General features: G+C 43.5%; 1 protein-coding gene across 4 annotated transcripts; it reads right to left on the reverse strand.

Moving 5' to 3' along the window:
- Positions 1 to 4,377: 4,377 nt before the first annotated feature.
- ap2a1 (adaptor related protein complex 2 subunit alpha 1) lies at positions 4,378 to 114,193 on the reverse strand. 4 transcript variants are annotated; one of them, XM_063062916.1, is made up of 24 exons: positions 113,998 to 114,193; positions 97,926 to 97,994; positions 92,036 to 92,178; positions 90,137 to 90,330; positions 86,046 to 86,175; positions 77,142 to 77,243; positions 69,371 to 69,479; positions 67,399 to 67,549; positions 66,067 to 66,235; positions 62,161 to 62,298; positions 57,968 to 58,150; positions 56,151 to 56,248; positions 48,523 to 48,754; positions 43,931 to 44,098; positions 40,118 to 40,257; positions 31,057 to 31,116; positions 23,939 to 24,016; positions 20,257 to 20,339; positions 19,427 to 19,517; positions 16,478 to 16,600; positions 13,599 to 13,715; positions 13,233 to 13,302; positions 9,959 to 10,093; positions 4,378 to 8,933 (listed from the first exon to the last, which is right to left on the reverse strand). In XM_063062916.1, exons 1-24 carry the CDS (start codon positions 114,062 to 114,064, stop codon positions 8,856 to 8,858), a joined length of 2,928 nt encoding a protein of 975 aa, XP_062918986.1. In that variant the 5' UTR covers positions 114,065 to 114,193; the 3' UTR covers positions 4,378 to 8,855. The 4 variants fall into 4 exon arrangements, with proteins under 4 accessions (XP_062918986.1, XP_062918987.1, XP_062918988.1 ...); XM_063062917.1 differs by lacking the exon at positions 31,057 to 31,116 and having other exon boundaries at positions 4,381 to 8,933; XM_063062918.1 differs by lacking the exon at positions 23,939 to 24,016 and having other exon boundaries at positions 4,382 to 8,933.
- Positions 114,194 to 123,005: the final 8,812 nt, after the last annotated feature.

Raw genomic sequence — 123,005 nt, forward strand, 5'->3', positions numbered from 1 at the left:
TTCCAAATCATTTTACGTGAAACCACGATCACCATAGGGCAGTTACTGTGGTCCCTAGCAAGTACTAAAGAAGTTAATTTATACACAGAAAGATCCCACCCTACAGCTATAAGGTTAATAATCAGAAACTGTCTTCTGGTGATGCTCTGCTTGTAGGTGGATACTGGGAAAGTTCAGTGAGAACCGTAACTATCAGAACTTTGCGATTGATAGAAAGGGCCACGGTCGAAATAAATCATGGGAGCTTATACCATATCACAAGTAATTTTTGATTGGTGTGTGGGTTGAAGTGTTTTGCTCCCATCTGTACCTGGTAGTGCCTGGGTGAGATGAGAATGTTTATAACAATCAGTGATCTGGAATGCAGAGGAAACTTATCTAAACTCTGACAATTCACAATTTGCACTCACTGCAATCCAGGGCAGGGCTCCCGATCCAAGGACAGAAATTACAAGGGGCAGAATTAGGCAATTTTTCACACCATACTGCCCAGCTTCAATACTTAACCAAAGCTGTCTAGTGAAAAACAGTTTGGGATTGTTTAATTCTACCTTACCCATTCCTGAAAGGAAGTACTCTGAAAAATATAAATAAAACCTTCACTTGTGATTACTGACAATCCTAAACATCAAGGAGAGTTTTTGCTTTTGACATACTCATGGCAGCCAATTGGACACCACAAACAGCATTGTTGTAATTGAGCTAACAATTTAACGATCTTCCCTAGTGAGACAAAATTGGTCCACAACAGGGAGAATCTCCCTGCTTTTCTCAGGGCAAGGTAAAGATCCTCCTTGCATGTGTGCAGACGGGTCACTGATTCAGCAGAAACCAGACAGAGCAAGAGGCTGGGTTACATGCACCCATAACAGAAAAGGCAGTATAGTACAGAAAAAAAGGGGTTTTGCATCCCAACAAAGAGTTCTGCGAGGGAGCTGTGGGTTCAGATTGACTGAACATTGGGTAAATACTTGCTGGGGGGTTGATGTCCTCAGGTTGAATGGTAAAGCTGGCAGAGATGATCCACACAGAAGCTTTGACCAGAACGATGACACATTTAATACCAACTGGAAGCAGGAACATCAGCTTGTTTCCCTAGAAAAGGCACTGAAGCAATGTGGCCACGATCAGTATGGTGTGGTGTGACATACTCCCTATACCCACAGCTCAGTGCCTTGAGGTGATATTTGGTGGAGCTAGAGGGTCAAAGTTTTGACAAAGTTTAAACTGATTTTTGGGGCATGGATGTTGCAGAAGAGGCAAGCTGGGTGATATGGTGAAGGTTCTCCCATCGTTGTTGGAGAATTCTAGCTCCCTTCCACAGTGAAGGGATGGAGATGTGTAGGTGGTACAAGTTATGGTGATGCACTTGGTGTTTCCATTCTCCAAATGTTCTAGCTGATTTGGTGGTAGAGGTCAAACAATTGGAAGCTATTGTTAGAACAGTCTTGTTCATAATGCACCTACAGGGCACCATGGTTGTCAGCAATATTTAAGGTGATGAAAAGTTTGCTAAAATCAGGTGAACTGCTTGGTCTTGGACGTTGTCACTATCAGAGATGGATCAAAGCCCATTTGATCCAAAACCCCGATTATCTCTCCATAGATAGTGCATGAGTGTTTACAGCATTTTGATTTTAATCTCCTAAGTGAGGAACACATCTTTTGATCTGCAAGAAAGAGGCAGTTGTGGGGGGGGGGGGGGTGTAAACTTTGTCCATGGAATATTTCACCCAAGGACCAATAACAAATATACTCTCTACAGGACACAAATTAAAAGGAAGCTGAGTAATAAGGAAGATCAGGGTTTGTGTTAAGGTTATAAGCACCAAGAATTGGATACCACACACAGAATACTCTTATAATAACTACGCCTAATGAGTACCTCAGCTTCAGAACAAAATGTAAATATGCACGTGTGCAATCTCCTACCACGTTGACTGCAAAACTACCAGTATAGCTGCTTACACAGAACAAAGGCCAGAGGCACACGAACAAAATACTATATTGTTGGCCACACAATATTATACACTTATCCTTTGATTAAAGTGCTTCACATCACTAAGTTAATTGCTTTGATACAGAATGAGCCCCATTTGTTACCTGTAAATATGCTGCATTTAAACAAGGCATACTAGTTTATTGTTGCTGAATAGCTTCCCTGCTAGACATCCAATTAGGTGGCTTTTCCATCTCACTGCTCACAGAAGGGAATGCAGCCCTCCCCTCGTACAGATCACCAGAACATGCAGATAATCAAGACTATGCCAAAGAGAATACAAAATATTCATCTACTACCTGTTGAAAATGGTAAAAATGCTTGATCTACATGGGAAGACTGACACCATCACTCACAGGAATCCTGTCTGGTAGGTAGACTACATGGACTATCTTGAGACCTGAAACTTTTCTCATTTCAAATTGTTGTTGAAAACACACAGAAGATTAACAGAAATATTCATTTCTGTAAAATACTCCTGAAGGTGTTGACTGTCCCTGCACTACGCTTTCACAGGTTGCTCTGCCGTACTAGGAATGCTATCAGGCTTTTCCCCACGAGAACTTTACAGTCGCTTGTAGAAAGTGCCGCACAATAATCAGAAGGAGAAGAGATCTGGTTGGTGGGTCTCCTTCCCTGTCCACTGACAAGGTGTCACTGGTCATCAGTCCTACCTGGGCACTTCCTTGCCTTTGCATCTACATCTTGAAAAGTGCCTTTGACCAATTGACACACTGCTTGCAAAGACTCAGAGGGCTAGTTTTACAATCAAGTCACTGCAACAGAAAGAAAACAATTAAAAATAAGAGCAGACGTGTCGGAAATCATGAGCTGCGATAACAAGGTCAACTGACTGGAAGTTCGCCCACTGACAACTGCAATTTGCAAACTGTTTACACTACAACCAACCCCACATGATATTCTGATATGAAAGGCGGATTGTTACATCTATTATCAAGGGTCAAGTGTGATAGTGGAGGACTAAAAATAGATATATTAAAAAAATCTTTCAATGGAAGCATCTCATTTTAAAATGAGCAATAAATTGCATCTCATGTTCACATTTAGAATGGAAACTACCCATGTAAACATCAGTGTAGTTACCCCTGCTTAATAGTAGTTGCTTTCAGTAATGTTTACACAAGTTTGAACATTCATAAGAAATATTAAGGACAATGTATAATACTGAAATGTGCACCAAATTTATTCCCTTTAACCCTGTTTCGCAGGTACTGTCCTAGATCCCAATTCTCTCCCCACCCCGCTTCTTAAACCTGTTGACAAGAGTTAGGGAAAATTCTTCACATATTGAAACTAGCTTGAATGCTAACTATACAACATCCCTCTGACAGACGCGAGTTGAAAGTGCTATTGATGTTAGATTAATATTACTTTATTTTTTATTTAGAGATAGATACTGCACAGTAACAGGCCCTTCTGGCCCAACCAGCCTGTGCTGCCCATTTGACCATTAACCTACTAACCTGTATACTGAATAAACAGAGAACAGGAGGAACACTGTAGTTTTCAGTAACAAGTGGTTTTGCCTCCTCCAGATATCAAGTGTATTGAGGGTAGCTAAGGAAGGTTTAAAATCTGTGTTTTAAAGTTAGTAAAATTATGAAAATGGAGAGTAAAAGAAGCTCTTAAAAACTTACATTTAGAGGGGAAATGGTCAGTGTGATTTCCATCTTCCTATCAGTGATGCTATTAAAGAGTCACTAAACCTAAACACGAGGAAATCTGCAGGTGCTGAAATTTCAAGCAACACACATAAAAGTTGCTGGTGAACGCAGCAGGCCAGGCAGCATCTCTAGGAAGAGGTACAGTCGACGTTTCAGGCCGAGACCCTTTGTCAGGACTAACTCCGGTCTCGGCCCGAAACGTCAACTGTACCTCTTCCTAGAGATGCTGCCTGGCCTGCTGCGTTCACCAGCAACTTTCATGTGAGTGACTAAACCTATCTGGATTTCCTGTAGTGGGCTGGTGTGCATGGAAGAAGTATTTCTTCCTCCATGTTGCTGAGGATACCAAGAGAATAAATTAGGAATTTCAAATTGTGAATTGAGGGAGGGGAAATGGGTAGATCTACTACGATCTCATTAAATCTCTCAAGGGCGCGGAGCTAAAAGGCCAACTCCTGGCCTGAAACTTAGATTTTGGTCTAAAGAAACTAAGCAGATGATTTCCAACATCTGCAGATCTTTTATCTTCCTTTACCGTCTAGCAATTGTAGACCGTATGATATAGGAGCAGAATTGGGCCGTTTGGTCTGACAGGTCTGCTCCCCAATCTTGCTTTGGTGCCAGTGTCTTTCCAGGGGGGGGTCAGTTTGTTTAATGTTGAGTAATTGTCACGGGGCGGGGGGGGGGGGGAAGAGAGAGAAATTCCTCACAAAATGTTTTGAGGGATAAGGTGGGCAACCGAGATGCAGCACAGAGCGTCATAGGAAGTCATTCCTGCCTGTGGCCATCAAACTTTACAACTCCTCCCTTGGAGGGTCAGACACCCTGAGCCAATAGGCTGGTCCTGGATTTATTTCATAATTTACTGGCATAATTTACATATTACTATTTGACTATCTATGGTTCTATTACTATTATTTATGGTGCAACTGTAACGAAAACCAATTTCCCCCGGGATCAATAAAGTATGACTCTGAAATGAAGCGGTTGTACTATAGATCAGAATCCAGTTACAGTGGAACTGCTTCTATGGTGATGGCATTACGTTCAGTGCTCTTCATATTTCTTGACAGATTAGTCCAGTTTACGGAGGAGGAAATCATTCTTCAAGCACCGAAAGACTGGCTGCCCTAATGTCCATTATATAGCTTGTCTGTTCACCTTACCGAGAACACAAAAAAACTGTTGTGTCCCATCGATCCTGCTTCACCATTCAATGAGATCTTGGCTTAATGACACCAACTCTGCCTTCCCCAATGGTGGATAGGGTTGCATAATGTTAATTTCCTTGTAGTTTAACTTTCTTAAGCTTGTTTGTATTTTTATATAATCACCTATATCCACGTGATTGTTCAGTGAGTTTTTCCAGTAGTTATAGTTGCTTCTGTACTTTTCTGGAAACTTCTTGGATTCAGTGACCGGTGTCACATTATTTAAATGGTTAACTGTTATCAGTTGGAATTTCTATGGAATCAGTATCTGATACAAGAAGTTGAAACCATTTTTGTTCACTCTTTTCCCTGGGCTCTCTTCCTCTGCTCTTCTCTTCTCTCTCTCACACACTATATTTCTCCCGTTTCCTTTAAGGCTCAGCAAAACTATCTTAGGCAACAAGTTCCATGTCTCATTGTTAATTTCCATAACAAACGCATCGGGATCCAATACCACCTGAGTATCGAAGCATCTATCAATCTGTCATGACTTGTACTTGGCCATATCCTCTGGGGTGCAGAACTCAGAGACTATTTCTCTTAAAGGCCATTTGGCCCATCAAGTCTAAGTGAGCTCGTGGAACAATCCCTCAATCCCAATCCTCCACTCGCTTACCTGTTATATTTTCTCTTGCATGCTGATCAACTCCCCACTCAGCAATGCTGGGGTTAATTTACCAGTGGTCAATCAACCTATCAGCATCTCCTTGGAAGGAAATTGGAGCACTGGGGGGGGGGGGTGCGGTGGGACCCACGCTATAAGGGGGATCTCATTGAAACCTATCGAATATTGAAAGGCCGAGATAGAGTGGACACTCTCCTATCGTGGGAGAGACTAGGACCAGAGGGCACAGCCTCAGAATAGAAGGACATTCCTCTAGAATAGAGATGAGGAAGAAATACTTTAGCCAGAGGGTGGTGAATCTGTTTTATTCATTGCCACAGACTGCAAGTCTTTGGGTATATTTAAAGCGATGTTGATAGGTTCTTGATTAGTAAGAGGGCTAAGGGTTATGGGGAAAAGGCAGGGGAAGGGGTTGAGAGGAATAATCAGCCATGATGGAATGGTGGAGCAGACTCAATGGGCCAGATGGCCTAATTCTACTCCCATGTCTTATGGGAAGAACATAGCCTTTGTTGACAACACCAGATGTCTGGATTGAACAGGTCTGCTGGAGCTGAAGAATAGTAAGCTGCACTACCTGGCACTCTACCGAAAGTATTCGCAACTCACCAATCAGATGATTCTGGGACAAGATGGGGGGGGGGGGGTGTGGCCGGTTTACTAAAATCAAGACAATTTAGAAGTAATTCTAAAGTTACCTCATGCAGTCACTACTGTAAATTCCACCATCAGGGTCCCTCTGCAGTTTGTCCTGTGATGCCTGTGCTTGTAGAACATTAATTGTATTTAGTTAGAGAGACAGTGCAGAACAGGCCCTCCCGACCCTTAAAGCCACACTGACCAACAAGCCACCCATTTAAACCTAGCCTTATCATGGAACAATTTACAATGATTAATTAATCTACTAATTTGTAGATCTTTAGACTTGTGGAAGGAAGCCAGACATTCCCCGGGGAGAATGTACAAACCCCTTAAAAAGGATGCCCTGTGCTGTGATAGTCACGCTAAGCGCTATGTTAACAAAGAATGGTTAGCCTGGGTTTTGTTCTCATGATCAGATCTGATCCCAGTAAAGGACAATATTACTTAACTGGGAGTATGTTTCAGGAGCTTCGAGGGAAGGCGGAGTCGCAAGTAACAGGGAAATGCATCTTTCCCCCCCAGACGTTCTTCCACCTTCTGCAGGTTTAATGCTAAACATGCTGAGATCAGGTTCTTGCTGCAGAGGTGAGAGGCTTAGATTAACAATCCTTTGATTAGCTTTCAGCTGCGCAACAAGCAACCTAGAGCACACACTGAGAATTTTGCCTGGAGTGGTGTGGTGCATGTTTCACAGTAATGACAAGGCTGGAGTTTTATTCACATCCTTTGTTCTCTTGTATTTCCCTTGCAGGTTACATTTTGACAAGCATTTGTTTCCAAGGTCACAGCAACTCCATTAGTTATTGGTCCAAAGCACTTGACAGTGAACATTCAACATGGTTTCCCTACACCCCCCACCCACCCCCCAGGAGCGTACTGGTGCTATCGTTAGAAATCAGTCTTTGCAAAGGAATAAGCTTCCTCCATTTCGCACAGCACCCACTAAGAAGCCCCACTGCCACGTTATCCAGTTGCTCGAGTTAGTTTTATGTACAGGCATTAGGCAGATGGGATCCTCTTTATTAGCAGAGAAGTTAAAGCTAATCTAGGGTTGCACAGCACAAGTTTGCCCACCATTTACAAGACAATGCCACTGAAGTAGCAAGCTGAAAGAAGTGGAGGCAGGGGTTAACGAGCAAGCCAATCCTAATGTCCCCAAAAAATGTAGGAAATGTCAAGTAGAGCCAGGAGCAGAGAGGGATGAGAAGTTAGAAACTTAGCCTTTTGAATGGGGGAATTGTTCATTGTGCATTTTGCCTTCCTGCTCCATCTCCCTCTGTCAAAGACACTATATTAGATTAATTTTATCTAGTGCGAATCCAAGTGTTGTGCCTGGGATCTTCCAGACTCTGAACTGTTTCAAAAATGATCGCTGGTAATAAAAGCAGGCTTAGTGGGGAAAAAAGAACAACTCAGTCCATTGTCACATTTCATTCCCATAATATTAAGTATTCATGCATAACAGCAAGCACTGTGGAACTCATGCTGGCTGCCAGTAGAGAGAAAGAGAGACAGAGAGAGAGGGGGGCAAAAAAGTGTAAGCGTCTGTAGAATGGGATTTGCAGGTGACGATGACAAGGGGCAGTAGTTGCATAGAGCAGAGTGTTTTCAAAAACTACTAACGGATGATGCGCGTTTCAGAGGGAGGAGCAGAAGGGAACAGTTTCAGGAAGTTCCAGTCTTTTTGCATGTACAATACCTTAAGCAAAAGGTTAAATAAAAAAAATGCCCACCCATTAACTTTCGATGGTGACATTGAAACAGCAAATTTAACATAAGAGACCACTGACTAACTTGGTCGTACAGGTATTTCTATCCAGCTCTAAGAAAGAGTTATATACAGATACATTTTACAATTACTTCATACATTTTTTTTAATATAAGAAATGACTATATCGATTAACAGCGAGATGGGACATCAAGTCTTTTGGTATTCGGGCATCACCTCCTTTTGAGGTCTGTAAAGACAGCGAGAAAGTGAAAATGGTGAGGCACCCTGCATCTACTGGACACCGTCTGCTCAGAATCCTCCCGTTCTCTGACAGCAGTCACTCCCCACTGGAGATTAGGCATTAAGCAGTATAGCCTGCCTATATCTCCATTGACAACCTTGTTAGGACATTCAGCTGTGGGGTAGTGGGAGTCACCAAGCACTTCAAAAGGGGCACACTGCCCAATCCCCATTTCTGAAGGGAGCTGCCATCTTGTCACATCCTGGTCTGTACCTGGGTCGCCGCAGTACAGTGTGCATACAGGAGCAGGGAGGAGCCATCATTCTCACTCTGAGATTAATGATCATCTGACTCTCCCTGCTTCAGCAAAGATTTACAATCTTTAAATGCCCCTCATCACCTTGACTGAGATGTACCACAGGACGCAGTTATGCCAGGGGGTCACGTCGACTTCACTGTAGCCTGATGCCAACTCTGCCCACCTACTGCACAGTCTGATGCCTCGTGTACCAAAGAACTTTCCAAATCCCTCCACAATAGCAACAGAAGGAAAACCTCCACAAAACAATCACGTAAACATATACTGTAGTTAAGAGGACGTCACATGATACTTGAAGATTTCACTGGACGTGGCATGGATATAAGACCTTCATGCACCCGTGCACACACACGTACGCACACTCACTCCCAGACTCACACAGACACAGTATAGTGTAAGAGATCGATTACATGGAGGAGACTTTAGAACTGTTGAGACAGTAAACCACATAGTCGTTTCGACACAGTCTCCTTGCTTGTGCGTAGTGTGAGGCGGTACATCTGTGGATGAAGAGAGAGAAAGAGAGAGAAGTGAGAGGTTACAGAGCAAAGCAGTTCCAGCCAGCAACTCCTAACCATGGGGGAACAGGACAAAGGTGGTCGTGCAGTATAAACCCACTAAAAATGTCAGGGCAATGGGCACTCCTCACCCACTGAAACCCATCCACTGGGGTCCTCATTTTTACCCAACACCTATTCTAACATAAAGATAAACAGTCTCTCAATCTACCTCATCACGGGCTTTGCATTTTGTTACTTTCTCCGCAACTATAAAACTATTAGCTTCTCTTTCTATTCCTGCTTTGGTTCTAGCTCAGCGTATTTCAAAATGGAACGATTTGTCTTGTCTTAAAGACAACATTAGCTTCATTTGTTACATGTGCATCGAAAGAGTGAAATGCTCCATTTGCATCAACATCAACAGCCACAGCCTGGGGGCAGCCCGCAGGCATTGCCACGCTTCCAGCACCAACAGAGCATGCCCACAACTCACTAACCCCTATGTGTACGTCTTGGGAACGTAGAAGGATACTGGAACATCCGGAGGAAACTTGCACAGTCACAGGGAGAACACACGACAGCAGTGGGAATCGAGCCTGGGTCATCGGCACTGTAATGCATTACACTAACCGCTATCTCTCAATCTAGCTCGTCATGGCTTTTGTATTTTGTCTACCTGCACTGCACTCTCTCTGTAATTATAACACTGCATTCTTCCTTTGGTTCTACCTCAATGCACTTGAACATCAAACAAAAGCTTTTCACTATATTTTGGTCCACGTGACAGTAACGAACCAGTTTCCAGCTCCACTGCATGCTCTGCTGATGCAGAGGAAGCAGCCGAGAACCACTTCGGGCACCACCACTGGACACCTGCAGGCTGTCCTCTGATCGGGCCCAAGTGTCTGCTCAAACTCAGACAACAGAGGTCACCTAGTGAGCTCTCATTCTCAAATGACGCACGGGCGGTAAGCTGATCCGAAGCAGCCGCGGCTCTAAATAACTCAGCGCTAAATGTCACAAACCTGTGCCTGACTGTTGGGTTCCAGCCGCAACAAGCACCCAACCTGGATGGATTTTGTGTGAATGATTCCTGCACCAACGAAGTTGTCATGGTTGGGGTCGACGTCCTGCAGCAGAGCTGTGCCGAACCCTATCAACTACAGAAAGAATGGAAAAAGCAGAAAACAAACTGAGAGAAGTGCCCCAGCGGAGGTCACTCACTGAGCTTATCCCACAGGTTCCCATTTACTGAGTGTCTGAGGTGGTTTCAGGCTGTGGGCTGCTGTCTGGTGTTTATTTATCTATCTACAGGCACAGTGTGGAATAGGTCCTTCCAGCCCTTTGAGCCACGCCACCAAGCAACCCCCGATTTAACCCTGGCCCAATCCCGGGACAACTTACAATGACCAATTAACCTGCTAACCTGTACATCTTTGGGCCACGGAAGGAAACCCACGCATTGCACGAGGAGGGTGTATAAACTCCTTACAGAGGACGCTGGGATTGAACTCTGAAGCCCCGAGCTGTAATAGCGTTGCACTAACCGTTATGCTACCATGGTGACCAAACTACCAATGTTACAACACAATCTTATGATGCAACCCACCATGCGAACTCCTTTCCCTAAAACTCCCTTCTAGAAAGTGCTATAGGCTATGAAAAAAAACACTTCACACCAACTTAAATGATTCCTCCCTCAGGTAGTTAATTTGATCAGCCATTCACGTTAGACCCCCCCCCCCCACATCTATCTAGAACCTCAAGTCACTGCACTTTACAGAACGATAAATCACTTTTTCTAAAGCTGTTTACACCGTAAATACATGCTGGTATTTATCTATTTATTACCATATCCATACTTTAACCTCTATATTTTATATAAATGTTTATTCTTTATAATTACAGAATGTTGGCGACTTTTTGTTGCATGTTGGGCCAACACATCACAGCAAATTCCGAATTCAGTGGATTCTGGTTAATTGGGACAACTCTTAGAGAACAAAAACTAACCGAGGAAATAGCTGAGATTTCCTTCATTTATTTGGGACAGGAGATTGCTACCGAACAGTTTCTAACCAGCATCAGTTGCGTGCACTTGTGTGGTTGTTAGACACTACTTAAAACACTTTGTAAAAAGCGTGATTTGCTTTTGCTCGTGTTATGTTATCCATTTGGGCGGACGGAAGCAGAATAAAAAAAAAGCAGTGATTTTTGATCATTTTGTTTTTTTTTTATTCTGACTTAAAAAAATTTCAGACCCTTCCAAGATGCCGCAAAAAGATTTGACTCCAGCCAAAAAAATTAACTTACTGGACCACATTAAAAGCCAGGTGCATGTGCTGATTTTGTTCATTTACAGTCAAACAAAAGAACATGACAGTGTACAATGGATGAATTCCTCTGTCGATAACTATTAGGAACTAATACAGTTTTATAGTACTCTGGTAATATTGGTAGTGTTCTAATTTGTTCTGTATTTAATTAAATTTGTTACTTAGTTAAATGGTAGTTTGTCTTTTTTTAAAAAATATACATTTTAAGCTATTTCCATGAAACTTTGGCTAATTGGTACAGCCACTTAATTGGGCCAAAATTTATTTATTTATTGAGACACAGTGCGGAATAGGCCTTAGTCCCTTCGAGCTGCATCACCCAACAACCCTGATTTAATCCTAGCCCCGTCACAGGACAATTCACGATGGTGAGTTAACCTACTAACCAGTACGTCTTTGGACTGTGGGAGGATGCCAGAGCACACAGAGGAATGCCACACAGTCACAGGGGAGAACGTACATACAAGTCCCATTGTGTCCCAAGTTAACCCACATCACTGTACACATAGATGTAAATGGCGAATAAAGTTGATCCTCAATTGAAAAATAAGACCTGGCTGGTTCATTCCACTGGAAGGTGGGAGTGTTTTAGGAACACCTTAGAGAATAATAGGGCTTTATTCTGCACTTTATAGGTTTACCAAACAAATCACGTTAACACCTTTGCACCCCTTGAAAGAGAATTAGACATCAATCTACAAATAGGAACAACAGAAACGCAGAAAGGAAGTGGTGAATATGGCTTTAGTTGCAGTATTTAAGAGGTGTTTGTAGAAGTACATGGATGAAGGGGTATGGAGGGTTATGGTCCAGGTGCAGGTCACCGGCACTAGGCAGAATCACAGTTCAGCACGGACTAGATGGGCTGAAGGGCCTGTTTCCGTGCTGTTTTATTTTATGTAGCGATACAGCACAGAGTAGGCCTTTCCAGCCCTTTGAGCCGTGTCGCTATCAATCCCGATTTAACCCAAACCTAATCACAGGACAATTTACAACGACCAATTAACCTACTAACCAGTACGTCTTTGGACTGTGGGAGGAAACTGGAGCACCCGGAGAAAACCCATGCAGTCACAGGGAGAACGTACAAACTTTTTAAAGAGGATGTCAGGATTGAACTTCGAGCTCTGATAAACGAAGCTGTAACAGCGTCACGCCTGAGGCTGCGCTACCATGGCGCCCTGAACTACTGACTCTGAAAGCTTGGAAGAATTAATACTGAAATAATTTGGCTCGGGGAGGAGGCATTGAGATTCTCCAGATTTTAAGGACCGTGGAACACCACAAAACCATAGATGTATCCACAAACTAATTAGTGAGCACAGCCGTAGGATTACATTAGAACAGGGTTACTTGCTATTTTACATTCAGAACACCATAAAGGAATAAGATATCATATGATCAAGGGTGCTGCTACATTTTTATTTGCAGGGATTTGGGGACATGGAAGAAATTTAGAGATTGGAGAAGCAGGGAAGGCTTCTTCCTCGTGGATAAAGAAGCAGCTCAAGATCACATCCATGAAGTGAAAACGAATATACAGGTGTTGTGAAACTCTGACATGGATGGTCCCAAGCCTGGCTTCAACAGGGGGAGGGTTGGATATGGGGCCAGCAAGCAACTTCATTCTGTAAAAACACAGAGCTACAGAAATGCCAAAGAAGTTCCAGGGATCTCACTCCTGCAAGAGGGCGAATCTTTGCCTGGAAGATGTATTAAGTGGTGTGGTGAAAGCCGATCACCACTATTCTTCCATACACACTGCTGCCTAGGAGGATAGGAGCCTTAAGGAGTCATTGAGCACCACCCTGTCCGTGCCAACTATAGACTACCAATCCCTTTCACCTGCATTTGGTCTGTCACCTTCCACGACTTTCCTGGTTGGCACAGTTTGTTCTCTTAGTCTGCCTGCAAAGATGAGGAATTTTTTTTTGGATTCATGGATGGAGAGAAGAAATCTTACCTTGGCCTTGGTGACCTCTGTGTCCATGGGGTGATTAGCTTTGAATATCTTCTGAGCTTCCTGCTGGGGACTAAGCGACAAAATGTTCTATAAATAACACAGGCTGCCTGCAACACCATGGGCTGAAGGCCCCTACTTTGCCGTACTGTTCTATGTCCTTGCCAGTATTGAATTGTTTATTCAGGTCAGAGCAGTAACAATATAAAAGAGCCATGCCATCTAAAAACATTTCCCACGCACAAACTCTCCATTCCTGCTATATATAAAATAACAACATTTCATGATGACACATGCCAGTGATATTAAACTTGATTCTGTTTCTGAACAGATATAAACTAATTTGAATCCAAATGATTCTTCCTGTACCTGCTGAGCTGTCTCCAACGCTGAAAGAAATCTTCGGATGCCATCTCTGTTGGCTGGAAAAACTTGTTGACAGTTATGGGCAGTTTTAGGGTGATATTTTGCAAGGTTCCACCATACCTACCAAAGGAAAAGGATTTCAACAATGACAATAATGTACAAATTAGTGTCATGAAAGACTTCAGGGAAATGGGACTCATAACTGGGTTAAGTGTCGTCATTCTCCTCTCAGGCCTGGGTTCAAAGTCTGTTGCAGAGAACTTTACACCTTCTTACAGGGGTGAAATGTGAGAGCCAAGCTAAATATAGTGAACAGATAAGGGAACCAGAAAGGAAAATAACAAGGAAAGGAAAAGAGAAGTGAACAGCTGTTAGCATAAAAACAAATTCTGATAAGCATTTAAGGCAAAGATCAGGAGCAGGTACTAGTGAAGAAATAGCAGATGGCATTTAACCAGGACACACGTGAAGTGTTGCACTTTGGTCAGGTCAAACATAAAGTGACAGTACACTGTTAAGGGCAAAATCCTTAGTAAGTGTTGATGAACAGAGGGATCTTGGGGTCCAAGTTCATAGTGATTACACAGGTTGATAGGATGTTCCATAAGGCATGTTGCCTCTATTAATCAAGGCACCGAGTTCAAAGGTCAGGAGGTTATATTGTAGCTTTATAAAACTCTGGTTGGGCCACATCTGGAACATTGTGTACAAATCTAGTCGCCTCATTCCAGGAAGGATGTTGAGGCTTTGGACAGGGGGCAGAAGAGGTTTACCAGGATGCTGCCTGGTTTAGAGGGCGTATGCTGGATAAACTTGGGTTGTTTTCTTTGGAGCGGCAGAGCCTGAGGGGAGATCTGATAGAGGTTTACAAGATTACGAGGGATATAGGAGTAGACAGTATCTTTTTCCCAGGGTTGAAATCTCTAATACCAGATTCACGGAAGGCTACGGAGCAAGTGCAGGTAAATGGGGTTAGTGCAGATGGATACTTGATGTTTGCAATGCATGAGGTGTGTTTCTATGCTGTACAACTGTGTCTTCTAGTCATACAAGTAGTGTGTAGTAAGAGGAGCAGGGCTGGCTGAGTGCAAAGGAGGTGATGCTAGCATAGCTGCAATACTAACTGAGTTCTTTGTCTTTACCAAGAAGGAAGATTGTGGCAAAACATCATGATCAGGGGAGGTAGGAGAATTAATGGGCAATTGAAACTTGAGACACGAGAGACACACACAAAATGCTGGAGGAACTCAACAGGTTAGGCAGCATCTATGGAGAGGAATAAACAGCTGGATGAAGGGTCTTTACCTGAAACGCAGACTGTATATTTCCCTCAGCAACCCCAGATGCTGCCTGACCTGCATTTTGTGTTGATAAGGAGAGAAAACGAAAGGGCGGCTGCAATTAAGAATGAAAGAAGTCATCAAGTACAGAAGGGTTTTATCCCAGATTGGTTGGAGATGTGTGGCTGGATGTTGCTGCTGGCTCTCCTTGATGCTCCAATGCTCGTCCACACAGGGGACAAACCTTAAGTTCTCTTTCAGAGAAAGTTCAGCAGGAACTCAGGGGTTCACAGACAAACCGATATTTATTGCCACTGCCAATTCCCCTGAGAAGGCACCTGCTTGAACTCTGCAGACAACTGATGGGAGTATACCATCAATGCTGGTGGGCAAGTGATTAATGGATGGAGACCTAGTGATCACGAAGGGCCAGTGGTACTTTCCCCAAATTGGGATGGTGTGGGACGAAGAGGAACCTGCAAGTGGTAGTGCCTGAACCGTATCAGATCGATTGTGAGATCGTGGCAAGTACACATGGGGTTGATTGATTGTGCAGTGAATCGACTGGGGTTCCTACTCTCTCTTTTTGTGTGGGGTTTCCTGCATGCACGTTTTTGTTTCAGTGGGCCTGGTTGCTGCCCAGGATGTACAGTGGACAACAGGACTCACTAAAATTATTTAAACCTACAGGTCTGTTTGTCATTCATGCTCCGCACTTATATAACAGTGACCCCATTAGGCACCAGGCATCCACAGGCTAGTAAATTCAAACTTCAGGTGAAACTCACAGAAGCAAATAATAAGGAAAAAACATGAAAAGGGTCCGAAGAACTTGGGCTGATAAAGGTAAGCAGGCAGGGATTGATCCACAAAGGCAAGGGCACCATTGTAGCGCAGCGGTTAGTGTGACACTATTACAGCCGTTGGAGTTCAGAAGTTCAATTCCACACAGTTGGTAAGCAGTTTGTATGTCCTCCCCAAACAAACCGTGTGTGTTTTCTCCAGCTGCTCCAGTGTCCTCCCACAGTCAAAGACGTACCAGTTAGTGGGTTAATTGGTCATTGTAGATTGTCCTGTGATTAGTCTAGGGTTAAACAGGTGGGTTGCTGGACAGTGTGGCTCATTGGGCCTGTTCCGTGCTGTATCTCTAAACAAATAAATAACGTTTCAAACAGGCTGAATGGCATTCAATGAACTAACAGCTCTATAATTGTAATGAGGAAAGTGCTACAGCTACACGGTATAGTTAATAACAGTGGAAATGACCCACATATGCTTTGCTAATCCAGTGAACACCTTGATGGGAACTTACAGAGCACAATTAGTTTTATTCTGGGTCATTAGAATATTCTACCTTGTTCAATTTCCAATTTGTTTGCTGCCCAGTTGAATAGCAAATATGGCACAAGGCTGCGGAAGGCTTGACTAAGCCTGAATGATTCTTGTCGTGGAGAGAGGGAATGTCATCCACTAGGTTGCAGAGTGTGGTGGGTGCATGGGTGGAACAGAGTGAGGAGAGCAGGGGAGAAAGCAGCAGAGGGAAAGAGAAAGCAAGAGGTTTTACACAACAGCGAGAAGTTGGTAACGTGAAGAACCCAGTACCTGAACTGAATGTTGAGCAATGGGGCTTCGGTGAAATCAGATAAGCACTCGATGTTAATCACTTGCTGAACCTGTGCTCCACCTTCCACAATGGGCTCCACGGGTTTAGCCTGAAGATTCAGCTGTGACAAGTGTTAAGGAACATATCATGGCATCTACAATGAAGCATGCACTCGCTGTATGTTCTCCCAATTCATTTCTAAGAGGACTCAATGGATACAGTTCAAACATTAAGGACCCTCAGCGTCTAGAAGATTTAGTCTTCTCATTGCTACTATCAGGGAGAAGAAGCCTGAAGAGACACCCAACGTTTTAGGAACAGATAAACTGTTTATGGGAACACAAGTTGGTGGTATGGAGACATGATCCACTGTTGCTGATCTGGGTACCCGAAGACTGAGAAGGATGCCACTTCAACTGGGACAGCGCAGCAGTTCTGGCGCAGGCATACGTGAAGCAGGCACGAGAATCTTTAGAAGTGTGGTTCTCTTCTGATAACTCCATAAACAAACATATCGATATAGACGCCATCTATGAAAGGGCTAAAGTAACACGAGCCAATAGAATTCAGAAGGTCAACTGACAGGATAGCCAGTCAGGATAGAGACAAGTGAGCAGAGGTCTATATAAACACGAGCACTCCCAGAGAGAAACAACAGCAACTGTGCACAGAGGATGCCACCTTGACTGGTGGTGAAACGTCTGCAAAGCTAATTGCCGCAACGTCAAACAGCTTCATCCCCTCCATCAGATTTCCAAAAAGTCCATGAGCCAATGAACACTAGCTCATTATTTTTGCTTTCTTTTTGTACTAATTTTTTGTATTTCTTATTGTGACTTAGAGCATTTTTAAGTACTGCACTGCTGCTACAAAAGTTCATGACACATATCAGTGATAATAAACTTGATTCTGATTAGACTCCTGACACTACATGACTGTATAAAGAGCATCACTGATCACCACAGCTAGACTCCGAGTCCACGGAAATCTACAGTCAACCATAATAGAGCTTGCCTTCTGCCCAGCAAACACTGGGGCAGCATCAACTCCAACCTGGACACTGTGCCACACTGCCCCGGTGGAGCACAGCGGCTCTGCCACCTCCCCCCTGGCAGTTGTAAGTAGGCGACACTGCTGCTTCAGACCTACATTTTGCTACAAGCAAGGCTATGCAGCTCCCCGCCATCTGCCAAAAAAAGCAGTGAATCGGGCTTGCAGCATTCTACATTAACAATGTCAAAAAGGGTCTTGCGATGACAAGAAAAGCGACTAAGACGGTTACTCGTTATTGGAATGCACGCCTCCTTCACTCACCGACTCCTCCGAAGCCTCACTGATGCGTGCTGTAGCACGATCTGCACCGTCCATCCTCTTCAGTTTCTCCACCAATGAGCAACTCACTGCTGCGGTCGACCTGCAGTACTTTAAGTTTTTGCATATTGCATATTATCTGAAGGTGGTGACAATTGTCCTTGCTTTTCAGTGTGGAAATTGTCCTGTTGGTTGGTTTAAACCAATAGCCGTCATTTCTATAACGCTTCAAACACGAGTTGCAACAACCGTTTCAGGCAATACATTCAGAATTAAGACTTCTTCTGAAGCCCATCACGCCCCCTGGGGCATAGGCTGTTGACAGCAGCCCGCCGGAGTCCTCTGACCTGGGCCGGTAGAAGGCTGATTAGCCGCTGTGGCTTCTGCTTTCACCACACGACTTCATACATCTCCTAGGCAAAGATTCTTCCTCTCCCAGCGATGAGGCCTTTGGAGCTTCCATTGGCATTTCTGTAGTTCTGCGTCTTTACAGGATAGCCCTAGGCCCAGAAATGAAACTTGCTGAATTATAACACAAACACGAGGAATGCAGATGCTGGAATTTCAAGCAACACACATCAAAGTTGCTGGTGAACGCAGCAGGCCAGGCAGCATCTCCAGGAAGAGGTACAGTCGACGTTTCAGGACTAACTGAAAGAAGAACTAGTAAGACTTAGTAAGACGAAGGGTCTCGGCCCGAAACGTCGACTGTACCTCTTCCTAGAGATGCTGCCTGGCCTGCTGCGTTCACCAGCAACTTTTGTGTGTTGCTGATTTATAAATTAATTTTTCCTCCTTTGGTAAATTATATTCAACTTGACTCTAGTAACTCACCAACTTAACAGTGGGAGCAATTTCTTATCAATTACCTGCTGGAGGAACTCAGCAGGTTGAGGAGTATCAGTAGGAGGAAAGGAATTATTGACTTTTCAGGTTAAAATTCTGCTTCAGGACCAGTGAATTTCTTATCCTGACAAATCCCATCAAATATCTGGGAGCCTCTTCAGTGTCTCCTTACCTCATCTGCTCTAGATTCTCCCTACTCTCCACCCAAGAATCTCTTCACTAATCACAGATATTTCTGCCAGTCTTTGTTGATGCATCCATGAGGTAATATACACTTTTTGTAAATCTCCCTTTTGATCCTTTCACACCCTCTCGGAATAAAAAAGCAATGCGGCAGACTGCAACATCGTAACAGCGACTGCTTGTTGGTCTCCCCGCTTGCTGCGTAATGGGCGACATCCCTCTGTCCCTTGTTAATGAGAGAGGGAGCCTGTGGCACATCAAATTATCGGGTAAACAATGGTTTTTGTTGGACTGCAGATCATGGTCTCTCTTTGGGGGCTTTGCTGTTGCTTGCTTGGTGGGTGGTGGGAGCTGCTGAAATGGATGGGGAGGGGGAGGTTGATGCTTTATTGCTGCCTGTGTATGGGGGGGGGAGACGGGGCTTAATCTTTTTCTTTCTGTCATTAATTCTGTGGGGTTCCCTTCTGTTTTTGTGGATGTCTGTGAGGAGTAAGAATTTCAAGTTGTACACTGTATACATTCTCTGATATTAAATGGAACCATTGAATCACCTCAAGTTGAAAACAAATGTACTCCCCTTCGTTTGCCAAACAAAATCAAAAAGGATATCATTCTGCAGCTCTCCAGGACAGCTAACATTCACTGCGAAGTTGAGGAACTGGACGGATGTCTTGTTCCCAAAGAACAGGTACATTCGACCTAGATGCATAGATACAAGAAAGTAACAGTGCTTTTGATGACCATGTAAAAAACCTGTTCATGAAGAAATTTGATCTTCAAAACTATAAGCAAGCAACCCACTCAGAGCCAAAATATTGTTTTATTTTAAACAGACCTCAAATGGCTTTATTAAAGTGACATTGTGACATCCCAGGAAGATGTACCCTGTGATAGAGATTTGGGGTACTACTCCCACACTCTGTGAATGACCTGATACCCTTCAAGTGATATTGGGCAGCACGTTAGTGCAACACTATCAGACTAGCACCAACCCGGTTCAATTCCTGCTGCTGTCTGTAAGAATTTGCATGTTCTCCTCATGAATGTGTGGGTTTCCTCCCACATTCCAAAGACATTCGAGCTAGGAAGTTAATTGGTCACATGGGTGCAACTGGGCAGTAGAGGTTTGTTGAGGCGGAAAGACCTGTTACCGTGCTGTAAAGCAAAATAAATATTGGGTGCCATATGTACAGTACTCTGCCAAAGTCTTATTTGTATACAACGACTTTTCGAAGCATGCTGCAGGAGGGCAGTGCTTTCAGGAAAATGGAGGGAAAAAAGCTTGGGGAAGAAGGAATAAAAAGACTTGAATGAATGTTTTCAAACACAAAAGGGATTTTTACATTGCAAGTAAGCTGCAAGAGCAAATCCCCGAAACTGCAGTAGTTTATCCCAACCAAGGGCCGTTAAGCTGAAGGAAAGGGTCCCAGTCACTCACCCAGGTTTTGCCTGTATTCTGATTTTATTCCAATCTGGAGAAGCTGGTTTTCAAATAGGACCCCATTGTTCTTGCAGACAAACCTACATTGGGAAGAGGAGTGGACAGACAGCAAGTAAAGAGTCAGTAATGTTGGCAAGTTACTGTTATCAGCTACAGCTAAGGGAACACACTGATAGAAATAGCAGTCACCAAACCCCACCCCAAAGCAGAAGTGCCAACACCCCAGAAAAAAAAGGAAAATCCATTGTTTATATTCATTTACCCCCAAGGCTTGCTCCCAATGTCAAGGGTGATTCTGACACCATCTGGATCCCACTGTTACAACTCTAAGTGCTCTCTTCAAATCTAACACCAGCCAGGAAAGGCAGAATTGAAATGGGTAACTTCCAAAAATTCAAGAGTAAAAGTGTGGCAATTTCAAAAGTAAAATCTTATTGAACCCCAATGAGACTTCATCCTGTATTATCCCAGTTTTTGTTTTTAAGTCACAAATAAAAGAGTCCCATTTGCAAGACATCTGGTGACTGTTCACTGCACAGTAGGACTCTAGGCTGAGGCCACCTCACCTTGCAGTCAAAATCGAGGCCCCTCAATTCAAAACCTCTCACAAACTGCACCCCCCCCCGTTCAATAAGCATCTGCCTCTCCACACACATTTACACTCCAATGAGTGACTGGCTGAGGGTGCAGTCTAGCTAATATTTAACTTGGTTGACAAATCCCAATTTTCAGGCCATCAGAAAGTTCAGCAATCTGATGTAAGTTAGCCTTGGCCAGCACAGGGTCATAGAAAAGTACAGCAGCTCAGCTCTAGACTGCGCCTACGCCCATTGCCCTGCACTGGGACGATAGCCCTCTGTAACCCTACCATCCATGTACCGATCCAAACTTCCCTTAAATGTTGAAATCAAGCTCGCATACACCTCTTGTGCTGGCAGCTCATTCCACACTCTCACCACCCTCAGTGAAGAATTTCCCCCTGATGTTCCCCTTAAATGTTTCAACTTTCACCCTTACCTCCCATGACCTCGTTTTAGTCCCACCCAACCTCAGTGGAAAAAGCCTGCATGCATTTACCCTATCTACTCCCTTTATAATTTTATATACCTCTATCAAATCTCTCCTCAACCTTCTACGTTCCAAGGAATAAAGCCCTAACTTATTCAATCTTACTTTATAACTCAAATTAGGCTTCACCAACGTCTTATACAACTTCAACATAATATCCCATCTCCTGTCCTCAATACTTTGATTTATGAAGGCCAATGTGCCAAAAGCGTCCTTTACAATCCTATCTACCTGTGACGCCACCTTCACTGAATTATGTACCTGTATTCCCAGATCCCTTTGTTCTATCACATTCTTCAGTGCCCTACTATAATCTGTGTAAGACCGACCATGGTTGGTCCTACTAAAGTATAGCTTCCACTCTAATACTACTCTCATGTATTTAATTCAGTCTCAAATGCTGAAGATAAACTTGGCTTTTGTGTTAGTGTGGTCCATGCTCGTGTGGTTAAGACTGTAATTTCCCCCCGTACATACTTGGTATCAATAATACATTTACTCTTTCCTGATGCACGGGTTAATTTATCTGTGTTAGTGAACTAACTTTGTTGAGATGTACAAAAATAAACTTTTTCATCTTCTCCAGTAATATACCGAATTTTAATGCATGCATTTCTAAACAACAATAAACGAGGACTGAGTGTCCTCATAATCTAATCACTTCCTTCTTCCAGCTTTTCCCAAGCTCTATATCCCAGTACCTTCCTAAGGAATTGACATTGAATGGATCCAACACTCATCTCTACAATTGACTGACCCTTACTGTATCTTACAGTTGGAGTCGTAGAGAAGTACACCACAGAAACAGGCCAAAACCATTCAAGCTGCCATCAACCTGCACCAGGACCACAGCCTACCATGCTCCTACCAGCCACATACCAGTTTCTACAGTCACAGGATTAAAAGATGGTAAAAAAAAAGAATCAAATTTCTAAAAGCTATAGAAAGCAAAATTTAAAGTCAAAATTAATTGCATCTAAAGAGAATTTTTTTCCATACAATGATGCCTTTTGTCAGAAGAGGCACTCCCGCTACTGTCCAGTAGGTGGTAGTGGCGTACCATGCAGAGTGGCAGAAGTACTCCATCTCCTCAGCTCCCCATTGGGGAGAGATTTCCTCAGATCACAGGCCTATCAAACTGCCCAGAAACTTCAATGAACACCTGTCTTTGCTTGTATCAAGATTCTCCAGCTCTGCTTAACTATCAGGCTAGCGATACCTGAGCGTGACAACAGTGCATCTCATGACAGGCATCAGTTGCTGCCAAATCAAATACGAACACATTGCGATGTGACACCACGTGAACAGGTACTCAACTGCACTACCCAGTCCATTCAGCCCATCGTACTGTTCTATTTGATCATTGCTGACCCAATTTACACATCTTTATTTGATGCCACTCAAATCCCTTTCCCAAAAACAACCTTACCAAAATAAAAATACTCCCTCAAAAAGAACTGTTAGGGGGAAAAAAAAGAGCACCAGATATCCAGCACACTTTGTGTAAAGAAATGCTTTCTGACTTGGCTTCAGAACATCCCGACTGTACTTTTGTGTGACCTCTTTATTCTGGACTTCTGCGCAAGAGGAAATAATTTCTCTCCACATCATGCCCTTAATTAACTTGAACAAATTGATGAGAATAGTTTGTAATCTGCAATAATCAAGAGAATACGTTGAGCGCTTTACCACATCTTTTTAGCCCTGGTAACATTCCTGTGAATTCTGACTCAGACAGCATGGAAATAGGCATTCAGCCTAACTCACACCGACTGCATTGCCCAGCGAGCTAGTCCCATCTGCCTGCATTTAGCCCATAGCCCTCTAAACCTTTCCTATTCATTTACTTAACTAGATGGCTTTTAAATATTGCTAATGTGCCTGCCCCAACTGCTATTTCTGGCAGCTCCTTCCAAACTTGCAGCATCTTTTGGTTGAAGTAGCTGCCCGATGTTCCTTTTTGAATCTGCCTCCGATCTGAAACACATGACTGTTTTTAACACCTCCTCCTTAGGAAAACAACTTTGCACTTCAACCTCGTCCATGCCCCTTATCAACTTGTATGCCCATAAAGCATGGGAGCACAATTAAGCCATTCGGCCCGACAAGTCTACTCTACTGATTTACTTTCCCTCTCAATTCCATTCTCCTGACTTCTCCCCATAATCTTTGACGCCTTGTCACCCCCTCAATATCCCATGTTCCAGGTTACAAGCTCTCATCTTCACAGCCTCTGCTTGCAACTCAGGTGTACCCAATTCCAGGCAACATCCTGATAGATCTTTTCGACACTAAATGCCCCAAGGAAAATAGACCCCATGAAAAAAGGGGCACAAAACATCCCTAGATGAAAGACCTCCATGTTGGAAACATTAAAACAAGCCACTGGATTAAAACTAACTCGGAGCATCAGGTCCAAAAAATAGCAATTCCGGATAAACAAAGAGTGATCACTTAAAGTTGCTGAACTTTCCTCATCTGTAGTGGAGGGAGAAAGGGGTGTCGTCCAGCAGAACACCAGCAGCCACAACACTGCTTTTATAAAAGGCATCTCAGCATTCTTGTATGAAAAGAAAGCACCCTGAAACAGAGAGAGAAGTAATCTCCTTACTTGTTGAGGAGATCGTCAGCATCAGGCACAGGCAAAGAAGCATCCTCAGAGCCAGCAGTAGGCACAGTCGCGACAGCACTGAGGTAGAGCAAGAGGACAAACAGAGAGAGAGGTAGAGAGAAAAAAAATGACAGAGAAAGAGGCAGAGAGAGAAATTATTAGAGAGAAATGATGGAGTATAAAGCACAATTCTGTTAACAAGCATCAAATTGTTCGTAATGTATAATTTAAGGTTGAAACTTTAATTGAAGAAGTAGAACTGTTAATGGTACCAGGAGAAGATTGTTCAAATCAGGTTTAAAAATAAATAAATCCATGCTGGACTATGTTTAATCATATTCCTCAGGATAATTACACACAGGATTGACTCTTCTCCTGAGTTTCTACCCCCCCCTACCCCCCCCCCCGCATCCCCAAAGGTGACGACTCTTCCTGCTCCTAAAGCACATCTTCCTCTGTTAGCTCAACCAGCAACTTGGCGACCAGAGACATCAGGACCATGTACAGTGCTGCCCTCGGTACACACAGGTTACTGGGATGCCTTAGATCCCACATCACCAGGTTCAGGAACAGTTATTACACTTCAACCACCAGGCACCTGGACCAGTGTGGATACCTTCACTCACCTCAACAATCAGCCAATTCTACAATCTATAAGACTCACTTTCAAGGAGTTTCAACAAGTTCAATATTATTTATTGATATTTTTTGTATTTGCTACAATTTGTCTTCTTTTGTACATCGGTTGTTTGTCAGTCTGTGTGTGTAGCTTTTTATTAATTCTATTGTATTTATTTGTACTAACTGTGAATGCCTGCAAGAAAATGAATCTCAGGGTAGAGTATGGTGACATACATGTCCTTACAAAGGACTGTGAGAATAGCCGAGAGGATCACAGGGGCTTCCCGGCTAACCATCGGGGACGTTCATCAGGAGCGCTGTGTACGCAGGGCCCTTAGTATTATCAAGGATCCCACTCATCCATCCAGCATCGTCTTTGACTTTCTACCATCAGGCAGGAGACTCCAATGCATATAGACAAGAATGGTCAGGATGGGAAACAGTTTCTTCCCTCAGGCCATTAGGCTTCTGAACTCCAAGCATTCAAAGTGTCACTGGTTAATCTACCATAGTTTACAATATTAATTTAAGCACTTCAGTTGTTATTTATGCGTGATTTATCTGTAGATTTTATCCTTACCTTCATAAGTTATAGTATGTTGTGTACTACTGTGCTTTACACCCTGGTTCAGAGAAACATTGTCTCATTTCCATATACATTATATGATTACGTACATCATATACATGTATATAGTTAAATGACTTGACTAATGAATTTACTTTGAACTTTGAAGTGGTTAGAAACTGTGAACCGGGTTGTACCAGGATATGACTGATATGCTCCTGTTGTGAAGAATGGACTGAGTTATTTCTCTAGACTCGTCTGGACAATGCAGTGCAGCGTCCCGTGCCAGTCTGCCGCACTCCTCACTCTTTCCCATTTTCTCACCTCATTGTGCATGCCTGCTGACGTGGGACAAACTGACTACGCTAAGCCTCTCTGGTGACTGCGCGGGCCGCTGGCGTGGTCATTACCCAGGGCATGCTTGTGCGAAAAGCCTCACGGAGCGTGCAGGGTTAAACCAGGCAGGCATAGCAGTACATTCCACATGGGAGAGCTGGAGGAAAAGCCCGTTACCGCATGCCAAGCCATTCCGTGCCCAAAGTCGGGAAGGTAAGGAGGAAGCATAGGCTTCTGTCTTGATACATATTGCACCGCATCTTCTGATTGTCAGCCATAGGCAGAATTGGTAGCAGGGCAGATGGGGTCAGAATAATGCTCCTAATAGTTAGGTTACAGACAACAGGTACCAGATATCAGAGTGTTCTGTGCTACCATGCAAAACATAGAAACATAGAAACATAGAAAATAGGTGCAGGAGTAGGCCATTCGGCCCTTCGAGCCTGCACCGCCATTTATTATGATCATGGCTGATCATCCAACTCAGAATCCCGCCCCAGCCTTCCCTCCATACCCCCTGACCCCTGTAGCCACAAGGGCCATATCTAACTCCCTCTTAAACATAGCCAATGAACTGGCCTCAACAGTTTGCTGTGGCAGAGAATTCCACAGATTCACCACTCTCTGTGTGAAGAAGTTTTTCCTAATCTCGGTCCTAAAAGGCTTCCCCTCTATCCTCAAACTGTAACCCCTTGTTCTGGACTTCCCCAACATCGGGAACAATCTTCCTGCATCTAGCCTGTCCAATCCCTTTAGGATCTTATACGTTTCAATCAGATCCCCCCTCAATCTTCTAAATTCCAACGAGTACAAGCCCAGTTCATCCAGTCTTTCTTCATATGAAAGTCCTGCCATCCCAGGAATCAATCCAGTGAACCTTCTTTGTACTCCCTCTATGGCAAAGATGTCTTTCCTCAGATTAGGGGACCAAAACTGCACACAATACTCCAGGTGTGGTCTCACCAAGGCCTTGTACAACTGCAGTAGTACCTCCCTGCTCCTGTACTCGAATCCTCTCGCTATAAATGCCAGCATACCATTCGCCTTTTTCACCGCCTGCTGTACCTGCATGCCCTCTTTCAATGACTGGTGTATAATGACACCCAGGTCTCGTTGCACCTCCCCTTTTCCTAATCGGCCACCATTCAGATAATAATCTGTTTTCCTATTTTTGCCACCAAAGTGGATAACTTCACATTTATCCACATTAAATTGCATCTGCCATGAGTTTGCCCACTCACCCAACCTATCCAAGTCACCCTGCATCCTCTTAGCATCCTCCTCACTGCTAACACTGCCGCCAAGCTTCGTGTCATCCGGAAACTTGGAGATGCTGCATTTAATTCCCTCATCCAAGTCATTAATATATATTGTAAACAACTGGGGTCCCAGCACTGAGCCTTGCGGTACCCCACTAGTCACCGCCTGCCATTCTGAAAAGGTCCCGTTTATTCCCACTCTTTGCTTCCTGTCTGCTAACCAATTCTCCACCCACACCAATACCTTACCCCCAATACCGTGTGCTTTAAGTTTGCACACTAATCTCCTGTGTGGGACCTTGTCAAAAGCCTTTTGAAAATCCAAATATACCACATCCACTGGTTCTCCCCTATCCACTCTACTAGTTACATCCTCAAAAAATTCTATGAGATTCGTCAGACATGATTTTCCTTTCACAAATCCATGCTGACTTTGTCCGATCATTTCTCCGCTTTCCAAATGTGCTGTTATCACATCCTTGATAACTGACTCCAGCAGTTTCCCCACCACCGACGTTAGGCTAACCGGTCTATAATTCCCTGGTTTCTCTCTCCCTCCTTTTTTAAAAATTGGGGTTACATTAGCCACCCTCCAATCCTCAGGAACTAGTCCAGAATCTAACGAGTTTTGAAAAATTATCACTAATGCATCCACTATTTCTTGGGCTACTTCCTTAAGCACTCTAGGATGCAGACCATCTGGCCCTGGGGATTTATCTGCCTTCAATCCCTTCAATTTACCTAACACCACTTCCCTACTAACATGTATTTCACTCAGTTCCTCCATCTCACTGGACCTTCTGTCCCTTACTATTTCTGGAAGATTATTTATGTCCTCCTTAGTGAGGACAGAACCAAAGTAATTATTCAATTGGTCTGCCATGTCCTTGCTCCCCATGATCAATTCACCTGTTTCTGTCTGCAGGGGACCTACATTTGTCTTTACCAGTCTTTTCCTTTTTACATATCTATAAAAGCTTTTACAGTCCGTTTTTATGTTCCCTGCCAGTTTTCTCTCATGATCTTTTTTCCCCTTCCTAATTAAGCCCTTTGTCCTCCTCTGCTGAACTCTGAATTCCTCCCAGTCCTCAGGTGAGCCACTTTCTCTGGCTAATTTGTATGCTACTTCTTTGGAATTGATACTATCCCTAATTTCTCTTGTCAGCCACGGGTGCACTACCTTCCTTGATTTATTCTTTTGCCAAACTGGGATGAACAATTGTTGTAGTTCATCCATGCAATCTTTAAATGCTTGCCATTGCATATCCACCGTCAACCCTTTAAGTGTCATTTGCCAGTCTATCTTAGCTAATTCACGTCTCATAACTTCAAAGTTCCCCTTCTTTAAGTTCAGAACCTTTGTTTCTGAATTAACTACAATCACAACAGTCTCAAAGCCCAGTGGGCACAGAAACATCGAACTGAATGAAATAAAAAGCTCAATGCAGAGCCAAGTGACTCTGTCTGACAATCAACAAATTTAGCTCCATCACAGAGCCTCAGGTGTAAGACAATGTTCATCGGTGATGAGACATCACTTGTCCAGAACTGGAGCTCAATTTTATTCAGACAAAAGGCAATCCACACAAAGTGCTGGAGAAACTCAGCACGTCAGGCAGCATCTATGGACATGAACAAACAGTTGATGTTTCAGGCCGAGACCCTTCTTCAGGGCTGAGAAGGAAGGGAGAAGATGCCAGAATAAAAAGGTGGGGAGAGGGCAAGGTGACAGGTGAAGCCAGGTGGGTGGGAAAGCTCAAGGCCTGGAGAAGGCGGAATCTGATAGAAGATGACAGTGGACTGTGGGAGATAGGGAAGGAGGGGACCCATGGGGGAAGAAATAGGCAGGTGTGAAGTAGTAAGAGATCAGATTGGAGAATTTGGGGGGGGGGGGAGGGAGAGAGAGAGAAGAGAAATTAGTTTTCCAGAAGGAGAAATCAATATTTATGCCATCAGGCTACACAAACAGAATACAAGATGTTTCTCCTCCACCCTGAGAGTGGCCTTGTCTCGGCACAAGAGGAGGCCATGGATCGACATGTTGGAATGGGAACGAGAATTGGAAGTGAGAAAAGAAAAGGCAGGCAGCATCAAACTGAAAATTATTTGGGCAACATTGAAGCATGCAAATCCCCGATGCACTGTATTCCATTTAATATTGGTTTGGATTAAATCATCCCCACACAGAGCCACAGAGAAGCTAGCTTCATTCAAGCCACCTAAAAACATTAGTTCAGTTTGAGCATGTAACAGGACAGGCAAAGAACATTCCCTAGTTGATGCACACAAACTAACATGTGACAAATGCGGGAAGCATTACGTGAATCGATGCAAGTTATCCTTTATGTCACCCTGTCAATCTCCAGGCAGTGTCACTCAAGAGAGTTGAACTAATTTTATTTTGTGTCTGTACGTGCTGGATGGTAACTATGTGTGCTGTGTGTGACTGTATGTAATGTGTTTTACACCTTGGCAGCAGAGGTACGATGTTTCGTTTAGCTGTATACATGTGTTTGGCTGAATGACAATTAAACTTGGACTTAAGTTGGCCTATCTCCTTACTTCACGCTACATATCTACTTCAGATTCAGCGACTGGCTTCATAAATCTCACTGCATAATATATAAATCACGTTTATTTTTACTAATTCACTGGCAAGTATTGCCCATCCCTAGGCATAGAAGAACATCTTGTAGCCGCTCCAGAGGACAGTTAAGAGGCACGAGCATTACCGTGGGCATCAGAGGCAAGGACAACCATTTCCCTCCCTGAACAATTCTATAACTTTGCGCAAAAAGATTCGGATAATCTGGCATCCACTGTTTGGACACCCTCTGGTTCACTTGCTAGCCAAGAACATGAACCAGAGGTCCAAGAGAGCAACTGCGAATGTGCAGCAAGAGCTGGAGCCAGGCCTAGACAGTGGACCAGGAGTTGGGAACCAGGAACACGAAAGGGGTTGCAGCAGGATCTGAGATCCGGAGCGCTTGCACACCTCCCACTCTGTAAAATGTTCCAATGTCTATAGAATATGCAAAACAGAAAGTGAAATAATGTAAATGAGTAATTGGGCATTAGTAACAGTTACAGCCAACAGAACAGGAAATCAGCTTGCACTATCAAAGTTTTACTTAACCACTGACATTTAAAGAAAAAAATTCCAGGTTTATTTAATTTCCTGAATTTAAATTCCTCAGCTCCTGTGGTAGCTCAGGCTTTGTATACCTGTAACTTGCTTTCTAAGCCTACACAGAGTGGATGTGGAGAGGATGTTTCCTATGGTAGGGCAGTCTAGGACCAGACGGTACAGCCTCAGAATAGAGGGACGTCCTTTTAGAATGGAGAGGAGGATGAATTTCTTTAGCCAGAAGGTGGTGAATCTGTGCAATTCATTGCTACAGTTGACTGTCGAGGACAAGTGATTGGACATGTTTAAAGCGGAGGTTGAAAGATTCTTAATTAGAAAGGACATCAAAAGTTAAGGGGAGAAGGCAGGAGAATGAGGTTGAGAAGGATAACAAATCAGCCATGGAATGGCAGAACAAACTTGATGGGCTGAATGGGCTAATTCTGTTCTATGTCTTATGCCACCATACCCGAACATATCCTAACTGTACTTGGTTGGCAGCTCCCCCCTCTCTGCTCACCATTAAACCACAGGTGTATTTTTTTGTTTCTTGGATTATCACTACACGTAACTGACTCAAAAGGAACATATTAACATGTTCCTGTGAGATTCATTTGCCTGAAATCTTGACAAAAGCTTCAAACTTGAAAGTGATAAATTTTCAAGATATGATCGTGGCGTTGTGGGCAGTGATATGTTCTAGTAATTAAGCACTCTAAACAAGAGCAGTTTCTGGATCCTTCCTACCTACTTGTAACTGCAACAGCCTAAATAAAATACAGTAATTTATTATTTTTAATTTAGAAAAACAGTGCATAGGCCCTTCTGGCCCTTCGAGTTGCAAACCCCGACAACCCAGATTTACCCCTAAATGAATCACGGGATAATTTACAATGACCAATTAACTTACTGACCGGTATGGCATTGGACTGTGGGAGGAAACAGGAGCACAAGGAGCAAACTCATGCATTCCACAGGGAGGACATACAGAGAATGTCAGGACTGAACTCTGACACCTCCACTGTAATAGCATTGCGCTAACCACCATGTTATTGTGGCGCTCGTGGTATAAAGTCACTCGGGAGTAACCAATATTTCAATTTGGGGGCCTGGACACAGCTTCAGAGCGGATTGTTTGGGGGGTGGGGTGGGGTGAGCGGGGATGGAGGGATCTGAACAGTCCAGGTTTATTCAGCATTACGTAGCTTACTCTGCACAGAGGGCTGCATCCACCAACGAGGCAGGGCTCTCACCCGGCAGATCCAGGCTTCTGCTCCATCCCAAAGCAGAGGCAAGCGTGCAGAGGAACAGAGGGAACAAAAGGAGAGACCAAATCAATGCAACCACCATAGAACTACGCAAAATAAACATCGAGTCACAAGGCTTCTCCTTTAAATTTATGGATTTAAAAACTAACATTATAAGACATTTTGTAGACATACTCTCAGTGGCCACTTTATTAAGTACACCTGCTCATAAATGCAAATATCTAATCAGTTAATCATGTGGCAGCAACTCAATGCACAAGAGCATGCAAGCATGATCAAGAGGTTCAGTTGTTGTTCAGAACAAATATCAGAATTGGGAAGAAATGTAATCTAAGTGACTTTGATCGTAGAGTGATTGTTAGTGCCAGATGGGGTGGTTTGAGTATCTCAGAAACTGCTGATTTCCTGGGATTTTCACGCACAACAGTCTTGTTCAAACACAAGAAAATTTGCAGATGCTGGAATTCCAAAGCAACACACACAAAATGCTGGAGGAACCCTGTAGGCCAGGCAGCATCTATGGAAAAGAGTAAACAGTCGACGTTGTGGGCCGAGAAGTCCTGAAAAGGGGTTTCGGCCTGAAACATCGACAGTTTACTCTTCTCCGTAGATACTGCCTAGTTTGCTGTGTCTACAGAGTTTACAGAAAATGGTACAAATAACAAAAAAAAATCTAGTGAGCAATAGCTCTGTGGCAAAAACACCTTGTTAATGACACACACACAAAATGCTGGAAGAACTCAGCAGACCACGCAGCATCTATGGAAAAGACAGAACAGTCGACGTTTCGCGCCAAGAACCTTCTTGTTAATGACAGAGAGGTCAGAGGACAATGGCCAGATGGGTTCAAGCTGATACGAAGGTGATAGTAACTCAAATAACCGTGCCTTACAACAGTGCAGAAGACCACACCAGGTTCCACTCCTGTTGCCACTTCATTAGGCACACTCCTGTACCTAATAAAATGGCCACTGAGTGTACACGAGAGATGTTTGTGCAGGGAGGGTGATCTCATTTCAGACACCTGACATCAGGCACTGCATTGACCAGACCTGGAATAAAGCACAAACATGACCCCATTCCACTCTCGGATAGCAGAGAGCTTTCTGTAACCAGTTCACATGTTCAGAAGATGAAGGCCTATAGCAAAAGAAGGGCACTTTCACTCTTAGTTATCACTCTGCATTCATAGCTGTGGACAACAGATCTCGGTAGAAACAAGTGTTGGAATCAGTTTTTAAAAATTTTTTTTATAGGATGCTGGTTGAATTAATGCAAGACTAAAATCATAGTTTTATTCGTAGTTTCTTTCTTCCTGACATAATTTGTATTTTTAACTATTTGTATCTTTAACGAACAGGTATTTTTCACAGTATGTGGTGGTTCGTCCCCACTTACTGGCAGAGGGCAGTATAGCAGTTACACAACTGTTTACCACCCTTTTTCACTTTTAATTTGCACATTTACACGTGTTATAATTGTGTAGTCTTTTAATTGGTTTATCTTCATCTAAGGAATTTCTGTTATCTGGAGTATATGGGTAATAGGTTTTTCAAAAGCGCCATACTGAATCTCTTTAAACTGTTTTGTTTCTCAGCTCCTTACTTTGTTTCAAGTGCTCTGTTTAAACTTTAAAATAAACAATCACGAAGAATCAGTTTCTCGCTCATTCCTGAACTAAAAGAACGAAGGGATCGAAAATAGCCAGGATCTGACACTGGCTACAACTGGTTCACTTCTAAATGAGAGATGACACCAATCGTGTTTGGTCTGTGCTACAATTCGGCTCTGGTCCTTGGGGTGAAAAGAGTGCTGGTATCCTTTCGACACAGCCCAATTTTATTGAATTTGGAGATAGAATGTGAAACGGGCTCCTCCATCCACAGTAGCTGCACCACCCAGCAGCCCACCTCTTTAATCCCAGCCTAATTTACAATGACCAGTTGGCAGGTACATCTTTGGGATGTCGGAGGGAACCAGAACACTCTGAGGAAACCCACGCGCTCACAGGAAGGACGTACAAACTTCTCACGGATGGTGATGGGACTGATCTCCAACACCGCGAGCTGCGATAGGGTTTCGCTAGGTGCTAGACTACCGTGGCACCACAAAAGGTGTTTAAAAGAACTAACCAGGTGTGGAGGAAAGAAAAACATAGGCTACCATGTTCAGGTGTTGCTGTTGTTACAGGAATTATTGCTGATGTCAGGGAAAAGCAACTCAAACAGTAATTTGCATCTTTTGGACACAAGTTTAAATCCAATACAGACTGCCAACAGGTAAAACAGCATCAATGTTCAAGACAAGGTGAAATTAGTGAGTCTTGTTGTAGGTATTATTTGTACTAGGGGATCTTGGCCTTACAGAAGTGCATTGTAAACTCCAGAAAAGTGTGTGAAGAGGAAAACTTTGCTGTGTGACTAAAAGGCATCTGAATAAAACTATTAGAAACACCTCAAGACTTCTATATTTCTGCTATTATAACAACACACACAAAATGCTGCAGGAACTCAGTAGGTAAGGCAGCATCGATGGAGTAAACAGACAGTCAAGGGCTTCTTCAGGACTCAGTTCTTCAGCACAAAAATTGTTGTGGAGCACCTCGGAGGCAGAGAAACCACGAACAATATTGAAGATACCGGAGTTTAGCAGTTCAACAGTACACCCTCAATAGTAAGGGGGTTTCGTCTCTTATGTTACTGCGTAGGCTCATTAAAATGGCTTCTTTGCTATGTTATACTTGGGAATGCTTCTTTGTTATGTTAAACGCTGAGAAAGTTTTTGCGGTAGCAGCTTGTTTTGGTTTAGAGTGTGATAAGAATATGTTACGAACCAATTGGGATAGTTGTTATGCTTTTGGTGTATTTGAAGATACTGTATGCGCGGGGTTTTGGGGCAGAAGGTGGGAGAGACAGACAGAGGATGGACCAGGTGCTGTGATGTCCGCTAACGGGGTTGGACCCCGAGCAGGGCGTTCGGCGAGGAGAGGAGACAGGGATGGACCAGTGTGGAGCGTCTGGTCGACCACCATTGTTGGTCCCAGGCGGGGGGTCGAGGTGGTCCCAGAGGTCGCAGGGTGAAGAAGGGCCCTGAGCTCCAACTGTTTGTGCACGAAGAGATTGAACTTTGATAAGTGTGGCGCCTTTTATTTTCCTTTTATATTTTATTCTCTATTAATTATATAGTTCCAGTAATATCTATAAACTGTAAATTATTTAACCATATCTGGTGTATTGTCTGTTATTTGGGTGGGGTGGGTTACATCACACAGCATCCACACAAACTAATTACCCAGTTTGGCGGGGCAGAGGGCTGTTTCCCTAAACGACAGCGAGCCGAGCGACCCTGAGGTTGGCCAGGGGGGCTACATTTAGATTACACGTTCAAAATCATAAATATTCTGTTGTGAGAGATGAGACAGAATCTGTCCAAGGCAAACCAACAACTCGTGTGTGTTGCACTGAGTGATATCAGCAACAATATGATGTACCTGGCTGGAGAAAACTTGAACTGCAGTATCTTCCTTTTGGATTGTGTACAGTTGCTGGATTTTGTATTTCATACAAACTCAAATATCAGGGACTCAGCATTTGTGGTTATCTGTGCAGTGCTCTGTATGGGGTAGGACACACCTAACAAAACTGATGAGAGTTTTTTTTTGAGGAGGTGACAGAGGAGCTTGAGGATGAGGGCACAGGACATTGTCCATATGGAGACAATTTGATAAGCTCCCTCACAGTCAGTTGGATGGCATCCGTTAGTCTCACGAGACCATGGATCTGCGCCTGGAAAGTCTTGCTTCAGTCTCTCCAGGGCGTAAGCCTGGGCAAGGTTGTATGGAAGACTGGCAGTTGCCCAAACAGCAAGTCTCCTCTCTCCACGCCACCGATGTTGTCCAAGGGAAGGGCAAGGGCCGATACAGCTTGGTACCGGTGTCGTTGAAGGAGTTGCCAGAGCAAGGTTGAAAGCAACATCGGACTGCCTTAGGGACTCCAGCTCCGGATTTGTCCTCGGGGTTTACTCCTGAAGCCGAATCCAAGGTTGTCAAGTTGAGGAGTGGTAGTGGGGCCAAGCTCCCACTACCTATAAGTGCTCCTCACGGCATGCGCCTCAAATAGCTTCTGACAACCAAGTCCAACTCCTGGCCTTCTCGTGTGGCTTAGCCTCTAAGCCTGGTCGAACTCTTTCTACTGACAGAAGGGGCGAAGGCAGGTCCTGGTGCCTTAAAACCAGTGCTTTGGGTAGATGGAGCTCATCAACCTGGGAAGGCAGTCCATCTAAGAGAGGGAAAACTCTCATTTCAAACCTCCGCTGCCTTGCAGCCATACCCACTTATAGGAAAGGCTTCGGGAGTAAGCCCTGAGGACAGCCAGTTAATTCAAAAGATAAAGGCGCAGGGGATCTAGGGTGAATTGTAAACATGGATTGAGAACAGGCTTCTGCATAGAAGATGGAACGCCGTTTGCTCTGGCTGGAGGTCCGTGACTGGCGATGTTCTACAAGGACTGGTGCTGGTACTTTGTTGTTTGCAATATATACTCAGTGGCCATTTGATAAGCCTGCTCACTATTGCAAATATCTAATCAATGTGGCAGCATCTCGATGCATAAAAGCATGCAGACATGGTCAAGAGGTTCTGTTGTTCAGACCAAACATCACAATGGGGAAGAAATGTGATCTAAGTGACCTTGGCAGGGTGGTTTGAGTATCTCAAACTCCTGATCTCCTGGGATTTTCACGCACAACATTCACTGGAGTTTACAGAGAATGGTGTGAGAAACATAAAACAGCAAGCGAGAGGCAGTTGTGTGGGTGAAAAAGCCTTAATAATGAGAGAGAATGGCCAGACTGGTTCAAGCTGACAGGAGGGCAACAGAAACTCAAATAACCACACACTACAACAGTGGCGTGCCCAAGAGCATCTCTGAACGGACTACGTGACAAAACTTGAGTGGATGGGCTACAGCAGCAAAAGACCACACCAGGTTCCACTCCTTTACCCAACATATTGGCCACTGAGTGTACAGCACAAAATGTAGAAGGGTGGATCAGTAAGTTTGTAGATGACAGTAAGATTGATGGAGTTGTGGACAATGTAAGAGACTACCAAAGAACATGGCACGGTATAGATCAGTTACAGATATGGGCAGAGAAGTGGCAGATAGAATTTAATTTAGACAAGTGTGAGGCGTTGCACTTTGTGAGGCCAAATGAAAGGACAAAGTATACAGATAATGATAGACCCCTTAATAGCTTTAAGGCACAGAAGGTTCTTGGGAGGCAGATTGATAGTTTACTGAAAGTGGTTTTGCAAGAGGACAAGGTGAAATTGGCAGGTCTGGTATGGCTGCCTTTGTTGGTAGGGATGTTGAGTATAAAAACACAGGATTCATGTTGTAATGATACAAAACTTCAGTCAGACCGCACTTGTCTGCAGCTCTGGTCACCCCATCACAGGACAGATGTGGAGATGAAGAGACTGTGGAGAGGGCGCAGAAGTAGTTTACCAGGACACTACCCAGATCGGAGGTTATGAGCTAAAAGATCGGACAAACTTGAGTTGTTCTCTCTAGAGCAAGGGTTTCCAGCCTAGGGTCCATGGCCCCCTCAGTTAATGGTAGGGGTCTGTGGCATAAAAAAGATTGGAAAGTCCTGCTCCAGAGCATTGAAGACCGAGAGGAGAACTGATAAAGGTTTCCAAAATTCCGACAGGCATAAAGAGGGTCAGCAGTCAGAATCTTTTCCCCCAGGGTAGAAATATCAAATACTACAGGACAAGCTTGAGGCTGGATTGGGGGATTGGACACTTAAAGGCAACATGAAGAACAAAGTTGTTTTTTTTTTTAAAAAAAGCACAATAATAGATGCCTGGAATGGGTTACCAGAAAGTAGTAGAAACAGACAGTTTGGTGGTGCTTTAAGTGACTTTTAGATAGGCACATAAAAATACAAGGAATGGAGAGACAAGCAACACACATCAAAGTTGCTGGTGAACGCAGCAGGCCAGGCAGCATCTCTAGGAAGAGGTACAGTCGATGTTTCAGGCCGAGACCCTTCGTCAGGACTAACTGAAGGAAGAGTTAGCAAGAGATTTGAAAGTGGAATGGAGAGATATGGATGATTACCAGAAGAAAGACCCGTGCCTGTACTTGCTGTATTTTAAATGAATGCGGGGGGGGGGGGGAGAGGGAGAAGGGGAAGGGTCTCATTGAAACCCATCTAATATTGAAAGGCCTGGATAGAGTTGACGTGGAAAGGATGTTTCCTATTGGGGGGAGGGCTCTAGGGTCAGAGGACACAGCCTCAGAATAGACGGATGTCCCTTTAGAACAGAGATGAGGTGGAATTTCTTCAGTCAGAGGGTGGCAAAACTGTAGAATTCATTACCACAGATGACCGTGGAAGCCAAGTCATTGAGTACATTTAAAACAGAGGTTGATAAGTTCTTGATTAGTAAGGGCATCAAGGTTTACGAGGAGAAGGCAGGAGAATGGGGTTGAGATGGATAATAAATCAGCCATGATGAAATTGCAGAGCAGTCTCAATGGGCTGAATGGCCTAATTCTGCTCCTGTCTTATGGTCTTATTTAGTACACACTGGCATCAAGATCAGCACAACATAGTGGACCTATGGCCTGTCTTGTGCTATAATGCTCTATGCTTTAAATTGCATTGTCTGAATCCATTAACGTCTTGTTCAAGAAATGCTCCCAACCCAAGAGATTCACCCCCATCATGTCACCTTTCCAAACTACAAAAAAGGTTGCCATGGCAACAGTACAATGTAAAAGACCGTGTCAGCGTAGTTACTCCATCCTTTGCGACAAGGGTGCAATACCAGCCAAGGGACATTACTTGTCTGGGCCTGAGACTGGATGACCAAACATTAACAGTTCTCACTCTGGCCACAGGGTGGGGCACTTTGCGGTAAAACTACTACACAAAGGTGCAGACAAAACCTGCCCTGTGCACAGCTACTCCAGGAGTTCTGCAGATGCTGGAAGTTCAAGCAACACACATCAAAGTTGCTGGTGAACGCAGCAGGCCAGGCAGCATCTCTAGGAAGAGGTACAGTCGACGTTTTGGGCCGAGCCTGGCCTGCTGCGTTCACCAGCAACTTTGATGTGCGTTACCTGTGCACAGCTAACCATTTTAACTGGAGAGTGAAGCACAGTTTTGCCAGCAATGAAAGGTTTGAAACAGGTTAAAAAAAACAACGCAGAGCTCTCTTTAATTCTCACCTGTGGTTTATATAGAAAATTTTTTAAAAAATTAATTCTGATCATGTCCATATCTCTGCTTTGCAAGCGTCTACAGACGCTGGAAATTTATTTATTTATGGAGATACTGCATGAAACAGGCCCTTTGAGCCACGACCCCCAGCAACCCCCGATTTAACCCTAGCCTAAACACAGGACAATTTACAATGACCAATTAACCCAGTAATTGGTATGTCTTTGGACTGTGGGAGGAAACCAGAGCACCTGGAGAAAACCCACAGTCCATGGGGAGAACAGAGACTCCTTATAGATGACATTGGAATTGTACTCCAAACGCCGACGCCCTGAGCTGTAATAGTATTGCGCTAACCGCCACGCTACAGTGGCCCCCGTGAAAATCTTGAGCAACACACACTAAAATGCTGGAGGAACTCAGTGGGTCAGACAGCATTCGAACTGAGAACTTTCATCATGACCTATCCTGATGAAGGGTCTCGGCACAAAACGTCAACTGTTTGTTTCCCTCAGTACATGGTACCTGCCTGCTAAGTTCCCCCAGTATTTTGTGTGTATTACCCTACTGTGGTGGTGGTGCAGTAGTATCTGCACTGGACTTCAGAGCAAGAGGTCCCGGGTTCGAGTCCGGCTGGCTCTGTGCAGAAGTTCCACTCGTGCTGGGTTGTGCGTTGAGCTAGCAACTTGGCCTTGTGAAATTGACATGTGCTAAAGAAACACCAGGTTGCCACCCAATGTGCCCAATGGTGCAGGGAGGAACTTTACCTTTACCATGTCTAAAACTAACATACAGGAAGGGTGCCCAAATATCACAGCAGTGCTACAAAGCCTGAAATGTGAACCGAGGAACCTTAGTGGGCATAAGTGAAAGTTTAAAAAAACCTCACAGAATATTTACAATGTACTGTATGTCAACGAATCCACTCTTGCCAACCAGTACAACCCTCATCACTACAGTATAGCAACATAATGATCACTTTCTACTTTGTTTTGTTCTAATTGTGTTCTTTCTTGTAAAAATGTGCATCATTTATGTTCCGTTCATGTCTTTCTTGTAAAAATGTGCATCATTTATGTTCCGTTCATGTTTTTCTTTGAACGCTGCCGATCTAATACTGTGTGTTTGTGATTCTGCTCCAAGTTCCTGCACCTGTGCACACGTGTAGCTTTGCTTCCGCCCCGGCTGCGTGTCTGCGGGCTCCGCGACAGTTACTTCGCTCTTCACTGCAGTGAGGCCCAGTTTGTGGGCCTGCTCCGGACTTCGTGTCTCCGGACTCTGTGACATTCAGTACATAGCGGAGTGAACGGAGGCCGAGGCTGTGGGCCTGATCCGGACTTCGTGTCTCAGGGCTGTGACATTCAGTACATAGCGGAGTGAACGGAGGCCGAGGCTGTGGGCCTGATCCGGGCCTCATGCCTGAGGACTCACTTTCATTCTAAATGCCATTTGATTACTTTTATTGTTTGCACAATTTGTTGTTTTCCCTCTTTCTCTTTGCACATTGGGTATTTGTCTTTTTATTTTAAATGGGTTCTTTTGGGTTTCCTGTTTTGTGGCTGCCTGTAAGGAGACGAATCTCAAGGTTGTACTTTGAACTTTGACAGTAAACTTAACTTTGACGTATGTATACGCTGATCAAACAGCCCGAAATTGGCTTTGTACAGATTCATAGTTACACTGGCTGGATTGAAATTAAGTAACACCAGTGGCAAAAGCCCCTCCCAAACCAACAAGAGATTGGAAATTGACTGCATGCTCTACACTTACCGGGAGAAATTGTCCTCAGCTCCTGGTGCCAGAGTCCCAGTGGTGGGCACAGTATCGGAAAATACATCCACCAGCAGACTGCCTCCACCAGCAGGAGCACTCTTCAAGCCAAGCAAGTCAGCAGAAGGGGAAGGCGTGGACTACAGGAAACAGGAGATCCGGTTATAGAACAGCCAAATAAATAAATAAATCACAGCACCGAATTACGACTCATTTATACTAAATGGGCAGGACCATCTATTTTTCCTCAACTGTAATTGCACAACTAGGTAGCCTGTGGTTGAAAAGTGGCTCCATAAAATTTGTGGGAATGCTGTTTCAGTGAGTGAATGGTTATTCTGTAGGAAAGGCTTTCTGAGGATTTACTGGAAGGAGATGGTATCAAAGAAGTTTTGTAAGGCTTCGGTCAGACCGCACAGAGTATTGTTAGCAGTTCTGGCACCCCTCAGAAGAAAGAATGTGCTGGCATTGGAGAGGGTCCAGAGGGGGTTCACGAGAATGATCCCGGGAATGAAAGGGTTAATGTACGAGGAGCATTTTGTGGCTCTGGACCTATACTCACTGGAGTTTAGAAGGTTGAGAGGGGAATCTCACTGAAACTTACCAAATATTGGAAATCCTAGATGGAGTTGACTTGGAGAGGATGTTTCCCATAGTGGGGAGCCTAAGACCACAGGGCACAGCCTCAGAGTAAGAGGATGTCACTTTAGAACAGGGATGAGGAGGAATTTCTTTAGCCAGAGGATGGTGAATCTGTGGAATTCATTACCACAGACAGCTGTGGAGGCCAAGTCATTGGGTATATTTAAAGTGTAGGTTGATAGCTTCCTGTTTAGCTAGGGTTTCAAAGCTTATGAGAAGGCGGGAGAGTGGGATTGAACGGGTTAATAAATCGCTGTGATGGAATAGCAGACGCGATGGGCCAAATGTCCCAATTCTGCTCCTATGCTTGATGGTCTTTAACAGAAATTGGGTCATTCACTTACATTCCAAAAAGGGTTGCTTTTGTAACTTTTGTTGACAATACAACTATTGTCGGCAGAATTTCAGACGGTGATGAGAGGGCATACTGGAGTGAGAAATATCAGCTAGTTGAGTGGTGTCCCAGCAACAACCTTCCACTCAACGTCAGTAAGACTAAAGAACTGATTATGTTCTCTTGGCTACCATCAGGAATGAACACAGAAGCCTGAAAACACACTCAACGATTCAGGAACAGCTTGTTCCCCTCTGCCATCAGAGTTATGAATGGATACTGAACCCATGAACAATACGTCACTACTTTTTTCTATTTTTGCACTACTTATTTAACTATTTAATGTATATACACTTCCATTCACATTTTTTTTTCTATTATTATGTACTGCATTGCACTGCTGCCAGCAAAGACAACAAATTTCACGGCACATCAGTGATATTAAATCTGATTCTGATGATACAGAACATCAGCTCAACAATAATTGGGAGGAGTTACACAGGCAACTGGGACTTGTACAGACTGGCACAATTTGTACAGACTCAGGCCAGAAAGGCCTGTTACCATGCTGTACAACTTTCCACCTGTTATAGTTTTTCATGCAAACTCTAAAAGGGATGTGGATTTAGTGACTTATATCTGCAGTTGGCCAGCAACATCAGTATTAATTACTTCTATTTATTTTTTATTTTGAGAAGATAAGCTGTATTGTGGCGGACTGCAGATTTCTGTGACATTCATGGACTCCGGGTCTGGAATTATTTTTTGTGCGACCGTATTTTACTGATATCTTACATGTGCTCACTCTCTTGTACGTGCTTTGTGCCGTGCGTGATGGTTGGTATTGTGTTTTGCACCTTGGCCCCGGTGTTTTGCATTTGGCTGTATTCATGTATGATTGAATGACAAGTAAACCTGAATTGAATGTAGCACAGAACACTGAGCCACGCTGCCCAGCAGCCCACCAATTTAACCCTAGCCTAATCACAGGACAATTTACAATAACCAACTAACCTACCCAGTACGCCTTTGGATTGTGGGAGGAAACTGGAACATCCGGAGGAAACCCACTTGCTTATGGGAAGGATGTACAAACTTTCTCAGAGGACACCAGAATTAAACTAAAAACTCCAATGTCCCAAGCTGTAATACTGTCACACTAACCGCTATGCTACTGTGGTGCCCAATTATGTTTCAGGAAGGTTAAAGGTCAATTATCTCCAGCACCAGATTCCTATGGTACGGTGAAGTAATTCATGGATTCTCATACCAGCAACCAGCTGGTGCTCCCATTGGTTCTGACATTCATTGTGTCGGAAGAGCGACGCAAAGGACATATTTCAGTTTAGTCTCCTCTGGGTTTCTGAAGTTTGTTTTTCTGCACCAATTTACCTCTTCCCTTCTGGAAGTAGATGGAAGAGGCAGCTCCCAGCCTACTGTAATTAAGATACTATCTCTGACAGTGCAGTGTTTTCTCTATTCAGCACTGAACAACTGCTTGAATTTTGTGCTCAAGTCCCTGAAATGCAACTACAGCCTTCTGAATTGGAGGTAGGTGGTGCAATGTATAGTACCAAGTATGACACATGGTCAGAATTATATACACTCAATGGTCACTTTATTACGTACACCTGCACAGATACCTAATCAGCCAATCATGTGGCAGCAACTCAATGCACAAAGGCTGCAGACTTGGTCAGTTGTTGTTCAGACCAAGCATCAGAATAGGGAAGAAATGTTATCTAAGTGACTTTGACTGTGGAACGACTGTTGCTGCCGGATAGGGTGGTTTGAGCACCTCAGAAACTGCTGATCTCCTGGGATTTTCACGTTCAGTCTCTAAAGCTTAGAGAGAATGGTATGAAAAAGAATCCAGTGAACAGCAATTTTGTGGGCGAAAACACCTCGTTAATGAAAGAGGTCAGAGGAGAATGGTCAAACTGGTTCAAGCTGACAGGAAGGTGACAGTAGTTCAGATAACTATGCCTGACAACAGTGGTGTGCAGAAGAGCATCTCTAAACGCACAACACATTGAATCTTGAAGTAGGGGCGACAGCAGCAGAAGACCACGAACATACACATTGGGTGGCGTTGTAGTATGGCGCTTTTACGGCGCCAGCAATTAGAAGCCCAGTGTTCAATCCCGACACTACCTGTAAAGAGTTTGTACATTCCCTCCACGATGACAAGGGCTTCCTCTGGTTGCTCCGGTTTCCTCCCACATTCCAAAAGCTATGTATTAGGGTGAGTAAATTGTGGGCACACTATGTTGGCACGGGAAGCATGGCAACACTGGCAGGCTGCCCCCAGCACATCCTCGGAATGGGTTGGCCATTAATGCAAACAACACATTTCATTGTATGTTTCAATGTGCATGTGACAAATAAAGATAATCTTTATCCTTATATGGTTCTGAACAGATCAAAGAATAGTCATAATTTATTAATCCCGGAGGGGAAATTGGTTTTCGTTACAGTTGCACCATAAATAATTAAATAGTAAGATGTAAATTATGCCAGGAAATAAGTCCAGGACCAGCCTATTGGCTCAGGGTGTCTGACCCTCCAAGGGAGGAGTTGTAAAGTTTGATGGCCACAGGCAGGAATGACTTCCTATGACGCTCTGTGCTGCATCTCGGTGGAATGAGTTTCTGGCTGAATGTACTCCTGTGCCCACCCAGTACATTATGTAGTGGATGGGAGACACTGTACGAGATGGCATGCAACTTGGACAGCATCCTCTTTTCAGTCACCACCGTCAGAGAGTCCAGTTCCATCCCCACAACATCACTGGCCTTACGAATGGAATATAGGCATTTCACCAAAGTCACACTCACCACTGTGCTGGCATTCACAACAGGTTCGACACCACCGTTCACCTCTGTTTGTTCCTTCTTCCCTTCTTCCAAGTCAGTCATGGTGCCTGGTCCCTTCTTCTTCTTCAGCTTGGCAAGGATGGAGGATTCCCGCTCGGGGAATGGAGGCATTTCTTCCAGGACGGTGGCCTATACGGTGGGGTGGGGGGGTGGGGAAGCAGAGATGAGGAGAGTAAAAATGAGAGAGCCCAAAGAGAAACAGACAGAAGTGGAGGGGAAAAAGTCAAAAGAGAAGTCAGTTACTAGGCTGGAGCCGATATGTCTACACATCATACCCAGCAGTTTCCCCTCCCCTCTGGGAAATCACATCAACAAAAATGGCTGAAATGCTTCCACTTTAAAATTCTTGCCCTCACTTTCAAGTCTTTCTATGTCCTCCCATGCCTCCCTTCCTGCAACTGAGTGATTCAGATCTCTCTGCTCCAGCAATCATCCTTTTGATCATCGCGGAATTTAACTGCTCTTACTGCTGCCTCCTTGAGCTACTCTCTGAAATTCTCTCCCTGAACGTCTCCTTCCTCAAGGTGTCCTTAAAACCCGCAGCTTTTGCTTACCCATGATTCCCTTACCTGAAACGCTATCATATGTAATGCTCCCATGGGGTGCTTTGATAAGCTTTTGCCGCATTAAGGGTCCTACATAAAGAGAAGCCACTGTTATTGATGATTTTACGTGATGACCATAGGACCCGGGGGCAGAATCAGGCCATTTGGCCTATCATGTTTTCTCCACCATTCCATCATGACTGACTTAATGTCTCTCTCAACCCCTTTCTCCTACCTTCTCCCTGTAACCTTTGACATTCTTACAAATCAAGAACCTATCAACCTCTGCTTTAAATATGCCCAATTTCTTAGCTTCCACAGCTGTTTGTGGCAATGAATTCCAGATTCACCGCCCTCTGGTTAAAAAATTTCCTCATCTCTGCAGTTTGTGTGTGTATAACATGACATTGTGAGTGATGATAAACCCAATTCTGACATATGGGTCTCTGTTGTGGACAGAGAGTGCGAAGGGGGCAGGGAGAGGGGAACCATGGATGGGACAAGGGGAAGGAATGGGAAGCACCAGAGAGACATTCTGCAATGATCAATAAACCACAATTGTTTGGAATCAAATGACTTTGCCTGGTGTCTCAAGATTGGATGCGCCTGCATCTGCTCCACCAACCTCTGGCACTCCTCCTCTGCCACCTGTCCCACACCCCTCCCTCAGCACTCCTCTTTCCCCAACATCCGTTGCTCCTGGCAGCAGATTTACAAGCTTACACTCAGCTCCACTGACAAATACAGTGCTTTGCAAAGGACTTAGGCACCCCATATGTACTGCAAGCTTAGACTAAGAGTCGGTCTTGGGCAATTCTAGTTTGTGTGCCTCATCTACAAAACTTCCAACTATTTAGGAAATAAATAGGCGATGGAGGGGAAAGAACAGTGAGGGTTAGTAATGAGTAAATAGGGATGTGGTTTGTGCTAACGTGGTAACCAGGAACCGTAGACAAAGCTTCTAAGTGGAGACCTAGAATGCAGTAGTGATGATGTCCAAGGTTCAGGAGTTTCATTGATTACGTAATAGAGTGCACCCAATGTTTTAATAGAAAATTGGATTTACTGTTAGACCTGTGGACAATCATTTTACTTTGTAGTCAGGACCTTGTCCATTACTTAAAGTCTTCCTGTAGCCACCATTCTGTTATCAAAAGATAATTTTACTGGTAATCTTGTCAACTGAATGTAAAAGCTCTATTTGTGTGATGTAGTTCTTATATGAAAATGTAGATGAGTGGGTTAGTAAGTTGCAAATGATATCAAGAGTGGTGGAGTTGTGGATAGTGTAGAAGACTGGCAAAGATTCAACATGATGTAGACCAGTTGCAGATATGGGCAAAGAAATGGCAGATGTAGTTCAACCCAGATAAATGGAAGGTGTTGCACCCTGGGAGGGCAAATGCAAGGAGACAGTACAGTGTTGCTGAGCAGAGAGATCTTGGGGTCTAAGTTCATAGCTCCATCAAAGTGGCTACACGGGTAAATGGGGTGGTTAACGCAGCTTATGGAATGCTTGCTTTTATTAATCGAGACATTGAGTTAAAAAATCAAGAGATTATGTTGCAACTTTATAGAACTCTGGTTAGGGCGCGTCTGAGTATTGCAAACAGTTTTGGTTACCCCACTGTAGGAAGGATATTGAGGCTTTGGAGAGGGTGCAGAAGAGGTTTACCAGGATGCTGCCTGGTTTAGAGGGCATGTGCTATCATGAGAAGCTGGACAAACTTGAGTTGTTTTCTTTGGCGTGGCGGAGATCTGATAGAGGTTTATAAGATTATGAGAGGCAGAGACAGAGTAGACAGGGAGTATCTGTTTCCCAGGGTAGAAATGTCTAATACCAAAGGGCATGCATTGAAGGTGAAACGGGGGTAGGTTCAAAGGGGATGTGAGGGGTAATTTATTTAAAAATTTACTTATGTATTTTTTTTTACTCAGAGTGGTGACCGTTACAGTGGTAGAGGCAAATACATAAGAGGCTTTTAAGACACATTTATATAGGCACATGGATGTGAGGAAGACAGAGGGATATGGACGTGGTGTAGGCAGGAGGGGTTAGTTTTTGGGAATTTTTGATTTACTTTTTTAGCTGGTTTGGCACTACACCGTGGATCGAAGGGCCTGTTCCTGTCCTGTCCTGAACTGTTCCATGTTCTATGTTCTAACCTGCAGGGATATGCATCTTGAATAAAAGAAATTGCAGTCAAAACTTGTTGTTAGCCTGTACATTACTAAGGTGTAAGACGAAGAATATTTCTCTCCTCGGGTGAATGAGGAAGCAAAGACCAAAGCCTGAAAGTGTCCAGACTGAAAGAGGTCCGTGGGTCTGAGCATAAAAGCTGTTTCAAAGTGTCTGCTCCAGAGCAGAGCTGATTCCTTCTGTGCTCTGTAATTTACTCAAAGTTACATTAAGTTTTTATTAGAAAACCCAAATAGGAAAGGTGAAGGTCGATATTTTCTCAGCATTGCACTATAATTGAGGTCTCTCACAGGAACAGGGCCAGGCCATTCGGCCCTTACAGCTACTTTACATTCCAATGTCATGGCTGATCTGCGACCCAGCTTCGCCCAACTGCCATTTGCTTCTGCTTACCGCATCATTTTGAAGTTATTACCAAAATCTCATCCAACGGTCATAACCGCAAACAACAGTCGATAATGCATTGGAATTTGTTAGGTTTAGCTGTGTGTGGACAGGTTCCCATCTGCATAGGCAGCAAGCACTACCAACAACATACCACTTCTCAAGTACGGGTCATTCAGCTGTAAAATGGTAGTTAAGTCCCTAAAAAAAAAATCTTCTGTTATAGAAAGTCACCTTATGACAGAGCAGGCTGCAATTGCCTACGGAGCACAGATTTAAACGGGTTTTCCTGATCCCGGAGAGCTATGTTGGCTGGAGTCAGGGCTTCTTGCTTTAGTTCTACCTACGGTCACCCATGCCAAACAAGTCAAAGGGTTCTGATATGCTGAAGGAAATCCTGAACACCACCAGAAATGAAGGATCTTCCTTGCTGCCCTAAATGACCAGTGGCATAATAGGGTGTAAGTAACCAGCACTGTGTCGTCTGAGTACCGTACCTTATTCATATTGAATTGACTTTATTTCCTACATCCTTAAATACGTGAGGAGTAAAAATCTTTACGTTGTGCAAATTAGTTATTTGTAATAAATAGCTCATACAGTAAGTATACAACAGAACAGTTAATACAGATTAGAAATACAGTTGTGTCAGCATGAATTAATCAGTCTGACGGCCTGGTGGAAGAAGCTGTCCCGGAGTCTGTTGGTCCTGGCTTTAATGCTGCGGTACTGTTTCCCGGAGTTAACAGCTGGAACAGTTTGGGGTTGGGGTGACTCGGGTCCCCAATGATCCTGGATACTGTCTGGTTTAGAAAGCATGTAGGCTGAGTGAGCTGGGGCTTTCCTCTTTGGAGAGGAGGACGACGAGAGGAGAGTTACTACAGATGTACACAAAGCATAGATCAAGTGGACAGCCAGATAATTTTTCCCAGGGTGGAAACAGTCAATACAAGGAGACACAACTATCAAGGGGGTGCAAGAAAAGTATGGGGAGGGCTTCAGAGGCAAGCTCTTTATAAAAACAACACATTGGAATGTGCTGTCAGGGATTGTGTAGAGACAGAAACATTAGGGACATTTAAGAGACTCTTAGATAAGCACAAAGATGAAAGTAAAATGGAAAGCTACATAGGAGGGAAGGGCCAGATTGATCTTGTAGCAGTAGGTTAAAGGGTCAGAACAACACTGTGGGCTGAAGGGCCTGCACTGTACAGTTGTACGTTTTATCTTTTAATCCATCAATTGAATTATAACAAATTTACATTAAGAAAACACAGGTTCTTACAGAACTACCTGCCCTTGGGCCACAGACACCAGCCTAAAGCATTCATTAGAACACATGCAAATACTACTCCATTATATATAGACCCTGTATGCAGCAACAGGAAACAGAAATGAAATGAGGGCGCTGGTGTTTTACATACCAGAACATCAGTGCTGGCAATGGAGCTGAGCTTCAGGTACTCCACAGCCCGCTGCTGTAGCTCCACGTCAGAGTTCCGGAGCTGGCTGTCACTGCGCAGCACATCCTGGATGGTGGCCTTGGTCTCGGGGAAGAGGTTGACAAACTTGATGTACGAGGAGAGCAGAAGGGCACGAGTTGGCACACTGCACAAGTGGAACTTGGAATGAAGCAAGTTGAACTGAACCAAGGGGCTGAAAGATCGGGAAAGAAAGGGGAGAGAATAAATTAAATACGTCACAATAATCATACACAGTGACTTAGACATCGATTTCTTGAACTTCTGGTAACTGCCCCTCTTCTCCTTCACCATTCCCATTTCCCCTTACTCACCTTATCTCCTTATCTGCCCATTACCTCCCTCGAGTGCTCCTCCCCTTTCCTTTATTTCATGGCCTTCTGTCCTCTCCCATCAGATTCCCCCTTCTCCAGCCCTTTATCTCTTTCACCAATCAACTTCCCAGCTCTTTACCTCACCCCTACCTCAGTTTCACCTGTCACCTTGTACTACTTCTTCCCCTCCCCCCACCTTCTTATTCTGACTTCTCGTCTCTTTTTTCCAGACCTGATGAAGCGTCTCAGCCCGAAATCCTGACTGTTTACTCTTTTCATAAATGCGGCCTGGCCTGCTGAGATCCTCCAGCATTTTGTGTGTGTCACAGTGACGAGTCTGGAAAGGACTTGCTGGTGAACTATACATCTCTGACACCTTGAACGTCTTCACCCTTGACAAGGCCTTGACCAAGAGCACGTGTTTCCCAAATTGTGGACCACCAGTCTCAAAACTCCTCCACCATTCAGAATTGAAAATAAAGTGCTGTCCCTTTGTGGTCACTGGGGTAAAGTCCTGGAATTCCCTAGCCAAAAGGGACTGAGGTTGCTCAAGGTGACAGCATCCTGCCACCTTCAAGGAGCTAACTTGTGAATGGGCCAGATAGGGTGATATGGTGGCACAGTAGTCCGTGTAATGCTACTACAGCGCCAGCGACCCGGGTTCAAATCCGCCACTGTCTGTAAGGAGTTTGCACATTCTCCCCGTGACCACGTGGGTTTCCTCGGGTATTCCAGTCTCCTCCCACTGTCCAAAGATGTACGGCTCTGGGCCTCTACTCACTGGAATCAAGAAAAATGAGGGGTGACCCCACTGAAATCTATTGAATGTTGAAAGGCCTCGATAGAGTGCATGCGGAGAGGGGGTTTCCTACGGTGGGAGAGTCTAAGACCAGAGGACACTGCATGGAACGGAGATGAGGATGAATTTCTTCGGGTACATAAGTGTAAAAGAGGCGAGGGAGGACACTGGACTGTTGGAAAATGATGCTGGAGAGGTAGTAATGGGCAACAACGAAATGGTGGATGAACTGAATAAGTATTTTGCATCAGTCTTCACTGTGGAAGATGCTAGCAGTATGGTGGAAGTTCCAGGTGTCAGGGGGCATGAAGTGTGTGAAGTTACCATAGATAGAAGGTTCTTGGGAAACTGAAAGGTCTGAAGGTAGATAAGTCACCTGGACCAGATGATGTACACCCCAGGGTTCTGAAAGAGGTGGCTGAAGAGATCGTGGAGGCATTAGTAACGATCTTTCAATAATCACTAGATTCTGGAATGGTTCCAGAAGACTGGAAAATTGCAAATGTCACTCCATTCTTCCAGAAGGGAAAAAGACAGAAGAAAGGAAACTATAGGCCGGATAGTCTGACCTCTGTGGTTGGAATAATGTTGGGAGTTGATTATTAAGGATGGAATCTCAGGGTACTTAGAGGCACATGATAAAATAGGCCGCAGTCAGCGCTGTTTCCTCAAGGGAAAATTTTGCCCAACAAATCTGTTAGAACAAGCGGGATAGACAAAGGAGAATCGGTTGATACTGTGCAATTGGATTTTCAGAAGTGCCACACATGAGACCGCTTAACAAACTACGAGCCGATGGTGTTACAGGAAAGATTCTAGCATGAATAAAGCAGTAGCTGATTGGCAGGAGGCAAATAGTGGGAATAAAGGGGGCCTTTTCTGGTTGGCTGCTGGTGACTAGTGGTGTTCCACAGGGGTCTGCACTGGGACAGCTTCTTTTTCACGTTATATGCCAATGATTTGGATGATGGAATTAATAACTTTGTTGCAAAGTTTGTAGATGATATGAAGATAGTTAAGAGGCAGGTAGTTTTGAGGAAGTAGAGAGGCTACAGAAGGACTCAGACAGATTAGGAGAACAGGCAAGGAAGTGGCCGATGGAATACAGTGTCGGGAAGTGCATGGTCATGCACTTTGGTAGAAGAAATTAAAGGGTTGACTATTTTCTAGATGGAGAGAAAACACAAGAACTGAGACATAAAGGGACTTGGGAATCCTTGCGCAGGATTTCCTAAAAGTTAATTTGCAGGTCGAGTCTGTGGTGAGAAAGGCAAATACATATGTTAGCATTTATTTCAAGAGGACTAGAATATCAAAAGCTAGGATGTAATACTGAAACTTTATAAAACACTGGTGAGGCCTCACTTGGAGTATTGCGAGCAAGTCTGGGCCCCTTATCTTGGAAAGGATGTGCTAAAACTGGATGGTTCAAGGGAGGTTCACAAAAATGATTCCAGGATTGAACGGCTTGTCCGAAAAGAGCATCTGATTGCTCCAGCCCTGTATTCACTAGAATTCAGAAGAATGAGGGGTGACCTCATTGAAATCTATCAAATTAGGCAAGGCCTCAATAGAGTGCATGTGGACAGGACACTTCCTTTGGTGGGAGAGTTTAAGACCAGAGGACACAGCCTCAGAACAGGGGAGTCTTTTTAGAATGGAGACGAGGGGGAGTTTCTTTAGCCAGAGGGTGGTGAATCTGTGGAATTCTTTGCCATAGGCAACTGTGGATGGCCAAGTCATTGGGTATATTTAAGGCAAAGGTTGATAGATTCTTGATTTGTCAGGGCATGAAGGGATATGCGGAGAGGCGGGAGATTAGGGCAGAGGGGTAAAATAGATCAGCCATGATGAAATGGCGATGGGCCAAATGACTTAATTCTGCTCCTATATCTTATGGCATTTTAGATTAGTAGGTTAATTGGTCACATGGGTGTAACTGGGTAGTGCAGGCTCTTAGGTTTGGAGGGGTCTGTTACCGTCCTGTGTCTCTAAAATAAAAAATAAATAAGCTGCTAGCAACTGCCATAAGCACAAAATGATGTTATAAAAATCAGAATGGTATGGCAAAGAAACGAGTCCTTCAGCCCAGCATATCTATGCCAACCTTTATGTCTACCTAGAGAATTGGAATTTGGTATTATTGTCAGATGTACTGAGATACAGTGAAAAGTTTGTCTTGCTTACTGTTCATACAGATCAGATCATTACACAGTGCATTGAGGTAGAACAAGGTAAAACAATAACAATGCAGACACTAGAGTCTGTAGATACTGAAATCTGGAGCAACACTCAAAATGGTGTGAGGAACCCAGCAGATCAGGCAGCATCTATGCAAGGAAATGGACTGAAGAAGGGTCTCGTCCTGAAAACTCGATGGTCTATTTCCCTTTGTCGATATTGCCTAATCTACTAAGTTCCTCTAGCATTTTGGAGAATTTTGCCGATCTTCATAAGTCTTATTTCAAAGGGCATGTGGTTGTGCATTTGACGGGTAAATGTGCAAGGCAGCTGGAGTGACAGTAATCCCAGGACTCAGTCAGGGGTAGCTGATCGAGAAGCGATCGCTAGGAAGTGTTAAAGGGCCACTGCACATATTATTCCCACAGGATGCATTTGCCAGGGGTGAGGTCAGCTCGATCATGGGCACTAGCCTCCCCAACATCCAGAACATCTTCCAGGGAGTGATGCCTCAATAAACATGGCCACCATCATGAAAGACGCTCATCACCCAGGCCATACCCGTCTCTTCTCATTGCTACCAGCAGGGAGAAGGTGCAGAAGCCTGAAGGAACACACTCAACAATTCAGGAACAGCCTCTTCCCTTCTGCCATCAGATTTCTGAATGGACATTGAACCTGTGAACATTGCTTCACTACTTCCCCTCCCACTTTGTGCAATACTTATTTAACTTAACTTTTTTAATATATATATTGACTGTAATTCAGTTTTTGTTATGAATTGCATTGTACTGTTGCCGCTGAACAACAAATTTCACAAAATTAAATCGTTCACGATCGAAGAAGGGTTCTGCCTGATACACAGGACAATGGGAACTGGCACTACAGCATCAACATAGTAACACTGGACCAGAACTTTCTGTTAATCAGACCATAAGACATGGGAGCACAATTAGGCCATTTGGCCTATCAGGTGTGCTCCGCATTCTAGCATGACTGATTTATTACCCATCTCAGCCCCATTCTCCTGCCTTCTCCCTGTAACCTTTGACACCCTTACTAATCAAGAATCTCTCAATCTCCGCTTTAAATATACCCAATGACTTGGCCTCCACAGCCAAGTTCACCTACGATCTCTTTCTGTTTCATAGGTGAACATGTATACTGGGTGAGGACAAAACGCCACCAATGTCTCTCTAGGTGCTGTGTAAAGCAACACAATATTATCACAATCGTTAATTAGCCACTCCTCCAACAGGACCACAACCTCGTCACTGGGTTTGGAGGCTTGTGTGCCTCAATGACCCAGAGAGCTATGCTGGCTGGAGTCAGAGCTTTGTGCTTTGACTCTTGGTGGGGTCACCCATGCCAAACAGGTCAAAGGGTAGAGGCCAGACTAAGAGTGGAGCATCCGTCCCCCAGTTCTGGGGGTTCAGCTCAGGGCTAACAACCCTGATAGGCAAAACAAAATTGTTACGGAAACGGCAATGAAGCACCCTTCTACATTGGAATGTGACAGTATTCCTGAGTCTCCACCCGGGACTTGCATGACCAACAGCAGTAAAAACCGAGAGGAAGCTACTGGCACGATGAAGAAATCAGAATCAGGTTTAATATCACGGGCACACTCGTGAAATTTGTTGTCTTTGTGACAGCAGTATGTTGCAATACACAAGAGAAAAACTGAATTATCATATATTATATTTAATATATACAGTAAATATATATATATATATATATAAAATAATTAAATTAAAAAGTAGTGCAAAAATAGAAATAAAAGAAAGTAGTGAGGTAGTGTTCATGGGTTCAATGTCAGAGGGGAAGAAGCTGTTCCTGAATCGCTGAGTGTGTGCCTTCAGGCTTCTGCACCTCCTTCCTGATGGTAGCAATGGGAAGAGGGCATGTCCTGGGTGATGGGGATCCTTAACGATAGACACCACCTTTTTGAGGCGTTGCTCCTTGAAGATGTCCTGGATACTACAGACATGCCCACAGTGCCCATGATGGAGCTGACCAAGTTTACAACTCTGCAGTTTATTTTGATCCTGTGCAATAGCCCTCCCCTGCCCTCCATACCAGCTGGCGATGCAGCCAGTTAGAATGCTCTCTATTGTACACCAGTAGAAGCCCTGAACTAGAGATGGAGAACCTTCACTGCTGTCCTAAATGCCACCAGCGTAATGGGCAGCAAGTTAGTTAGCCAATATAAACTGAAATAGGGAAAAATCTAAACAACTTGCACGTCAGCCATTACACTCCTTGTGTGGTGATCACTGGCGATAGGAAAAAAACCAATTGCTCCGTGATGTTGTGGCAATAGGCTTCCCACATAAAAACAAAAACAGTGATGTGGGGAAACAAAATATAGATGAGTCACCATCACTAGAGAAATTTTGCAGCATGTACCCTTGTTCACAATAAGGAGAAAGAGATGCAAAATAATTGACTGCCAAAGTGGAAACCAGAGTGGACAATCTAGCTATGGGACACAGATCATGACTTGGGTTTGGAAGCAAAGCACCGCAGATGCTGGAAATCTGAAATAAAAACAAAAACTCACGACAGAAACTCGAGAGAAGTAAGAGCACTTAAGATAATTTGAAGGGTAGTACTAACACCCCCAAGTCCTGTACAACAGCTGTGGCTCAGATGTACAAATCATTATTTTCATTTCAGAAAGCCATATCAACTATCAAAAATAATGGTATTTTTTGTTAACTTTTATCTTTAAAAGATGGATTCTAACCTTTTTCTGGAAGCAACTGATCTAGAGCACCCATTTTCCCTCTCTCCTTTAGATGCTGCCTTCCATTCTATTGGGAACGCTCCAGAACCTGGAGGCTTCATTAGTCGGGGGGTGGGGGGGGGATTGAATTCAAGAGCATGAAGTAAAGTTGCAGCTTTATAAAATGCTGGTTAGACCACACTTGGAATACTGTGTTCAGTTCTGGTCGCCTCATTATAGGAAGGATGTGGAAGCTTTAGGGAGGGTGCAGAGATTTACCAGGATGCTGCCTGCATTAGAAAGCGTGTCTTATGAGGACAAGTTGAATGAGCTAGGGCTTTTCACTAAGGAGTGAGAGGTGGACTTGATAGAGGTGTATGAGATAATTAAGACGTATTGATCACGTGAATAGCCAGATAAATTTTCCAAGGGCAAAAATGGCTAATAAAAAAGGGCATAATTTTTAAGATGGTTGGAGGAAGATACAAGGGGATGTCAGAGATGTTCTTTACACAAAATGTGGTGATATTTTATTTATTTTTTATTGAGATAAAGCATGGAACAGGCCTTTCCAGCCCTCTGAACCGCACTGCCCAGCAATCCCACCATTTAATCCTAGCCTAATCAAGGGACAATTTACACTGACCGATTAACCTACTGTACATCTTTGGACTGTGGGAGGAAACCAGAGCATCCAAAGGAAACTCACTCATTCCACAGGAAGGACGTACTGACTTCTCAAAGGGGTCAGAATTGAAATCTAAACTCTCGACGCCTCGAGCTGCAATAGCATCGCGCTAACTGCTACACCACCGCGTGTGGGAGAGATTATACCTTTCATGCAAATCCAACCCGAGAAGTTAAAAGGAAATTCGTCTTTTTCCAATAAACATATCTAGCTTAAAACATGGTGGATACCATCATATTACAGAAAAAGTAAAATAGCAACTCAATTTGTACATAGTCCGAAAGGAAGGCAGATGTTCTTAGAGCTGGGGACGAAGGGGATATTATTCTTTCAAATATGTCACACATTGTGCAGAATGAGACATACAACTCACCAGTAATGAGCAAGGTTTCTGGCACAGATACAGAAAGCGGGTCACAGAATTCAGTGAAGGAAACAATCAGCTTTTGACAGGATATTGACAACACTCTAATGATGACTTTATGCCAAGTCACAGTGCTGCAGAGAAACAGCAAGACAAGCCCTGGCTAACTTCAAAACAGTGCTAATAACCACATTCTCAGAAGGATATGCTCATCTTAATACAAGTGACTGGCCGGCTCTTTTAAACACAAGAGATTCTGCAGATGCTGGAAATCCAGATCAACACATTTGCAAAATGCTGGAGGAACTCAGCAGGTCAGGCAGCATCCTGGAGTGGAATAAACAGTTGGCATTTAATATCAGGATGAACTGTCCTAATGGAGGGTCTTGGCTTGAAACATTGACATTTATTCCTCCCCACAGATGCTGCCTGACCTGCTGAGCTCCTCTGGCATTTTGTGTGTTACTCTGGCCATCTGCTTTACCTTGTTTGCTCACCTGGATCGTGGATCACCAGCAATCAGATTTCCAAATTCTCCTAGAATATATCCACCAACTTTCACCATGTTCTCATGACAGGCTGGGGCCTGGAGTGCCTTAAAAACAAAATGCAAAGTAGATTAATATAGAAAGAATAGGAGGAGGCAGTTTTCAAAACACTCCTTCCCACTTTTACCAAATTTGGGACAGCACAATGGTACAATCGCAGAGCTATTGCCTCAACTTCTGCAGTCTGGGTTCAATTCTGACCTCCAGTGCTGTCAATGTGGAGTTTGCATGATGCCCTCCCCAAAACGGATGCCCTCAGATTTCTGTGGGTGTCCTTCCCAAATGTAGGCACTCCCAAATTTCCACGGCTGCTCTTCCCAAATGTGGGTACTCCCAGATTTATCCATCCCAGTTCCTTGGATGCCATGGGGTTTTAGATTTTCTGATCAGTCTGCCATGAAGGATTGCATGAAGATGGATAGGAAGGACAGATAGACAGATGGGTGGATAGGAAGGACAGATAGACAGATGGATGGATAGGAGGATAGATAGATGGATAGGAGGATAGATAGATGGATAGGAGGATAGATAGATGGATAGAAGGATAGATAGATAGGATAGATAGATAGAAGGATAGATAGATAGATGGAAGGATAGATAGATGGAAGGATAGATAGATGGAAGGATAGATAGATGGAAGGATAGATAGATGGAAGGATAGATAGATGGAAGGATAGATAGATGGAAGGATAGATAGATAGATGGATAGATAGATAGATGGATAGATAGATGGATGGAAGGATAGATGGATGGAAGGATAGATAGATAGAGTGTGTGTGTGTGTGTGTGTGTGGAATGGGCCCTTCAACTACGCAGTTGTTGATGTTCATCTCTGGGAGTGCTCGTGTTTACAATAGGCCCTTTGCCCACATGTCTGGGTCCTGATTGGCACTGAGGCTGTCACTTCAACTGGTGATGAACCGTCTGCAAGCTCAGCATATACCACAACATCAGAAGCCTCAACCAGAGCTACCAATATTCACTACCATCCATATTCACTACTATAAACTACCAGGTTAATATACTTGATGTACCATAACACAAGCAATCAAATAATTGTGCAAAGTCTTAATATTAAAAATTATTTATGCAGCAAAAAGGGAAAATGTTAACTAATTTATTAACATAACACTTCCCAAGCCACTTTACATATTGTCTTGTAGACGGATGTTATAACATTTAGACAGAAAGCAGACTTCAGAAGATGAAGTTTATTGTCATCTGATTGTACACATATATAATCAAACAAAACAATGTTCCTCCGGACCATGATGCACACACAAAGCACATATCACACGTACCTTAATAGACACTCCCTGAGTAGGAGTGGACTATGTTGAACCAGATCATTTTAGTCAAGTGTGACTGACTAGGCTGCAGCTGATTGCTTTTAGAAGTTAAATATAAGTAAAATTAGGAGGGGCCTAGTTCGATTTCCCTTTGTGATGTGGTCAATAATTACAGGCAGATTTAAAGTAGTTAGTTGAAATAATAGATGAGAGTTGAGGACTATTTTCCCACCACCTCAAGAGTGGTGGGGCATCTGGAATTCAGTGACTGAGAGAGTGTGAAGGCAGAAGCCCTTCTCATACATCTAGATGGACACCCAAAGTGCCAAAACTTAAAAGCTAAGGACAAGGAATTAGGAGGAAGAGATGGTCTGAATTCATAAATATGACATGTATGATGTGGAAAATGGTTTATTTTGGTGTTACTAACAACTCAAAGTTGTTGATTTCTTTCAGAATTTCAGGTCAGATACTTACCTCAAACACAGTCTTTGCGGCATAGCCTTGGACGTCGTCACGGTTAATAACAATCTGAATAACTCGGTACCACACCTCCTCGCTGACATAGTCCCCTGCAATGCGGATGAGGTTCAGGATGGTGTCGACGTACCATGTGTAATCCACGGCGTACTTTTCTGCTAGGATTGCCACCTTCAACACCTGATACAAACAGAGCAAGTGGTTATTTTCTCAAACTCCAGAGGGTGTACCGAGCACACGAAGCACGACCATCATTTCTGTGGTCCATTCCAAGACCAAGCAAGTCAATAGTTCGGTGCCTCTGCTACTTAATGCAGAGTCTGCATTGTTCTATCAGTGTGCTTGTACCAGATGCACTGCAGCCACTTGCCGGCACTGTACAGTCCCATTACCAATCCTTCATTTTGCCCAGGTGCTTTCTTGCCTCCTTCCCTCATACCTGCTAGCTGGCTCTTTCTCAGGTAAACCAAAGACATGTTTAACTGATAACTTGGCTTTGTAATCAAGTTTCTGCATGACATAAAGATAATACTGAAAAGTTTAAGGGGAACACAAGGGGAAACTTCTTCACTCAGAGGGTTGAGAGAGTCTGGAATGAGCTGCCAGCAGGAGTGGTGCATACAAGATCAATTTCAACATTTAAGAGTAGGTTTGATAGGTACGTGGATGGTAGGGGTATGGAGGAGGGCTATGGTCCCAGTGCAGATCGATGGGAGTAGGCAGCTAAATTGGTTCGGTACGGACTAGATGGACCAAAGGGCCTGTTTCTGCACTGTACTTTTCTAGGACTATGACTCCAAGTGGAGTATGCAGAAGGACATCGAAAGATGTGGCACGGTATTGGTTAGCACAACACTTTACGATACAGGCAACCTGGGTTCAATTCCCACCGTTGCCTGTCTCCCCACGACTGCGTCCGGGTTTCCTCCGGGTGCTCTAGTTTCCTACCACAGTCCAAAAATAGGTGCAGGAGTAGGCTATTTGGCCCTTCGAGCCTGCACCGCCATTCAGTATGATCATGGCTGATCATCCAACTCAGAACCCTGTACCTGCCTTTTCTCCATACCCCCTGATTCCTTTAGCCACAAGGGCCTTATCTAACTCCCTCTTAAATATAGCCAATGAACTGGCCTCAACTGTTTCCTGTGGCAGAGAATTCCACAGCTTCACCACTCTCTGTGTGAAGAAGTTTTTCCTCATCTCGGTCCTAAACGGCTTCCCTTCTATCCTTAAACTGTGACCCCTTGTTCTGGACTTCCCCAACATCGGGAACAATCTTCCTGCATCTAGCCTGTCCAATCCTTTTAGGATTTTATACATTTCAATAACAGCCCCCCTCAATCTTCTAAATTCCAGAGAGTATAAAAGTCCTATGGAAGTCATATGAAAGTCCTGCCATCCCAGGAATCAATCTGGTGAACCTTCTTTGTTCTCCCTCTATGGCAAGGATGTCTTTCCTCAGATTAGGGTACCAAAATTGCACACAATACTCCAGGTGTGGTCTCACCAAGGCCTTGTACAACTGCAGTAGTACCTCCCTGTTCCTGCACTCGAACCCTCTTGCTATGAATGCCAGCATACCATTCGCCTTTTTCAGTGCCTGCTGTAACTGCATGCCCACTTTCAATGACTGGTGTATAATGACACCCAGATCACATTGCACCTCCCCTTTTCCTAATCAGCCACCATTCAGATAATAATCTGTTTTCCTATTTTTGCCACCAAAGTGGATAACTTCACATTTATCCACATTAAATTGCATCTGTCATGAATTTGCCCACACACTTAACCTATCCAAGTCACCCTGCATCCTCTTAGCATCCTCCTCACAGCTAACACTGCCACCCAGCTTCGTGTCATCCGCAAACTTGGAGATGCTGCATTTAATTCCCTCTTCCAAGTCATTAATATATATTGTAAACAACTGGGGTCCCAGCACTGAGCCGTGTGGTACCCCACCAGTCACTGCCTGCCATTCTGAAAAGGTCCCATTTATTCCCACTCTTTGCTTCCTGTCTGACAACCAGTTCTCTATCCACATCAATACCATACCCCTAATACTGTGTGTTTTAAGTTTGCACACTAATCTCCTGTGTGGGACCTTGTCAAAAGCCTTTTGAAAATCCAAATATACCACATCCACTGGTTCTCCTCTATCCACTCTACTAGTTACATCCTCAAAAAATTCTATGAGATTCGCCAGACATGATTTTCCTTTCACAAATCCATGCTGACTTTGTCCGATGATTTCACCGCTTTCCAAATGTGCTGTTATCACATCTTTCATAATTGACTCCAGCAGTTTCCCCACCACCGATGTCAGGCTTACCAGTCTATAATTGCCCGGTTTCTCTCTCCCTCCTTTTTTAAAAAGTGGGGTTACATTAGCCACCCTCCAATCCTCAGGAACTAATCCAGAATCTAAAGAGTTTTGAAAAATTATCACTAATGCATCCACTATTTCTTGGGCTACTTCCTTAAGCACGCTGGGATGCAGACCATCTGGCCCTGGGGATTTATCTGCCTTTAATCCCTTCAATTTACCTAACACCACTTCCCTACTAACATGCATTTCCCCTCAGTTCCTCCATCTCACTGGGCCCTCGGTCCCCTACTACTTCCGGAAGATTTTTTAAATATAGGGACGTGTACGGTTATGCACTTTGGTAGAAGGAATAAAGATGTAGACCATTTTCTAAATGGGGAGCAAATTCAGAAATCAGAGGTGCAGTGTAAAGGGACTTAGGAGTAATCGTGCAGGATTCCTTAGTTTGCAGTTTGACTAGGTGGTGAGGAAGGCAAATGCAATGTTAACGTTCATTTTGAGAGAAATGGAATACCGAAGCAAGGATGTGAAGCTGAGGCTTTATAAGGGATTGGTCAGATTGCACTCGAAGTACTGAGAGCAGTTTTGGGCCCCTTATCTCAGAAGGAATGTGCTGGCATTGGAGAGGGTCCACAGGAGGTTCATGAGAATGATCACAGGAATGAAAGGGTTAATGTACGAGTAGCATTTGATGACTCTGGGCCTGTGTTTAGGAGAATGAGGGGTTGAGAGATCTCACTGAAACCTATTAAATATTGAGGGGCCTAAATAGAGTGGATGTGGCAAGAATGTTTTCTGTAGTGGGAGGGTCTAGGACCAGACGGCACAGCCTTAGAATACTAGATGTCCAGTTGGAACAGAGACGAGGAGGAATTTCTTAAGGCAGAGGGTGGTGAATCTGTGGAATTCATTGCCACAGACGACTGTGGAAGCCAAGTCACTGGGTGTATTTAAAGTGGAGGTTGATAGGTTCTTGAATAGTAAGAACATCAAAGGTTACGGGGAGAAGGCAGGGTTTGAGACTGATAATAAATCAACCATAATGGCCTAACTTTGCTCCTAGCATGTCTTATGGTCCAAATATAGGAAACTTATGCAGTCTATACAAGCAACACAACAGTAAGTTTAAAAAAAAAATGGAAACCCACTCTTTCACATCTCCAAACAGCTGCATTACGGAGAAAATAGTGGAGATCAGGTCAGAAAATACCCTCAAAGTCCCAAAGTCAGCACACATGAAAGCTGCTGATTTCAGGATGCAAGGCCAAAGGAGTAAACAGCCATTTATGTGAAGAATTTAGTGAGGTAAAGTAGGGGGAAGAATGATCCTTCTTTGCAAAGGTAAACAGTATTCATTCTAACCACCACTTGCAGAGGACGTTTCCTATGGTGGGAGAGTCTAGGACCAGAGAACACAGCCTCAGAATAGAGGAGCATCTTTTTAGGACAGAGGTGAGGAGGAATTTCTTTAGCCAGAGAGTGGTGAATCTGTGGAATTTGTTACCACATGTGGCTGTGGAAGCTAAGTCATTGAGTATACAAGGCAGAGTTTGATAGATTCTTGATTGGTCAGGGCATTAAGGGATATGGGGAGAAGGCAGGAGACTGGGGCTGAGAGGGAAAATAGATCAGCCATGATGAAATGGTGATAGGCCAAATGGCCTAATCCTGCTCCTATATCTTACGGTCTTATTCAATGAAGAGAGTTTCACAGAAGTATATTAATTCACAAAGTTAATCTAAAAGAATCGGTTCATCTTCCCTACTCTCACTACACCAATGAGGGGACAGGACAGAAGAGAGTTTCTACATGCTAGTTATTGATGTAGATGACTTTTGAAAGAGACAAGAGAGCAAAACTCACAATTTCTTCTCGAATGGAATAGTCAGCAGTCTCCAGGTAGCTTAACATTTCAGCCACAATCTGTGGTGCGTTTGTTCGATCACACATGGCATAAAGAAGGTCTGCAGCTCGCTGGCGCACACTCACATCCCGCTCAGTCTGTTCAACATAATGAACAAAAACTTAATCAGCAAGCAACTGCATCGCAATACATGTCTATGGGTGCTTGGTTCTCTGTAATATCATTAAATAGATTATGGCACCTAGAAAGTGCAAAGAGAGAAAATATTGTTGCATATATTGAATTTGTCCTCCAAGAGGACCACATCCTTGTTGTGGTTTGGAGGCTCGTGTGCCTCAGCTATGTTGGTTGGAGTCCGGGCTTTGAGCTTTACCCTTTGACCTGTTTGGCATGGATGACCTTATCAAAAGCCAGAGGCCAGACTAGAGAAATCCACTGATCCTCCAGGTTCGGGGGTTCAGCTCAGGGCTAACCACCCTGACTGGTAAAACAAGATTGTTATGGAAACAGCAATGAAGAATCCTTCTACGTCTGATTGCAACGGTATTGCAAAGTCTCTGCATGGGACTTGCATGACTGCCAGTAGTGAAAACCAAAAGGAAGCTACTGACATGATAAACACCACAAGAGATAGAGGGCCTTCATTGCTGCCTTAAATGCCAGCAGCACGATGGGCAGTAAGTATATTGAATTTGTACTTGGAGAGAATTTATTCGAACCTCTACACGTGATCATTGGTACTAAGGGCATAGAGATCGCACCCGTCCTTTTTCAGGCAGATTGTCAATACCTTGCCTAAAATCACAATGCTTCACTTTTATGAACTTACAGCCACGTGAGACACCACAGCCAAATGAAAAATTACTTCAACAGGGCAACACTGTAGCCTCGCGGTTCGCACAATGCTTCACAATGCCTGCTGTGAGATCAGGGCTCTATGCCTGTCACCATCCGTAAGGAGCTTGTACGTTCTCCCTGTGACCGTGTGGGCTTTCTCCCACATTCCAAAGATGTGCAATTAGGATTAGTGAGTTGTGAGCATACTAAATTGGCACGGGAAATGTGGCGCCGCTTGCAGACTGTCAAGCGCTATTCCTGCTGATTTGATACAAATGACGCATTTCTGAAACTGTATGTTTTAATGTACATGTGACAAATAAAGCTAATCTCTTGCATCTTTTACCAGACAGCTCATTCACATGCCCTAAAAATGAATTGAGAATGGAAATTGGAAGGTGATGTCAGGGCCAACCACTCCTTTCTTTGTGGCATCAAAGCTAATTCCATCCTCCAACTACACAGGATCAGACAGTCACAACCACGTATGAATCAGAGTTTTGGGGGGTTATGTCACTATCCAGACACAGAATGACAAACACCTAGGCTTGCATTTCAGTGCTGAGTGTTCACCGTCACAAGTGCCATCGTTCGGATGGGATATTAAACAGAGATCCTGTCTGCTATTCTAACAACTTTCTACAGGAGCACTATCGGGAGTGGCCTGTCTGGCTGCATCACTGTGTGGTGCAAAAGCTGCAAGGTCCGCATGACCCAGAGGATAGTAGCAACTGCAGAGCAGATCACTGGGGTCCCCCTCCCCACTACTTATGACATTTACCGGGAACGTTGCAAAAAAAAGGCCCAAAGCATTGTAGAGGATTCCTACCGCCCAATCCCAGTCTCTTTCAACCAGTACTGTCAGGGAGGAGGTACAGGACTATCAGGATTAGGACTGCGACTGCCAGCTTCTTCCCTCAGGCTGCGTCACTAGGACAGCGAGCTGTTTACCTGTGCTCAGAATTACATGCATTTTGAATTGTATTTTATTAACTTATTTGACGTAATAATTTGTTTTATGTACTAATTTAATTTAACTATTAAATTAGCACAAGTAGTGCAAAAATAAAAAAATTAGTGAGGTGGTGTTCATGGGTTCAATGTCCATTCAGAAATTGGACGGCAGAGGGGAAAAAGATGTTCCTGAGTCATCATCGAGAGTATGCCTTCAGGCTTCTGTACCTCCTTCCTGATGGAAATGACCAAGGTGATGAGAGTCCCTAATGATAGATGCCTTGAAGATGTCCTGGATACAATGGAGGCTAGCTGGAGCTGACTAATCTTCACAGCTTTCTGCAGCTTCTTTTGATCCTGTACAGCAGCACCACCCCCCCCACCCCCCAAATACCAGAAAGCGATGCAGCCAGTTTTGTGGTTGCATCGTGCTGTAGAGCAATGTTGCTTCGTTTGTTTGGCTGCATATATGCACAGTCTGAAGACAATAAATTTGACCTTGAACTTGACAATTTGAAACAAGGGCTGCAAAGTAGTTTTCTGGCATCCTGCCCATTATGTCTCACACAATAAGCATCACAAAATAGATATTTGGCATTCATCACATTATTATTTGTGGGATCCAGCAAAGTACCAATTTGTTGCCACATTTACTTTGACAGAATAGCAACTGTACTTCATAAAGCATGCCGACAGCAGCAAAGCATCTTGGAACACCTAAAGGGGATTTCAAAAGGTTTTACAGTGGTGCTAGAAAGTTTACGAACCCTGTAGAATTTTCACTATTTCTGCATAAAAATGACCTAAAATGTGATCAGGTCTTCATGCAAGTCCTCAAAGTAGATAAAGAGAACCCAATTAAATAAATAACACAGAAACAGAGAAAATTGTGTAGGGTTTACAAACTTTCTAGCACCACTGTACTTAAGTACATACCTTAAGCCTATAAATCCCATTTGATGGTCATTTGGGACAGAATGACCATCCAATGCATCCATTCCTTAATGGTCTGTGCTAATGACCATTTCAGCCTTGGGATAATGACTTCAATAGGGTCTTGGGCAACAGTAAAAAATCAGTGCCAGTTGTTTTTGAGGTTGAAAAAATGCTAGCCAGCACTGAGAGGGAGGAATCACATTGTCAAGTTCACCAATGACAAGACAGCAGTGGGGCTCATCACCAACAACGATAAGACAACCTACAGAGAGGAAATGGAAAAGCTCAAGGCCTGGTGCCAGCCAGAGAGACTCTTCCTTAATGTCAATAAGACTAAGGAGATGGTTATTGACTCCAGGAGAACTTGCACCCCTCATACCCTTCTTTACATCTGCGGCACAGCAGTGGAAACTGCAAGCAGTTTCAGACTTCCTGGGAGTGCACATCTCCCACAGCCTCTCATGGTCCCAGAACATATCCTACACAGTCAGGAAAGCTCACCAACACTTCTGCTTCCTGAGAAGACTGAAGAAAGCTGGAATGTGCGTATATATACACTCACGTCATTCTACAGAAACACACGAGGGAGTATCCTACCGAGCTGCATCACTGCTTGGTATGGAAAGTGCACTGCAGCAGACAGGAAGGCTCCTTAATGGATGGGGAAATCTGCCCAAAGCTTTACCTGCACCAGCCTACCCATCAAGAACATATCTACAGAAAGGTGCCGGAAAAAAGGCCAGAAACATCACGAAGGATCCCACACACCCTGCTCGTGGACTGTTTGTCCCACTCCCACCAGGGAAGAGGCTATGTAGCATCCATGCCAGGATGACCAGACTCAAAAACAGTTACTTTCCCCAAGGAGCAAGACCGATCAACATCTCCACCCACTAACTCCACCACTACTTTATAATTTCCTGTCAGTCACCTTATGTATAGACATTCCTGTGCCTAGCATCACTTTATAGATACACAACCTAAAAGCTATCTTATGTACTTATATTTATTGCCTGTTTTTTACTATTGTGTTTCTTCACCTCTTAAGTCTTCCTCGTGCCGCAATGGATCCAGAGTAACATTTCGTTCTCCTTATACTTGAGTACAGGAAATGACTAAACAATCTTAAAGCTTAAAAAAAAACACTTCGGTTCCTGCAAAAACAAAATGCAGCTTACCTTCAGTGCGTTGATGACTGTTTCAATGTGGGTTTTGACAGCCTCGTGGGAGAATTCAGAGCCTGCCAGCAGACACATGCTTTCCAGGGCTAGGTACCGGAGGTTAGTCTCGCGGTGTTGCAGGAATTGGCCAAGCTGGTTACACGCACGCACCAACAGGTTAGGTTCGCTGCCAGGAAATTTTAAAAAGCTATTAAAAGATTACATTCTCAAAACAAGCCACTATTTCCTCCCTCCAACAGAAGCAGTCAGCAGATTGCATAAAAACAGCAGTGAAAATAAAGAAAGTACCTTGGCCTTTTAGCCGATCACAGGATCCAGAAAATAATTCCATATCTATTTCAGAAAAAAGTTTGTGCAGAAGCTGGAAATTTTGAGCAATAAACACAAAATGCTGGAGGAACTCAGCAAGACAGGCAGCATCTATGAAGGGGAATAAACAGTCAATGCTTTGGGTCGAGATGTCGCTTTTATTCCCCTCCATAGATGTTGCCTGACTTGCTGAGTTCCTCCAGCTTTTTCAGTATATCAATTTCTCATACTTTCCCTCAATGCTCCACTTTCACACAGCTAAAATCAAAAGTCTCATTTAATTAAAGTTGCAGTGCACGCATTATTTTATTTTATTTACTTATTTATTGAGATGCAGCGCGGAACAGACTCTTCTGGCCTTTCGAGCCACACCACCCAGCAACACCCCTATTTTAACTCCAGGCTAATCACGGGACAATTTACAATGACTAATTAACCTACCAACCGGTACGTCTTTGGACTGTGGGAGGAAACTGGTGCACCCGAAAGAAACCCATGTAGTCATGGGGAGAACATATAAACTCCTTACAGGCAGTGGAGGGAATTGAACCTGGGCACCTGTACTGTAAAGCATTGTACTCTCCACCACGGTACCGTGCTGCCCTACCATTATCCCACATCATGGTCTTCCATTTACAGACCATAAGACTTGGGAGTAATACAAGGCCATTCGGCCCACTGAGTCTGCTCCACCATTCCCTCATGGCTGGCTTATTATCACTAGCAACTCTATTCTCCTGTCTTCTCCCCATAACCTTTGATGCCATTACTAATCAAGAACCTATCAGACTGGTATATATCCATCTGGGAGATGAGATCCAACCTTTCGTTCCATGCTCACCTCCAGGTTACAGTTCTGGATGTCATTCGCTTTCACTCAACTGGCCGCATTCTAGGTGGGCCAATGTATGCGCATTAGTGGACAATGAGCATGAAATAAAAAATCAAAACCATCTTGCGCAATCAATGCCCAAGCTACACCAATTCTATCACATCATTTATAAGCAGCATATCACATACCTGTCATAATGTATAATAAGGCTGATTGCTTCGAAAAGAATTGCATTCTTAGCATTGGAGTGTTGTACCTTCTTGGATTTAGGTGGCTCTTGAGCTTTGTTCAGAATAGTTTCCATACATTCAATCAGGCGACCTTTCACAGCAGTGTCCTCTGCAAGAGAATGAAATAGAAGTGTAGTAAAACAATCAAATCACACCGACTGATCAATTTAACAAGTTTTAATGATACAGCAAGGAGCAAACAATCTGACCTAAGTCTGTACTACTTGGTTCACTAGCCACTAAATATCAAACCACTCTTCTTGATAGAGATGTACGGGTAGTGACAGAGCTGGCAGCCAGAGACCATTTTTCCCCAGAGCAGAAATTACTAGTCCAAGGGGGCATGACTTTTTGTATTACACACCAAATGCTGGAGGAACTCAGTAGGCCAGGCAGCATCTATGGAAAAGAGTAAACAGTCAACATTTTAGGCCAAGACCCTCCATGAGTCCTGATGAAAGGTTTCGGCCCGAAACATTGACTCTGTATTCTTTTCCAGACACTGCCTGGCCTGCTGAGTTCTTCCAGCATTTGTGTATATTACTTTGACTTCCAGCATCTGCAGATTTTCTCTTGTTTTTTTGGGCATAACTTTAAGGTGTTTTGAGGAAAATGTAGGGGAGACGTCAAAAGGGAGTTTTTTTTAAAAATTACACAGACAGTAGGTGCATGGAACATGCTGCCAGGGCTGGCGGCAGGTACATTAGGGACACTTACACAGACACATGGATGAAAGAAAAATGGAGGGCTACGTGGGGAGGGAAGGGCTAGATCAGTCTTGGAGTCAGTTAAAAGGTCGCACAACAATGTGGGCCAAAGGGCCTGTACTGTGCTGTTTAAACCAATTTCAGGATCTGTACATCAGCAATTAATGTTCATTCCTAATGGCTCTTGAACAGAGTGCGTTCTAAGCCACTTCAACAACCACTTTGGTAAGCCAGATTTCCTCTCTTGAAGAATATTTATGAACCCAATGGGTTTGATCCTTTAATATTTTAACAGCTTTGTGGGTCATCATTACCACCAGTATCTTAAATATATTAATTCCAAATAATTAACCTACTTTTAATTTCGAGGATTACAGGATGTGATTTGAACCTGTGGTTCTAGATTGTACAGAGTTCAAAGAAAACTTATTATCAAGGTATTTAGATAAAAATGCAATAGAATCAATGAAAAACTACACACATAGATGGACAAACGACCACAGTGCAAAAGGCAAATTCTGCAAACACAAAAAAAAAAATCAAATAATAAATAAATAATATTGAGAATACGAGTTGTCGAGTCCTTGAAAGTCCATAGGTTGTGGAATCAGTTCAGTGTTCAGGTGGGTGATGTTACCCACACTAGTTCCAAGACCCTGATGGTGGAGGGTGACTAACTGTTCCTGAGCCTGGTGGTGTGGGGCCTGAGGCTCCCGTACCTCCTGCCTGATGGCAGCAGTGAGAGAGCACGGCTGAACGGTGGGAGTCCACGATGGTGGATGCTACTTTCCTGTGCAGCGTTCCATGTAGATGTGCTCAATGGTGGGGGAGGACTTTGCCTGAGATAGACTGTGACGAGATTATAGCCTTCAGATAAATAGTCTGCCGATTTAACCACTGATGTATCCTTATCTATATTTTTTAGAAACTTGCATTTGTGTAACATTTATTTTTGGTTGACAATTTCAGGATCATACTGTTAATACTGCAATTTGTTTTACTAATACTTCTTTATTCCGTTGGTGGTATGTCCATTAAATATCGCATTGCAGCGACACACAGGAGCGGCAAACCGTCCTGTCGTTGCACGGCCATCTTCTGTTTCACTGTTATATCTGTGTGTGAACCGATTCACTGGCGACGCTGCGGGTAATTCAGTGGAGACAGATGTTTCCGATCACAACAGTGCAGGACACAGTCATTAGGTGATGCAAGAGCCTTACCAGGTGGAGGATAGCACTGCAGGAGCCGCAGCAGTTTGACGGAAAGCCAGGGCGCTGGAACAAAGTAATACGTGTAATCCTGCAGGTCTGTGGAGGCTGAGGACACAATCTGAAAATGTCAAGGAACAAGCACTGTACAAACTATCTCATTAAATGCGAATCAAACCTCTTCTGAAGCAGGCTCAGGAACATAGAGCATCAGAGTCAGGTGTATTATTGAGTTATAGAGAACCACAGCACAGAAACAGACCCTTCAGCCCATCTAGTCTGTGGCAGACTGTTATACTGCCTCGTCTCATTGATCAGAACATGGACCATAGACCTCCATGCCCCTCCAATGCATGTACTTAGTCACGCTTTAATTAAACATTGCAACCGAACCCACATCCACCACTTGTGCTGGCAGCTTGTTCCACACTTGCACCATCCTGAGTGAGGAAGATCCCCCTCTGGTTCCCCTTAAATGTTTCACCTTTCACCCTTAACATATGGACTAGTTCGAGTCTCATCCAACACGGACTGAAAAAGCCTGCTTGCATTTACCCTATCTATACCCCTCCATCAAATCTCTCCTCATTCGCCGATGTTCCAGGGAACAAAGTTCGAATCTACTGATGCTTTGCTGCACGCTTGAGTGCTTAGTGGGGGAGTGCCGATTTTTGCTGGTTGTGGGGGGGGGGGGGAGAGGGGAGGACCGATACTTTGCTGCTGCTTATGTGTGGGAAGAAGGGGCTGGGAGGAGCTTTGGGGAATCTAACATTTAACTATCATTCATTGTTTGGGGCACACCTCTGTTTTCGTGGATGTTTGCGAAGAAGAATTTCAGGATGTATATTGCATACACTTCTCTGACATTAAATATACCTACTGAACTATTGAAACCTATTCAACCTTTCCCTACAACTCAGGTCCTCAAGTCCAGGCAATGTCCCTGTAAATAATCTCTGCACTCCTTCAATCCCACTGCTAACCTTTCTGCAGGTAGGTGACCACAACTGCACATCGCACTCCAACTCCGGCCTAACCGATGTCTCACACAACGTAACATCACTGACATATGTTGTGAAATCTGCTGTCTTGCAGCAGTACAGTGCAAGGTATAAAAATTACGATAAGCTGCAGCAAGTAGGCCATATAATCTCTTGAATTAGTATTACACACAGTATCATAGTTAATCTGATCTTTGGCTTCAATACTTTCCTCTCACCCTCATAACCACCAATTCTCCAACAGTTCAAAACTTTCTCTCAACCTCAGCTAAAAATAAACTCAAGTGACTCATCACTTATCATTTTCTGATTCCAAAGACTGCCTTGAGTTTCAGAAAACAGATTCCTCCCCATCTCTGCCTTGTAATCAAATAATTTTTCTGAGACTACTCAGAAGCAGAGATGCTTACTAAGATGCATACCTTCTTCAGCACACATCTAATTTTTATATGTATTTGATATTCAAAAAATACTTTATGCTAATTTATATTAAAAAAGGAAAAGTTTTATGCAAATTTTATATTCAAAAGAGTAAAAAATATTTATTCCATTCCCCAGTATTCTCTTCACCCAGTGCAATCTCTGTTAACCATACCAGGATCAGCCACATCATGTCTGCTACTGTGTTCCAACCCAACCTCAGAACAAGGCAGTCTATTGAAGTGGGCAATATCTTACCATTTTGAAAATGTGCAAGACTAATTCAGTTAGTTTGGTGACAATCTGCAAGTTGGTAGTTTTACACAGAGGTCAACATACCCCCCACTCAGAGGCTGACATCTCATTTCACCTGGAATGCAAGCCTCAATGTCCGATTGCAGGGACCTCAATATTTCAGGCAGGATGTAAAGCAAACACCCATAGATGAAGAACAAGCATCTAACCCACTGCACATTTTGGTTTCAATTTATGAAACTGTCCCTAGGGAAGCAGAATTTTTGATTGAGAATATTGGAAAAGAAATGTGGGGCATGTGGCTCCAAACGATGGATGTTGAAGGGTCTTGTCCCAAAAGGTCGACTGTTTATTCTTTTCTACAGACGCTGCCTAACCTGCATCTTATGTGGCCTGCTGAGTTCCTCCAGAATTTTGTGAGTTGCCCTACTGCTCTACTTCACCATTCCCATTTCCCGCTCTCACCTTATCTCCTTACCTACCCATCACCTCCCTCTGGTGCTCCTTCCCCCTTCCCTTTCTTCCACAGCCTTCTGTCCTCTATCGGATTCCCCCTTCTCCAGTCCTTTATCTCTTTCATCAATCGACTTCTCAGCTCTTTACTTCACCCTTGCCCCTCTCTCGGTTTCACCTATCGCCTACTACCTTGTAGTTCTTCCTCCCCTCCCTCCACCTTCTTACACAGACTTATCTCTTTTTTCAGTCCTGAAGAAGGGTCTCAGCCCGGAAGGTCGACTGTTTACTCTTTCCCACAGATGCTGCCTGGCCTCTTGTGTTCCTCCAGCATTTTGTGTGAGTGTTGCTATGACACATGATCTTGTTCTATTTTCCTTAACATCTGCCGGACGATGCTGAGGATGTTCTACAAGTCTGTGGTGGCCAGTGCGATCATGTTTGCTGTTGTGTGCTGGGACAGCAGGCTGAGGGTAGCAGACACCAACAGAATCAACAAACTCATTCACAAGGCCAGTGATGTTGTGGGGATGGAACTGGACTCCCTGACGGTGGTGTCTGAAAAAGAGGATGCTGTCCAAATTGCACGCCATTTTGGACAATGTCTCCCCTCCACTACATAATGTACTGGGTGGGCACAGGAGTACATTCAGCCAGAGACTCATTCCACCGAGATGCAACACAGAGCGTCACAGGAAGTCATTCCTGCCTGTGGCCATCAAACTTTACAACTCCTCCCTTGGAGGGTCAGACACCCTGAGCCAATAGGCTGGTCCTGGACTTATTTCCTGGCATAATTTACATATTACTATTTAACTATTTATAGTTTTATTACTATTTAATTATTTATGGTGCAACTGTAACAGAAACCAATTTTCCCCGGGATCAATAAAGTATGGCTATGACTAAGAAGTGAGTGGAAAATAAACCTTCAGTAAGCATTTTATCCTCCAAGTGGACCAAATTGTTATGATTTGGAGGCTTGTATGCTTCAATGACATGGAGAGCTATGTTGGCTGGAGTCACGGCTTTATCCTTTGGCTCTTGGTGGGGTCACCTACGCCAAACAGGTCAAAGGGTAGAGGCCAGACTAAGAGTGGAGCATCCATCCTCCAGTTTTGGGGGTTCAGCTCAGGGTCAACAACCCTGACTGAGAAAATAAATTGGTTGAAGAAACAGCAATGAAGAATCCTTCCACATCTGAGTCTCCACCCCAGACTTGCATGACTGACAGTGGTGAAAACAGAGAGGAAGTTACTGGTATAATGAATGAAACCCTGAGCATCCCCAGAGATGGAGGACCTTCACTGCTGCCCTAAACGACAGCAGCATAACCAGTAGTAAGTAAGCATCTTATTCCTCCATAAGGAATGATGAAAAGGTGATCCTGATTAAATTGCAATCATGATCCCTGCCACATTACAGAAGTATTTTACATTGCCCATTTCTTCCCTCACCAGCCCATCCATCATTTGTCCTACTGAAAGACTTTCACTGGGACAGCACATCCTCTGACAGGCTGCCAAAGAGGCCAGGTGCAAGTCTATTTGTGAGTTTCTTGTGCTACGTGGAGTGTACGGCACAGCAAAAGGCAATTCAGCTATAGATGTTGCTGACATTCATATTCTATTCCAACTTCCTGCAATATTTTCACATTTATCACTACAGTCCTCTACTCCCTTTTCCTGTTTCCCTTTAGATGTGTCTATTCAATCGCAACCTTTCTTTGCGATAGCAAATCCCACCACTCCTTAGATAAATAACTCCCCATATGGCTTCCAAATGAATATTTTATCCTGAGGCTCTGGCTTGCTCCATCCCACAGTGGAAATATCCTCTGATTTCAAAAAGAAACATTGCAATTCCAAATAATTTTGAAAAGGCATATGTGGACAGCTATTACAAAACAGGCACACTGATAGGCAACCATCCTTTGAATACTTGTTCTTCTCCTTTCTCAAAGGTCTCTGTATCCTTTCCTTTATATAGTAGCCAATGCTGCACACAGCATTTCAAGTGCCATCTATTTCATGCTTGATGTAAATTTAGCACAACTTCAGTAGGGTTTCTGGCTCTATGCTACTAGTAATAAATGTAGAGAAGTTGGTTTGCTTTCTACGTCCTGTGCCAATAACCTGATCAGTCCATACTTTTAAGACCATAAGGTACAGGAGCAGAATTAGACCATATGGCCCATCGAGTCTGCTCCACCATTTCATCATAGCTGATCTATTTTCCCTCTCAGGCCCAATCTCCTGCCTGCTCCCCATATCCCTTCATGCCCTGACTAATCAAGAGACTATCAACCTCTCCCTTAAATATACTCAATGACTTAGCCTCCACAGCCACCTGTGGCAATGAATTCCACAAATTCACCACTCTCCAGCTAGAGAAATTCTTCCTCATCTCTGTTCTAAAGGGACAACCCTCTATTCTGAGGCTGTATCCCCTGGTCTTAGACTCCCCCTCAGAATAGAAGATCGTCCCTTTAGAACAGAGAATATACTTCGATTGTGCCTGAGGTATTAAACATTTCAGGTTATTTGGACTTTATAGACAACCTTCCCACATCCACTCTATCAAGGCCTTTCAACATTCAATAGATCTCAATGAGATCAACCCTTATTCTTCTGAATTCCAGTGAGAATAGGCCCAGAGACATCAAACATTCCTCAAATGACAAGCTTTTCAATCCCAGAATCATTTTCATGCACCTCCTTTGAGCCGTCTCCAACGACAGCATATCCTTTCCAAACTTTTGTTTATATTTTCCATGTACTGTACATTTTATTTTTTAAAACCATGAAAATGTGATGTATAATTGGTATTCAAATTCATTTGCCAGTGAGCTGTCCATTGTTGTTGGTTTGTACTCCATCCTAGAGCTAATAATGACCAACTGCATCACCCTATGCATACAGTTCAGTGAAATCCAAAAATATTCTTGACAAGTCTAACCTTTAAATAAATCAATTATATGAAGCTGACTTTCAGTTCTGTTTAATGCAGCAGAAGCAGCTGCACTCTAGTGAGAAGGCAAAGCAGAGAAGCAATCTACTCACTGGCATTGATATCATCGCTATTAAACAAATATATTTTGGTCCATTACTGGCTTAGTTCAGGAATGTTTACTACCAAGGTGAAGCCACCCTCAGGGTATATTCTGTCAGGGTAGTCTCCAACCTGATGGCATTATTATCGATTTCACCTTCTCGTAAAAAACCTTTTCCCTTCCCCTCCCCCTCTTCTATTCCCCACTCTCTGGCCTTTTACCTCTTCTCACTTGCCTATCATTTCCCCCTGGTCATCTCCTCCTTCCTATTCTCCTATGCCCTCAAGCTTGTCATAGTCATAGTCATACTTTATTGATCCCAGGGGAAATTGGTTTTCATTACAGTTGCACCATAAATAATAAATAGTAATAAAAACATAAATAGTTAAATAGTAATATGTAAATTATGCCAGTAAATTATGAAATAAGTCCAGGACCAGCCTATTGGCTCAGGGTGTCTGACCCTCCAAGGGAGGAGTTGTAAAGTTTGATGGCCACAGGTAGGAGTGACTTCCTATGACGCTCTGTGTTGCATCTCGGTGGAATGAGTCTCTGGCTGAATGTACTCCTGTGCCCACCCAGTACATTATGTAGTGGATGGGAGACATTGTCCAAGATGGCATGCAACTTGGACAGCATCCTCTTTTCAGACACCACCGACGGAGAGTCCAGTTCCATCCCCACAACATCACTGGCCTCTGTTGGCATCTGCTACCCTCAGCCTGCTGCCCCAGCACACAACAGCAAACATGATAACACTGGCCACCACAGACTTGTAGAACATCCTCAGCATCGTCCGGCAGATGTTGAAGGACCTCAGTCTCCTCAGGAAATAGAGACGGCTCTGACCCTTCTTGTAGACAGCCTCAGTGTCCTCAAGTCCTCCTTCCCCTTCTCCCCCCACCCCGGTTCACCTATCACCTTCTAGCTAGCCTCCTTCCCTTTCCTCTCCACCTCCTTTTCCTTCACACTTCCTTCTCGTTCCTGATGAAGGGTCTCAGCCCAAAACGTCGACTGTTTATTCATTTCCATAGATGCTGCCTGCCCTGCTGAGCTTCTCCAGTGCTTTGTCTGCGTTGCTCAGTGTTACACAAAAATTGGGCATATATGATTTTTTTTTAAAAATCAAGATACAAAGTTTGGTCTATAAAATCCAAATAACCTGAAATGTTTAATACCTCAGGCACAATTCTCTTGTTAAAGTTTACCACCAACACCAAAAACTTATAGGTCCAATCAGTAGTTACAAGTTCCTTTTGAAAACTACATGTAACTTTTAAGAATATTGCATGTACAGTGCCTTGTAAAAGTATTCAACCCCCAATCCTTTGGTTGTAATACTCATTTATGTGACAAGGGATTTTGATCAATTTAACTGAGAATTTTTATTTGTGAATCACGTTCCGTTTTTCACAGTAGAGCCCCAAAAAACTGGGAAAATTGTAAAGCATGACAAATTAAAAATTCAAAATCTGAAATGTCAGAAGTTCAAAAGTATTCATCCTCCTTTCCTCAGTACTTAGTTGAACTACCTCTTACAGCTATTACAGCCAGTTGTCTTTTTGGACAAGTCTCTGTTAGCTTCGCTAGATTTGCCCATCTCTCCTTGCAAAATTGCTCAAGCGGCAGTGGACAGCAAACTTGCGGTCTTGCCAGGGATGTTCAATTGGGTTAAGGTCAGGACCTCAACTGGGCCACTCAAGGATATTAATTTTCTTCATTTGAAGCCACTCTATGGTTGCTCTGGCAGTGTGCTTTGGGTCGTTAATCTGCTGAAAGACGAACTCTATTACCATTTGCCTGATTTGTCTTGAATGTTCTTTCCTCTTTATTTTGGTTTGGCCTGTTGAAAATCTACCATACTGTCAGACCTTGCAGAGAGAGGGGGTATTTATTCAGGTGATCCTCCAAATTTCTACATCAACAAATCGGGCGAGTTGGCAAGGTAGTGTACGGTATTGAACCTGAGGAAAATTAGCGTAGTAATTACAAAAGGGATGAATACTTTTTCAGCCTGACAATTTTGGTTTTTAATTTTGAACACATTGTTGATGTTTTGATTTGAAATGATGCACAATGTTTTGCCAGTGGTGTAGCAGCATCCGCACCGAACTTCAAGGCGAGTGGTCCCGGGTTCGAATCCGACCAGCTCCTTGCAACTTTTCATCCGTGCCGGGTTGAGCGCCGAGCTAGCAACTTAGTCTCGTTAAAAAACAGACAAAAATGGTAAATGGCAAGGTTGCTGCCCGATGTGCCAGAAGGCGTGGAGAGGGATAACAATGTGTTGCAAATTAGCTCAAAATAATTTTTAATGTAGAAAATAAGTAAAATGTGAATACCTTTTCAATGCACTGTATAAAAGTATGACATTTATATAGTTGAAATTTAATACCATCATGTTCTATGGTGAAAACTTTGAAACATTTTCCAGATTTTATTCACGGGGACATGCAAGAGAACCTTCATCCACCAGGCTTTGGGAAGGACCCAGTCGGAACAGTAAACAAGCTTTTACAAAATGATCAGTTAACAGGAATCAATTTGCACAAAAGGAGGGAATGCTTCAATGATGAAAAGATGGAGCGCCCCCATGATCACTTACCCGGCTCAGCCTGGAAACAGCCAACGAGACACACGTCTTGAATTCATCTGGGTTCTTCTTGCTCAGACAAGTGATAAGACTGGTAGCAGCTGTCACTACACCCTGCAAGGAATGCAAAGAATGAACAAAGGTTTCTGTGAAACAGGTTCAATGCATGTAGATGCTCCAAGATTTGGAGAGTTAACTTGTGTTTGGACCAGCAAGCTTTGGCCTAGCGCACAATATTTCTTGGTCGAAGTCAATCCAAATGGGAGCAGAACTTGGCCACTTGGTCCACTGAGTGTGCAGCACCATTCCATTATGGTTGATTTATTGCTCCTCTCCCAAAATTAGCAGCTCTTTAGCATCGCAAACACGAGGAAATTTGCAGATGCTGGAAAGTCAAGCAACACACATCAAAGTTGCTGGTGAATGCAGCAGGCCAGGCAGCATCCCTAGGAAGAGGTACAGTTGACGTTTCGGGCCAAGACCCTCCGTCCGCCAGAGAAAGCAGGATCTCCCAGTGGCCACACGTTTTAATTCCACGTCCCATTCTGACATGTCTATCCATGGCCTCCTCTACTGTAAAGATGAAGCCACACTCAGTTTGGAGGAACAACACCTTATATTCCGTCTGGGTAGCCTCCAACCTGATGGCATGAACATTGACTTCTCAAACTTCCGCTAATGCCCCACTTCCCCCCGTACCCCATCTGTTATTTATATACACATTCTTTCTTTTTCTCCCTCTGCCCCTCACTATACCCCTTGCCCATCCTCTGGGTTTTCCCCCACTCCCTGGGCCTCCTGTCCCATGATCCTCTCATATTCCTTTTGCCAATCACCTGTCCAGCTCTTGGCTCCATCCCTCCCCCTCCTGTCTTCTCCTATCGTTTTAGATTTCCCCTTCCCCCTCCCACTTTCAAATCTCTTACTAGCTCTTCTTTCAGTTAGTCCTGACGAAGGATCTCGGCCCGAAACATCGACTGTACCTCTTCCTAGAGATGCTGCCTGGCCTGCTGCGTTCACCAGCAACTTTGATGTGTGTTGCAGCTCTTTAGCATATTGTTTGTTCCTGAGTGTCACATTAAACCCCATTTTTTTCTATTCCAGTTATTCAGGAAGCAACTGAATGATTGCATGATACTATTTTATCAGGCAGTTTGAAGTCTTGGTCAAACTTCAACCAAATGCCCTATGAGAGATGTTAACAAAGGAAAACTCATTATAATACTCTTGCAAATTTCTACAGATGTACCATGGAGATCATTCGACTGGTTGCATCACTGTCTGGTATGGAGGTGCCATTGGACAGGATCAGAAAAAGCTGCAGAAAGTTGTAAACCCAGCCAGCTCCACCACAGGCGCGAGCCTCCCCAGCATCGAGGGCATTTTCAAAAAGGTGCTGCCTCAAAAAGGCAGCATCTGTCATTAAGGACATTCCTTCTTCCCATTGCTACCATCAAGGTGGTGGTCCAGGAGCCTGACAACACACTCAACATTTTCGGAACAGTTTCTTCACCACCACCATCAGATTTCAAAGATTTAATGTACATTTACGCAGTATACAACCCCGGGATTCATCTTCCACAGACAACCACAAAGAACACCATGAATAGGCAATGAACCCATGTACACTACATTGCTCTTTCTGCACCAATTTAGTATTACAATTTATAATTTTAGAATATACCAGTGATATTAAACTCAATTCTGATTTTGCCTGCAGAACAATGTTATCCCTTCGATGCAAGTGATACCAAAAGAATTGCAACTTAGAAAAGGTCAATATTCATTTAATTTTTCTCCGTCAGTATTTCCTCAATTTAAGCAGAGAAAAACTATTTAATTATGGAATTTCACTTTATGACACCACTATGGTCAACCAAAATTCCAATGACAAACGTGCATCTGAATCCAGAGAAAATATTCCTTAATGCTTTTAGAACATGGTCACAAGAGGTAACCAAAGACTAAATTATTGTCACATACACCAACTTGTTTGTGTTATTCCTCTTGGCTCCTTGTGGCACATTGGGCAGCCATTTCTTTAGCATTTTGTCCTTTTTTTTTTAAACGAGGCCGTGTTGCTAGCTCGAAACTCAGCACAGCACAGATGGAAATCATGCAAGGAGCCAGCCGAATTCAAACCCAGGACCGCTCGCCTTGAAGTCTAATGCTGATGCCACTACACTACCGGCTGACTTATACATCACGGTGCAATGAAATTCCTTGTTTGTGTGAAGCTCACAAAGATAACACAAAACACGGCAATAACAAACACAATTATGAGTACCGATTAGCAGAAGGCTGCAAAGATTGTAGTGCAGTCTGAAGTAGTGCAAATCAAAAATTGTCGAAATGACAACAGTGGAATAACAGAGGTAGGGTTGAGAGAACGAGAATGTGGCAGCACCATCAGGAAGTGGGTGTGAAAGACGTTCAGGAGTCTGATAGCTGTGGGAAAGCAACTATTCTAGATTTCTAGGCTTTCTTGCAGAAAGCAGACCGTAAGACATAGGAGCAGATTTAGGCCACTCAGCCCAGAGTCTGCTCCACCATTCCATCAGGGCTGATTTATTATCCCTTCTCAAACCTATTCTTCTGCCTTCTCCCCATAACCTTTAAAACCCCGAATAAACAGGAACCTATCCACCTCCACTTCAAATATACTCAATGACTTGGCCTCCACAACTATCCGTGGTAATGAATTCCACACATTCACCACCCTCTGGCTAAAGAAATTCCTCTTCATCTCTAAATGGATGTTCTACATGAATATCCCTCTATTCTGAGGCTGTGCCCTCTGGTCCTAGATTTACCCATTATAGGAAACATCCTCTCCATATTCACTCTAACTCGGCCTTTCAATATTCGATAGGTTTCAATGCGAGCCCCCCACCCCCGCCATTCTTCTAAACTCCAGCAAGTACAGGTACAGAGCCAAACTCTTCTCATATGTTAACCCTTTCATTCCTGGAATCATTCCCATGAATTTCCTCTGGACCCTCTCCAATACCAGCACACAGAAGAGAGAAAAAGAGAATGTCCAGGATGGTAGTTGTCCTTGACAATATTACTAGCTTTCCCGAGCAATGCACTGTGAAGATGAAGTAGGTGGAATGAAGCAATGAGCCCATGATGGACTGGGCCGTGTTTACTACATGCTCACATCAGGCTGGGACATAACCCATCAGAAAACTTTCTACAGCATGTCTCTAGAAGCTCCACAGAATTGTCACTGACATGCCAAGCATTCTCAGACACCCAAGGAAATAAGTATGTCAACCCATTAGTGTGAAGGGACCAGGTGAGGTTGATGGCAACATCTATGCCAAGCAAACTGAAGCTGTTGGCCATTTCTACAGTAGCTCTGTTGATGAGGAAGTGGCTTTATTCGCACCCAGCTTCCTTAGGTCAACCACCGACTCTTTCACCTTGCTGATGTTAAGGGTTAGGATACTGTTCCAACACCATCATCATCTCTACAACACTCCATTACTAAATGACAATAAACGAGGACCGAGTGTCCTCATAATCTAATCTAATCTCGGTTGAAAAGGACAAGGTTTTATTCACCAGTCCACTTCCTTATGTCAACAACTGACTCTTTCAACCCATGACATGAGGCTGCAAAACAAGAGCCCATGATTTTACAGCAAAGGTACCGACGTGGATAGAAGATCGGCTGACTGGCAGGAGGCAAAGAGTGGGAATAAAGGGGCCCTCTCTGCTTGGCTGCTGGTGACTAGTGGTATTCTGCAAGGGTCAGTATTGGGACCGCCTCCTTTTCATGTTATATGTCAATGATTTTAATGACAGAATTAATGGCTTTATGGCCGATCTTATGGATTGTACGAAGATAGGCAGAAGGGCTGGTAGAGCTGAGGAAGCAAAGAGTCTGCAGATGGACTTACACAAAATAGGAGAATGGTCAAAGAAATAGTAGCTGGAATACAGTGTCGGGAAGTGTGTGGTCATGCACTTTAGTAGAAGAAATAAAGGCACAGGGAGAAAATTTGGAAATAAGAGTTGCAAAGGGACTTGGGACTACTTGTGCAGGACTCCTGAAAGGTTAACTTGTAGGCTGAGTCAGTAGTAAGGAAGGCAAATGCATTGTTAGCATTCATTTCAAGGGGACTAGAACATAAAAGCAAGGATGCAAGGTTGAGAATAAAGCACTGGTGAGGCCTCACTTGGAGTATTGTAAGCAGTTCTGGGCCACTTGTCTAAGAAAGGATATACTGAAACTGGAGAGGTTTCAGTGAAGGTTCACAAAAATGATTCCACGATTGAACGCCTTGGCATATGAAGAATGTTTGATGGCTCTGGGCCTGTATTCATTAGAATTCAGAAGGATGAAGGCTGACCTCATTGAAACTTATCAAATGGTGAAAGGCCTTGATATAGCAGATGTGGAGAGGATGTTTCCTATTGTGGAAGAGTCTAACACCAGAGGACACAGCCTCAGAATAGAGGGGCATCCTTTTAGAACAGAGATGCGGAGGAATATCTTTTGCCAGAGGGTGGTGACTCTGTGGAATTCATTGTCACAGGTGGCTATGGAGGCCAAGTCATTGGGTATATAAAAGGAAGGGGTTAATAGGTTCTTGATTAGTCAAGGCATGAAGGGATATGGGAAGAAGGCAAGAGATTGGGGCTGAAAGGAAAAAAGGATCGCCGTGATGAAATGGTGGAGTAGACTCAATGGGCCAAATGGGCAAATTCTGTTCCTATGTCTCATGGATGTAATGCTGAGGCTTTACAAGTCATTTGTCAGGCTGCACTTAAGAATATTGAGAGTAGTTTTGGATCATTTATCTAAGGAAAGATGTACTGGCATTGGAGACGGTCAGTGTAAGTTCACAAGCATGACCCTAGGAACAAAAGAGTGAACATTTGAGGTGCATTTGATAGCCCTGACCTGTACTCACTGGAGTTTAGAAGAATGGTGGGGGAGGAGGAAGGAAGGGGAATCTCATTAAAACCTATTATATATTGAAAGGCCTAGACAGAGTCGATGTTTCCTATATTGGGTGAGACTAGGACCAGAGCCCTTTAGAGCAGAGATGAGGAGGAATTTCTTTAGACAAAGGGTGGTGAATCTGTGGAATTCATTGTCACAGGTGGCTATGGAGGCCAAGTCACTGGGTATACTTAAAGCGGAGGTTGATAGGTTCTGATTAGTAAGGGCGTCAAAGGTTCAGGAGAATGGAGTTAGAAGGATAATAAATCAGCTCTAATGGAAGGGCAGTCTTATGATCATAAGGTTTCCTGTACTCCATCTCATCATTATTGTTGATGCGGCCAATAACTATGGTTTCATTGGCAAACTTGCAGATCAAGTTTGCACTGTACCTGGCCTTACAGTCAAGTATATATAAAAGGAACACTCCACTGCAGCTTGTGGCATTACTTTATGATAAATAGAATAGAACTGCAACAGATCTAGCAGCTCAAATCTCGACATCCATGAGCCTTTAAAGCCCATCAACACCAAGCGAAATGCAATCCACAACCTGAAATTCCAAAAGTCTATTGTTAGGGCAGGAGATCCCAACCTGAGGTCCATAGACCCCTTGCTTAATGGTATTGGTCCATGGCATAAAAAAGGTTGGGATCCCCTGTGTTAGGGAATCAATCCTCATTCAATCAGGACAGAATGGTATGCCAGGAGATAGAAAGATATAGCTAAAATTGAGCTCCCAATCCAATAGAATACTTGCATGCCAAGCAATAAAAAAACCCAGCACATAGTACAGGTTACCACACTATGTTACAGCATGTTACTAAGGTTCAGTGTTTATGGATTTGGACTACGTACTTTTTCAGTCTTATGGTTCTATATTCTGTGTTTTCACCCATTCTTTTTCTTTGTGCGGGGGTGGGGCAGGGGGTTTTAGGTGGGGGGGTGCCCATGTTCTTGGTAGTGTAGTGTGTGGAGGGAGCGGGATTCGGAGGATTTGATGTTTGCACTGTCGTTATTTTTGTGCAGAGGGGTGGGTGGGTTTGTTGTTTCTCTGACCTTTCTTTGGTTCATCTGGAGAATAAGAATCTCAGAGTTGGATACTGTGTTCATACCTAGACAATAAACGAACCTTTCGAGCAAGCCAAATGATCACACCATCAGCAGGTTAGATCAAAATTCTAAATTCCTGACATGACCAATTTGAAGAGTGGAAAATCATTAAAATAAGTTCTGGGCATGCTATGTCGGTATCGGACACATGGTGACACTTGCAGGCCGCCCAAAGCACGTATTCGGACTTCATTGGTTGTTGACGCAAACACACTTCACTGTATGTTTCAATCACAAACAAAAGAAAATCTGCAGATGCCAGAAATCCAAGCAACAAAGAATGCTGAAGGAACTCAGCAGGCAGCATCTACGGAAAAAAGTACAGTCAATGTTTCGGGCCACGACCCTTCGTCAGGACTGGGAAGAAAAGATGAGTCAGAGTAAGAAAGTGGGAGGAGAGGAGGGAAAACCACAAGGTGGTAGGTGAAACTTGGGGGGGGGGGAAGGAGGGAGAAGTAAAGAGGTGGAAAGTTGATTGGTGAAAGAGATGAGAGATACAGGGCTAGAACAAGGCTGCCCTGCTCATTCCACCGAGATGCAACACAGAGCGCCACAGGAAGTCATTCCTGCCTGTGGCCATCAAACTTTACAACTCCTCCCTTGGAGGGTCAGACACCCTGAGCCAATAGGCTGGTCCTGGACTTATTTCCTGGCATAATTTACATATTACTATTTAATTATTTATGGTGCAACTGTAACGAAAACCAATTTCCCCCGGGATCAATAAAGTATGACTATGACTATGACGTTGATTTCTTGAAGTTCCGGTAATGCACCCCCGCCTTCACCATTCCCCTCTCTCACCTTATCTCCTTACCTGCCCACCACCTCCCTTCTGGTGCTCCTCTGCCTTTCCTTTCTTCTTTCTCTTGTCCTCTGCCATTAGACTCTCCCTTCTCTAGCCCTGTATCTCCTTCACCAATCAACTTCCCAGTTCTTTACTTCAATCCCCACCCCCGGTTTCACCCATCACCTTGTGGGTCTTCCTCCCCTCCCACCCCACCTTCTTATTCTGCCTCATCTTTTTTTCTCACCAGCCCTGATGAAGGGTCTTGGCCCAAAACATCGACTCATAGATGCTGCCTGCCCTGCTGTGTTCCTCCAGCATTGTGTGTATGCCACTGTATGTTTCGATGTACACGTGACAAGTAAAGCTCATTTTAGCGTTCTACCTTTCTCAAACAGTTATCAGGAGAAAGCTCCAAGAATACCTCCACCCTCAATGAAAGAGGCCCAATATGAGTCTCAAGTGCAAGGTTAATGCACTCACAACTGCATTTAACTCAGAGTTTGGAGTGGATAACCCATCTTGGCTTCCTCATGAGTTGTCTTGTCTTCAGTCAATGTAACGCTCCATAGTGTCAAGAATAGTGACAGTATGGGATGCAAAAAAGGTTATAAAGGCACACATCAATGTTTGTACAACAGAACTAGCTACACCTCTTGACAATTACAACACCGGCATCTACCCGATCAGGTAGAAAACTTTGCAGGCACATCTTGTCCATGGAGAGCAGCCAAAATCTAATAAGGTGAAATACTACCAGGTCTGTAGTTAATCATTACCAAATTAATGAAAGCTGCAGCAATTAGTCACAAATAACCAGTTTACTGATACCCTGTTTAGGTTCTGCCAAGAAGATAGGCCTAAAATACATCACAGATTCACACAAACATGATCCAGGTATCAGATTTATTTATCACATGTACATTGAAACATACAATGAAATGCATCGTTTGTGTTAACAACCAACACACCCAAGGATGTGCTGGAGGCAGCCCGTAAGTTTTGTCATATATTCTGGCATCAAAATAACATGCTTACAATAGGGGAAATTCCAGGGGCAATGTGAATGAGGCTGACTGTGGCATGAGGGACTTGGGTAAAAATGTAGCCAGTGAGTATCAAGTGAGAATATTCCAGTGGTTGGAGTCATACCTTACACAAAGGAGGACAATTTTGGCTGATGGAGGGCAGTCACTCTACCTACAGGACAAAGACGCAGTTCAGTCCAAGTCGAGGCTACTATAGTGATGAGAGTCTCTCCACAAAGTCATAAATGCAGACATCTAATCATTGCACAACAGATAATTCCATTTGCAACTCCTCAGAAAATGCAGTAACTCATGCCTGGATGCCACTAAACCTAGATTATGTTCAGGCATGGGTGATAAGTGACAAGCAACATCTGTGTTACAAAACTGGCATTTCCTATCTCTAGTAACAGAAGGTCTAACCACCCATCGTTGTCCTTCAGCACATAACAATTGTTCGATTCCCCGCCTTCAACTTCCTGAGGTCACCACTGAAAACTTTAGCTATAACAGCTGATCAGAAATGGGATATCCTGCAGCAAATGTCACCCCCCCCACCCACATTTCTGATGCCCAAAAATCTACAAGGTGCATCCAGATGTGCTGAAATGCTCTGGATTGGCCCAACTCCAACAACAGAAGACTCTAAAACAACATGTCCACGTCACTGGCTATCCATCCACCACCCTTAATGTTCTTTCCATCACAAATGCAATGCATAGATACCCTACTGTAAAAAATATTTAAAATAGATCACAAGATATAGAATTCCAGTGGGTATGTCAACTGGAGATACAGCATTGACTATGGACCCATTGAATACTGAAGCAAAAGGTTCTGCTTAGCAGTTGAGAATGAGACCCTTCAATGATATTTCTCTCCTTCAAATGTTTGGGTAATTACAGCTTCTGACTGAAGAACCACTAATTTCTTGGCCTTACTGTTTGTACACCGGAAGGAGAAATGGCCAAATAAGCTTAAATTAATCAATTTATACAGAAGAAAAGAAACAGAGGTAACATGTTGCTTACCAGATGCTGATCATTCAGTAAGTGCACAACTCGGGATGTCCACTCTCCCATGGGTACCAAATCCGGGGAAGTCTTGTAGAGACGCAGCAGACACAAGGCAGCGCTCTGTTTCACACTATCCATTGTATCACTGACAACACGGCGTCAAAAAGTTCAATGTCAGTAATGAACCAGAAAGCAACAGAAAAGTACAGGTGTTGTAAATCTAAAACTAACAAATGTGAGGAACATTCAGCATGTCAGACAGTATCTAATTAGTTTCAGGTCAAAAAGTCTTTGTCAAGACCATAAAAGGGCTGATAAAATGGTATTTAAGTAGCAGGGTAGATGTCAGAAGAGGTGGATATAAAGAGAATATCTGTGATAGGGCAAGACTCGGTTGCCACATGTATGTAGGGGTTGTCCAATTAAATAGATTGTTGGAGCTGCTATCAAATGGATCATTGGATGCTGCCATCAAAAAAACTAAAGGTACTTCAAGGTGAAACGTTAACTCAGCTTCTTTCTTTTTTTTGTAATATAATTTTTATTGAATTTTCAAAAAGAATACATGAAAAAAAGAATCTACCCTCCCCCCTCCCCTTAACCCCCCCCCATATATAGTCCTACCTAAAAAGAAAGAAAAAGAAAAAAAAAAGAACCGCCTGGGTATTGGAAGGTTTCCACATGCTCCATGGGATTCAAAATAAATTTGGTATAATTATTGCAACATACATCAAAGTTGCTGGTGAACGCAGCAGGCCAGGCAGCATCTCTAGGAAGAAGCGCAGTCGACGTTTCAGGCCGAGACCCTTCGTCAGGACTAACTGACGAAGGGTCTCGGCCTGAAACGTCGACTGCGCTTCTTCCTAGAGATGCTGCCTGGCCTGCTGCGTTCACCAGCAACTTTGATGTATGTTGCTTGAATTTCCAGCATCTGCAGAATTCCTGTTGTTTGGTATAATTATTCGTTACTTTCCCCAAGTGACCAAAATCTTTATCGGAGCACTTAAATATGCCATCCTATCTTTTGTAAATACGGGCGCCAAATATTCAAAAATGTTACATATTTATCTCTTAAATTATAAGTAATTTTTTCAAGTGGAATAGAACTGGCCATTTCATTATTCCAACGATCCATACTTAAATACGAATCAGATTTCCAAGTAACTGCTATAGTCTTCTTAGCTACTGCCAATGCAATTTTTATAAATTCTTTCTGATATTTATTCAATTTAAGTTTCGGTTTTATCCCTTCAATATCACCTAATAAAAATAATACAGGGTTATGTGGAAGTTGAGTTGCAGTAATTTGTTCCAATAAGACTCTTAAATTTATCCAAAAGGGTTGAATTTTAAAACAAGACCAAGTAGAATGTAAAAAAGTACCAATTTCTTGATTACACCGAAAACATTTATCAGATAGATTTGAATTTAATCTATTTATTTTTTGCGGTGTAATATATAATTGGTGTAAAAAATTATATCGTACTAATCTAAGTCGAACATTTATTGTATTTGTCATACTGTCAAGACAAAGTCTTGACCAATTAGTTTCATCAATATTAAGATCTGTTTCCCATTTTTGCTTTGACTTATGGGTTCCTTGTTTAATTGTCTGTTCTTGAATTAAATTATACATACAAGAAATAATTTTTTTAATTTTCCCTCTTTGAATTAAAATTTCAATTTCATTAGGTTTTGGCAAAAACGTTGTTTGACCCAGCTAACCTTTTAAGTAAGCCCTTAATTGAAAGTAACAAAAGAAAGTATTATTAGATATTTTATACTTATCCTTTAATTGTTCAAATGACATCAATATACCTCGTTCAAAACAATCTCCTATAAATTTAATCCCTTTTTGGTACCAATTGTATAAAAGTTGATCGTCCATTGTAAAAGGAATAAGTCTATTTTGGAACAAAGGTCTCCTTGCTAATAGAGATTTCTGTGTTTCATTATCAACATTTATCTTATTCCATAGATCAATCAAATGTGTTAATATAGGAGATTCTTTCTTTTCCTGTATCGATTTAGATTCCCATTTATATATAAAATCTTCAGGTCTATTTTCTCCTATCTTGTCCAGTTCTATTTTAATCCATGCTGGTTTTCAATCATCGAAGAAAGATGCAATAAATCTAAGTTGATTTGCTTTATAATAGTTTTTAAAATTTGGAAGTTGTAACCCTCCTAACCCAAATTTACATGTCAATTTTTCCAATGATATTCTTGACATTTTACCTTTCCAAAGAAATTTTCTCACACATTTATTTAACTCTTGAAAAAATTTCTGTGGCAATTGTATTGGTAATGTTTGAAACAAATACTGTAATCTAGGAAAAATATTCATTTTTACAACATTGACTCTACCTACTAATGTTATTGGTAATATCATCCATTTGTCAAGATCTTCTTGAATTTTTTTAAATAGTGGTAAATAATTAAATTTATATAAATTCTTTACATCATTATCAAGTCTTATACCTAAATACTTTATACCATTTACCGGCCATCTAAATTGGGTTACTAATCGACATTGACTATAGTCTCCTTTAGTAAGAGGTAAAATTTCACTTTTATCCCAATTTATTTTGTAACCTGATACCTTCCCATATTCATCCAATCTAGAAGATAATTTATGTAACGAATGTTGTGGATTTGTTAACTCAGCTTCTTTCTATGAATGCTACCTGATCTGCAGTGTGTTACTAGCATTTTGTTTATGTTGCATTTGAAAGTCTTTGCACATGATCTGATATTATTAAATTGTAGTATTTGGTTTAATGCAAAGTTACATCAAGCACTCCAAGGGCTGTCCCAGCATTGGTTAGTCATTGGATTTTAATTGTCCCTTTCTTAAATAGAAGCCATATTTGTGCACGCAGTTAAAAAATAGAGCCCCAATACACCCCAGCAGATACCCAATGACATGCAGGTTGCTTCTTTTTAATGAGTTAAAGTTGCCCCAGGTGAGTTAAAGTGCCAGGTCTAATATCACCTCCCTGAACAAGGCACAGCAGCGCCTCCACTTCCGAAGAAGACTGAGGCAAGCAAGGCTCCCACCCATCTTAACTACGATTACAAGAACGTCATTAAGAGTGTCCTGACAAGTTGCATCTCCATCTGGTACGGGAGCATCACACCAGAAGTCCCTACAAAGGACTGAAGGACTGTGAGAACGACTGAGAGGATTATTGGGGGGGGGGGGGTAAGGTCTTCATACCATCCAACAGGGACATTTATGCTATACCACCAAACACTGACAAGGCAATTCATTCACTTTTACCAGTTTCTGAAGACCACGTCAGCATTAACATGCCATCTACCCCATGTTGGAAACCACTGTCTTTTTAAAATGATTTTTTAATATATAAGATTTGTACTTTTAATGAACATGTATTTTTCACAATCATTGGCAGAAAGCTGCATAGTCATAGTCATACTTTATTGATCCCGGGGGAAACTGGTCTTCATTACAGTTGCACCATAATTAATAAATAGTAAAAAAACCATAAATAGTTAAATAGTAATATGTAAATTATGCCAGGAAGTAAGTCCAGGACCAGCCTATTGGCTCTGTTTATCTGTTTATCAACTTTCTCATTCTTCATTGGCCAAGTACCTGCACAATACCCAAATGATGCAATTGTTTTAATTATTTAGCCTATTGATTTATCTCTATCCAAGGAAATTCTCTCATCTTATCCATAAAAGTTTGATTTCTCAAAAGTGCCATCATTTATTCCTTTGTCTTAAACCCCTTAACTGCAATCCCCCTCAGCATTGTTTCTCAACTCTATTTAATTTGCTTAATACTTGCATGTTTGTTTGAATTCTAAAATAATGAAATCTTGGAATTAAGACTGCTCGCTGTTTTTGGCTCCCCGAAAAACCCAAAGGATCAGAAATTAAACAGTGATCCTACACCCATAACACAAATCACCCTTCTCAGGTGGAAATGCTTAATGAGGGACAGATGGAGAATCATTTATGACCAGAAATAAAAGGTTGAAATACTCCACTTCATTTTCTGTAGCACATTGGACAGAGAAAAATCTTTTATCCTAACTAAAAATACCAACAGCAGACGCAGTTGAGGACATACATACCCAGCTACCAGGATTTTGGGAATCTCAGAAGCGAATGCCTCGGCCATTTCTCTGCTGCCGACATTTGCAATGCAGTGCAGAGCGAGGCACATGAAGATAGGGTTACGGCTGGCCAAGTCGTTCTTGATGGCATTGTTAATCAGACGGATCAGCTCACTGTTGGAATTTACCAGCACAGAGATGAAAAGGTAACCCTGAAAACACAAAAACACATATCCAAGGCTGGATTTGAAAAGGACAGCCATGGTATAACTGACCAATTTTGTGGCCTCAGAAGCTCTGGTAGCTGACATGACAGGGGAATTGCAAATAAACCACAAAGCTCTAGTTAAAAGGCACAATACAATTTAGATTCTCAACACAGGAGTTCCTGACCTTCCTTATGCCATAGACCCCAGGTTGAGAACTCTTGTTCTAAAACAAGATTTGGTGCACAGAAGGATCACTAACCTTAAATCTCTGTCAATGCTTAAGTGACCGGAACAAATTGTTGGCATCTTGATAGTTTTACCAAACTGCTAGTCAGCTGATGTTAAGATATGAAACATTGATTTATTTAGAGATACAGTGAGGAATAACCCCATCAGAGCCACACCGCCCAGCAACCTCCAACAGCCCCAATTTAACCCCAACCTAATCATGGGACAATTTACAATGACCAATTAACCTGCCAACTAATACATCCTTGGAAACTGGAGCACCTGGAGGAAACCCATGCATTCCTTGAGGAGGACGTACAGAGCATGCCAGGATTGAACTCCGAACTCCAACACCCCAAGCCGTAATAGCGTCGCGCTAACTGCTACACTATCATGGATGTATGGTCAATAATAATAATCTGGAATATTATTTTATGTCAAGCCATAGTATAAAAGCTGGCACTTATGGAATCAAGATAAATACACACTGGATGCAAAGGAGAAAACTCTGACATATCCAGCACGTTGCACACATCAATGTCAGATTGTCATAATACACCCCAGCTAAACCAAGGGAGTCAAATCTCAAAAATTCACAGACATCAATAAATTAGTAGCTTGACTTGTGAATAGATAAACTGAGGAATAATTTGAAACAGCTTTTCCTGCTATCCTGGCCAATATTTCGCTCTCAAACTTAAAAACTTAAATAGTTGCCTCTGATCATTATCTCAGCTCTACGCAAGACTGCACTATGTACAACATGGTTATAACCTCTCTTTGTACACAGCAGTGAGTACACAAGTGTTTTGCAATATGAGGGAAATTACATAAAGGGAAGATCTGTCTTTAGGAAGTCTGTGTGCAGCCTAATTATGAGAACAGATTAACTGTGCTATCCTTCTCAGTTGAAGAATATGTGACCCCTATGTTTTGAGTTGAGACATTAAGCAGAAATACTCTATTGAGACAAGCACTTGCTTTTAAATTTTATTTAGCTCTACAACGCGGAATACGCCCTTTCAGCCCTTCAAGTCACGGTGACCCAGCAACCCCTGACAAATCCGATTAACCCTATCCTAATCACGGGACAATTTACAATGACCAATTAACCTGCCTGGTATGTCTTTAAACCCACACATTCCATGGGGAAGATGTAGAGACTCCTTACAGAACGGCACCAGAATCAAACTCCAAACTCTGGAACGTCTCAAGTTCTCATAACATCGCGCTAACCACTAAGCTATGTTGCCAACCCCAGACTTTTTTTGGAAAGACAATTGCTAATCAGAAATCTTGCCTAGTCTCAAGCTTCCAATTCTGATTAGTGAACTGAATAAAATGGGTGTGCAAGGGGAATGAATTTGATTGGCTGGTATCACCAGACAACCACTTTCCTTGAGATCTAACTTTCTGTCTAAAACAATCACACTACAATAACCCTTCCCACAGGTTTAATCAATCATAAACAAATACTCACAATCTGCTTCTCGGTGTATTTATTAGAACTGAGCAGATTGACAGCCTCCATGTGGCCAAAATCAATGTCATGGCCGAGCAGGAAGATGAAGAGCAGCTTGCAGACATACTTTTTCTTACTGTAACCATCCAGTGCCTTATCTCCTATAAATCAGAAAAGAGAATTTCTCAGAAAGGTACAGAATGTGCAGCGAGCCAAAGGACAATACCTCATTTACTTATTTAGAATAGTCTCTTCAAGCCACGCCATCCTACAGCCCCCAATTTAACCCTAGCCTAATCCCCGGACAATTTACAATGAACAATTCACTTACTAATTGGTAGGTCCTTGGAATGTGGGAGGAAACAAAAGCACTTGGAGGAAGCCCACATATTCTACGCAGAGGACATACAAACTCCTTACGGAAGACACCAGGATTGAACTCCGACGCCCTAAGCTGTAATAACATCATGCTAACAGCTACTCAACCGTAACAATCATATCAGAGGGATAGTAGGTGAGAAGGCTGATTACCCCAAATTCCCAATTCTGATTCGGCCCAGTACCTCACAGGTAAAGCCCTCCCAACCACTGAGCACATCTACATGAAACGCTGTCGGAGGAAAGCAGCGTCCTTTAGCAAAGATCCTCACTACTCAGGTCAGGCTCTTTTCTGGCTGCCGCCATCAGGCAGAAAGTACAAGAGCGGCAAGGCTCACAACACCAGATCAAGAACAGTTACTACCGTTCAACCAGCAGGCTCACGAATAAAAGAGGATAATTACACTCATCTATTGAGCTGTTCCCACAACCAATGATTTCACTTTAATTTAAGGGCTATTTATCTTGTTATTTCCTGCTTTTGTTATTTATTGCTATTTATTTATAGTTGCATTTGCAGAGTTTGTTCTTGCTCTTTCATTGAGCCTGTTTACAGTTACTATTCTATAGATTTGCTGGGTATGCCTGAGTACAAAAGAGCCTAATAAACCAACAATTGCCGCCAAAGGTCACAGTTGAGAAAACAGTCAATTAGGCAAGAGCCATCTTCAGCCCCTTCATTACAAATAGATAAGTTTATTCAGATTTCTGTATTTTTTCCTTCCTCCTCCCCCCACACCTTGCCCTGAATCCTAGTCACACTATCTAGAGTCTAGTAGAAAGTCAGGCTCTAGTCAAATAGTTTACCCAAATAGAGACTTTTTTTTCCAAGAAACCAGCTGACTCATGACTAAAACAGGAAGCCCAAATGTGAAGGGAAATTGCTGTTTTCTCTCAGTTCCATGAATTGACCGCACTTAAATCTTAGGTGGACAGGATAAAGAACAATATAGGAAACTAAAAATTGTGCTGACCCACTGTGTTTGGAGGAGGGAGCCAGTCCCACGTTTACTAGTAAACTGCAGCAATTATGAGCTTGCTTCTACTGCAGTGGTGAGAATTACAACACCAGCTCAGTTCCTTGATTTTAATATCTTAAATAATTTCCCAATTCTGGCTTCTGCTACGTTCTAGAATAGTACAACACTGAAAACTACTCTCCCTTCAGCAAAAGAAGGTAGATACAGAAATAAAAAAAATTTTAAAAACTCAAATTTTTCAGAAGATACTTCTTGGAAACTTTTTAGTTTCCTCAGGTATCTTGCCTCCACTGAACCACAACCTTCCTCAGTCTTTGTCAATCCCCACTGGCAGGTTATCCCATTACAGAAATAAAACCGAAAACACTTGTCAGGCTGGAGAGAGAAACAAACGTTCTACGTTCAAGATTGTTTACCATCTTTTCCTGTACACAAGTGTAAAGGAGAATTAAGTAATCGTTATTCTGGATCTGATGCAGCACAAAAGATAAAGAATAATAATTTAAAAAAACACAATAAATATAAATACATAAGCTAGCTTCTATACCTACATTGACTATATGTCCATAAAGTGACACTAGCTGTACGTATGGTGACTGACAGGAAATAAAGTTATGGTGGTGTAGGTGGGTGGAAGTGCTGATCAGCCTTACTGCTTGGTGAAAGGAACTGTTTTTGAGTCTGGTGGTCTTGGTGTGGATGCTACATAGCCTCCTCTCTAATGGGAGTGGGTCAAACAGTCCATGAGTAGGGTGGGTGGGATCTTTCATGATGATGTTAGCCCTTTTTTCCGGCACCTTATAGTATGGTTGAAGACTAGTCCTATGCACATTTAGACTGGTTTAGCTGTAATGGGCCTTTTTATTTCCCCCCTTTCTTTTCTTTCTCTTAATAACTGTTTGATAAAACTGAAATTGGTAGATATGCTTTCTTTATAACTTTATGCTGGTGTATGATTTGTCATTTCTTGGCAGTACTCCCACAGCATTCGCTCCAATTGAGGTTCTGTTAATCTGAACATCCCAACTTTCCTGTTTGGTTGAAACACTAAATCATGCAGAACCTAGACATATAAAGGTGGTCTTCTCATCACTGAGTCATGTGACTGTTAGCAGAGATAGCTATCGCGCCAAGTTTGCATATGAGCCTGGTGAGAGGGTTTCATAAATTTTTATATTCCTTTACAAAATCCAGTTATTTCTTTGACAGCACCCAGGTAAATCCTCTACCCATCTCACTTGTCTTCCCCAACCCAAGGAAGCAGTAAAACAGGCCAACACCCTGGATGCCACAAAAATAGAAGTGGTGGAACATGATGCAGGGTTTGAGTTGAAAGATCAACTATTCCTTACGTTTCCTCCCACCCCTCCCACGTACGCTGGCTGACACTCCAACAGATTTAGTCAGGGAACATCTGCAGAAAGAGAAAAAAAATTCAGAACACCTTAACTACCACCTCAGAAAAGATGCACTATGTGGGGAGCCTTTGATTTAAGCTCCTTGGTGTCAGTTTTGGCAATCTTTTACCAGCTAAGCCACCAGGAAGCACTCAGTTTTCCTCTTCCTAAAGTTCATTCAGTTCTGCTACACGCTCCTAGAAGACAGCGGCGCGGCTAATGTAGATGAACTGGACACACTGATGAGGGAGAGGGAGAAGTGGAGAGTCCATCATCGTGCCCGACGCCGGCTGCCTAGGCCTGAGTCGACGTCGTAGCAGTAGTAGTAGTGCTACAGCCAACCTAATGAGCAAGAGCACACATTCATAAGATTGGGAAGTGTTACTATGTAAAGAGGTAGTTGAGAAGCAAGAGAGTTGCTTGCTTAGGATTTGAAAGGGCTGGAAAATGTAAAGCAAACTAAAAGTTTCAACCATTGAAATGAAGTGTCACTTGCTGTCATGACGGCATGAATATCAATATCGCCTTCCGGTGCTTTTCCCTTCCCCTTTCCCTTTTCTATTCCCAACTCTAGCCTCTTACCTCTTCTCCTCACCTGCCTATCATCTCCCCTTAGTGCCCCTCTCCCCCCGCTTTCTCCCATGGTCCACTCCTCCCCCATCAGATTCATTCTTCTCCAACCCTTTACTTTTCCCGTCTGCCCGGCTTCACCTATCACCTTCTAGCTAGTCCTCTTTCCCCTCCCCACAGCTTTTTATTCTGGCCTCTTTCCTCTTCCTTGTCAGTCCTAATGAAGAGTCTCTGCCTGAAATGTCCACTGTTTATTCAGTTCCACAGGTGTTGCCTGATCTGCCAAGTTCCTTCAGGAAGTTGCTCTGAATTTCCAGCACCTGCAGAATTGTTTGTGTTCATGGCATTTTTTATCTCTTTCATAGATTCTGCTGTGCCTGTTATGTGCTTCCAGCAGCTTTATTTTCACTTTTCCCAGAACAGGAGAAACATTAGACACAGACTACACTAGAAATGGACAAATTTTAAATGAATTTGATTTGATTTGATAGCGGTATACCTGATAAGAGGCACAGATGGAGCGGACAGTCAGAGACTTTTTCCCAGGGCTGAAGTGACTAATGTTAGCGAGGTGGAGGTACATCTCTAGCAAAGAAGGTGTAAGGTGCTCCTTCCCTCTGCTAGCTTACAGGTCACACTTGAGCAAGGTGCAACACCGCCCCCCCCCCCCCCCCAAGATCAGGATCACAGGAAACCATAGGAGCAGGTGGTAAATCATCATAAGGGCAGCTGGCACATATCAGGGAGCGTTGGGTATGGGGCTAGCAAACGCATCCTGTAAAAACCCAGAGTTACAAAATTGCCAACAGAAGTTCCAAAAGCCTCAACCCTGAGACAGGAAGGACCGTCGAAGAGTGCTGCACTTAGGGACAACTCTAAAGACTGGCTCAGGACAAAGGACTCTGGCAAGCTGCTGTCAGTGGCCTATGCCCAGTAGGACCAGTGAGCTTAAAACAAGAACAATCTCAGGCACATGGATGAAAGAAAAATGGAGGGTGATAGGGGACGGAAAGGTTAGATTGATTTTCAAGAGTATTGTAAAAAATCGACACAACATCGTGCTCCCAAGGGTCTAATGTGCTGTATAATTCTATGTTCTAATCTGCAGAAACATTAGTTCAAGTCTGCAATCCAAGGGATACCTCCCGTGGAAAACAATGAAATTTCCATTGTGGATTCAAATGCATATCAGATGGGCTTTTTCCCCCACAAGAGATTATAAAATATTAGCAACTGGTGACAGGAAGTATGTTGAGTTCAAATTGGCTTGGGAGAAATGCTTGACACAGGGTCCATGGTTCTCAAAATGGCCGCTTCCCTCAGGGTCATTTCTAGGTTTCGAGGCAGACTAATTGACAGATAATGGATGGCCATAATTTCACAACAATTCCATTATCACTAGGATAAAAGGCAAGGTAGTTGGACCTTAATCTATTTTGTTTTGCTGCATGGTTGAATTGGAAGGAGGTTAGAATGCAATTAATTTCCCAGTGAAGCACATTACCTTCTATTTGACATTGCTAATCAGATGAGATGTTCCAGTTTCAGATTTCAGGCAAGGGGACAGGGATAGTCTAGTATATATTAACATTGTTAAAAAGAAAGGATATTATGTGGAGGAACTCAATAGGCCTGGCAGCATCCATGGAAAAGAGTGAACAGTCGATGTTTCAGGCTGAGTCCCTCCATCAGGAACCACAATGGGTTTCACTCCTGCATCTAATAAAGTGGCTATTAAGTATATATTCCTACAGAAACTAATAGCTTTAACTAATATTACTATTGCTTAAAATGTCCAATACAGACACGGGCCATGGAAACGGTTTACATCAACACCTACACTTCACAAACCTGCCCCCACCCCATATTCTTCTGTTCTCTGCTGCACAACATGTTTATCTAGCTTCCCCTTAAAGGTATTTGACTCAACAACAGCTGTGGTAACGAGTTCCACTTGAGGAAATACAGACATGGTATTTTTTTAATTTGTCAGTTTGTTTTTTATTTTCTGAATGTACTGTTCTTTCCATTAATTTCCAAGACAATGGCAATTCGTAAGGAGACCTTCCTCATCATTTTCCAATCAAGAGTCTTTGTCTGTCCACACACTATCAGGAGGTGCATAAATGTGAACAGTGGATCTCTGTGCTTAGAGAAGATGGTGTCATAGTTAATCGAGAATAGCAAATAGCCTCCACCTTGTAGCTCACTAGATAGCATGATTGCAATTACTACCTGAGGCAAGGAAGAATATAATTTCCACAGAAGTGCTAGTGTGTACCTTTTGCAATAGATTTTACACCATCCAGTGTCACTGCCAGATAAGACCAAGTACTTCGGCCAAGAGCTACAACACGGGATCCCAACCTGGGGCACGCGGACCCCTTCCATAACGGCATTAAAAAAAGATTGGGAACCCGAGCTACTGGGACCCAAGAATCACACATCCTTTTACACTCTATTGATGCTGCTTCTGTAAGTAGCGAAGTTGTGGAGTTCTTGCCAGGTTTGTGGTCAGTCACCAAATTCGATCAACTTAATCAGTTCTAAAAGGGCATCCAATCGACAAATGGGTACTCATACCTTTGAACTTTGATCGGATGTTAGCCAGTTCCTTGTTAATGCGTTTAATTTCAGCTTCTTTACTTTTACCTGAAAAGAAAGGAGAAAACAATGAGCAATCAGGATAAACAACCACTCCTCCCTCCCCATTATCCTCAAGACAGGTGACCCCCAGGGCTGTATGCTGAGCCCAATGCTATACATACTGCTCACACACGAATGCAGAGTCAAACACCCAAGTAATCACAATGTCAAGCTCACTGATAACCCGACAGTGGTGGGGCTCAATACTAACAATGAGGTCTACAGAGAAGAGGAGGAAGAGTTTGAAGCCTGCTACCAGGCAAACCAATGTCAACAAGATAAAAGAGACGGTTACTGACTTCAGGAGAACTCACACCACTCACACTCCTCTTTACATCAGTGGCACAGCAGTGGAAACCGCCAGTAGTTTCAAACTTCGGAGAGTGCACATTTCGCACAACCTCTCATGGTCCCAGAACACGTCCTCCAGAGTCAGGAAAGTTCAACAACGCCTCTCATTTCTGAAGAGGCTGAAGGGAACTGACTTTGCACATCTATACTCATTTCTACAGATGCACAGTAGAGAGCATCCCAACAAGCTGGATCACTGCGCGGTATGGAGACTGCACTGCGGTGGACATGAAGCCTCTATAATGAGTAGTCAAAAATGCACAATGGACCACCAGCACCAGCCTACCTGCCAGCAAGAACATATATACAGAAAAGGACCAGTAACATCATGAAGGATCCCACTCACCCTGCTCATGGACTGTTTGTTCCACTCCCATCTGGGAGAAGGCTAGGTAGCATCCATGCCAGAACTACCAGGCTCGAAACAGTTACTTCCCACAAACAGTAAGGCTCCACCCACTAACCCACTTCTCCAACACCACTACTGTATCATTTCCTGTCAGTCATCTTCTGCACTGACACTCCACTATCTACTGTCACTTTATAGATGTACAATCAATGTAAATAAGCTACCTTACATAATTATATATTTAAAACACGAGAGAGAGTCTGCAGATGCTGGAAATCCAAAGCAAAACACACAAAATGTTTGAGGAACTGAAGTGATCATGCAGTATCTATGGAAAAGGGTAAACAATCGACGTTCCGGGCCAAGGCCCTTTATCAGGCTGAGAATGAAAGGGGTAAGATGCCAAAACTTTCCTTCACAGTCCTGATGAAGGACTTGGCCCAAAAAGTCGACTGATTACTCTTTTCCATAGAGGCTGCCTGACCTGCTGAGTATTTATATTTAAATAGTTTCTTAATTATTATGTTCTTTATCTTACTATGGTTTTTGTGCTGCATCAGATCCGAAGTAACAATTATTTTGTTCTACTTTACACTTGTGTACTGGAAATGACATTAAATAATCTTGAATCTTGACGTACTTAGAGCAGTGTGGTGATAATAGTAAGAGGTGAAAATCATGAGCTGTTTTGATAAGCAGGGTGAATGAACTTCTACAAGCAAGATGATTATGCAGCTAACATGGATTAACTTTATTGGAAAAAAATGTAACAATCAAAAGTGCACAGCCTGAACCATTATCTCTTAAACAATATGCTTCAATTATGTCATATCCACTTCTTAAGGATCTAACAAATTAGTCTATACAGCAATACAGGGTTTTATAAATTACAAGAGAAGATAGCAGGTATTGGTATGTAGTGGTGCGACAAGGCCCCGAGTCCCTAGTGCAAAGAACGACCCAATGTTTGGACGATTTAAACACCAGGCCAGTGGTTTGAAAAGGTAGGGTGGTGGGACCAGAGGCAGGGGTCAGGCTGGATCAGCTCACTGTTCTGCAACATTTGCTCCGCTCTTCGCTTCAGTGGGGCTGAGGCTCTGGGACGTGTTGCGCGGAGGCTGAGGGCCTGCTCCATCTGCGTGTCTGCAGGCTCCGCGATATTTGCTCTGCTACGTGCTGAACTGAAGCTGAGGCTGTGGGCCTACTCTGGGCTTCATGTCTGGGGGCTCTGCGACATTTACTCGGCTATGTACTGAACTGAGGTTGAGGGTTTCGTGTCTGAGGACTCGATTTCGTTCTAAATGTTATTGGTTTACTTTTATTGTTTGCACGATTTATTATTTGTTTCCTTTCTCTGTGTATTGGGTGTTTGTTGTTTTTTTTTATAAAATGGATTCTTTGGGGCTTCTTGTTTCATGGTTGTCTATAAGGAGAAAAATCTTAAGGTTGTATAATGTATACATAGATAATAAATGTACTTTGAACTTTCAGGTAAGAAATTCTACAGGTTTCAAATTTTTTAATTGTGCAAACATTGACACAATACATGAGGGAGTAGAAGGTCTACACATCAGCTTAGGATGTATGGCAAGATCTCATAACTAAAGTCTATTACCTACATAGACAACAGCTCTTCTCACCTCTAATTATATATATTTTTAAAAGATCAGAGGTACCCAGATATTGGAAATCACTGACCAGAGTGATATTAAGAAACATCTTGTGCCCCAGGTAAAATTTGACACCACTTTCAAGAAATTATGTGTTTACATGTAAATTTTAATTACATCACAAAAGTGGCTCAAGTATAATAGATTACTGTGAAATGAAAAGCTTGACTCAGGATTCAAGTTTATTTATCAACTGCATCTTGAAACATACGGTGAAATGCATCGTTTGCTTTACCAACCGACATCCCCAAGGATGTGCTGGAGGCAGCCCGCAAGTGTTGCCACACATTCCAGCACCAATGTAGCATGCTCGCAATGCTCGGCACAACAACATGACCACACAACCAAACACAGCAAGCATTAAAACAACAGCAAAACAAGCTCTGTTCCTCCCACCCACCCATATACACAGTTATCGAACCCCAGGACAAGCCATCTTCCTTGGCCTCCAGTGGACGAGTCACCAGTTTCGCAAATCCGGGTCTGTGGGCATCTTGGTTGAAGAAATTAATCAAGGTGAAAGCAAAATTCCTTGTTTTCTCCAGATGACAATGATGTTGCGGTGTTCACTGAACTTGGCAGTTAGCTTGTAGACATTTCATCATCAGTTGAGATGACATCCTCAGTGCGCAGTTGTTGTTGTTTCTCTCTGGGAGTGCTCGCATTTAAACAGCCCCCCCTCCCACCCTATTTGCTACCCCTTCAATTGACCTTTGAATTCTATTGGCTTGCATTTCTCTGGCTCTTAGGGGTTTGTCAACTTCAAAGTGTTTCTTAACACAGTCATTAGAAGAGAACCACGCTTTTAAAACTTTCCGTGCCTGCCTCATGTGTTTGCCTGCGCCAGAAGCTCTGGTGTGTCCTTCGCGGCCTTCACCTACCCAGATGAGCGACAGTAGGCTGTGTCTCCGCACGGCCAGTTTATGCTCCTTAAAAGAGTTGAGAGCTTAAGTCCTGTCTGGATAACGTAGTTCTCGTTGCAGTCTGCACAGGTGATCCTGTTAGAACTTTTTGCTGCCTATGTGAACCAACATATGGGTCAGAATTTGATATTCTATAGTACAATAGAATATCTCTTTCCTCAATGCGTACATCTCAACCTAGTTACCAGCTGAATCTCTTGGTTTAATAGATATGGAAAGACAGGATTTAAAAATTCTTTGTGCATTTAAATGAAGAATTTTACATTTAAAATAGATCCAGATTTCCCAAAGACTACCTTGTAAAAGCCTCTTGCAGTGTAGATTGGAGTGAAGTTTCCCAGGTAGAATTTCCATCTAAGCTGATATCGTTGCACACGTGCAATACATAAAAACCAAAATACTTCCAGCTGTATTACAGTGGTGGACCCGTATCAGGAGGCCCAGGAGGGGTGCCACGGTACCACACAGTTGGTGTGACAGTATTACAGCTCAGGTCTCTGGGCGAGGAAATAAAGCATCAGCCATGGTACTCAGCGATGACCTGGTCGATAACACATCCGTGGATGCTGATTGGCAACCAACATTTAACAAATGAAATGCTGCCAACACTCTTGACCTGCACTGAACCATGAAATTGGGCTCTGGAGAGCCGTATTAGAATTATGCCAGAGCAAGTCACTGCTTGCAGGAAAGGGGGAAGAGAGAGTAAAGAAGGAGGAAAAACTAAAAAAAAACGAGGAGAGGGCAAAAAAGTTATTAACCTTTATTTTCGCAAGCAATTTTTCTTTTAGAGAAAAACAACTCAATGCAGCAGAATCCACCAAATTCCAGCAATAACTCACCCTCCCCCAAGACTTTCACATCAAGCATCTCAATCACTACATCCTCCTTACTCAGTGAGCTGAAGGAAATGGAGTGGGCCTTTTAGCCTCTGTTAGGATGTACTACATCACCTCCACCTCCAGAATAAATAACAGCACTGAAAACAAGCTTGCCGACATATTCCAGACAACCGTCCCCCTATAGAGCTCCTCTTTGATTCCCAAGGGTAGCTTTGTTCCTGGGCGGCGAAATCTCGAAGGAAACATCCTAAGCTCAACACACTGATGCAATCACGAGGAAGGCACGCCAGTATACTTCATCAGGAGTTTGAGGAGATGTGGTATGGAATTGCCAGCAATTAACACCATCATTCCCACAGTCCTGATTGAAAAGCTACAGAACCTAGGCCTCTGTACCTCCCTCTGCAACTAGACCCTAACTGGAAGACCACATTCTGTGCAGAATGTCAATAACATCTCTGTCTCGCTCCTCGCTGACAATCAACACTGGCGCACCACAGGAATGTGTGCTTAGCCCACTGCTCTACCCTTTCTATACCCCATGGGTGGCTAGGCATAGCTCAAATGGCATCTATAAATTACAACCACTATTGGCAGAATTTCAGATGGTGGCAAAAGGGCGGACCGGAGCGAGATATACCAGTTATCTGAGAGTGGTATCGCAACAACAACCTCGCAGGCAATGTCAGTGAGATCAAAGAGCTGGTTATTGACATCAGGAAGGGGAAGTCAGGGGAACACAAACCAATCCTCAGAGGGATCTGAAGATCTAACCTGGATGAAACATATTGATGCAGCTATAAAGGAGGCAAGAAAATGGGTACATTTCATTAGGGGTTTGAGGAGACTTGGTGTGTCAACTAAAACATGCGAAAACTTCTACAAATATACCGTGGCGAGCATTCTGACTGGCTGCACCACCGTCTGGTATGGGGTGGGCGGGGGGGCTAATGCATAAGATTGAAATAGGTTGAAGAAACTTGTAAAATTAGTCAGCTTCATCATGGATACCGACTCTCCATAGCATCCAAGACATCTTCATGGAGCGATGCCTCAAAAAGACAGCATCCATCATTAAGGATATCCACCACCCAGGACATACCCTCTTCACACTGTTACTGTCAGGAAGGAGGTACAGAAGCCCAAAGGCACACACTCAGTGGTTCAGGAACAGCTTCTTCCCCTCTGCCATCTAATTTCTAAATGGACACTGAACTCACAAACACTACCTCACTACTTTTTTTTTTAATTTCTGTTTCTTTGCAGTGATTATTTTAACTTAACTATTTAATAGACATGTATGTACTTACTATAACTCAGTTTTTTTCCTATATTTATCACGTATTTCAGAGTACTGCTGCCATAAAGTTAACAAATTAAGACATATGCCAGTGTTATTAAATCTAATTACGATTCTAATTGATGGCTTTGTGGTCAAGTTTGTGAATGATAAAATGGGTGGAGGGGTAGGTAGTTTTGAGGAAGCAGAGGTGCTACAGAAGGACTTAGACAGATTAGGAGAATGGGCAGAGAAATGGCAGATGGCATACAGTGCTGGGAAGTGTATGGTCATGCCCTTTGGTAGAAAGAATAGCAGGAATAAGTGAAAAACTTAAAAATCTTAGGTGTAAAGGGACTTGGGAGTCCTCAGGCAGGATTCCCTAAAGGTTAATTTGCAGGTTGAGACAGTGGCAAGGAAGGCAAATGCAATGTTAGCATTCATTTCAACAGGACTAGAATATAAAAGCAAGGATGTAATGTTGAAGCTTTACAAGGCACCGGTGAGGCCTCACTTGGAGTATGGTGAGCAGTCTTGTGCCCCTTATCTAAGAAGGGACGTGCTGATGTTGGAGAGGTTTCAAAGGAGGTTCACAAAAATGATTCCGGAATTGAAATGCTTATCTTATGAGGAGTGTTTAATGTCTCTGAGCCTGCACTGGGGGAGGAGGGTACATCTTACTGAAACTTAACAAAAGTTGAAAGGCCTCTATAGAGTGGACAGGGAGAGGATGTTTCCTATGGTGGGGAAATCTAAGATTAAAGGACGTAGCCTCAGAAAAGAGGGATGTCCATTTAGAAAAGAGATGAGCAGGAATTTCTTTAGCCAGAGTGGTGAATCTGTAGAATTCATTGCCACAGGCTGCTGTGGAGGCCAAGTCTCTAAGTATATTTAAGAAAGAGGTTGATAGATTCTTGATTAGTCAGGGCATCAAGTGATACAGGGAGAAGGCAGGAGATTGGGGCCGAGAGGGAAATAGTTCATCCATGATGAAATGCCGGGGCAGACTCGATGGGCCAATTAACCTAATTCTGCTCCTACATCTTACGGTCTTATGCTCAAAGACTCTAGCAAATTCCTCCAGATACACAATGAAGAGCTCTCCGACTGGTTGCATCACTGTTTGGTATGGAGGCTCCAAAGCAAAAGATCGAAAGAGACTGTAAAGGGTTGTAGATTCAGCCAGCTCCATCATGGGCACAACTCTCCCCATTATTAAGAAAAATCTTCAGAAGCTGGTGCATCAAATAGGAAGTATTCATCATTAAGGACCCTCACCATCTGGGACATGCCCTCTTCTTATTACTGTCATCAGGGAGGTGGTACAGGAATCCGAAGACACACTCAATGGTTTAGGAACAGCTTCTTCCTGTCTGCCATCAGATTTCTAAAAGTCCTATGAATAGATCACTGAGTCCCCTTTTGCACTAAATTCGTAATTTTTGTCTTGTACTGCTGCCACAAAACAATAAATTTGTGAGTATATGTCAGTAATAATAAATCCGATTCTGATCCTGATCTGAAACAACAGAAGCATCCTAATCAAACAGCTTTTCATCACTACCTAACCAGATTAAGTCTTACTGTGTCAACTTACGTCATTACAAGCATTTACTCGGCCAATGTAATCTATTTAGACTATGGCTGGACTTTACCAGCCTGTGACATATCAAAATTATATCATCCTCTGTAGAAACCACCTGTTCCAATAAATGCTATTATTTTGTATTCCAAATTGTTGCATTTAACACTTAGATTGCACTCTTTTGGCTCACCATCTTAGAATTGATAACTGAATCCCTTATCCCCAGAATCAATTACCTACTGCACACCATCCATACTAGCTCCAACACAGACGGTCCCAAGCCCATCTGCGAAAGGAGGAGTGTTGGGCATGAGGCTCACAACCCCATCCCATGAAAACCCAGTGCAAAAGAAACACCAGAAGCTCTAGAGAGAGGAAGGGTACACCAGGATGGGCTACACCTGGGGACAACGTGAAAGACTGGCCCAGGACAGAGGATTTTGGTGAACTGCTGTCAGCGACCTACAGCCATAGATGTGATGGGTTGAAGTATGTCCTCTCCGCACTAAGCTTATCACTACAGCGGATCCAACATTGATATTCAAATAAACCACACGAAGTGCTGGAGGATCTCAGCAGGTCAAGCAGTAATTAGAAATAAACAAACAAACAGTCAACATTTTGGGCTAAGACCTCCTTCAGTCCTGAACAGGAGGCTCGGCCCAAAACATTGACTGGTTATTCATTTCCATAGATGCTGCCTGACCTCCTGAGATCCTCCAGCATTTTGTGTTGCTTTGGATTTCCAGCACCTGTAGACTTATTATATTTAGATATTCAAGTTTTTCTTTAAAATCTCCATCTCATAATCTCATCTTTGATCTTTGCCTACCTTAATGTTATCTCTTAAACTATGGATTTCCTCACACTTTACTCCTAAAACTCTTCAGATTGAACATATAAAATACAATTCTGATATGAACTAACTGTGGTACAGTAGCAACAGTTAGCGCAATGTTGTACAAGATCGAGCTTCAATTCCTGCCGTTGTCTCTGAGCAGCTTGTATTTTCTCCCCCTGACGTCATGGATTTCCTCCAGGTCCTCCGACATTCCAAAGATGCACGGTTAGGGCTAGTGAGTTGTGGCGACGCTAGGTTAGCACCGGAAGTGTGGCGACACTTGCGGGCAACCCAGCACAATCCTCACTGATTTGACTTGATACAAACAATGCATTTCTCTGTTCTGAAGTATTCGTGACAAAGCTGATCTCTATTTTATCTTTTAAGATGCAGGCATTCTCTCATTTCTCAGGCAATGGGATTTTCAGTTTAAGAACTGAAGCTTAATTTCCCAGCTCCCATGGCAACACCCAAGAATTTCATCTGTCTCCCCTGGTATGGTCACCATATAAAGCTTTTCTTCCCCCTATTTTCCGACACAGACAAAACCCCCTCATGGATGGCTGTGAAAACAGAACACTTTTACCAGAGGAGGGGCTTCATTCTCCCTCAATCCTGCAAGTTGTTGTGTCTTTGTCCATTGATTCTTTCACCACGTACCCATACTAAAAGGACAACTTATGGTCCGGTGCTCCCAACGCAGCCTCCTCTACATTGGCGAGACCCATTGTAAGTTGGTGGACCACTTAGTCGAGCACCACTGCACCATACATCACAAGTGAGACTTCCTGGCAGCAAAACATATTAATTTCAATTCCTATTCTGACATGTCAGTCCATGGTGTCCTCTTGTGCCAAGATGAGGCCACCCTCAGGGTGGAGGAGCAGTACCTTATATTCCACTGGGTAGCCTCCAACCTGATGGCACCAATATCAATTTCTCTTCCCGGTAAACAAATCCTACCTCCCACCCCCCATTCCTCACTGACCTCCTGCTTCTTCTCAGCTGCCTATTACTTACCCCAGGTCACCTCCTCCTTCCCTTTCTCCGATGGTCCATTCTCCCTTCTTATTAGATTCCTTCCTCTCCAGCCCTCGACCGTTCTCACCGACATGATTTCACCTATCACCTTCCATCTAGCCTCCCCCCCCCCCACTTTTTTTTATTGTGGCATCTTCCCCCTTCCTTCTCAGTCCGGAAGAACGGTCTGAGCCCAAAACATCAAGTGCTTATTCATTTTCATAGATGCTGCCTGACCTGCCGAGTTCCTCCCGCATTTTGTGTGTGTTGCTTTGGATCTCCAGCATCTGCAGACTCCCTCGTGTTTACAATTAATGGTAGTCTGTCTTTGGGATGTGGGAGTTAACTGGAATATTGGGGTGGGGGATAACCTACATGGTTACGGGGTGTAGGAGCTACGTATCTACTTTCTGTCTGTGTTGTGTGGTGTAATCTGTCATGTGGGTTGGGGTGTGGTAGAAGCAAATGAGTATAGTTACACTATTTCAGTTCAGCCGCTAATTACACTTAGTACTATCGCTAATTAGAATGCTTAGTTATGCTGAGATTGCTATATTTATAATTTAGTTTCGTTAGTTTTCAATTGATGCAAGGTCGTTCGCTTTTGCTGGTTTCTTAATAAGGGATCGAACTTACTTTTTCGGTTTGGAAATTCATTATCGGGAAGTGCGTTATACAGTGTCAAGTACCCTGGTTTAGTCTTTCAGTGGTTTTAAGTTGTCTTACCAAGTACCTGCTACGCAGGGAGAATGTGAGAACTCCGTACAGCACATATCACACACCTGACTCACGATGGTGCAAACCAGCAGCCCGAACTGCTGCCATTGCCATGACTACTATTTATAGTTCAACTGACAGAAAAAGATAATGAGATTATTATAATATTGCTGTTTGTAAGGGCTTGATGTGAAAAAATACTGGTCTCCATTTCTAACAGCGATTCAGAGAAAACTTAAGGGAACTCTGACAAGACATTTTAGTAATGAGACAAGGGCAGGTCAATGTTTCTTTTGAACAAAGGTGATTTAGAATTTAAATTTTAGAGCACAGTGTACAAAATTATGCAAGGACCAGTCTAGGCAAGCAAGAAGGACCCACATCTCATATCAGAGAATTCAATAGCTACAGGTCATAGATATAAAGTAAACGGCAAAAGGTTGGATATCAAGGAAAGGCGGGGGGTTGAGAATCCCCTCCCCCCAGAAGGTGTGGGGCTCTGGATCTTTCTCTGCCTGAATGAGTGACAACATTCTTTTTCACACTTGCAGACTGACAAATGACAATAAGGTACACTGAATCTGGAATCTGAAGAAGCTGAAGAGAAGCAGTTCCCAACCTGGGATCCACGGACCACTCAGTTAACGATAGGGGTTCACAGTATAAAAATGGTTGGGAACTCCTGCTCTAGAACACAGAACAGGATAACACAAGAACGGGTCCTTCGGCCCACAATATTGTACAGAACCAGCAAAGTAGTAAAATCAACCCCCCCCCCCAAAAAAAACTAATTCCTCCTACCTACATAATGTCCATGTCTCCCCGTCTTCCCCACATCCATGTGCCTCTCTAAACATCTCTTAAAAGCCTCCAATGTATTTGCCTCTACCACCATACCAGGCAGCACATTTCAGGCAAACACAACTCTGAGTAAAATAACTTACCCCTCACATTCCCCTCTGAAACTAACCCCCCTCCTCACCTTCAATGCACGCCCCCTGGTATTAGACATTTCTACCCTGGGAAAAAGATACTCCTTGTCTACTCTATCTCCGCCTCTCAATCTTATATACCTCTACCTTAAGGAGGCAGATTCCCTCATATATTTAATGTAGCTTGATGGGCTGTAACCAGAGGCTACGGGAAGGTGGGAAGGATCAATAATTTTGTTTTGGCCTGCAAAGCTGAGAGGCAGAATAGATTCCATGTTCTAAATCTCACTGATTTGAAGTCTAAAGATCAAAGCAAATTTACTATCAAAGTATATATACCATCCTGACATTCGTTTCCTTGCGGGCATTCACAGAACAAAGAAATACAATAGAATCAATGATAAAACTGCACATAAAGACTGACAAACAACCAATGTGCAAAAGACAAACTGCACAAACAAAAAAAAATCATAATAACAGATAAACAGATTGATAACTAACTAAACTAACACTGAAAACACGAGTTGTAGAGACCTTGAAAGTGAGTCCATAGGATGTGGGATCAGATCAGTGTTGAGTTGAGCGACGTCTCCTACACTGGTTCAGGAGCCTGATACTTGACGGGTAGTAACTGTTCCTGAACCTGGTGTATGGGACCTAAAGCTCAAGGCGTGCACACACTGCCGTCCGTCTGCACTCACAACTGTGCAAGTGAACTCCCACCAGCTTAATAATAGCACCCAGAATTAGTGACACAGCTGATGTGCCAATGAGTCTTCAACAATGGATGCAACTTGGGATCTTTGATCTTTAATTACAGTTTTGATCAAAAGATTTGCTATTCTCCTCAGGAAATTGGTTTCCATCCATATAAACCAGGGCAGCTGCAGTCACAATTCTCAGCGACTAGTGTGCAAACATATGCAGAGAATTCATGGACTGATGTACTGCCACATTTTAAACAGACCCAATGAAAAATCGACAGAGACACCAATCTATATGCTGCAGAAGTAGAACAGTTGACCACTTTCTAGCTTTTTCCCTACAAATTTGGTCCCAAACTTCCAGTTATTTTCTGACACTCTTTCACTTATTTCAATATTGAGCCAGAAAAAATGGTGCCAGGGGTCTTTTTTGCAGACCCAGGCAACTTCTTCCAGTTTGCCTACAAAACAGCTTATTCCTCCTTTATCATGCCTTTCCTTTCTTTTCAAGGTGGCTGGGGTCCTGTCGGAGTCCGTGATCTACAGCTGCAGCTCAAACTAGACTTCTCCACAGGCGGTGGGTTCTTGCAGCCTGGAAGACGTGTGCCTTTGGGGTGCGGCCCTGTGGACATCCCAGTTCCTCGTCAAGTGAAGTGTCACAGGAGACCGAAACATCGGGGTAGCAGGCGGTGTGCGCTGCTGTGGAAGGCCCCTGCACCAGCGATCCTCTCGCTCTCTCTCAAGGGTGAATGAGAGGCTGCTGGCCACTTGCATTTGTTGCAGGAGCGACCTCTCTCCCCCTCGCTAGTGAGAGAGCGCCTGTCTGAGATACCGAAGTGTTGGGATGGACTGTAGTTTTCTGACAGTCTCTTCGGGGGCTTTGCTATTGCTTGCATGGTGGGGGGAGTGGCTCGATACTTTTGCTGGAGCGAGTGGCGGGGTAGGGGAAGGGGGAGGATCAATGCTTTTGCTGTGGCTTGTACATGGGAGGGGAGAGGTAGGGCTTTGGGGTTCTGACATTTTTGTCATTTATTCTTTGGGGATTTATTTCTGTTTCGCAGATGTCTGCAAAGAGTAAGAATTTCAGCTTTTATGCTGTATATATTCTCTGACATCAAACTGAACCAGTGAACCACTTTAAAGCCCTCAGAAATAGTAAGGAATATTATTGGCACATTTGAAATAGAAAGATTAGCTTTATTTGTCACTCGTGCATCAAAACATACAGTGAAGTGTGTTGTTTTGCCTCAGCGATCAACACTGTCTGAGGATGTGCTGGACTGCAGATGTTCCCACACTTCTGGCGAAAGCGGAACATGCCCACAGCTTACCAATCCTAACCTCAATGTCTGCGCAATGTCTCTGGAGCAACCGGAGGAAACCCTCACGTGCATGGGGAGAACAGAGTAGAAAAGGCAGATCTCAATACTGGCAGTGGCCCTGTAGATGATCTGCCATATTCCTCAACTTATTCAGAGATACAACACGGTAACAGGTCCTTCTGCATTGGCGCTGCTCAATTACATCCATGGGGGCAACTAACCTACTAACCGGAAAGTCTTTGGAACATGGAGGGAAACCGGCGCACCCAGAGGAAACCCATATGGTCAAGGGGGAGAACGTACAAACTCCTTACAGGCCACGGTGGGAAATGAACCCAGGTCGTTGGCACTGTAGTAATGTTACACTACCATCAGCAGCCCACAATACTGAGCTGAACATCAGATTCAGGTTTAATATCACCAGCATATGTCATGAAATTTGCAGCAGCATTACAATGCAATACATAATAATAGGGAAAAAAAATATATTTTTTAACTTGTTAAAATAAATAGAAATAATAAAGTAGTGAGGCAGCGTGCATGGGTTCAATGTCCATTCAGAAATCAGATGACAGAGGGGAAGAAGCTGTTCCTGAATCACTGAGTGTGTCTCTTTAGGCTTCTGTACCTCCTTCCCGATGTAGCAATGAGAAGAGGGCATGTTCTGGGTGGTGGGGGTCCTTATAAGATGGATAATCCCTTTTTGAGGTGCCATTCCTTGAAGATGCCCTCGATACTATGGAGGTTAGTACCCATGACGGAGCCGACCGAGTTTACAAATCCCTGCAGCTCATTTCAATCCTATGGAGTAGTCCCCCTCCATACCAGACAGTAATGCATATTCCCACCTTCACCCCTCCTTTTCTGCGGTAAGCTTGCCAAGCTCGCACAGATGGGGGAAGTCTTTGAGCAAATATAGTGCCCCCATCCACCAAGTGAAAGATGGAATGTCATGATTTACCAGTGGGCTTACAATGAAGCAAGGTGGAAGAAATGTGAAGAGATCATATAGCTCAGTTGAAGATCCATTTTATTCAGAAAGGGCAAGACGAGGGAACACACACCAATCCTCACTGAGGGATCAGAAGTGGAGAGAGTGAGCAATTTCAAGTTCCTGGGTGTCAATATCTCTTGAGGATCTATCCTGGTCCCAACATATCGATGCAGCTACAAAGAAAGCACAACAGTGGCTATGTTTCATCAGGAGTTTGAGGAGATTTGGTTTGTCACCTCAAACACTCAAAAACTTCTATTAATGTACCTTGGGAGAGCATTCTGACTGGCTACATCATTGTCTGGTCCAGGAGGTGAGTGGGGAGGGGAGAACAACTGCAACGGATTGAAGTCAACTGCACAGAGTTGTAAACTTAGTCTGCTCCATCATGAGAATCAGCCTCCATAGTATCCAAGACATCTTCAAGGAGCAATACATCAAAAAAGATGGTGTCCATCATTAAGGACCCCCACCACCCAGGCCCCCTTCTCAGTGCTATCATCAGGAAGGAAGTACAGAAGCCCGAAGGTACACACTCAATGACTCAGGAACAGCTTCGTCCCCTCAGCCATCCAATTTTTGAATGGACACTGAATCCACGAACTCTACCTCACTACTTTTTTTATGGCTATTTTTCATTACTTATTTAACTATTTGATTTACATATATACTTACTGTAATTCAGTTTTTCCCCCTCTCTATTATATTTTGTATTGTACTGCTGCCACAAAGACAACAAATTTCACGACATACGCTAGTGATATTAAACCCGAATCTGATTACACGTTTCTAAATGCAGAATATTCACTGAAGGTGTATTTTGGTAGCTAATGAAACAAATCAAAACAGCAAACTTGTGCAGACTTACAGGAAACTAACAAAAGCACACATAGCAGATCTGAACAAACAACCTCCAAAGGACTTTGGCTCAGCAACTTTGCTAAATGAAAACACTAATGCAGACAGTGGGATGTCCCAATAACAAGTTTGTGATTACTCTTGGGGAACTCGGAACAACTGGTAAATGCTGGCATATATGTCCCTGCTAACCTGGAATCACTCAAATCATAAAAGTGTTTAAGGTGCCCTCTTTTCATCGTTACCATCAGGAAGGAGATACAGAAGCCTGAAGGTACACACTCAGCGATTCAGGAACAGCTTCTTCCCCTTCTGCCATCTGATTTCTGAATGGACATTGAACCCCTGAGCACTACCTCACTAGTTTATTATGCTTCTGTTTTGCACTATTTTTAATTTAACTATTTAATACACATATACACTTACTGTCATTGATTTTTTCCCTATGTTTATCATGTATTGCCACTAAGTTAACAAATTTCACCAGTGATATTAAGCCTGATTCTGGCCCCTTTTAATACACACTGACGCAGGCCATCAATAAAGTATTGCTGGAGCTTGCAATCTGCACCATTGCAAAATAAATAGGGTACAGTTCTAAAACACAAAAGGGAGTAAATGTTATGGCAGAACTGGAGAAGTGTACAGTCATTATCATTTTTGAGTGGTCTCAGTAAAGAGCTGTACTTGTAACTCTGATGCTGATGGTCAAGGTTCAATACTATTGAGAAATAAGGAAGGGCACGCTCTACACCAGGACTGCAGTCGCTTCCAGTGCATTAACCACAGATTTTTTGACGAATGCAGTCAACAACCTCATAACATCCTGACCAATTTGATCTTACTAGATTATCAGACGTTCTACAGCATTAACCAGAGTGAGCAATCTCATTGTTTTGTACAAAGCACTCAAGGGGACTGAAAACCTCGCTTTTGCCCTTGTGGTAGTCTCCCTACATCAATTCAGCTTTTGGCACCTTATTCAGTGACAGATCCTGCATTTTGGGCATCAGTTCTCGTTTATCTGCAACATCTCCAGGCCTGCTCTAAATTCCTGGTTCAGGGAAGATATACAATGAACAAATGTAAGAATTAGATAAGGCTGTCATGAGGAGAGGGGGGAGAGAGGCAAGAGGCAACCGCCCTCGATCTACTGCCCTAAATAGCGGCATCCCTGGTCCTTCTAAAATGGAAGTGCTGTGCCCACAACAAGGGGCATGCCACCAAAACCCTCCCAACAGGGCACGATTGTCCACATTTGTTGAGCACAACAGGGACCTCCTGGGCAAGGAGGAGGGAGCAGGAGTGGACTCCACCTCCAGCCTCCACTCTCTCTCCCTCACACAGAGGGAGTGAAGTCAGTCCAAGGAAACGCTCCAGAGCACTACCAGCACCATGGGGTGTGACGGCACTCCGCGGCATCACCGTGGAAACCGTGCAACCCCCAAACCCAAACCCAACCCCTTGTAATGCCCCAATAAAAATATATGATGCACAGATTAATACTGGTTAATTAAAAGGGAAGGGACTGATCAACATTAAGGAGAGGGCAGATGAATTATAAATGAGCTGAAGGACGCCCCCACCCACTCCCCCAAAAAAATATATCTGTAGGCACTCACAGTTCCTAATGTCAGAGATAAACACCGCCAGCCCCCTCATCCCATCGCCTTTAGACACCGCGGGCATCTTCTCGGGTTACAATCTACCGCCTCAGCCAAGAGAATCGGGCGGAAGGCAGCGAGCGAGCGGGCGGCCGCGGTCTCTTACAATGAGAATTTCACACCAGGCCTCGGTCTGCCTGTCACTGGGCGCCTGGATCAGCAGGCCGGAACTGGGTGGAAACCAAGCCGCCCAACCTTCATCCCCTTCCGCCGGCCTTGTTGGGCAATATAAACGTCAATCATAGAGTTCTGTTGTCTAATTAGTTAAAATCAACGTCACTCACTGTAAATCACAAATACTATTGGTTTATCAAACTTGAGTGTACTGTCAACCCTCCGTCACAGCTCATTGGTTACATGGTGCGTCAATGCGCATATTCTAAATTTTTATTGGACTGTGTCAGCATCAATCAACACGGGCTCTGGAATCTATTTGCTAAAAAGGGATTGTACCACTTGGTGGGTGGGATCTACTCATACTTTCTTCCGTGAGTGAGCAAAACAATTGTCTGTCAAAATATTCGGAACTCTAATTGGCTGGTATGATGATCATGGGGTGGGTGTAATGTTGGAGCCGTGAAGTCGGGAATGAGGCGCGGAGGCGGGAAGACAGGATGGAGCTTGATGTCACTGGACGAATTATCAATTTGAACAAAAAGTTAACATCGCGTTTGTTTTTAAACATATGGTAAATAATATTTTCCATGCAGCGGCCATTACAAATGCGATGCATTTTGATTGGACGATAAACGACATCGTAACGGAAGTACCGCCCTCCTAAAAAATCGCTGAATGGTTAGTAAATCTGCCAATAACTAAAGTCCTGCTTGATGATTGTGCGGGAGGCCTGTCAATCAATCATGCGGCGGCCCCTTGACGGTGGGAGGACTGGAATTAATATAATGAAACTTTCTTCATTCTCCGGAGGTTCGGAGTTGTTGCAGTGATCAATATTATTCCCAGACCAACATTAACTGGTGCAAAAGGGGTCATGAATTGGTTCGAATACGAGCCCCATGTACTGAATTAACAGTGTAGAAACTAGCCATTTGGCCTAATGCTCAAATTATGTAGAGTATGGAAACCCAGTTTCCTCATTCATTCAAACAACATTTGACTAGTGCATTTGAGTGCACAAACCTTGTGCATTTGACTAGTTTCTCTTTAAATATGTCTATGCCATTCACATCGATTGTGAGAGGGCTTTCTACGTGCTCACTTCTCTGGATAAAGCTTTCTCAGGAATCTCATTGGCTTTATTAAGGACTATAGAGTCACAGAACAGTACAGCACAGAAACAAGCCATTGGGTCCATCTATTCCATGCCGAACCGTTTCAGCTGCCTACTCCATCAATCTGCAGCAGGACCATAGACCTCCGTACCCCTACCAGGCGTGTACCTTCTCTTAAAGGTTGAAATCAAGCTCGCATGCACCAGTTGTGCTGGCAGCTCATTTCACACTCTCACAACCCTCTGAGTGAAGGAGTTTCTCCTCATGTTCCCCTTAAACTTTTCACCCTTAAACCATGACTTTTGGTTGTAGTCCCACCCAACATCAGCGGGAAAAGCCTGCTTGCATTTACCCTATCTATATCCCTCATAATTTTGTATACCACTGTCAAATCTCCTCTCAATCTTCTGCTTTCCAAGGAATAAGGTCCTAACCTATTCAATCTTATAATTCAGGTTCTTCAAACCTTGCAACATCCTTGTAAATTTTCTCTGTACTCTTTCAACCATATTTACATCTTTTCTGTGAGTAGGTAACCAAAACTGCACACAATACTCCAAATTAGGCTTCACCAGTATCTAATGTTGAAGTTGTCTAACATCCCATCTCCTGTACGCAATACTTTGAATGTGCCAACAGCTTTCTTTACGACCCTGTCTATCTGTGACGCCACTTTCAACAAATTACGGACCTGTATTCCTAGATTAGTCGGCTGGTGGTGCAACGAGATCAGTGCCAGGCTCGAGAACGGAGGTTCCCGAGTACGATCTAGTGACAAACCGCCCCCGTGCGCGCTCTCCATCCGCGCCGGGTTGATGTCGAGCTCGCAACTCGGCCTCGTAAAATAATACTGCGAAATGTCTGTGTGAGGAGTGGTGCCCCACACAGCCTTTCGAACTGTGCCTTGTAAGGCATGAAAATGCTCGATGCTGGCCTCTCAGGTCTGAGTCGATGTCGTCATCATCATCATCATTCCTAGATCCCTTTGTTCTACCACACTCCTCAGTGCCCTACCGTTCACTGTGTAAGCCCGACCCTAGTTGGTCCTACTAAAGTGCAACAACAGGCAAGGCTTCTACTCTAATACTACTCTCACGTTTTTAATTCAGTCCCAAATGACCAGTTCTCATCAAAATAACAATTGTATGTTTATCTCATCAAAAATAGATTCAAAAGATTCTAAGATTCAAAGGTTGAAAGTACATTTATTATCAAATAATGGATGAATTATACAGCCTTGAGATTTGTCTGCTTACTGGCAGCCACAAAGCAAGAAACCTGAAGAACCCAATTAAAGAAAAAAAAGACCAACACCCAATGTGTAAGAGAAAGAAAAAGATGACAAATCATGCAAACAATTGAAGTGAACAGCTACATTCCGAACCAAATTGAGTCCTCAGATCGGAACCCCAGAGTAGGCCCAAAGCCTCACTTATCAGTTCATCATTTTAGTGGGCATGGTGCAGAGCAGTCGGGGCAGTCATCATACCCTCAACACCATGGAGAAAGGAGTGCTCATCATGGAGAATGAGCGAAATCGGCTCCTGCCCCGGATCTTGTCACTCTTGTCTTTTCAGTCTATCTGGGCCAGTGTTTAAACTGACCAAACGATGGAAAAGTAAAAGTCTCTGGTGCCCAGGAGAGAGGAGTGAACATTGTGGAGAGCAAGCAAAATCATTCTCGCCTCTGATCTGGGGTGGCGGTTACATAGTCTAAACAGCGGATCGTACCTCGCACTAGGATCTAACTACGGCAAAGGAACCGGGATCTTCTAACTGATTCCTCATCTTTTTTTCCTCCAGTCCTGCTGAAGGTTCTCAGCCCGAAACGTCGACTGTACTCTTTTCTCTAGATGGTGCCTGGCCTACTGAGTTCCCCTAGCAGTGTAGATGTCTTGGCTACTATGGAGGCTAGTACCTATGATGGAGCTGACTAATTTTATAGCTCTCTGCAGCTTACTTTGATCCTGTGCAGTAGAGCCACCCCTCGCCCCCAATACCAGATGGCGATGCAGGGGGATTAACAAGCAAAAAACTAAATAGAACTAAGGTACAGTTTTGACAAGGTCTATCTGAATGGTGGAACAGGGCTTGAGGAATGGTGGGTCAAGACGCATCTGAGGAAGACAATAGGAGTCAACATTTCAGGTCAAGCCCCTTCATATACATCCAAGTTCACATATATCCTAAATGATCCTAAATATATTCAATGACTAAAAATCCACGTTTCATTACCCCTCAAAACTAATCAATAAGCTTCAAGGGCTTGGCCTCAATACCTCCTTGTGAAAGTCGGATCCTTCAATTCCTCACTTGCAGACCCCAGTCAGTTCAGATTGGCAACAACATCTCCACATTCTCCATCAGCACAGGAGCTCCCTGCTCTACTGTCAGGGCACTGGAGCAGGGATCCAATCGCAGACCCAGTACTGCGCACACAGTGATATTAATTGAGTAACAAATCCCAAGGTGCAAACCAGGTCAGCGTCAAAGTTCAGGCAGAGATCAGAACATCCATAGAAATTCAAAAACCAGAATCGGGAAACGGGCAGAGTCAATATTCAGACAGACAGAGTACAGGTACAAATACTGGAAAGGTTTAGGAAAACTCACTGGCACAATCTGGCAACAAACAGGTGAAAACACAGGATGGAAATACACTAACAATAAACAGAGAGGCAGATGATAGGTGGAGCACAATGAGACACAGGTGGCGGCAATACAGCTAATAATGAGAAACAGGTGAGAGACGGAGTAATACAGGGGCCAACACAGAGCGTCATAGGAAGTCATTCCTGCCTGTGGCCATCAAACTTTACAACTCCTCCCTTGGAGGGTCAGACACCCCGAGGCAATAGGCTGGTCCTGGACTTATTTCCTGGCATAATTTACATATTATTATTTAATTATTTATGGTTTTATATTGCTATATCTATTCTTGGTTGGTGCAACTGTAACGAAACCCAATTTCCCTTGGGATCAATAAAGTATGACTATGACTATGACTATGAGTAGAACAGGAGCGGGGACAGAAGCACATGGCAATACAAAACCACAGACTGACAGCTAGGGGGAAAACACACAAAAAGACAGAGTTCAACTGGAGGTACGGACATCTACTCGTTTTACACTTATGACTATGTGGGCTAAGCACAGCCATATTCACGTTCGATGACGACACCACTGTTGTCGGGCAAATCAAAGATGGTGACGAATCAGCCTATAGGAGAGAGATTGAAAATCTGGCTCAGTGGTGCCACGACAACAAGCTTTCACTCAACGTCAAGGAGCTGATTATTGATTTCAGGGAACCAGATATCCATCAACTAGTACTCACTGGAGGATCAGAGATGGAGAAGATCAGCAACTTTAAATTCCTTGGTGTTATTATTGTGGAGGACCTGTCCTGGGCCCAGCACGTAAGTACAATTATGAAGAAAACATGGCAGCACCTCTACTTCCTTAGGATTTTGTGAAGATTTGGAATGACGTCTAAAACATTGACGAATTTCTATAGATGTGTAGCGGAGAGTGTATTGATTAGCTGTATTACACCTATATGGAAACACCAATGCCTTGAACGCCAAAGCCTACAGAAAGAAGTGGGCACGGCTCAGTCCATCGCAGGTAAAGACCTCCCCACATCTACGTGCAGCGTTGTCGCAGGAAACAGCACCAACCATCAGGGACCCCACCACCCAGGTCACACTCTCTTCTCACTGCTGTCATCAGGAAGAAGGTACAGGAGCCTCAGGACCCACAACACCAGGTTCAGAAACCTTATTACCTCACTGCTGTCAGGCTTTTGAATCAAAGGGGATAACTTCACTCGCTCTCTCACTGAAATGTTCCCACAGCCAATGGACTTACTTTCTAAACACAAAATAATCTGCAGATGCTGGGTTCAAAGCAACACTCACAACACGCTGGAGGAACTCAGCAGGTCGGGCAGCATCCGTGGAAATGATGAGTCGACGTTTCGGGCCGGAACCCTTCGTCAGGACCCCTTCCCTCTTCAGTCCTGACGAAGGGTTCCGGCCCGAAACGTCGACTCATCATTTCCACGGATGCTGCCCGACCTGCTGAGTTCCTCCAGCGTGTTGTGAGTGTGACTTACTTTCAAGGACTCTTCAGCTCATATTCTTGATATTTATTGCTTATTTATTTTTTTTTCTTTTTATATTTGCACAGTTTGTTGTCTTTTGAACACTGGTTGAACGCCCAGTTGATGTGGTCTTTCATTGATTCTAATATTGTTATTATTCCATTATGGATTTATTGAGATTGCCTGCCAAAAAATGAATCTCAGGGTTGTACGTGGCGACGTGTACGTACTTTGATAATAAATTAACTTTGACTTGACTTTGACTTTTGACCCTCCTATGGGGAAAAGACCTTCAAAGATTTACAATCCACTGATTGACCCGATTGTCCTTACAAGCACACCTGTTTTCCTCATGTTCTTCAGGGATGAAAAATGTTGCTGTTGAACCCTTAACTGTGGAGCATAGGCCATTGTTAACCTCCCATCCCCATCGTCCTCGGTTCTGAGCCAGTTTCTTGAGGGTGGACTAGGAGCTCATCTGTTTTTCTGATATTCTTCAGGGGATGAAAAATGGCTTTGCTACAAATGCCTCTGCGTTGACTCATAACTATCTTTGAAAATGACCCAGCAAATGAGTCAAATTAGAATCGGAATCAGGTTTATAATTACCAACATATGTGTTGTCTTGTGGCAGCAGTACAGTGCAAGAAATTTTAAAAAATATCTGTAATTGCAATCATTAACTAAATAGTGGGAAGGTGGGATAGTGAGGTCATGTTCATGGGTTTATGGGCTGTTCAGAAATCTGATGGCAGAGGGGGAGGAGCCATTCTTAAAGGTCAGGTGGGGATCTTCAGGCTCCTGTACCTCCGACTCAACATGCTGACACCCAGGAACTTGAAGCAGCTCACCTCTTCCACCTCTGACCTTTCAATGAGGTCTGGTGTGCGTTCTCCCACCTTTCCCTTCCTGAAGGGCACAATCAGTTCCCTTGGCCTTGCTGACTTTGAGTGTGAGATTGTTATTGCGACACCACTCGACCAGCTGATCTAGCTCTACCCGGACACCTCCCTGTTTGCACTTGAGACTCTGCCAGCAGCAGAGGTGTCATCAGTGAACGTTCAGATGGTGTTTGAGCTGTGCCTAGACACAGTTGTGAGTGTTGTGACTATTAATCATGGTTGGCACCGAAATATGTGGCGACACTTATGAGCTGCACCTGGGGTGTATCTTTAGATTGCATTAACTGTCAGTGCAAACAATGGCTTTCACTGTATGTTTCGATGTCTTCGTCTTCTTAACCCCATCACCCCTTCTGGGACCTAGGCTGCCAATATCAGCTCTCTTTGTTCTGGGTAAGTCTTTCATTTTGCCCTAGGTATCTTCTTGGTGAGGATCCTTCCTCTCCTAGGGATGAGATCTTTGCAGCTTCTTCTGGCATTTCTGTAGCTCTGGGTTTTTACAGGATAGGTTTGCTAGCCCCATCCCCAACCGTCCACCTTTCATACTCGGGCTTAGGACTGTCCAAGGCAGGGTTACGTTTCCATTTACACGTGATAAATAAAATGAATCTGAGTCTGGATAAAATGGTCCTCAACTCCTTCAGTGCCAGCTTGACGCTTGCCAGTGGTGGAATGTAGACTGCATCCGGGATGATGGTGGAGAACTCCCTCGGCCAATAGAATGGAGGACACTTGAATGCCAAGTGTTCCAGATAGTAATGCTAGCATTGCCAGTGTGTTCAAATCCTGTGAGAAAGCAGAATCAAAGAGAAGAATCTCATGATTTGTTGGATACTGGAAAGAACATTTCCTTTTCAGAAGAGGTTGACAATCTCCCCACCACCGAGCACATCCACAAGGAACGCTGCCTCAAGAAAGCAGCATCTATCATTGGGGACCTTCACTCCCTGGACCATGTTCTCTTCTCGCCTCTGCCATCAGGAAGGAAGTACATGAGCCTTCGGTCCCACTCTACCAGGTTCATTCACCTCTGCTGTTACATACCTTGTGACTGTCTTATGAGGATGATGTAATGGTCTTGTGCAGGTCACATGATGTAATTTTCCCGCCGATGTGAGGTCACGTGATGACCTGTTCTCACCAGGTATATAAAAAGGGAGACCCTTGGTGTGACGCAGTTAGTTTTTCAGTTCAGTTTTGTGTTAGTTCGTCAGTTACCCCGTATTGCTGCGTATTTGTTTTATGACGCAGTTTCGTTTTAAAACGGAGTTTTCCTGTCTATTTTAAGGTGCAAGGATTGTGCCGGCAATTTCACAAATCACTGCCAGCTTTGTTGGTATATCTTTGATTTTCCTTTTCAGTAGTATGGGAGGGTGAAGACTTTGTCAAAGTACGGGACCTGAAGGATTGAAAGAAGTTGGTGTCGTTCGGCAGTTTAATAAAGGATCGACGTTATTGAGTCTTCGGTAAAGAAGTAATGACCTGCATCGGAGGTAACTCCTGCCAAAAGAGCAAGGAAGTTCGTGCAGGGTTCGCTCACCAGAAAAAGGTCAGTTCCTTTTAAGCTGTTTATTTCCTTGGTCGTGAATCCTTTGGACAGAACCAGCAGAAACGTCGCGTTCATGAAGAAATCTTTCTCCAGAAAAGTCTCTCCTCATTGACTGTGTAATTCACTTGGACTTTCGAATTTACCACTTTAAGAACTGTTTTTGAATTTACCCTTTTAGGAACTGTTCCAGAGTTGCCGTATAGCAGTTAACTTCTGGTTAAATTAGTCGTTTGAATATTTTTCACTATTGTTGATCAGAGTTTAATAAATGTTTGTTTGTTTTTATAAAACCTGACTCAATTGATATACTCATTGTTGCCAGTCACATGGCACTGCTAATTAAATTTTTTAGGCTGGCTGGTGGCGCAGTGACATCAGCGGGACTCCGGGGCGAAGGTTCCCGAGTTCGAATCCAGTCGGGCCGCTCCCGGGCACGCTTTCCATCCGTGCCGGGTTGAGTGTCAAGCTCACAACTCGGCCTCGTAAAAATAAACTGCGTTGTGAGAAGGACGTGGGGGACCTCTCACAGAATCTTTCCTCCAAGACAACCACTTGAAAAAGTGGTCGCCGAGGCTCTGGTAGAGTATGGCACACAAAAAAGTAATTAAATTTGCTGGTGACACTACACTGATAGGCCTAATCTCAAATAATAATGAGGCAACCTACAGAGAGAAAGTCATCACCCTGACACAGTGGTGTCAAGAAAACAACCTCTCCCTCAATGTCACAAAAACAAAGGAGCTGGTTGTGGACTACAGGAGGAATGGAGACAGGCTAACCCCTATTGATATCAATGGATCTGGGGTTGAGAGGGTGAACAGCTTTAAGTTCCTCGGCATCCACATCACCGAGGATCTTACGTGGTCTGTACATACCGACCGTGAGGTGATAAAGGCACAACAACACCTCTTTCACCTCAGACGGTTGGAGAAGTTTGGTGTGGGCCCCCAAATTCTAAGAACTTTCTGTAGGGGCACAACTGAGAGCATCCTGACTGGCTGCATCACTGCCTGGTATGGGAGCTGTACTTCCCTCAATTGCAGGACTCTGCAGAGAGTGGTGCGGACAGCCCAGCGCATCTGTAGGTGTGAACTTCCCACTATTCAGGACATTTATAGAGACAGGTGTGTAAAAAGGGCCCAAAGGATCATTGGGGACCCAAGCCACCCCAACCACAAA

This window comes from Mobula hypostoma, chromosome 11, assembly GCF_963921235.1.
Source record: "Mobula hypostoma chromosome 11, sMobHyp1.1, whole genome shotgun sequence".
Classification (NCBI taxonomy): Eukaryota; Metazoa; Chordata; class Chondrichthyes; order Myliobatiformes; family Myliobatidae; genus Mobula; species Mobula hypostoma.

Coding starts and splice junctions, on each gene's coding strand:
- ap2a1 (XM_063062916.1), bottom strand. CDS start 114,064: ATGCCCGCGGTGTCTAAAGGCGATGGGATGAGGGGGCTGGCGGTGTTT. Junction 92,179..97,925: donor CATCCGATCAAAGTTCAAAG/GTATGAGTACCC, acceptor TCTGATTTATAG/GAGATAAGGCACTGGATGGT. Junction 62,299..66,066: donor CAGTCATCAACGCACTGAAG/GTAAGCTGCATT, acceptor TATGTTGAACAG/ACTGAGCGGGATGTGAGTGT.